We start from the raw sequence: 142,524 nt of genomic DNA, 5'->3' as shown, positions 1-142,524 counted from the left end.
AGTGCCACAACGATAATGTCTTAGTTACCAGACATAATTTATCTTTATAAAAAAGTCCTAAAAAAAGTTCAATAATGATAGAAAGATCATATGCTCAAACTATATTTTATAGAGCACAAATATAACAATTGATTGTTGGATTCTTTTTTTAAAATCATTAAAGAATAAATATAACTATCAATCCTCATATGTGGTCTGAAAAGTTAATATTCCCAGCATTTCCACCGAAATTACTCGAGCGTATTTGTGCCAAGGATTACCGTTAGATGGAAGCGTTGACATGGACATTGTGTGGTTGACGGATCCAAGGGCAGCGAAGAAGCCTGTCACATATAGAGTACATCCTATCTTTTTGAGTGAGATCATAAATTCATAATTATGAAAACCTGCAGAGTGCAGAGGTATTATGAAGCAGCTTGGGGATTAAATACTCCTTACCCACCATTTTAATGTAACACACAAATCAAAGGAATACCTTACCTTTATGTTCACTTTCACAGTACAAAGCAGTTCGAATTTTTGAATTTTATATTTTGAAATTTTTGTCGTCCGAACAAATTTATTGTTGCGTATTATATTAGGGATAGACAATTCAATTCACTCTCTCCTTTTTTCAAAATACTCCAAACTACTCAGGTAATTGGACCCAAAGCAAGCTCTATGGAAAAGTCAGGCAATAATTGCTCTCCTGCCTATGTGACATCATCACGTTAACCACAATTTAAATTATTAAAAAATTAAATAAAAATATAAAAAATTGTAATTTTTTTCTATAAATACCTAACCATGTTCTTCCACTTTATACTACATTTCAATATTTTCAAATACTTTTAATCAAGGGAATTGTTATTGGCACTCCAAAATTCTCATTCTACCCTCCATACTTTCTATATTTAGAAAGAAAAATACACTTCTGATGAGTGTAGAATAAGAATTTTGGAATGCCAATAATACTTCCCTTAATCAATATTTTATTATTATCCGAAATTAAAAATAAAGTTATCTTTTATTATTTTATAAAATAAAAAATACTAATATTTTAATACAAAGTGTTTGGCTATTCAATTTAAGGGTGGAGTACTTGGGCAATTATTGTTCATTGTAGGAGATTGAGTTGTCTATTGCCTAGGGGGCTTCCTACACTGGAAGTGCTCTTAGATTCTCAGTTAAGATTTAATGATCAAAATCTGACGGACAAAAGGTTCAGAGTATAGAGTACACCGAACCAATACTATAATTTTCGAACGGAGTGGTGTTTTTTAGCAAGCTTTTTACTATTTATAACGGAAAATTGTTCTTTTGTGACCGAAAAATCACAAATTTGAGTCATGGAAACAACCTCTTTACAAAACAAGAATAAGGTTGTGTACGATAGACATTTCCCCTAACCCCGCACACCACAAAGCCTTGTTGGCTTAGGTCATCCTTTTAGTGGTTTGGTGAACACTGCAATGAAACCGCACTTACATGTCTCTCGTGTGGGAACCGGATCCCCTTCGGACCCAAAAGAACTGAACCCAAGGATCAAATTATCCGGATCATTGAAATCTGATCTAACAACTACAATTATTATAACTTTTAGAGGAGCCCCCTATTTGTTGCCGTTAGATCAAATTTCAATGGTCCGAACCATTTGATCCTTGTGTAGAAACCAATATCTTCTCGAGTAAGAAATAAGTTAGAGAGAGAAGGAGAAATGTAGAGAGATAGAATTGTGATAAAATACTTTTCATTACTTGATAATGTTATTACATTGAAGAGTATATATAACCCTTGGTTTTGCACAACAATACACTTAGCTAACTATAACTAATTACATGTTGTACCACTACTCATCTCAGCTAACATTTTACTGTTATAACAAACTAACAACTTTTGATGCCGAGGCATTTGCCTCAATACTTTGAGCTCAGTTCCTTTGAGTCTGGAAGGGATCTGATTCTTCTCATGTGTAGTCCTCTCTTGAAAATGGGCGTACAATCTTGATATTTTTCCATAGTAAAGGAGGTTGAAACCCTTGTGCTTCTGCTGTGTGCACATCCAATCTTTCAAATTTCTGAGCAGTCCGAATTGCCAACTTACTTTCAAGTACAACTACGCATGTTTCTTTTCATGATAGTCCTTTGGCTGGTTGCCTTTGTCTAGAGCTCATTTTGCATGATAGGTCTACACCTGATGATATTTCTGTAATACTACCGACATGTTATTGAAACATTATAAAAAGTATTGGTGGTGCGTCCGTTCTTCAAGAACACACATCATGTACAGCGATTATGAGTACTAATGACTGAAATAAATTTAACATTTTAGAATTAAGTTTATAGCTCCCTACTAATCATGGCGGTATAAATCTCTAACTTAATCAGTTGCAAAATCTGACAAATGTGATGTTCTATCAAGTGTTCAATGTGGGTATGGGTCTTACATTCTTCAACAGAATATTGGATCTTCATAATAATTAGTGTATAGTTGATTCATTTTAAGACCCTAAATTAGGGTTTATGTTGGGTGTGTCTTGTGTGTGGGTAGATAATTTAAAAATTAAAAAAAAAACTAAATGAAAAAAAGTATGTTTGGACAAAAAATAAAAGAAAAAGAAAAAAATATGTATATATATTAAAAAAATAAATAAAAAAAAAAAACAACGGCGAACGTTCGTCTCTCGCTCTGTCCGAATGTCGACATACCCGCAGTCGCAGCGGTAGACGAAGAAAGTCGGACAGAAAACGGAAGAATGTCGAGCCCTAGAGCTTCGACGGGGTCTACAGTCCATGACTGCTGGGACTGCATGCTGCCGGGGCCACCCAGCCGCAACAACTTCGGATCCGCCGACCTCAGCCTCTCCGCCCTCCTCGCATTCCCCTCCGGCAGCTCCATCTCCGTCCTCGACGTTCGCTCAATGCAGCTCATCGTCACCATCCCTATACCCCCTCCAACCCAATCTTCTTCCTCCACCTCATCCTCCCTCTCCCCTTTCGTCACCTCCGTCCGCTGGACCCCGCTCCCTCTCCGCCGCGATCTCCTCTCCACCGAGCCCTCCAGCTCCCACCTCCTCCTCGCCGCAGGTGACCGCCAGGGCCGCATCGCCCTCCTTGACCTCCGCCTGAAGTCCCCGATTCTCTGGTTCGACACGGACTCCTCCCCCTCCAAACTCGCCATCCAGGACCTCGCGTGGGTCCAGGCCCGACCCGACTCCTACCTCCTTGCCTCCATCTCCGGATTCTCCTCCCTCTCACTCTACAACAGCTCCACCGGCCGATGCTTCTGGAAATACGACGCCGCGCCCGAAGTTCTCTCCTGCATCCGCCGTGATCCCTTCGATTCGCGCCATTTCTGCGTCGTCGGACTCAAAGGATTCCTGCTCTCGGTCACCGTGTTGGGCGAGACTGAATCCGATGTCATCATCAAGGAGTTTCAGATTCGGACTGACTCCACCGAGTTGCTGAAGCTGGAGAGGGACTTGGCCGGGGGAGTCTCCGGGAACTCGTCGTCGGCCTCGGCGGTGTTCCCGACCTACGCCGTGAGGTTCGCGTTCTCGCCGCAGTGGCGGCACATTCTTTTCGTCACGTTCCCGCGGGAGCTGGTGGTGTTCGATTTGCAGTACGAGACGCCGCTTTTCTCCGCCACATTGCCTCGCGGCTGCGGCAAGTTTCTCGATGTGCTGCCGGATCCAAATTATGAGTTCCTCTACTGCGCTCATCTCGACGGAAAGCTCAGTACTTGGCGGCGAAAAGAGTGAGTCTTTCGAAAATTCGACTGATTGCAGCTTTTTCAATATCAATTGATCAATTGTAGGATGTAGAATGTGAAATTGGATTGGAATTTATAGGCATTTGAACCATTTTCAGGCAAAGCTTACGAAATGTTTAGATTGAAAAACCGAAATGTAGTAGTGTATTCATCTTATTATGTATATTGTTTGTATGTGCAGAGGAGGGCAGGTGCACATAATGTGTTCAATGGAAGAGCTGATGCCTTCAATTGGCACATCTGTCCCATCTCCTTTGGTGCTTGCTCTCGTCATCTCCCAATCAGATTCGACCCTCCAGAACATCGGCAAGCTTTACTCTGATGTACCTCATTCTCCTTTCCCCGATGTGGATTTCGATAATCCTTTTGATTTTTGTGATGAGCCTCTTCTTGTTTCTAAAACGCATTTGATCTCCATTTCTGATGATGGAAAAATATGGAACTGGCTGTTGACTGCTGAAGGGCTTGAAGATAATCGAAAGGATGATACAAACTTGGGTATTAGTGAAGTGCCAGTTCCTGGTACGAATACAAACATTATAGTTTCTTCTACTGGAGGACTTGACATGAAAACCGGCAAACAAATAGAAAAGATCAACGGTGGTAGAAGCCGACCTTCAAATTCTACTGTCAGCCATACAGACTTGGTACTTAAGGTTCGTTTGTAGTTTTTCCCAACTTTTAATTTTTCATGGTTAATGGCTATCACTGGATGGTTTTTGGGCTTGAGAATTTAATATGACTAACAATGGATGTGACTTGGATCACTAGATGTAATTCCCACACCCAGTCTTATTAAAAATATCTAGGTATTAGTTGGTATACAACTTTGTTTAGATCCTCAAAAGGACACACCCCCACCCCTACAATGTACACAGGCGCTATAACATATGTTTTTGAAGGTTGCATATAGTTCAGAACACAGTTGGTTTTATTTCGTGTACTATTTGTTATACCTCGCTGTAAATTCCGCTCATCTATATGTTTTTTATTTCCCATTCAGTGCATTGTTGCTTCAGTAGAAATAGGATCACAGTACTGGACTACCAGTCTTTTCTTTTCTATTTTCTTTCTGTTATAGCTATAAATTCAGTTCATCCAAAATGCCAGGCAACCAATCCCTGATAGCGAAGATTTGAAATTAAATTCCTGCATGCTTACAAAGCCAACTTACTGATGCAGATTAGCTTAGTTGGACAGCTTCAGCTCCTTTCTTCAGCAGTGACTATGCTGGCTGTTCCTTCACCCTCTTCAACAGCTACTCTGGGCCGTTAGTAAATCTTGTCACTAATCTACTGTATATGTTGATTTTATATTTTAAGAATATTTCTGAGTTAGCATCATTTGGGAGAAATTATGATACCATGTAAGTTGATTATGCATGAAGGTGGGGGAAACTATCCTGTTGTAGCTGTTCCATTGGTTGCTTTGGGAACTCAAAGTGGGACAGTTGACGTTGTTGATGTTTCTGCCAATGCTGTCGCTGCAAGTTTTTCTGTTCATAATGGTACTGTTAGGGGATTACGATGGCTCGGAAATTCTAGACTGGTTTCATTTTCATACAGTCAGGTAGGTTGCAGTGAATTCAAACATCACATCAATTGTTTGATTGCATCTACTAGTTAGTGATTTTATGCTCTGCATTATCCTTGATTAGTATATTTTTTGCCTTTTTTCTATCTATAAATAATCATCAATCTGTGTTGATCATAATGTGTAGCATTACCTTTGTTGATTTAGGTGAGTGAAAAATCTGGAGGTTTCATCAACAAGCTCATTGTGACCTGTGCTAGAAGTGGCCTAAATAGGCAATTCCGGGTTTTGCAAAAGCCTGAACGTGCACCCATAAGAGCCTTAAGAGCCTCTTCCTCTGGAAGGTTGACTTCAGACCTAGATTCTTTCCTTTATTTATGGTTATTTGTTAAGTCCTTTATGTCCTGTGTCATGTTTTTGGTTTTGTCAAATTTATTAAGATACTCAACTAAAAAGAAACTAGAAGTGTCCACTTTTTACTATAATTCATCGTCTTTCTATAGGTACAATATTTATAATTTTTTATGGTGAATTGCACTATTTTGATCAAGTGTTTCTAGTTTAGTGCTCTTTTTCTTCCCCCCTGTTTCATCGGCATCAGTTGTTGTTCTTCATAACTTCCTGAGCTACACAATGTAAGATTTTGCTTATGCTGTTGACGAAATGGCAGGTACCTTCTTATTTTGCTTCGTGATGCACCAGTAGAGGTTTGGGCAATGACAAAGAGTCCTATTATGGTAAATTTGATATTTTCTTTGGTTATTTCACATTCCACCTTGACATATTTCCCAGAAATTGTTTGTTTCAACTACATTAAACAGAAACTCACAGTTTTCAAAGATCAAACGACCACGAAAGCATGCCTTTTCTTATTTTATGCATTTCACAACTTTCCACGGTGGAGAGGTTAAGATTATGATTCCTCATCTTGGTATTTATTACGCTCTCTATCTCATATAGCTTAGATCATTAGCTCTTCCATTTACGGTTTTGGAATGGACCCTCCCAGCAGTCCCACGACCTGCTCAAAATAAACCCGCTACGCAATCATCAACATCATCATCCCCCAAAGATCACTCACCTGTGGCATCAGATGGGACATCCTCTCCAACAAAGGGATCATCTGATTCCAGTGAGTTACTAGCCTTTGCTCTATATGAGTTACTTCTGTATTTGGATTGTTTAATTATTTAAATAAACGAAAATAAAGTTTATCCTTCCCTGAAATGCAGAGAGCTCAGATGGATCTCAAGATGACACTTCTGAAAGCTTTGCATTTGCACTAGCAAATGGTGCTCTAGGTGTTTTCGAGGTTCATGGGCGAAGGATCCGTGACTTCAGGTGTATTTCTACTTTCAATCTTAGCATCTGTTTACCCCTCTTACGAACTAAACTAATATTTCATGTCGATAAGTTTTTCTCATAGTGGTTGTTTATTGCTGGTTTATAGACCGAAATGGCCTTCTTCTTCGTTCGTATCATCCGATGGACTAATTACTGCCATGGCTTACCGGTTGCCTCATGTAGTATGTATCACAATTTTTGTATTCTTGTCATCCAATTGGTATTCTATATCAGATTCTCAATCATTTCAAATTTCATTTCTGTAAATTATTTCAGGTTATGGGGGACAGGTCAGGAAATATTCGCTGGTGGGATGTAACTACTGGATATTCTTCTTCGTTTAACACTCATAGAGAAGGTATCCGGCGAATTAAATTCTCACCTGTTGTGCCTGGAGACCGCAGTAGGGGGCGCGTTGCTGTACTATTTTATGACAATACATTTTCAGTATTTGACCTTGTAAGTATAAAAGAAATATTTATATGGTTTATTTCTCAAATGATCTTTCTTATCGTTTTTCCATAACTCTCTACATGTTTTCTAATCACAGGATTCTCCAGACCCATTAGCCAATTCTCTTTTACAGCCTCAATTTCCTGGAACCCTTGTGTTGGAACTTGATTGGTTGCCCTTGCGGACTGACAAAAACGATCCACTATTATTGTGCATAGCTGGAGCTGATAGTAGCTTTCGCCTTCTTGAGATTAATTTGTATGTTTCAAACTTTATTGAGTAATTTCCTTATGGATCAGGTTATTTAAGAATGGGGGAAAGTAGTCATTTCTGTGCTTTAATAATCTTACTCTTACGCAGAGTGGACAAAAAACTTGGTTATACCCACCAGCCCAGATCTATAAAAGAGAGGTTCCGTCCTATGCCTCTATGTTCTCCTATACTGCTTCCAACACCACATGCCTTGGTAACTATGATTTTTAATTTCCATTTTCCTTCTATTTTATTTCAAGATAGCAATATTTTATCTTATTCCACTTCTATTGATTATTAATTCAATCGTGCCCCTTGACAATTAGAATTTTATGCTCGTTCATATATGCTAATCTGCAACCTTATAGACCTAGTTCTTGTTCGGGGATTGCAAGAGAGTTGCTAACCAAAATGTTTACAAAAAATAGCAGAATCTACTGGGAAAAGTTAAGAGTAGCCCCGAATCAGTAACCACATAGCCTGCTTTATGTTTTATTGTTAAGAGAAGATAGTAGAGATTCAGTTTTGACCAACTGGAATTTATATAATTCTTTATTACAGGCATTACGGGTGATCTTACAATTGGGTGTCAAGCCCTCTTGGTTTAATACTTGCAGTACAACTTTAGATAAGAGGCCTCACCAAATTCCAGGAACTCCTAAGTCCAATGATGATCTTCGAAGTTACCTGATCGATTTACCACCTGTTGGTGACCCTGTGGTACCAGAATTACTGCTTAAAGTCTTAGAACCTTATCGTAAAGAAGGTGGGTCCTCTGTCTTTCTTGTGATGTTTCTACTCGTGAGGAAATGTATTTAAGTATCATACTATTTTATGTTCTTTTCTATGATTATAAATGTGATATTTCCACAGGCTGCATACTGGATGATGAGAGGGCAAAATTATATGCAATGGTGGTCAACAAAGGTTTTTCTGTGAGATTTGCTTTTGCTGCTGCAATCTTTGGCGAATCCTCAGAAGCTCTTTTCTGGCTACAACTGCCTCGTGCTCTTAACCATTTGATGAATAAGATGGTAAATAAGTCTCCACAAAAAACCCCTGCTTCAGCATCCGTTCCAGAGATTGATGATGCATCTATGCTTAATAGGATAACATCGAAAGGAAAGTCGGTGTCTGGAACAGAAAAGAAAGATGCAATGGTAAGATGCATTTCAGGATAATATTTTTCTCAAATTTGGTGTACAAGGTTTAAGCTAGGTCGCTACGTTACCTCACATTTCTCCTATATCTGGTGCTCTTCAATTCTAAACTATTGTGTGATATTTCCTTTATATAAACTTTGTAACATCTCTGTTTGACTTCTATGGTTAGCAGAACGAAGGTCAGCTCAGATTAATGGCTTTTGAGCCAGAGGATTTGTGGGCAAATGCTAGTGAACGTATTCCTTGGCATGAGAAGTTGGAGGGAGAAGATGCTATTCAGAATCGTGTACATGAGTGAGTATTTCATGTCATTCTTATTTCTTAGATGTAGTTACCAACCTAACTGCTGATTATGTTTAAGCAAGAGTTGATGCTGCATATAAGCATATGTGCATGAGAAATTATACAGGAAGCCTACTTTTTGCTGAGTTCCAGTTCCATCCTTCCTATTGTCATCTGTCTCTGGCAACATGCCAAATGCCCAAATTGCCCAGTTACTTGAACACTAACGGTTTCAAAAAGAATGCTAGATTTTCCCTGTTGGAGGTTCTTGATTTACTTTATGTTCTTGATGATGTAGGCTCGTCTCAATTGGAAACTTAGAAGCTGCGGTTAGTTTATTGCTTTCCACTCCTCCTGAGAGCAATTACTTCTCTGCAAATGCTTTACGTGCTGTTGCTCTTTCTTCTGCTGTGTCGAAGTCTCTTCTTGAACTTGCAGTCAAGGTGTGTGCTTATTTGGATCAACTCGTGGCATCAAATTGCATGTTGTGCCTGGAATAAGTGTCTCAGAATTTTCGATACTTTTATATTATTAGGTTGTTGCAGCCAACATGGTGAGGAATGACAGGTCGTTGTCTGGTACTCATCTTCTTTGTGCTGTGGGAAGGTATCAAGAAGCTTGTTCTCAGGTTAAGTTCAACTTTACACAAATTTACTGTAACCCCCAGTTATCTAAGATGTGAGATTTCTTTTAATATCATGCACAAAATAATGGTTTGTGTGCTGTTGTTTTTATGTACTAAGTACTATGTCATCACTTATGCAGCTACAAGATGCTGGGTGCTGGACAGATGCTGCAACTTTAGCTGCTACACACTTGAAAGGATCCGACTATGCAAGGTTATTTACTTTCTGTTCACCATTTCTGAGGCCGCCTCTGTCATCTCCAGTTTCATCTGTATACTATAATTGATTAGCTTACTATTTTTGCCTTCCCGGTAGATTTCTCTTGATAAACTCATCAGTCATCCCCCTTTGCGGCTTGCCTTTTGGTGAAATTGCGCGATTAGTAGTCCCCCGATTTTCGTCGTTATGGTAGCTGAGTTGTGCGTGTTAATGTTCTTACAGGGTGTTGCTAAGATGGGCTTCGCATGTCCTCCGTGCTGAGCACAACATATGGAGGGCCCTCATTTTGTATGTTGCAGCTGGTGCACTACAAGAGGCATTGGCAGCACTTCGTGAGGCCCAACAACCTGACACGGCCGCTATGTTCATCCTTGCTTGCCGAGAAATTCATGCCAACTTCATCTCTGATTTAGGGAACTGTGACGATGAATCTAGTTCTTTGATCAGGGACAAGCTGCTCAACTTGCCTGGGATAGGCCCTGAGAGCGAAGACGTTATGGCAGTAAGTGAATATTACGGGCAATACCAAAGGAAACTGGTGCATCTATGCATGGACTCGCAACCATTCTCTGAATGAAGGATTGGCCCTAGTCATTGAACTTGTCCACATTTTATAGTTGCATACGTTTCGTCTTAAGTTAAATTGAAAGCAGGTTGAAGATATCCCTTCATCCCTTGTATCGTATGAAGCTCTTATTGGATTCAGGACATGAAAAATCAATATCTTGTACGCAGTCCACCGAGAAAGATTGCTCGAAAATGTTGTAAACGTAGAAAAATTGTCATCTCAAAGCATAGGAAAATTTAACACTTTCAAGATGCTGGTGGCCGGCCGGAGCTCTCGTATGGATACGCTGATCTGTCAAGCCTCTACAAACGGACGGCAATCCCAAAAGATTGCGTTAGTTGCGAGCGGAGGCTTTCTCTAGTCCACATCAAAAAAGCATTTTTAAGTTAAACATCGAAACAAGAGCCGTTTGATCATTTAACCTAACAGGACCTAGCGGCTCTTGTTCAGATCATGTGCAATTACTGTAGAAAATTGTAGAGACGGCCAAAAAGATTGCGTTAGTTGTGAGCGGAGGATTTCTCGAGTGCACATATAAAACACACATTGAAGTTACACATCTGAACAATAGATGTTTGATCATTTAACCCGACAGTGACTAACGTCTCTTATTCAAAATCATGTGCAATTTCTACAGAAAATTAGTTGCGAGCGTGCCATTGCTAGTACTCGAGGCTGCCAGGCCTGTCCTTTCCCTTTCTTAACCCGTAAAGTCCATTATTAACTACCGGGCGATGACTGGTTACAACAAAAAGGGAGAGAGGAGCGCACTCAGCTGCATTTTCCCTCGCAGAGGCAGACTATTTGCTTGCCAAAGGTGGAGTACAAAAAGTCTCACAGTTACCTGGAATATAACTCCATCGCTAATAATCTTCTCAACCAAATAGTACGTCACGGATAATTACAATGAAAGGTGAAGATGGTCTTCAGATAGCCTACCCTTCAAGATTAAAAGAATCTCTTGCGACATCGAGCAGATCCAAGCTCCTCGTACTCGGCCTTGGTGACACACATTGCTTCAAAATCCGGACTTGATGCTAAAATAGACCCTCCTCTCCAAACGCTTAGTATGGGACTGGAGAAACATGGAAAATTTTAATAAAAATGTAAGGAGGTGTCTAAACAGAGAACGGTGTATAAGGAGGAACGTTACTCTTCTTGAGGAGTTATCTTCACTGGATAGTCATCAGGAACAAGAGGCCGCAGCTCCCTCTCCCTGCAAAATATCAGTAAAGACTTCTTAAGTGTGAAAGAATGGTTTCGTATTACTTCAGGCGTTGCACAATTAAATGGAAAGTTGTGACCAGTGCATACAGTCTATCAGCTAGTCGAGGAAATAGAGTGCTTCCACCTGTTAAGAGAATGCTGCCCAACACAACTCAGACACTTTAGTAAGTATCAAAAACGAATTTCCTCATGAATGTAGAGTTTAAAAGGTCACCTTTCATAAAGTACTGGCTGAAGATGTGGATGGCAGGAACTGACAGCTCGAACAATGCACTCTGCTAGTCCAGCCTGATTCATTCCTGCAGAAACAGGTCCTAGTTACTGCTTTCCCTTTGCATTAAGCATATAGTTTCGAAGGACTGATCACACGACATCACTTTGTATACAAACAGGTAAATAAAATATTTCCAATGCTACGCTCTACAAATATCAAGTAAAAATTCACAAAAGTTGACCGGTAGTAATAAGCGCTAACCAACATGGAACCCAAAGAGGAGATTATAATTTTTGATTCAGCAACAAATCGTAGGACGTATATGTATATGCTTCAAAAAGTAAACAAAAAGCCCAAATTGAAACAAGAAACCAGAATGTAAGACAAACCCAAATCAGCAGGATGGAAGATCATCTCCGGCACAAGGAACCTTTCATTTGTCAGGTCAAATTCCTACACGAAAACCATCAAACCACACTCAAAACCAGTAAACAAACACAAGCAGCTATCCAATTAGCTCAAAAGTAAGAAAAAAAAAAAATTACATTCTTGCTCAAATCAATCTTCTTTCGATCCACCAACTTGTCTGTCACCTCCATCTTATCCAAATCCATCTTCTTCTCCACATCTTTCAGTGTGTCACCGTCTCTCAGAGCCAAGTATCTCTTCGCCTCATCCGGTTTCTTAACAAATCCTTTTGTGTGCGTAATGCCGTCAGGCAACACATAAGTGCACCTGAAAAGATTGTCCTTCCCATGTTTCCTAAACACCCATTTCCAAACAACAAAAGCCCTGTCAATATTTCGGATAGACGAACCAGCGGCCCACTGCTAATTACACCGATTTCCCATTAGGGGTCAAATCACTCATTACCACCAACTAGCACAACAGAGACGGTGTTTTATCACAAAAAACCTTGATGTGATTAAGAAAAGCTACACACTTCAATTCACATCGTTCTATTTTTCAACACGAGATTCTTGTATTCTTCAAGAAATCCACAACCAAAATCAAACTAAATAACAAAAAATTAAGAAAAGCTACATACTTTGCAATCTGGAGGTCACGATCAACGTCCATGGAAACAAAGCAGAGCTTCTCCTTAACATCATCGATGAGAAACGTTTCGTCCATGACATTGACGGAGCGGTAAGAGACGAGCTCCTTGAGGTAATTGGTCAATGCCTTGCCGCCCAAATCGATTCGCTTGGCGGCGTAGTTGATGGTGAAGTTCTGGAAGACGGGGGCGGCGTGCGTGAAGGAGAAGCCACAGTCGACGACGAGGCTGCACTGCGCCTTAATTTCGCGGCGGCTGGCCTCGCAGAGGTGGGCGAGGGAGGGGGAGTTCGCGACGTAGAGTGCCGAGAAGTTGAAGTCCTCGAAGACGAGCTCGTCGGTGGCGCGTTGGATGGAGGGGAGGGCGAAGAGGGGCTCCGTTAGGAGGAGGGAGGATTGGGCGGGGTTGACCCGGAGGAGGGAGGAGAAGAGGTTGGCCCAAATCTCGCGCTGGAGGTCCGGGTTAATTAGGTAGCCGCGGTCGATTGGGCGGCGGACGGCGGCGGAGGTGAGGTCCATGGGCTCGGTGGGGGAGGGGTGGACCCATTTCTTGGAGGAGAGCGGGCGGTAGACGCAGTTGGGTATAATGGCGGAGGGGTCGCGCTCGCCGCCGATCCCGGCTTTGATTAGGCCGCCGCCGTTGTCTAAGACGACGACATTTTGATGCATGTTCAGGTGGAGGGAGGCTGTGAGGGAGTGTCTTTGAGTGATTTGGCGCGAGCCCGAGGTTTCGGCGAGTGTGTGCGCGCGACCCGCATCATAGGCTTTTAATTATTTTGTTCTTACGTGAAAAATTTAATAATATCTTCGTTAAATTGTCACGTGAACATCCTGTGATTACTATTTTAAAGGTATTTTTATCAAACTAACCCCTCTAATTGACGAGGATATTAATCGTCTAAACATCAGTGAAATGTTCTACATGAATTTTAAGGTTATGGTGCAATAAAAAAAATAATAAAATTGTAGATTGTATCCCAAGTCAAACACGCATGTTTGAAGACCCAAATTTGCTCTCAATATATAATCTCAAACCATGTATGTTATCACTGCATGCAAGTGCAGGAATAAGCACAAGGGCTAGGAACTAAAAACAGATGTAAAATCTTCCCAAAAGAAAGTAACACAAGAAGGTATCTGCAGCAGCAAGCTTATTCCAAAAACTGTAAATACTGGTGTAGGTATTTGCACTACGGGAGGAGAAAATTGGTCAAGGGTCATCCAATGTCAATAGGGCGCGTAGTAGTACCCTCCCGGCTGAGGCATCATCGGTTGAGGACCGCCAGAAATCTTGGCCAAACCCAATTGCCCTTGCATCCCATCTCTTCTATATTGCTGCCAAAGCAGTTGTTCCTGTGAAAGCAAGTGTTGCTTCCTCTCTATGTCTGCTATCTGCACATATGAAGGAGGCGGCACTGTGAGGGAGGCGGCAAATGGATCCTGCTGCCCCACTGCATGGACAGTCCCATCTGGGGCGGGCAGAGCAAGCACCTGCTTAGCAGCCTTGCCTGCCCCAGGCATTGCCACGCTACTTGCACTCCCACCACTCAACTGTGAGGTGCTCACATGTTGCCTCACAGCGCCCTGATCATACATGCCATTCAATAGCAAAGAATCAAAACCACCAGCCAGGTCAGCCTTCTGTTTCGACAAATTACTTGCCGTCTCCACCAATGCCAATTCCCAGTCTGCTTTACCACTCTCAGCAGCCGGTGTCTGCCAAGCCGACGTCACTTCAGGTTCTCCGTTTGATGGGAATGCTTCCCAGGAACCATTTGTATTAGTGCTAGTAGGCTGTCCAGAGAACAAAGCCAAAGCAAATTTATTTCCTTGCTCATCAGCTGTGATTCCTTCATCCCTCAAATTCACCAAATCCTCCGTCACAGGCTGAGGCTGCGAAGGCTTAGGCCGGGCTTCAGGTGGCGTGGGAGGAGCAGTGTAATTCTCCGGCGGAGGAAGAGCCTTAACCTCATAATTCACATCCTCTTTCGCCTCCTCATCAACCCGAACATTCTCATCCCTATTTCTCTCAGGACTCTTTGGCCTACTTGTCTTCCCCTTCAAGAAACCCTCAAGTGAAGTCAAAAGCTGATCAGTTATTCTCTGCACCTCAGGATACTCAGAAGAACGCGCAATCCCCATGTCCTTACACCAACCATAAAACCCCACAAGCTCATCAATCATCTTTGCTGCATTGACATAAGCATCGAAAGCCTTGAGGCAATCTGCATACTCCATCTCAGTAAACTTATCCAACAACACTCTCAATGCCTCACATATCTCAACATACAGCCTAAAACTCTCCTTCACAACCTCGTATAGCGCAACGATCACCAACCTACTACTCTTCGCAGCACCTGCAGGCTTACAACCCAAAATTCGATCAAGAACCCTCAACAAGTCATTCAACCTTCCCAACACCCTCTCCGGCTGCATTTCCGTCACCGGTGTACTATCCTTACTCTCTCTTCTCTTCTCTCTCTCCAATGCCCGATCACTTTGATAATTTTCGTACTCGAATTCCCTCCTTTCCTCTCGATTCGTTCTCTCCCTCTCTTGATCGAATCCACCACTACCCTCCCTACCTCTCGATTTCCTCTCATAAACCTCAAATTCCACCTTCTCCTCAAGATACATAGCATAAAGCCTCACAAACCCCGCATGATCCCAAGAACCTGAATGCGCCTCGTCACGAAAACCCGACAAATTCAAAACCCTCAACCCTCTGCGACTCGCGGACACAATCTCCTCCTCAAAAGAAGGGTGCCCATCAACCAAAACCCTATGAACAAGCATAAGGGCCTTGAGAGCCACAATCCAGTTGTGGGTTTTGCTCAAACGCTTCGACACAGTCGCCACCGCCGCCGTTACGTATCCGCGCGAGTAGGAGGTCAGATTTATGATCTCCCTTATGTACTTTTCGTCGGCCGGGTCTTCGTCGTGCGTGGTGGCCTTAACCACCAGAACTTCGAGGTCCGGCGCTATGCTTCCGGCCACTTTCGCCAGGCTAATGCTCGTCTGGTCCTTCACCGCCCCAATCGCCTTGCGAATCGTGCTTGACGCCATTGATGAATTCGATTGAATCCAATAATCAACAAGAAAAGGCGTTTATCAGTAATTTTACCTCCGCTCTGTTCAGAGCTGCAGAGGAGCCGATCGAGGTTGTAGAAGATGAAAGGAGATATCTTTTGACTTGGGTCGCCACCGTAGACGGTGGATATCGAGTCCGTACGATCGGAACCGCACAACGGAGCTGAGCTGCTAAAGCAGAGAGGGGAGCAGGATTCAGAAGAGTCTTTGTTGCACTCTTTTCGCTTTGCTGCGAAAGCGCGTAATCTAAAAGATTAAACCCTTTACTTAATTACGTGGTTAATATTAAAACGATTGTAGACGGCATTTGACGGATTGCCGACTTTCTCTTCAACGTTGAATCTTCAAATACAATGTGAATGTAACGGAAACTTTCCTGAGGCACATTGTTAAATAAATATTTATCACGTGTTCAAAATAGAATATTTATCAAATATAACAAAAAATTAACTCTTAATTTTAAAAATGTTAATTTTTATAAAAATCTTTAAATATATCCAAAATTTAACTTAAATTGACACAAATATCTGCAAATTTAACAATTAGATAAATTAAAGGTTTTTAAGCTATTGTCGCCTCAAGCTCCAATCCACTTTCACCTTCACTTCTACACTCCACCACCATAACCCTATCCCCTTCGACCCCCTCATCACCGACATTGAGCACCGTCGCGGTTACCGCAAGTGAGAGCAACAGAATTTCAATCATGCCTTCAACGCCTTTTTTCTTACTAATATCATTTTTAGTTTTAAATAAAAAAATAGTTTTTAAATTTAATCCACATGTCGTTTTATGATTGTATTTGTGAGACCTACGTGGCACCACATCATCACACTAATAGAGCACTTGACAGATTTTTCATGAAAAAACTAAAATGATCGCGATAGACAAATTCAAATAAAGACTAAAATGATTCACGATAGACAAATTCAAGAACACTACTATTGATTATTATTAATTGTTAAGGACCATATTAAAGAGTTATGTCAATGTCACGAATCATTTTGGCTAAAAAGCCTTTAATTTATTTGATTGTTAAATTTGAGGATATTTTTGTCTATTTAGTTGGAATTTTGGATATATTTGAAAGATTTTTTATAAAAAGTGATATTTTTGAAATTAAAGGTTAATTTTTAACTATATTTGATAAATACTCAAAATACACACCAGATGTCCAGTAAAAACTTGCCATGTAGATCCCATTGAACTACTTGTATCGTAAAGTAATTAATATGTTGCTAAGTATCTAAATGTATTTTTTTGGTCTTAAATGATATTTTTTTCATGTATTAATTTTATTCTTTTTATACAAACGATATTCTACATTAATCTATACTTAAAGGAAAATGAAAGAGTTTGGATACAAAAGGGGAAAGTTTGAATAGACGGTGCAATGAGTTGAATATAAAGACATTGACCACCACGATAATCAACTTACAGCTATTCCATTTTAGTCTTGCCCATTTTTTGGACGGAATTTCATTTTAGTCAATACGTATGTAGGAAAAAAAGGAATTCAACAATTTTTGGTCAGGGAAAATATCTCCAATATGAGGAATGGATCACAAGTACCAAAATTATGCAAAATGCGACGTTACTTTATTTTGCATAAAATTCACAAAATAATTAGTTTTTTTGGGTAATATTTTAAATTATTCTAATCTATTGGGATTCAAATTTAATTGTAAATATAAATAATAAGTTTGTGATCAAAGTTTCTTTTCTTGTAAATAACTCGTTATATTAGAAATAGTTAGGTAATAAATAAAAAATATTAATAATAACTCGGAAAAGGGATTTCTCCCAACAAAAAAAAAAAAATAGGAAAAGGGAAACCGCTTCTTCCCGCGAATGTCAGCAGCTTGTTAATTTAGTCGCATTTTCTCTCTTTTTTCCCCGAACCGGGTCGACTCAGGTAGCCTGCAACCACAATGTTCATCCTCCGAGTTCACTCAGTGGACACCAACCACCCTCTCAGCCTCGAAGGCGCAGACTTCACCGCCGTCACAACTTCCAAGGCCACCGCTGCGGCTCAATCAAACCCTAAAGCCACCCCCAAATTCAGCGAGCGAAAAGGCAGTCGTCCACCTGTTTCGGAAAATCAGACAGTCGTCGCTGCCGAGCACTGCATCTCGATCCCCCATGCTCTTCGTCGTTGCCGTTCCCAACTACCTCTCCTTCGACGACTTCATCCGCTTCTGTGGGTCCCACGTCGACCACGTCCTCGAACTCGTCTTCATCAGGTAGAAATTTTGAATCTTTCGATTTGGGGTTGTGGGTTTGGTTGCTTGATCAAAACCCTGAATTGGGTTTCTGAAGAAATTGAGGAAATGGCAAACTTTGGGTTTTGTTTGCAAGAAATGTGGATGGTATTTTGCTTACATTGATAATTTCAAGAATATAAGTTTAAGTGAATTGAAAAGAAATGAAGAGTTGTTATTTGAGCTACAAATCTAAATGATCAATACTTTGTACTGAAACGAAATCTTTGCTTGACATTTAAGTTTCATTATGTTGTGTTTTTTGTTTGATTAGTCATCGAACAAGTCTGATTTAGTGTTTGCTTCATTGGATTAGGAACGACGGAATGGAGGATCGGTACAGTGTTTTGATTGAATGTAAGAGTCAGGACGCAGCTGGTGAATTTTATAGCATTTTTAATGGGAGGAAATATTCGCCCGGAGAGGTAATGAGGTTTGGTTTCGTGCATGATCTATCTTATACAGCTTGAGCTTATGTTTGTTCTATATGCTTTGTTTGATATTTTTTCAGGCTGAGGTGTGCCATATCTTGTTTTTGGATTCTGTGGACTACACAGAATCAGAAGAAATAGCTGGGACTCCCGAGAAAGAATTTACTGAGTTACCTACTTGCCCAGTTTGTCTTGGTGAGTCACCATTTTCCGTGGGGTGTGGGGAGCTGTTCTGTTTTAATTTTTTTTCCCAGAAGTATAGTGCTTGTGCTGATATTTATACTTTTGTTTGAATGTTAGAGAGATTGGATGCAGACACTGGCGGAATAGCGAGTACCCTTTGTGACCATTCATTTCAATGTCCCTGCATTTCGAAATGGACTTATTTATCTTGTCAGGTGAGTTGGTTCTTTGTTCCAATATTTTTTTACTTGTTGAGTCTTGGTTAAGAGCATTGTTGAATGCACTAATAACTATTCGTTATTACTTGTATGTACTGCTATTCTTTTATCAGTTGACCTTCAAGATTTCACAGATTGTTTAACACTTACTGGCTACCCAAAAGGTGATGTTGGGAGGTTACAGGGTCAGTTTTGTTACCATCCCACTCAATGTAGCCATTTTCTTATGGATGCTTTTCAGATTTTTTGAAATCCCTTAGTTCATATCCCATCTTGTTGTACTGTAATAGTGATAAACACAGGAAGAACCAAACCTAACCCCCTTTTGGGTAGACAAATGGATAGCTTAAAATATTTCTGTCCAACGATTATGGTCTTGGGTTTATGAACTTCAGCTTGAATTGCCATTGGCTTCTTCATAACTTTGATATGGTTATTGTCTTGGGTTTATGAAGAATGGTTCCTGAATTGATCTTTGTGTGCCACCAGGTGTGCCGACTTTGTCAGCAGCAGGATGAAAAACCAGCTTGCTCTGTCTGTGGAATTTCGGTGAATCCCTGGATTTGCATAATTTGTGGTTTTGTAGGATGTGGAAGGTAAACCTGGTGTATTGTTCTTTCTTCTTTGGTTATTTCTGTCTTCAAAGCAAGAAAGCAACATAGCTCTTTACTTGATCAGATATGGCGTTGTCTTGGTTAACTTTATTGTGCACAGAAAATTATTGATTGTTACTTTTTTCAGATATACTGAAGGCCATGCTGTTAACCACTGGAAGGATACGCAACATTGCTATTCTCTTGAGTTGGACAGGCAGCAGATCTGGGATTATGTTGGTGATGCTTATGTTCACCGCCTGAACCAATCGAAAGTTGATGGAAAAATAATAAATGATACAGATTCTCTTTGTATGTCACTGGAAGAGGCTTGTGACGGTTGTGAATGTAGTGCTGATTCTGGAATTGGTGGAGCCCTCTATAGTAGCAAAGTTGACACTGTATGTACTCTAGCTAGCGCTATCCGTAATTTTTCGTTTTCTTATTTGCATAACTGATTTGATGTTGTGCTACAACAGATTGTAGACGAGTATAACCGACTTGTTGCCAGTCAGCTTGAGAATCAAAGACAAGTAAGGCTGTCGCTAAACGCCACTTAACCTGTTCTCTGTGTTTTTACTTTTGCATCTACCTAATGCGGCTGTTGATCTCATTAGAATTGTTTTTACTTCCAATCATATGCTTTAATCTTTTCCTCTCGTCTGTTTTTGCTTCTTTAAATTCAGTATTATGAATCTCTACTTATGGAGGCCAAAAGTAAAAAGGAAAGTACTATTTCAGAAGCAGTGGAGAAGGCTGTAAATTTGAAGATGCAGGATTTGCAAGCCAAACTGGAGAAATATCTTGAAGAAAAAAATGCTGTTGCTGATGTGAGTTCGTAAATGTCCTTCTCTTGAACGTTACTTTTACTTTGGGTTTCCAAGGTTATTGTTATGTTGAGTTAAATCACTTTTTTTATTTCTGACAGTCAATTTTATTTTTGTTGTGCTTGCTTTTGGGTTTGTTGCTTAGATCAATCGTAATCTCATCAAGGACCAAGAAACCTGGCGCAGAAAGTTGAAGGAAATCGATGAGAGGTACATATTAGTTTGCGATAATAAGTGGCAGTGAATTCTTCCGTATTGGTATCCTCCGTGATTCAAACTCTGTGTTCTTTTAGGGAAGCTGCATCGCTGAGTTTAAGAGAGGAAAAGATAGTCGATTTGGAAGAACAGGTATTGCAATTACAAGTTTCTGCTAGTTTGCAAGCGTTCTGAAGTAGTGTTGGGTTCGTAACCAGTTTAAATGATGGTTGTTGCAGATTAGAGATTTTACGGTCTATATTCAGGCCCAAAAAACACTTAATGACATGACGGACTCGGACAGCATAAAAGGAGGAACAGTCTTGCCTGTACCTTCAAAGCAATCTTCTCCTGCTAACTCTAGAAGACAGTCCAAATCTGGCCGAAGACGGAACTAGAAGATAGCGATCGACAAGCCGTGTATAGCAGTTGAACGCATGTTCAGTAGATTTGAATCGTTTAGCGATTTCAGCTGTGAATAACAACAATTATGTTTTTCTTTCTTTTCTTCTGGTTATTTTCTGAATCTTTGGTAGCATCTAACGTAAAAGTTTAAACATTTTGGCTAATAAAAGGCGCTTTGTAAAGAAGCATTTGCCTGACGATTCTTTTAAAAAGTACTTCCAAGTGCTTTCCTTGGGGGAAACACTCTGGATTTTAATGAAATATTTAACATGTTTATTGTAGAAGCACTTGATTTTTAGTAAAAGATTCGGCATGTTTATTCTTGATAGTAAAAGGCTAAAAACACTTGTAATAAAAGCACTTGCGAGCAAAATTGCTCACAGAGAGCTGTCACAAGCGAGTCAATTAGACTGCTACGCAATGGGGAATAAGCACTTTTGTTTCAGTTGAAATTTAGAGGAAATATACAGCAAACGAACTCCCGTAGATGCAAAAGCTGCTTTCTTATTTATCACCAGAACAATAAAAAGAGTACAGAAAATAAAATAACCAACCATCTCCGGTTCACATTTAAATTAATTTCTAAGACTCAATAACCTTACGAGGAAAATAAAAGATTAAACATTCTGGGCCTCCAACCAAAGCAACTACAATCTTTTGCTGAATCCCCTCGTCGTCCGATCTCAACCTTTCGCCCGGCGCTGCATTTCTCCGAAACTTTAAACTGTAGTTCATCACTTGTCCAATTATCCTAAACGTGGGGAATTGCCTTGCCGTAATCTGTTTTCGAATGCCACTATAACGAATTCTACTGGGTTAAAGTATCCTAAAACTATAACACCTAAATCCGCAGTTTCCCACCAAAAAATAATATACGGTGACACCAGGAACGGGATCATCACGGAAGAGATAAATACACTCGAGGTCTTCGGTGGAAGCCATGCACATGGAATTGTTACCTTTGGGGTTGTTCTGAACCAGCCGCTCCAGAAGTGGTGCTAGGCCCAGCGCCATTTTCGATTGGAGGGTTAGTGCCCCATTTTCCTTCCGACTCTAATGGCTCAAGTACATGGACTCCACCATCTGTAAGTCCTAATGCAAACTGATTGGGTTCCGAGGGATGTGCGGCAACAACAAGAGGATACACCCTTAAGCTGTTAAACACTTTTGTTGTTAGTACTTAGATAAGTTGTTTACAAAACTGAACGACCACAAATATCATATGGGAAAGGCCTTTGGATCGTATTGACAGGAAAACAAACCTTGGGTTTGGAGGTAAGTAAGCAGTGGGTAGTATTCGGCATCTCAATCTAAGTGCAAAAGCAGTGAGAACCCCCACACTTCCATCTTCAAAGCTAACATAAATTAACTGGCTATCACAGGAATATACAGCATGTGTGATTGGACCACTAGCTTCTCGAGGAACCCACTGTATGAGGAACATAGTTCAACATGTAAGCAGCACTAATTAAACCCCAAATAATAAGGTAAAAGCAAACGATTAAACGAACTAGATCATCACAATCACCGCAAAATTCATCTTAATGCTTGCTTGTGCTTGTACCACATGCAAGCAATGCATTTATGACAGTGGCGTATATATGCAATGATCAAATTTCAAAGCCTATGCAATAATCTGAACTGATTGGAGTCTTTGTAATAAAACGGGATAAAATATACTCAAAAATAAATGGGATAAATTATACTCAAAAATAAATTTAAGCACAAAGCATCTGTACCTGCTTAAGGCATTCCAATTTTGGTGCTTCGTATATGGCAATCTGTGTTTCATGAACAGCCAGTAAATGCGTCTGATCTGAGTGAAACTGAACTCGGGTATCAGCAAGAGGAGCAGCAGCTCGGCCACTTGGCATCTGAAGAAATTTACTAGCCAGCTTCTCCCATCCATCTGTGTTCCAAACGCATAACTGCGGCAAACAGAAATAAAAGCATCAATGACTTAACAACCCCAGTACCAACATTCAGTAAAACTATTGAAGCGTGTCTTGCATGATGTAAAAGAGGAACAGAAAGACACTATTGGTTAAAAACCAAGATTGTCAAACAACAGAATTTCGTAAATGCCTGAGGCAAGTAAGGACTAGGTAAGCCACAATTCTAAAGAGACGCTCTTCAAAAATGCATTTACCAGTTACAGGTTACGCAACAAAATGATTTCAAAGGGAACTACCATGAAGACCTGAAAGTTTAACCATCTGGAAACAACATTGATCCTTTTGGCTTGGCTATTCGTGATAAGTTACTTTTGATAGTCACCAGTTCATTGCTTAAAGCCTAGTAGCACAGGGAAATGCATGCATATAGACTCGCATGTCGTCTAATTCATACCTGGGAATCAGCACCCGAAGACACAAGCACATTAAGAGTATGAGAGAAGGCAAGGCCTGTTATTCTTTTCTGATGACCTTTTAGCTTGGTTTTAACCTGTGAAAGGGGAGCATCCAGATTGTAAGCAATCCCCTATTCCCGCTATCATCACAAACTGACAAATTAAAGTTCAGTGACCAAAGACCTCACCTCGTCAACCCGAACATTGTAAATTTGGATAGAAGAATCGTCCATTCCTATGGCAATGATATTATTGTCTTGAGGATGAAATGCCAGATATGTTGCAGCTGGGGGTGGGGGCATGAATGTTGTCATTGTCTGCAGACGGCATAGCATTAAACACAACAATATAAAACCATAAATGTTGTCATATTACGTTTTAAGGGTATTCGGGGAATGATGGTCGGCAGAGTGAATACTATGATATATTTTTTCTACCTTTCAAAGTGTGTGAAAGTAGATTATAGAAAGGGCATTCTAAAGGATGGTACAGAAGCACCAATTTCAATTGAGATTATCTTGTGCACGGCCGTATTAAAAGGTTTATAGACATGCATATTTAATCAACCAGTACCTTATGAGTAAGAGGCTAAGAAGAAACCATCTACCTTAAATGTCATCATATTGAAAAGGGATATTTTCCCCCCTGAAGCTGACATAACATAAGAGTCGTTCTTTGACAGTGCAAAGCATGGAACAGCATCCTCAGGGTTTGTATCACTTATATCATTAGTCATCAATATTCCACTAGCAGGTTGCCACAATTGCGGTGGACTACTAGCTGTGGCCTACACAAACAAACATTTTGGTAAATGGAATGCAAAGAAAAATATATATAATGCAATGCAACCATCAGTTTTAACTTTTTAGTAAATTTAATACCTTATGTATTCGTTCATTTCTTTGCCATTTCCAGAGCTTGTGTACAGCATTAGATGATAAAGCCAACACCGCAAGTCCTGAATTTGTATATATTAATCTAGAAACCTGAAATAATTATCCATCAGAGCTTCACAATAAAAACATGCATAGTTCTCATGAAAATGTTTTAAAAGAAACACAAAGCAAATGAATATATTACAGAAATTCATTATGCAGTAGTCTTACTGAAATGTCTCAAGGGAATCAGAAATAATTTCTTAAAAAAAAATAATAATAATAATAATCTTCAAGTACATGTCGCAATAAAAGCCAAGGCACAATTGTTAAATAGCAAAGGCATAGGAAATATATGAATGACTACAGACGGTAATGCAATAAAAGCTACAACTTAACAATTTAGGATGGAAGAGAATTAGTACCCTCATTGCTGTTAAACTATCAGGGAGCCTCAGAGAGCGGCATTGTGATTGTTCACTGATTTCAGTCAGTTTCCAAATCCTGGATTTCTCAACTGACTCATCCGCAATTCTAGGTTTAACGTCAACCAAACTTCTATTGTCATTGTTCTACACAGATCAACAAAGAGAAGGACAAGGTTAAACCATTGTACAAAAACACCCTTTTTTAACCATCGAAAAGATTGAACTTTTAGTTTCAAACACATTTCCTATGCATAATACATAAATTTTGATCAGACAGAATATTAAGCATTAAGTTATGTTGATGACAGTAACATCGTACAATATAGCAATGCTTCTAATATTTTAGAGAGATCATGAACTCACCAGTCCAGCCATGGCTGCCACAGGAGCAGCTCGATCTCCAATGCTTGCTCCAATAGGAATGTTGGAAGGCCCAAATGTTCCTGTTGGGGGTGCCTGCATATTAAACAATGCATTTAGCTAACAGATTTTAACATGGTACGCCAAGTTGAAACTTTACCTTCACAGCAGCTGCAGAAGCAGCTCTTGAAGCATCAAATGCGCGGCTTTCCACAGTTCTTAGCAACCTAATTCCATCTGAATTTGCCAGAATTTTAATACCATTGTCATTCGTTGAGGCAGCTAACAATATTCCTTCCTTGTTAAATCTGATTACGGGAGAAGCCTGCAGGTTTTTAAGATCACGGTGAGTTATCTGGAAGGAATTGTTTTATTCAGGAAAATAAGTTGTGATGCCTACCGGCAATCCACCATCTGCATCAGTACTCATCAAAAGGTTAACATTGTCCATGTCCCAAAATTTGACTGTGAACTCATCACCAGCAGCCAAGAACCGATTTTTAGTGGTATCAAACTGCACAACCCCAACAGTACGCTTTGCAAGACCATGAAAGGTCCGCTTTACAGCTCCTTCACTTTCATTCCACTCCACCAAATATGAATCCCCTTCTTTATTTGTCCCACATGAGAACAACCTATGTTGTTCAGAGAAGATACGAAGATGTCCGTGATATATAACAGATAAAAGAAATATTAATATCAACATCACCAAAAGAACGCTGACTTTGTAAAGGGTGAAGAAAATAACCTTGCTCCATCTGCACTATATGCCATAGTGGTAGATGAATAGCCTGGTGCATCATAGTCAACCCTTGAGCCCCCATTATCATACAACCATGCCTTTATTTTCCCATCAGTAGCTGTCGAGAAAATAAACTGGAACAAGAAACAATAGGAAATCAGAACTTCAACAGAAAGTACTATATACTTGTGTAATCTATGCGACATCAAATCAAGTTACTAATGACGAAGTTGAAAACTAAACAGGATTTTGTTGTAGGCCCCTCAATTCTTTTTGTCTATTTTTACTTTATGAGTTAGTTTTTTATTCCCCCATTTAGTGAAAGTGAGACTAATATGGATTAGTTCACCTATCTGTATAGGGTTTTAATCGAACTTCACTATCCACACTTCTAAATGACTTGAGCACCTTTTCCAATGTAGTGACATCCCAAAAAATAAATATGGGAAAGTAGTGTCCTAATATCTTTGACCGAATTACATACGGTTAAGTAAGAACTGATTCAGATTCTCCGTTTAATTTGTGCATAGGAAAAAAAAATTATAGTTTTAATTTCCTCTTTGTTTTTTTTGGGGAGGATAAGGTGTTTAAGAACAAAAGAACCAAAAGCTTTATTTTACATTCCATGTTATCAACATGATCAAATAAATAGATGGTACCTGGATATTCTCTTTGTGATGTGGACACACTGAATATACAGGTGCTTCATGGCCCTCAAAAGTATACTGCTTAGTCCCAGTGGCTGCATCCCAAACCTGCAGAATATTGAACAATCATAACTAACTATGAACTTGAACCTGCAAAATCGAATTAGAATTAGTCAAGTCAAAGATCAAACCTTAATGAACCTATCCTCTCCACAAGTGATAACACAAAGCTGTTTGTTTGGATATGAGAAAGCGAGATCATTAACGCTGCCAACATGAGCCTCGATCTGAAAACAAGAAGACATGAACAGTAATGCTTAAGTCAATGTGACCCCCAGAAAGGAAATTGAGAAGTCCAACAAGAATAGGAAAACATATAAGAGATAAAAATAAAGGGAACTATTATTGTCATTCCATAAATCTAATTGTCTTCTCCTCATAAGAGTAAAAATACTTTCTAAATATAGAAAGTTTGGAGTGCACAATTAGATTTTGGGGTGCCAATAACAATTTTCAAAATAAAAACAATATAAAATAAAATAACAAGAGCAAATGACAGAAGACTATCTTCGAAGCGAAAGGTTGATGCAATAAACCTCTAGGTGATTTCGTAAATCATCACCACCATGGTAGGAATATATGTGTACAATGTGCTTAGAGTATGCAACACCTGCAGTAGAATTTTGAGTCATCATAACCAGTTTAAGATTCATTTCTTAATTCTTGACAATGTTTGATGAACTAGCATAAGGCTACTTCACAAAATCAAGGACACCGACACTTACCAAAAAGTGTCCCATCAGGGCTCCACATCACACGGTTGATTGATGCTGTATAATCACTGGCCAAAGATGCCTACAGGACGCAATATTATTTCATTATAAGGACGATTATAAAAAAAAAAAAAACACCATATGATACTACAGAATACCAAGAGCCAAACCTGCAGAGCCGCTGAACATGCTCCAAGGTCCCAAACTTTGAAGTTCTTAACAGTAATCTTTTCATGGCTTGGTAGCTCATATACCATGACATCGCCCATGTTTGTTCCAACTGAAATCATAAATCACTTATTACTAAAAGAGAAGCTATAATCCAACATTTGAAACAATGACATAAAAAGGACATACAAATACAATAATTCACAATGAGTGGAATTGGAGGTCAGCTCTCTAGAGCTTACCAAGAAGTAAAATTTGTTGCACTGGGTGGAAATCCATACTCTTGACAGTTGAACCTGGACGTAAAGTCATAACAACAGACCTGGGCAAGTCATCAGAAGAGTAGGAACTCTGACCATGGCTCTGATTAGGATACACAACAGGCAGCATATTTACTGGCAGATTATTGGCCTGTTTGAAATTGAGTTAATATAGAATCAATTACATAAACTAAGAAGTTGAAACTTGAAATTTTTCTGTAAAATAAAGCTATACAAACTTTTGGTATCAAAGTCGCGCACTGCTCATAAAAAACAAAGGGAACTGCAGGACCATTTGCATCATGTTTATAAGAAAAAAAAAATTCTTTTATTTCTGTTAAGCATCCTTCCTCATCAGCCATGTTCTAGTATTTTGCATAATCTAACTTACCCTTTTGTTAGTGGCCTTTTAGGTAACAATTTCGCTACCTACCTTTTATGGAACAATACATTAAGGATGAAATAAATTTATTTCTGTAAAACTGAAATAATTTAATATTTACACGGTCAAAAGAATATATGTCATAAGAAAAGAAAACTTCAAATTTAGCAATGTAACTCAGAATTCCATCAGATAAATCAGAATATGCAACTATTAACGGATAGATTTATACCTCATCTGTTATAACGAAAGGTCTTGATCTCTTCAGAACGTGCTCAGAATCAGCTGTTTGATAGTCCATAGTTGGGTTACTGGTTGGAGGAGTCCTAGGGCGCTTTAAGATGGCTGCCATGATGGTAAATATATACATAAAGAGAAAAACAGGGAAAAAAACCAGTACAAATTTAAGAAAATAACTACAATAGAAAACACAGGTTAAATAAGAGAACAAAAAGAATACAGTCAACATGTCATATAAAAATTTCAGACAAAGAGACAGTACAAGATAACCATAACAATGTCAAACTTCCATGCTAAATGCTCCAGAAACATTCAATATTGATATAATACCTGCATTGTTAGCTGCGGCCAACCCAAGAGGCCCAGCAGAAGCTGAGGGATGAGGTACAGCCACAGGTGATGGATTTGCCATCCATCCAGCAAGAGATGTTGGAAGAGCAGCTGGTGTGGGCTGAAAGGGCTACATATGTATACACCCAGAGTCAATCTTCAACTTAGAGACAGTCAGACCTTCTATGAAAACAATATATTTTCTGCTCTGCTTACCCCGTGAGCACCCAATGGAGGGAAACCCCCCGTCTTAGGGACCTGCCCCCATTAAGTGATTAGTGACAGGGGATGGAGCCCTGGTACCATTTGGTTGTCCACAACTGTGGTCTACAAACAGGGTCTTTATGTCTGGATTAGGCTTTGGGCTCTTACAAAGCTGATGCTGCCAGTTTAAACTGCAGTTTTCAGGACATAAAAGTTAGCAAACCAGATATCTTAAAGCTAAAGTAAGAAAAAATGTAGTGTCTCAGACACACAAGGCAGAAGCTTCTCAAGGACCTCTGATTAATAAGAGTTCGCAGTCTCGAGTTCTTCAGGGTAGGAAATTGAAGTTTGTCACGAAACAATGGGTTAGCCTCTATTAACTTTTTCAGTTCAGCAAGCATTATACTCCTTGCAGACTTAGTATCACCATATTTAGATAACTGTTCATTATCCCTGAAAAGTAATGCATACCCAAAAACACGTCACGTCATACAGATAACATCAACATGAACCAGCCGCCTATAACAACAACAGCACAAGACAATTTGTTCTCACCTAAAGTTCTCCAAAGTCAACAGCTGTGTAATTTCCTTGAAAAGCTCCTCATTAAATGCTGCAAAAACTTTCAAGTCCTTAACTAAAATGTCCACAGCTTTTGCTCGATCCCTCCTACAACAATCATTTATTAACTTTTGAATCATATGGGGAAAGAAAAAACTTCAAATGGAATAAATTAATCGACAAGGATTAAACCATAATACCAAATTGATTTAAAAAAAGCAATTCAAAACACCTACTTGTCCAAAGCTTCAAGGTACTTCTGCTTGCGAATCTCGAAGAAAATCTTCATAGAGTATCGATTATCGTCAACCTTGGTGAAACCGGACAAATACTTCTCCACCTCCTCCCACTCCCCAGTTGTCACCATGTCCTCAAAGTACCTCATGTTAAAGAAAAACCCTGACTCTTGCTCCAACCTCCACACCCACAACAATCACAACAAAATTAATCGAAAATCGAAACAAATTAAACTGAATTACAACCACCTAACAAATTAGCAGCTACATACAGTTATATACAAATATCTGTAAAATTAATAAATAAAAAATTAATGAAGTAGATAATTTGAGCATACTTGTGAACACTGTCTTTGAATTTCTCTTCATCCAGAAACTGAAGTATGAGAAAAACGAGCTCTCTGCTAAGCGAGGACATCGTCGTCCCTGACCTCCCGCCAAACCCTAATTTAGTAAAAAATCTAAAACCTCCTGCTCCAATTCAACAATTCATAAACTCAAAATTTCCAATATTTCGCGCAAAATTCAAATAATTCAACATATAATTTTCAGTTTCGAAAAATCAATTAACAAAAGATAAAAGTTGGAAAATTTGGAAAAATAACGAAATCAGAGAGAAAAATGAGAAGGAAAAGGAGGTACCTTAATAATATCGATGGCTCAGATCGGAGGGTTTGAAAGCTTTCTCTCTCTAACTTTCTCTCTCTAGCTTTCTTTGTTTGGTGTTTGGTGTTTTGGAGCTCAGGTATTTATACGCAGAAGAAGAAGAAGAAAGGAGGATTAGGGATTTGGAGGAGAGAGAAACGGTAGCAGACAAATTGCGAGAACGAGATGAGATGTATTTAGACTGATAAGCAGAGTGATAAGTGCTGGTGCTTATTGTATGACCAAGTTTCACCTCATATAGCTGATAAGTACTCCTACTTATGCAATTCATGTATAACGCTGGATTTGGAATTATATTCGGCTGGATTTGCGCGGCCCTTAGTTGTAAAATTTCTAAATCATTATTACTAAAAAAAACTGTCAATAATTATTATTATTGCTATTAATAAAATTTGTGTCATAGTTTAGTTCATGGAGAGAGTTTTCTCTTTAACCACAATATTAAGAAATAAACGTAAAAGATTACATGTTTTGAAATATAAATTTGTCGAATGAAATAGAACCATAGTTGATTTACGAGTTATTTAGACCCTATCGTTCATTTAGGGGGCACACTACTTACTATGTGTTATAGTAACTTGAGGTGTTTCAACTTTCAAATATATTATGTTACTGTGTATGATGAAACTGTTATATGATGATAGAGCGTTCCAAATTTGCTGTAGGTGCATGCATGTATGATATTTGGAAATAATGTTATAGTCTTGCCACTGCTGAGATATCGAATTTATTGTAACTTAAATGATAAGAGAGACTTTTTTTTCATTCTTGATAGATGAACAAAATTTATAGAGAAAATCCTCTAGGATCATATTACCAAACTTGTCAAAGAGTAACTTAAACCATTATATCAAGAAAATGATCAAATTAAAAATAAGATCGAGAACTAGTGATCTGCCTAATTTAAAAAAAAAAAAATTTTAAAAATTTAAAAAAAAAAAAAAACAGTTATAGCAGCCACGTTGACTTTTCTAAAAACATAATTAGTCACATAATGGGGATATGCCACAAATATGCCACAAAATCTATACGTATTTTTTGATTGTCTATTTTTTTTGGGAAGTGTTATTGACACTCTAAAAATCTCATTATACATTCCTCACAAGTGTATTTTTCTTTCCCAATATAAAAAGTTTGGAGTGTAGAATGAGATTTTTGGAGTGCTGATAACAATTACCTTTTTTTTTAGTACAACAATATATTTTACATTAAAGAGAGAGGAAGTTCCGGTAAGCCATACAACCTAATTTGGTATCGAATTCCTCATCCATGATATTCGAACCTAAGACCTCTTACTTACAAGTGAAGAAGAATACCATCATATCATTGTACTAAGTGGCTGATTGTCTGTATTAAGAGTTTAGTATAAAAGCCTTCAAATTTGATGAAAGTCCTAAAAAAAATAAGCGTCACTTTTCAGAGTAACCTTAGCATCATTATTTGATCCTTTGCATGTAAATAATCATTTCTATATCGTTTTAGTACACGTGTTGAATTGTAATCATGTATGTAAGAAGAAATTCTCGTTACAGGTAAAAGAAATAAGCAAGTCGAAAAGAAGATGTAGCCATATGAATATGATACAGGAAAGGACATACGTAGCCATATGAATACATTGGTCGCTATTCGCTACTTTCTGCATAAAACATTTATTACATTTTTGTTATTTTCATATGTAGCAATAAGAATTATCAAAAAAAAAAAAAACCAAAAGAGGTAGAACAATACGATTTACCGAATAAAAAAATATAAATATGTCCCAAAAGGATATTTCTTGATAATTCGTTCCAAGGAAGTTTATTATCTGTTAATGTTTTTAATTTATATATAGATCCCCTTTTTTTCCCCAAGGAAATATAGATCCTGTATTGTGTGAATTGGTTCACAATTTGATAAATATTCCCTATTTTTTACTAATTATTATCTTAATGGAATACCAATTACTCCGTTTTATGTATCGATTACCACGAATAAGAGTGGTTTTTTTTGGTCAAATAATAAATGTGTGGTTCGTGTGTAATACTTTCAGTATTTTTTTTATATTATATTATCCTGTGTATAAAACAGGTTTTTTTTTTCACTAAAAAAAAATATTGACACATGCATTTTCACGTGTTTTTGTTTATAGAGAAACGATTTTCGCACACTTTAATTTAGAATAAGTGATTTATGTACATCCTAATTTACTTCTTGTCACATCCCGGCATGGGCCCCCATCACATCCCTGGCTCGACTCCACTGTAGCACCATATTACCCGCTTTGAGCCTCGACCACGCCCTCACAGTTTTGTTTTTAGGAATTCACACGAGAACTTCCTAGTGGGTCACTAGGAAGGGTTGGTGTGTAATACTTTCATTATTTTTTTTTTATATTATATTATCCTGTGTATAAAACAGTTTTTTTTTTTTCACTGAAAAAAAAATATTGATGCATGCATTTTCACGTGTTTTTGTTTATAGAGAAGTGATTTTCGCACACTTTAATTTAGAAGAAGTGATTTCCGCACATCCTAATTTACTTCTTCTCACATCTCGGCCTGGGCCCCCACCACATTCCTGGCTCGACTCCACCGTAGCACGATATTACCCGCTTTGGGCCTCGACCACGCCCTCACGGTTTTGTTTCTAAGAATTCACACGAAAACTTCTTAGTGGGTCACCCATCATGGGAATGCTCTCGCCCCCAACTCGCTTAACTTCGAAGTTCCAATGGAACCTGAAGCCAGTGAGCTCCCAAAATGCCTCGTGCTAGGTAGGAGATGAAAATATATATATGGCTTACAGGATCCACTCCCCTGGGTGATGTAGGATGTTACAATCCACCCCCTTTAGGGGCTCGACATCCTCGTTGGCATACTTTCGACTAAGGATTGGCTCTGATACCAAATTGTCACATCCCAGCCTGGGCCCCCACCACATCCCAGGCTCGACTCCACCGTAGCATGATATTGTCCGCTTTGGGTCCCGACCATGCCCTCACGATTTTGTTTCTAGGAACTCACACGAGAACTTCCCAGTGGGTCACCCATCATTGGAATGCTCTTACCCCCAACTCGCTTAACTTCGAAGTTCCGATGGAACCCGAAACCAGTGAGCTCCTAAAAGGCCTTGTGCTAGGTAAAGATGGGAATATACATATAAGGCTTACAGGATCCACTCCCCTGGACGATGTGGGATGTTACACTTCTTGTATGTTTTTGTTTTGTCAAGCAATTTGATTGAATAATTTATATATATAAAAAAAAAGACTCAAAAAATATAAATAAACTAACATTTGCAAAAGAAAAAAAAAATGTGTGAAAATCATTTTCTCGTTATATAATAACTTAGGCGATCGTTGCATACATGTTCACGGTAAAAATAATGGAGTGGCGCATTAATCAACTCATTTAGTTTAACATTAACCAGTGCATGGTTTATTAGTGCTCTGAGGAGCCTCTAATTATTCTTCATGAAGTCATCTTAAAGGGGTGTAGTCAATTTGGATTTCATAGGATTTTAATAGATTTTGTTAAGGGACAGATTTTAAAAGATTTTAATAGATTCTACAATTCTACATGGATTTTGAAAGATTTATATGAATTTCCATTATAGATTTCTATGGATTGTATGGACTTCTTTTATGGATTTCTTAGGATTTGTGAGGACATTTTTCATGGATTTTTATCAAAGTTACAAATGGTTAATATATTTCTTCCCCAATTTTTATCTGATCACGTCTCATAACATATCGACCCAAAATCTTAGTAGTATCAAATTCATGTCAAAAATTGCCACAACATTACACACATTATACGAAAAGCAATTCAAACCAACAGAAACTTCATTAGATGAAAGGCGAAGGAAAAAAAACTCAATCAATTCATCATATACTTCTTTGGGGCATTTAAACAAACAGCTTGTAGGCCAAAATTGCATAACCCTAGTCCATCAAACCAGTAAAGGGAATTCCCGAAAAAAAACAATTTCTTTCCTTTCTGATTAAACAAAAACAAACTCAATCGCCATTTTCACGTATTGAATCTAGATCAACGAAGAACCCAAATTCAATTGCATTCATCTAACCCACCGAAAAACCTAGATCAACGAATCGTCATTTTTAATTGCATTCATCTAACCCACCAAAAAATTGTTCCAGTTTTGATAATTTAAATTCTTTTCGACATCCCCAATAAAATTGCAAATGAGAAGTGGAAAGAGCACGAATTTTAAAGCCAAAAAAAAAAAAAAAAGAAAAGATGAAATCCCGATTCAGAAAAATCATGTTCCAATTGTTACTCATCTTCCCAGAGGAACAAACCAAATGCAGAAAAAAATATAGCAAAAATGCGAAATGCGAAATGCGAGTTTAGTGGGGAATGCTCGGAACTCATGTTAGGACAATCCATCTTCTATGTTTTGGCGTGAAAATAAATCAGATGGGGGAGGGTTGGATTGTTGATGGCATTTGGTATTTATACCACCCACGCTCAAATCCATTAAAATCCTTCATCCACCAAAATCCTAGCAAATATTTAGTATTCCCACTACACTTATATTTGTATGGACTTTTTAAAATTTTAATTAACTATCCATGCATTTGGATGTATTCTTTAAATCTTCTCAAATCCTGATTTGACTACTGTGACATCCCATCCCGGAAATATCGAAACGCACATGGGAATTTACGACTTTGCCCCTAGTTCGTTTTTGTCACGTTGTGGATTGTTTTGTGTGGTGTGGCATGTGTTGGGCCACACACACACACACACTCTCTGAGACACTGTCACCCTCTCTTTTCCTCTGTCTCTTCACTGTCTCTCTCTCTCCCCCGAGCTCCATTCCTCATTCTTCTCTTTGTAAACGTACGGACAAACCCACAACCCACCAAATCCTAACAGATCGTAGAAACCAACTACACCATTGAACTCGTGAGGTCGAGGCGAGCACAGCCATACCCTTTACAGGTGAGAAATCCTTTGTTTTCACGTTGTTTCGAAAATGGCCGATTTGAGTACTATTCATGCAAAGGTTATTCATTGAGTTTTTGGGATTTCTAAGCTTGTAGGCAGCTTGGTGGTGTCACGAGGAGCCTCGGAGTACTTCGTTGGACAAGTTTGGACGTCGGGAAAGCTTGGTTCGAAGTTGGCCGAGTTTTGGAAACTTGGACAGTTAATTCGCATATAGGTGACACGTATCCCGAGGACGAGCGTGCACATTCGAGGCAGGGGGGCTACGACCCTTCTACATACCAGTGAGTGGGCTTTTGTTTTCCGTATATACCTATATACATGTTATTTCCCAGAAACTAGTATAAATGCCTCGTTTTACGCCATTAATTTTATATGATTGATGATTATGCATGATTGGTGGCATATAAGTTGGTTTATATATTTATTCTTACGTCATTTACATATATGTTGGTGCTGTGGCGGCCTAGGTAAGTGCCAGGTAAGCGTTGTTTTACATTCGCATTAAATAGTGGTTCGAGGTGCTTAGAGAGCTCATAACCTGCACCCCCGGTGTTAGTGCTCCCGCCCAGAGTAGGGCCCAGTCCTCACGTGTTGTTCACCTCCCGCACCACACGCTCAGCTTGAATCCAAGTTAGGTGCACAGTCCTGTCGTACAGACCACTATAGGTGGTTCCGACTCGTAGGTGACCCGCGATTATTCGCACAGCCTTCACGTGATCGTAGCACTAGAGCGTTTATATGTATTACACCCAGGCTTGTCGTACAGACCACTATAGATGGTTCCGACTCGTGGGCAGGTTTAGGGATTGAGTTGTGATTTGAGCTCTAGATTCAGCCGTACAGGTCACTTAGGGGACTCCGACTGCCAGTTTATTATGCTATTGATGTGATATACATACCTGAGCACTTGCATGTTATTATGAGGCGTTGAGCATGACGGCATACATTTGAGCATGTTGGCATACCCTTGAGTATACTTGGCATATCCATACCTACGTATATATGTTTATTTTCTGGGAAGTATACAGGTTTTACGGCGAGAGGTTATAATATGTTTTATGAAATGGTTTTCTAAGAGATTTGTTTTGCCCACTCACGCTTTTGTTTTTGCGCCCCTCCAGGTTCTAGTAGCTTAGCGGGTTTAGTGGTTTTCCCGGAGGACGTCCCGGCATTCTGACAGATACTCACCTACGTAGGGTCACCTTCGGGTGTACTTTTGTTGTATTGTTTCTTTTGGACTGCTGTAGGCCTTAGGCTCTGAATTCAGTGTCTTAATTACTCTAGCACATATTCTATCACTCTATATTTGCTAGTTTTTAAATTATTCGCACTTTTATATTACTGTTTTAGCTTCCGCACTGTGCACATGGCTACGTCACTTCCACGTGACGGCCAGCATGCCCTGATCTCGGTCGGGGTGTGTCAACTACACCCTAATTTTAAAATCTTTTAAAATCCACCATCAAACTCCTAATTGACTACACTCTAATTTTAAAGTTTATTAAAATACCATCAAATCCAAATTTGACTATACCCCCTAAATGTTGCTTGTCGAAATCTAGAATGACGCTACTCGTCTTTTGCCAAGCATTAAATAAAACGGGTTCATCGTTATTGTGATATTTGATCCAATATTATGTAAAAATTTCTTTTATTTTTACATAACATTATATTATTAATCAGAATACTATGTGACGGTAAACTCATTTCATATAAACTGTTCCTATACCGTTATGTTCATAAAAAATAATGATAGTGGTATCTACACACTCATTTTATTTCTCTTACACTCCTCTTAATTTCGATTTTCAAATCAAATAAATTAAAAAGATCAGTGGCTAAAATTAACAAATACATGTTGTGGTAGAAAATGAGTGTGTTAATTGCACGGTTCAAATATAAAAGGAAAAGGAGAGAGAAGATAAAGGCACGTGCTCACAAAAAAAAAAAAAAAAAAAGCACATGAATGCGTGCTCCGCTGGAATGAAATGGTAGCTAAATAATAAATAGAATAAAGTGTTAAGTGCTAAATAAGATAAGTACTTTAATACTCTCAATTTATCGTCCATAAAAAACGATACGATATATACAAAAAAACGCTATATGTGGTGAGAGGCTATGTCAAATCATTTTCACGTGGCCTAACAACCAACCACATGTCAATTCGTCCCGTCGAAAGACATTTCAAACGGGGACGCTTTGCAACAACCAATAATATCATGCCATTTTAAAAGAAAAAGAGGAGTGATTTCCAAGTAAATTCTGGATTTATAGTTCGTCAAACAATATAAACGCAATGAGTTTTTTTAATCACAACAATATTTCACACTAACGAGTGGGTAATTTGTTACATCCCAGCTCCGTCGTAGCACACTTAATTTGGGAATGCTCTCGTTTAAACTCGCTTAGTTTCATAGTTCTGATGAAACTTGAAGTCAGTGAATTTTCAAAAGATCTCGTGCTAAATAGAGGTGGGTATGTACATATAAAGTACAGCACTCCCTATTCATTGATCGATGTGGGATATTACAAATTTGAGTTAATCCTAAAACTTTATGTGTAGAAGTTAAGAGGAATATTACTACATTATATTATTGTTGGTGTAAATGAGAGATAGATAAACTCTTGAGTGTACACAAGTGGTGAGGTGACAGATTTTCTTGCAGATCGGATAAAGCCATGATCATGTTTCGTACATACTCTCATAATTTAATATTAATCTATTCAATGCATGTTTACTGATGATTGAATTTGTGCTAACTGAGGAATGCATAAGTGAGTGAGTCCTTTATATTGATTTTGGGTATGTCATGACTTAAAAAAAAAAGGTATGAGATAACCAATCGAATACTCATTCATTTTCATGATTGTTTATTCTTGCATCGATTCATGACTTCTTCGATTATAAGTAATATGTCGTCGTCAACAATAACAACAACAAAAACTTTACGCTACTAAGCAAGGTTGGCTGTATGAATCTTTGAACGCAACACCACTCGGTTATGCATCAATTCTTCCAGTTAGATTTGAATACTCTATGTTTCTTAATGCCTATTTTCAAGTCGTCCTAGGTGTTTCACCTACTCCTTTAGTGTATGAATATCTAATAAATCTTTACAATGATTAAATTTTGTATAAAGCTCTTACTACACGTAGCATTAAAGTTTGATCCATATCTATCTTCCATAAATGAGCAAATTGTAAAGCAAATGGTGTAGGTAAAATTGGTACAAAAGAAGAAAGAAAAAAAAGTAGCAAAGGCTGAATCGCATTTTCCTGGAAAATGACACTTTTGATGGAATTTTCGTGGATGTTTCAGTGCATTGGTGGTACCTGCAGTCCACATACAGGCCACAGTGATTGTTTTGCTCACTTCTTTATTTTAATTTCTTTCTTTTTTGTTCAAGCAATCGACAATGACGTTTGCTTTTGTGCTTTTACAAGTTTTGTTTGCTTGGTCGCCAAATGGTGGGTGAGAGTCGTGAGACCTCCAAATAAAGTGTTCGATTAATTCAACATCATGTTTTGTACTCGAAAATTTTCTGTGCAAGACATGTTTTTTTATTAAAAATTCTCTGTATATGACTTTTTTTTAAATAAATTACAATCGTGAAACTAATATTATATTCATACTGACGATGATTATCAATAAAGTCATTATGATTTGTTTTTTTTACTAATAAAATCAATACATTGGTGATATGTCGACAGTCCTTATAACTTATTCGAATATATACCATTATATACAAATCTCGAAATTTAAATTCATCTAACATTAATAAGTAGAGTGGTGAGCATCACCATCACTTGACGGCGATCAAGCAAAACATGTTCAATTTCTTATTTTTATTTCTCTTTAAGTTCTCGCATTTTTCTATGGCCAAAACAAATTCTCACATTTGGATGTGTGATTGTTTCTATCGACTGTTGTTATCCGAAAAAGGATAGATAAGAAAACGTGGTTAGAGCATTTGTTCGTGACCGAAATGTGTCCTTCGCGGTTGCTTTAACATGCTGGATCATGACCCATCGATTTTAAATTAATTCAACCATAGACTAAGACCACCAATTATAAAATTCAAAAATACCAATTTTTCGTTACAAACGGCAAGATACTTTTTTTCATCAAGAAATGAAATATGATTAAATAGAGTGCCTATGGTCATAATTAGTAACAATACAATCAAACAAGAGTGCTCTTCTTGCCACATACGGCAAGGTTCTATCCCAGACATAAAAATTATCTACCTTAAAACCCATACTAAGTACTAGCATCCGCAACAAAGTTTATCTCCCTAGAGTAAAAGTTTCAAAAAGTGTTAGGTGCTAGTCGGGCGAAGGGCAGGGGCATATAGGCAACTAGGCGAGGCCTAAGCGGGTTTTTTTTTTAATTTTAATTAGATTTATTATATAACAAATAAATATCTATTTATACTTAAAAAAATACATAAATTTTTTGGGATAAATAAATAGAATGACATATAGATTTTAAAGTATTAGACCTATTAAAAACACGGGGAACAAGTGTTCATCAAAGTATTTAACAAATCGCTTACAATTTATTGAATATATAAAATGCAAAATGAAAGTTATCTATTTTTTATCTAAGCGAAAATCGCGACATATGCGAGTGCCTAAACAGGGCTAGGCACTATTTCTTAATTTTCAAACATTTAAAGATTAATCAGGACGGTGGCCAGCTGTCTAAAATTTAAGTAACGCTAAACGAGGATTTTTAGAAGAGTGCCCTAATGACATGCTTCCAAGAAATTGAGTAATAAACGCCAATTAATATCTTTGATAATGTTCTGAAGCCTCTAGGAAATTGAGTCAAAATGACAGGATATTTACAAACCTACTTTTACGTCGAATGGTTAATCCACTCATAATAAATTTACAATTTAAAATCTGACTGACTATAAATATACATGATTTACACATTAACATGAGATATTATAATTATAAAGGAAAACTAATAAAAAAAGGTTTGAAAACTTTGAGTTTTAACGATAAGGACAAAGTAAAGTGAATAATACCAGGTTTGACTTTTTAGTGTAAAAATATGATTTTTTATTAAAGTAAACAGTACCGTAGACTTTTCGTTAAAATTCTCATATTATAAAGACCGAAAATTGTTAGATCAACTACTTGTTATGACGTCATGGAAAATATGAGTCCTCCCAAAGTTCCAATTGCATTAAAAATTGATTGCGAGTAGATAATTTAGGGTTGAACAATAGTCAAAACTAATTTAGCCCACCTTAATTAACAATTAAAAACAAATGGTGGCCCCAAAACGCACTCTTAGACTTCAAAGCTTGAGTTTCGGGATGACCTGTTTGACCTCGGAAACAAAAGCAAACTACAAAGTTTGGATTGTAGATTCATATCAGCTAGTCCAAATATTTGACAAACAAACCACATTGGAAATTGCCACCTCTTTCCGAAAGATGATGTTCAATTATCAATTTTTTTTTTCATCTTTCTCATCACGCAACTGTTTGTTTTACCACACAACCAATTATCATGATGTGACTGTATTTTATCTCATGACCAATTACGCGATGATGCATATACATGGTGTGTATCCAACATGTTTTTATGCTCCATACTCTACTTTCAGATTGAGGAATGTAAAGGTTATCAATCAAAGTACGAAAAGCGCATGATGTTAGAATGAGAAGAGAAAATAACTCGAGCCAATGTTCGAGTACCAGACAGACACCATGATATTGAAATTTGCTTTTCTATCTAGCCATCCATGCATCTTGACGGATTCTGTGATAGTTTCGCTTTCACCATAACCTTTGCTAAGTTGGGTTTCCTTTACACTTGTTTCATGGGAAACTTTTCGATAGTTGGCACAATTACATAGTCCGGCTTTATATCCATTAGAATGGCGAGCAAGTAAAAATAGTATTTCATCAATTTAATCATGACTGTTAGAAACAAAATAACGACCCTCCGCAGCCCAAACATGAATATTAGAAACAAAATCAAATCTTATAAAAGCTAAATCAGAATAATTGCTTTGCAATGGTGTATCCTTTACTAGCAAGTTACCGGGCCACATAGAAAGCTAAAATCAGAATAATAAATTGCTTAAAGTTAGTATTACCTACGAAACCTTTCAATCCTGTGACCTTAAACAGCCTCCAGGGAGAAGGAACCTAAACTTGTCTACATTCTTTAACAAGTAAGAAGGAAGATGAACTGCAGAAGTCGAACGGGGTATCGCTCCCATCTTCTTGATCAACTCCTTGAACGAGTACTCTTCAGGTAACATGTCGAAAAGATCATCTCCTCTACAAATGAGTTTCTGAATCCTTGAATGGTCAAGAAATTCTCTGCGCTTCACACGGTCTGCGTGGCTGTAAGCTGTCATCTTAAACACAAAATCTTCAATCCGCCGGAAGCAAAAACTGCAATGCCATCCTGCATCAGAAAATAAGTAGTTTGTCTGTCGTGAATGCTGATAGAAGGTACGAGGGCCATAGATGTGGGCTGTCGCCCGCCAGCTGCTATAGTCCACCGGGAACTCAAACGAGTACATGTAGTGCTTCAGCTCAAGATGCATTTTAGGTGGAATCCCGTCACACCACTGCAGCAATTTCACAGTATGTGGGCTTGGTATCTCATCAGTATCTGACATTATCAATATATCGCCATTGGAAATCCCAGCACGCCGAAGTAAAGCATTCATAGCTACACGTTGCTTTTTCTCAAGATCAAAGGGGTCTGCATGTGATCCTCGGGGGATAATTACACCAGGAAAGACATCGTGGATGATTTTATCCTCGGCAAAGGCAAATCTGCCACGATTTGAAGCAAAGTAGAGAGGTTTCGGGATGCCAGTAAAAGTGGTATTTGCCTCAAAGATTACCAATTTTGTGACATATGGATAAAGCTCATTCCACCTAATATCAAGCATGTCCAACTCATTGCTGAAGATGATGCCATCGAAAACACGTCGGGGTTCATCCCGTCTGGACCAGCCATGAAGGTGGCAAAGATGGTCCACGGTGACATTTTCAGCGTAGTAGTGTGGGAGTCGTATGAAAGGGGCCGGCGGCTTGTCCCAAAGTGGTCGGAAGAAATACGAAATTTTCTGGTAATTTGTCAAGAGTCCAAAAATACATGTAGGCGCAACTATCAACAGTATCAAGCAAAAGAACTTAGGTGGTCTTCTTCTGGAAGGAGAGTGGGGAGATCGCATTGCCATGCCTCGAAGAATAATTATCAGGAGGGGTCAAGAGGGGCAATACTTAACATGTCTTTCCCAACTTAACTACCAACATGATCATTGCTCAAACAATCTTGGATCACCTGCATGAAATTAATATGTAGATTAGATGCTAAAATATAATCAATAGTTTTGAAAGGTTGTTATATAGGAAGTGAAAAAAAAAGGCATAGAGAAACTAGAAGATCCCTACAACAATCATGGATCCAAGTAGAATTCACTTGTTTCAGAAACGACGTTGATGTTAGGGACAATGCACCAGCTTTTGAAAGATCCAAAAGTCGAGATTAGGAAGGGTTTTGAAATTTTCCTTCGGAATGTTTATAGCAAAAGACAGGGGGAATTAGCAAGGTGTAGGTTGAGCATTCCCTGCCTGGCAAGAAACCGAAATAACAGCATCAAGTGGTAATCTTATTCTGCACATCTGACTTAGATTCCAATCAATTCCTTCATCTTGTTTCGCTTCTGGGTCTTCGATTTAGGAGACCAAAAACCGAACGAACTTTATTCAACTAATTACGGTGATGGCGGAGTCAATCAAAGGGGCCTTTCTGCTGGAATTATAGCCGCGGATCTCAACATCCTAACTCATCCAAGGAGTTTTAAGTTAACACCCTAAACCCTGCACACTATTTGAAGCCTAGAAAAATCTATGCAAGCAGCAAACATACTTTGCTTGCCTCAAACACTCAGTTCATTGTCTCTTCCCACCATTATTCATAGAGATAGCACAACATCACCAAAAGCAAAGATAGATAATTTTCTACTAATTACGTTCTTGGATTGAGTATGTGAAATTTAGTTAATTTACAAGTCAAACAAAAATTTGCAGACTTGGGCAGTAGTCAGGTTGACTAAATATGTGTGCTACTTTAGGTCCCAAAGTTCGAATTCTCATTCTCAGTAAAATTAAATTAGACTAGAATATTGCCCGAATAACGAAAAAAAGTTCAATAAAACTCTCAACTCAAAACTAAAATTCAAAAGAATCCACCTTTATTACGGAAGAAAAAAAATATTTAATTTAAGAAGAAAAAAACGTCTGACCTTGTTGGAGTTGCAGAGGCTGACTGGGTGAGGAACAATAGTTGGCCGCCGCGCGCTCATTACCGCCGTAAGAGATAAAGAGAAGGCGGAGAATCCTATAGAGAGAGAGAGAGAGAGAGAGAGGGGGGGGGGGTGGGGACAAGCCTGGAGGGAAGATCGGAGGAGCGCAGAAGCTGATCACCGGGGGCGGGATCGTCTACAGATGCAACCTCGTACACTTTGAGTTATCGACTTACACGTATAAGTTGTGAAAACGTGGCAATTTTTCATTTGTGCGTTTTGAGCAAAGATGGTTTGAGCGTAGGTGAGACGGTGAGTAGGTGAATGCTGGCACTCACAATGGTGGCAGATTCAAGAAGCTTTGGAATAATCGGCCGAACGTGGCCATTTATTGGAGAATCCGTACAGTTTAAATTTGATTTAACCATTGAAGTTATTATAACTTTTAAAGTGTGTTTCTATCTGTAACCGTTAGATTAATTTTCAACAACACAAATTCTCTGATTTAAGGAATTAGGAGGAAGAGATCCGGAGATAATGGTTTTCTATTTATTGGGGGATATCCTACCGGAGCCCACGCAAGTTGGATGTCTTGCCTTGAAATGACACATCTGCCCTTGTTTTGAACGACCCATAGATCTTTTCATTGACTCGCTCTCTTGATCTTTCCAACACGCAAAAGAGACTTCTTTTCACTCGCAAAGACGGCACCCTAATATAATGTATTTTAAAATTTTATATTTGTCCGCAAATGGTGGATTGACCTGGTAAATAAAAGTTTATCAACACGCTCTTTCTTATTGAAGAATCAAGAATGCAAAATGACCATTTGAAGTGCTAATAACAATTTTTTTCGAATATTGAAACAAAAAACTTCACACCAAGAACTAATTGATAGGTAAATTTCAACTAGTATTAAACGAATATTGAAGGTGCTGTCGCGTTGAATAATGATCCGTAACAATTTTCACGATCCGTTTTCTCTTTGTGCATTCCTCCGTTTCTTGAGTGTTGTCTTTTAATTTATGCAAACCAACTATAAGAGAAAAAAAAAAAAAAAAAAAAAAACAAACAAAGAGTGCATAAGAAAAAAGGGCGTTGCCAAAATCACATCGGGTGAAGACTTGAGCCCAACATTTATTGGTGGTCGAACGGGGAAAGCTTCACAATTAAGCCCAACAAGAGCTTGGCACACTCAAGCCCACTAGATATATACATATATGCACATATAGGGGTGAGGGATGCGAGTTCACAAGCCCACTCAAGACTTTGGATGCGAGTTCATAAGAGTCAAATATGCTTCTACGGTTTTTACTTTTTTAGCGAAATTCCTAGTTTTTATTCATTTTAAGTTTTAATCTTTATTTGTTTATTTACTATATTAGTTCCTAATCCACTTCATCAACTATATTATTTAATGATTAAAAGTTTCCATATCACTCTTAATTAGGAATATTGGATGTTATAAAATCTAAAGGCTCAGAAGAAATGTAAAAATATTTGTTCCTTGATCCTATCTCTATATATAGAGGAAACCTTTAAGAGGATGGATCTCAATTTTTTATAAAAATGGGGATTTGTTGTAGGGTTCACACCACATCAAACTTTAACAATCCAAACCGTCTATATTCAATTTGCACCTTATAGAACATCCTTGCAAAATATTAGCCAAATCGGAAATATTTAAGACATCTGATTGAGTTCAAAGAAATTTACGAATACTTTGTTATATAAGAAACAATGAAATTTTATCTTGATAATTAAATAAGCAAATGATTTCGAATTGAATTGAATTTTTGTAAGGATAATCTATAAATCGAGACTTACAAAATAGACGGTTCGAATTACTAAAGTTGGCCCCACACCTAATTCATACTTTTTGAATATGCCCTAAGGATTCCTATATCCTAACCATTTATCGTACATCGTGTGTCAAGTTTTCGTCAGATATTATGTGTTTAATTTTAAATAAAAAAAGTCAAATAATTTATGACCACACGATGCACGATGAATGATTAAGATGCGAAGATCCTTATGATCTCCATAATTTGAATCAGAATGGGATCCAAATCATATGTAAGAGGTAAAAATTAATGTATACATGGCACTAATCATATTTTTTGTTAGAAGACAGTTCGATAGTGGATCATGACAGTCATAGTCATGTAACTCGAATGATTTAGAACGTATTTTTTCAAGTTTAAAGTGCGTGTTCAATTCCCTTTCTCTAACATTGTTCGTATAAGAAAAAAAATATGTAAGTTATATGGACATTTAGCTATAAAAAAACATTAATTTTACTATTGTGGGGGAAATTTTAGGTGATTCATATGTTATACAACTGAACTGATTATGATGTTCTATATTATAATTCCATATTATTATACAAAGCAGTCATTCAAAAAATCATCTGCAACAAGTCTCATGGGCCTATTAAAACTAGCTAGAGCAAATTGTTCAGTCAAATCTCGATGACCCATTGACAATCTCCTGTCACTCCCACTAATCACTTCTCTTAAGCAAGTTCAGACGCTGCACCGACCGGATGAAACTTCTGCATAACCAAAATTAAAACATGTTCAGCTTCTTAATCACAGGCTAATTGAACGGAAGTTACAAAACCCTATACGTTAAATAATCTCATGGATGTATAATACTTATATAAATATTGTTCAATTAGTTGATTAATCGAACCTCCAAGGAACATCTTGAGCTAATAGCCAGTCTCCTTCTCTGTCTTGATAAGTGAGCTTATAGTTTTTCGAATCCATCTGACCTGTTTCGCAAAGAATTCCACACGTGGAAATTGTTAAAACTTAAACCGGAAAACAGTGGCACGTCAATGCATGCGTGGCGCTCTGAAGTACTTACATTTGTCAAACATGTCCATCAAGGTGTCTGTGAGTGTTTGGAAAGATTGGTGGAGGCTCAAGTCAATCTTTCTTGCTATTCCCACTCCCTCCATTTTCACCTTAACGAATGTAGAATTGTTGTAGTACTGGTTTGAGTTTGATGATGAACCTGATCTGCCACCGCCACCACAGCCGTTAATATTTCTCACCGTTCCATTACCACCGCCGCGGTTGTTGTGGTGGTGGTGGTGGAAGCAAATCTCCTTTCTCCATGACTTAATGGGCGGCCACCCCACCAATCCATCTCCATCATTTCTATACCAAACCAAATAACATGGACCAAATTATTAATTTATTGTTATGAACCTTTTTTGAACAAAAAAGTTATCAAAACTGTGGATTAATTAAAGAGATAAATGTTCGTTAAGTCAGTTGATCAAGAGACACTTGATCAACTGTCTCTGACTCTCACACTTAAAGCTCGAATTTTTAATTTTTACATTAAAATTATTTAAAATATATATCATTTTGTAAAGATGAAAACTTTGAATTAGAGAGAGAAACTGACATTGAAGAAAGAGATATAGATTATTACTTGATGACAACTGTAAAGCGGGAGTTGCAGTGTTGGCGTTTATGAGGGTTGTTGTCGTCGTCCTCCTCGTCACCGTCGTTGTTAGGTTGCTTGTTCCAAAGCAACAAAGGCAGCGTTCGAGGCACGGCCGTTGCACTAGTAGTACTAGTCTTGTCGTTCTTGCCATCAGCAAAAGCTTGCGCAAAGCTGCGTTTCTTGTAGTTGTCATTAATACTACTACAAACCCTAGCTTCGTAAACAAAGCTGTTCAAGTCGAAGCCCTTGATTGGTGGAGAAGGAGGAGGAGGAGTGCTTGGAAGAGCGAGACCAAGTTGAAGCTCCATATCATGTAATCCAATCCAACAAGAACAAACAAAAGATTACCAATAAATTATGAGTTACAGAAAGAGAAAGTCTGGGGTTTAAGGGGTCTGGGTTTCTTGCTTTAATATATATACGGAGTGAGGGAGAGAGTGAGTGGGATCGTGGAGGGACTAATTAGGCAGGGATGGGGGGACAAGATGGCGGTGAAGGGCGGGGATGGGACAAGGCAGTGCAGGGAACATTGGCTAAGATTGTCCGTATCAATGCTCCACTTTTAGCCGACCCACTTGCCCCTCATTGCTTTCTGAACCCCCAACACTATATTCAGAGATAGATCTTTCTTCCCCAATCCTCACGCGCATCAAGACCACATCTTTTACACACGCCATCAAATACAGTGGAAAAAATATTCTTCCCTCCGAATCTCTCTCTCATTTCTTCTCTTCTAAATTGCATCAATGTTTTATATTAATTTTTTTATAAAGATAAAACGGCATAAAAAAAAGAAAAAAAATATATAAAAGAAGGAAAGGAAAGTTGGATGAAAATAAGACGAGAGATAATCATACTTTGTTGCAGATATCTGGAATTCAAACACTCTCAGTCACATGACACCAGTGAAGTTGGATGTTTTTGGAGAATGACATTATGATGTGTTGCTGAAATTACTGTAAAATAGTAACTCTCTGGACGTCTTTCTTGCCAGTTCCCATAACCACTTAAAAGCAGATCGGGGACTTGCACTTCCCATTCAGGTAACACCCTAAAGTCAAACGACTCAAAACTAATGCGGAAGTAACTTTCTGATTTAAACTCTTTCAGCTCTAAGAAAAAAGTTATTAGCCCCGTAAAAAAACTAGCAAACTTCAAAATCGTTTAGTCATCTAGCAACTCTTTTTATAAAATAAACGAACCATATTATTCAATTAACCTGAAACATTGACAATATTAATCCAACATTTAATTGATTTATAATTCAGTTATCTATTGCATAATAATTTTTTGAATGGTGAACTAGAGAGTTGATAGCATGGTATTGTTAGACTATAGCTTCAAGTATTATAATCACGTAGCATTACCAATGGCGTTTTTTTTCTTAAGATTATAAAATAATAACTCTGACTTTGGTAAAACAGGAAACGTCAAGTATAGGTTAAGTATGAGTTAGTTAAAGCCACAAGATCACGCTATTCAGTTGGATTCAGAACAGCTTCTTCCTGAAATTAATTGCACAAGGGAGACGTGTCTTTGGTTGTTAAAACTTAGGGTAATCTAATCACTCTATTTTTTGTCAATACAATGTAATTTATGAGTGATGAGGAGTGTGCCATTTGCCATGCAAAACCAAACCAGCAAAATAATATTAATATTGGTACATAAAATTGACAAAACATATGTACCCTATGTGCTTTGTTTTGGTTATGTTTGGGGGGGATTAATATATATTATGAATAAATTAAAATTAAAATGATTCATGTACGGTCCTTTTTGTGGGTACATATGTGGCAAACAAGATTCCAACAAACCAGCGTCAAAAAATTTCGTCCTGGAGTCGAGTCACAGTCTCACTCTCTCTCATGGCACCAAAAACATTGAAGGGAGACCACAGTCGTGGCGGGGGCTTCACGTGGCTGCCGGCAAACCCACGAGACCCTGGACCGAGCCACCCGCACGAGGCTATTGAGACATTACCATCTGGTGGCGGTTGGCGGTGGTGCCACCCACATTCCAACAAAAGTAACACTTCATTGTCGATTAATGCTTCACCTGCAGATTAATTACTAGTCCCATGCAATGCACCAAAATTATGTACCCAACCACATGTTTTCGAGGGTAAGGATGTCCTTATTTAAGAAAATACGCACTCATTAATCCTAGTATTGTAGTTTATAATGTAATTTAACAATTATAATCGTTTGTATTAGATCATCAATATTTAAGAGTTATCCATGCAAAACGTCAACCATATTAATGAAAATGTAGATAATCAAAAGGCTAAACCGGTTATATAGATTTAGCTCTTTCAGCATCAGGAATAATCTTCGACATAATATCAAAAGAATTGAACAATTTCAATAAGATTCTTATTTTTCTTAGATTAGGATATCTTTAGGTGAGAGAGAGAGAGAGAGAGAGAGAGAGAGAGAGCGCGCGCATGCATCCAAACCAAATCGGCATAGACTGCATTGCGGGTTCAAGCCCATGTGTCGGATGGTCCAACAATCTATCTTAAGAATGTGACTAGCCATTGAGTCAAGTCAATTGAATTGTTTGTCAAATATTGCTTCAAGGGTGAAGAATATGGAACAGACATGTCCTCCACTCAATCAAGTGGAAATGGTGATATATTGTTTTCAATGAGTCTAGCTAAGCACGTAGGGAGGGGCTCCCTACTCCCTAGTGAAAGGAATGTATTCAGAATTTGTCCCAGAAAGAGGTCCCCTCTTCTGCAAGTAATCTCATCTCCTTCGACCAATTTTTTCACGCCCGTGAAGTGTACGTAGATGCGCTACCATATCAGGGTAGTAACATTCGCATTTATTTTAACTTCTTAAATGTACTTATTTATTTTTTGTTCATTAATTTTCTTTCATTTATTTTGTTCGATGATCAAGTGTGAAAGATAAAAATAAGTTGTGGATAATAACCCCATCATAATATCATCTCACAAATTCAATGTCTCCATAAAGAATTTAAAGAAAAAAATTATATACTTTGTTTTACAAGAAGCGAAATTCAAACTTCTACATAGAAATAGACACATTAACTGACTTAACCCCTATTTTATTGGGAGTTTTAACAAAACACTTTCGCTACTGTTCACTTTTAACGAAAAACCATATTTATACATTTCCCTAGTACTATTCACTATACCTTTACAAAGGGATTTTCATTAAAAGAGAAGTTTTTTTGGACTTTTCGTTAGTTTTCCTTATTTTATTGTAATTAAATAGTATTAAAATAATAGTTAATTTTTTTTTATAAAAATTATTGCATTAACAATATGTTTCTAAATCTGCATTTAAATTTAAATATCTCTTTAAAATTTAGGTAAATTTAATGCAAATTAACTTACTGTTTCTAACAAAAAGAAAAGAAAAAAAACATAATAATCAAACTCAAATCGAATTGGGAAAGCATATAGCAAGAAGCTTCTTGCACATATATAGATAGTAGAATATAGACCATGTGTAAATTAGAGTGTGGGGACAAACGGACAAAAGAATATATTTTCTGTAGTGGGATTCTGCTTGTCTCATGATGACTTGGACTTGTGATATTTTGGAACCAAACCCATCCAAGATTTAGCAAATTTGGTGATCAAATGGGATGCTGTGTTGTTACTTGGGAGAGAAAGCCACGTGAAACGTGTGCATACTGAAATTCCGATAAACTTTCGATTACACTACATGTTTTGACGATGCATTATAGGTTTGGGATAATAAAATAGTTGTGTATTTGTTTTAAGCATGTTTTTATCTTGATTTAGATCATGCGTAACGTTTTTTAGTGAGTTTGTCGCACTATCACTAAGTGAAATCAGTCTATTAATGTTACACTACGAGTACGCATACAAAATTATAGCTGAAGGTATAAACTTCGTCACTGATCAATAAAATAACTTATGAAGTGGTGTGATTTTCTAGTTACACACCAAGAACTAATTTTATGTATAATGACAATTACACATAGTTGAGCAGACAATTCAATATTCGGCAAAAAAATAAAAAAATAAAAAATAAAGAATAGACGACCCAATAATATCATAGTAATTAATGGAAGATTTTGTTATAAGTAATCGCTATTTGGGTTGATGGTCATTAATTATTTGGTCAAATCATGCGAAAAAGACTTTCTTTTACTTCTAAAAGCTCAAACATATGTTCCTCTCATAAACACTTATAACTGTTTAATTACATTTCCTATCAAATTAAAATTGCTATATGGAAATAGCCGAAATCGACATGATGAAAGCAGATTGCCTATGAAAGGATCCAACATACTAAAGAGGTCAATTGTCCGGTCTGGTTCAGTTCAATTTGTTTAATTAACACGGGCTCAACTTTAATTACTTTTGATGCATGCACTCTCCTGGTCTGATGATTCTGGTTTGGCCTGGCCTGGTTCAAAAAGATTTTCCCTGTTTGGAATTCGGTGGTTGGTTGGTACGACTTTGAGTTCTATTTGTCGGTTTAAATAAGCAAGTCCACAGTACTGAGCCCTAAACCACGCTTCCGCCACTTTACTAATCACTTAAAACAAATTAAAGAAAATTAATAGTGACTTAAGGGGACTTGGCTGCTTTAATCTTTCCTTAATTTCGTTGCCTTGGCAGCTACAATTAGGAATATGTCATGTGTTTGTCGGGGAGAACTGAAACCAAAAATTAAGTGGGTTGGACAATCACCATGCAAACAATTTCTGTCAGTACAATTTATTTGGTTGAAATAGTAACGAGTTTTTGCAGACCATTGAAATTTGAAACTCTATGTGCTACTGAGGTAACAGAGTAAAACAAGCGGCGTCATGTCCACGCCACTTATCAGGCATGCAATTGTGACTCTATTTCAAGTGAATAATATAAAATTATAGGGTAAAGTATAAAAAACTACCTCAACTATTGGGATCACGATTTTCATACCTCATTTTTTAAAATTGACAATGTCATACTGCATCTTACGAATTTGTGACAATATCATACCTTCGTCAATTTTTCTGTTAGTTTTTCTGTTAAGTGCTGACGTGGCAAGAGACTGGGACTACTTTCTATTAAAAATTAATAAAATATTATTAAAAACTAAAAAAAATATTTAATATTTTTTAAATATTAAAATAATAAATAAAAGTAAAATTAAAAATAAAAAAAAACCTTAGTTGTCCCTTCCCTCCCCCTCTCTCTCTTCCTCAACTTCATCTTCTTCTGCTTAATCTTTAACACACAAAAAAAAAAAAATAATAATAATTTGAAATCCCAACCCCACCCGCCCCCCAAGAGAAGGAGGAAGAACCGAAGAAGGAGAAGGAGAAAGAAGAGGAGGAGGAAAAAAAAAAAAAACAATTTGAAAACCCAACCCCACCCGCCGGCCCCCCCCCCCCCCAGGAGAAGGAGGAAGAACCAAAGACGAAGAAGAAGAAGGAGGAAGAAGAGGAGGAGGAAAAAAAAAAAAAAAATTTTAAAACCCAACCCCCCCTCCCCCCAAGGAGAAGGAGGAAGAACCTAAGAAGAGGAGGAAAAAAAAAATGGAAACTGCAACCCAGAAAAAAAAAAAAAAAAAAAACCAGAAGAAGGAAAGGGAACGGGTCCCCGCATCCCTAGGAAATTTTTTTGTTTTGTTTTTTTATTCTTAATTTTTTTAATATTTAATTATTAAAAATATATTTAATTATTTTTTAATCCAGCTGGATTAGTGAGTTGTCCCTGTTTCTTGCCACATCAGCACTTAATAGAAAAACTAACAGAAAAATTGACGGAGGTATGACATTGTCACAAATTCGTAAGATGTGGTATGACATTGTCAATTTTAAAAGATGAGGTATGAAACTGTCGTGACCCCAATAGTTGAGATAGTTTTTTGTACTTTACCCAAAATTATATGTTTTAACTTTCTCATATTATAATGCGCTGTTAGACTAAGATATTATTAGAAGTACATACTTTGTGTAGAGAAGTCTATGACATAAACATGATGATCTGTCATATCTTATCCTTTATCAAATATTATCTTACATGTGATGATAAGTGTCATGAGAGAGACAGATATACGAGTATACAACAAGGGATAAACATGCATGCAAGTTATTGATGTCTTGCAAGAGAGAGTCTCTTGTAAGCATTTAAACATGTGAAACTCGTTTATCGGATAATTAGTTTATTTTTTAACACATGACATATTTTTATTGAACAAGTAACGCCACTAAAATGGTGCATTGTTGGTAAGAAAGTTTCTTTTAGTCTTTCATGTTGGAATATAATCACGATTATGTTGGCTTTACTATGTGGTATTTAACGTGTGGAGGTGCACCATAAGATTGGTGTACTAATGTACACTTAACCAAAGGATGGGATATAAAAGGTGTGACTTATTATAAATGTTATACCCTTCTATAAGTAATGTGTCTTATGACTCTTATCATAAAAGGATAAGATCATTCAGAGAAGTTTGACAAATCTCTGAAAATGGTGATGAAGTCTATAAAATGAGGATTTATTCCTCCAAACAAATCATTCAATGTGAAATATATTCTCTTCTTTCCCTTGGGGTGATATTTCTCCCTTGCACTACTGCATAATAATCAATAGTCTAACATCAAATTGATATGATTAGTGATGTGCTACTAGATTCAAATATAAATAATTAGAATAGTGGGAGAAAAATAAAAGTACAAGATTTGAACGGTAATTAAAGTTATCAATCTTGAAGAGATTAATCAATTGAGTGGGAGACACAAAGGAAACCTTGTTTTGAATTTTAGTGGGAGACCTAAAGGAAACCTTGTTTTGGATTTCAAGGGGAGACCCAAGGAAACTTTGTTTCAATTAATGTTTTTAACCAAAGAAAATGATTATGTTTTTAATCAAGCACGTCAACAAGGATTCCAAAGGATTAATTATTAGACACTCAAGGTACGAAATTTATTAAATATGTAGTAATTATGTGTTTTCTATTGCAGTGTTTATTTTCTTCACAAAATGTTGATAGAAAAACTTAATGGTTGCTTCTTGATTGATTAAGAAACAACCTTGTGTTATAATATGGGCTGGTATAGATAGTGCGTATAGCTAAATGTTTATTGATATTATATTGATTGTATTCTTAGGAATTATGTCAATGTGTTTTATGATAATAAGTTCGCTATCTTTTAAGAATTGTTAGCTCCTAAGGTGAACACATTGATATATAATATCACTATATGGAATTATTGTGGAGAGGGATGAAGTGAAAGTTGACCGCACACCCTTGTGTAAGATGGCGGCCGATCCTATGACCAAAAATTGCTCTGAAAGGTAATTCAGAGGAGTATGTGACTACAAGTTGGAATCATTTAGATCTTCTAGTCGGGGCATGTTGTATGGGCATCTTTGGAAGGATTTTGGGGACGCCTAAAATGAACAGTTTGATGCGACTCTAATTGATTGATTGGTCAAATAAAAGATAGAAGGGCACGAGCAAGGTAACAGAGTTATAATAGATCTTCTTGTATGTAAAATCTGTTTATAGGCATCATGTTTGAATTTGTATAACATCTTGGTGCATATCGTATAAAGTCGTAGATAAAGTGTATTGAGGAAAGCCTCTGAATTGGCTTAGGAGGAAGTACTTGATCGAAATTTCAATGCAAGTCAAGTTGGACTTGGCTGAAGTCGTCATTAATACTAAGTGCGGATGGTGTTTTCCTAGTAAAGAGTAATGGTGCTACTTTACTTGAAAGATTAGTAAAATGGAAGTTGCTAGTACAAGCACGATCAGTAAGAATGGTCAAAACATGCACACATATAAGCCGAACCACGGAATGGCAACAGTTTACAAACCAAATGTTTTTAAACTACAGTTGGAAAGTCAAGAGTAGTCAGGATTTGATACTCGGTAATAATATCCAATTTGTGTAGCCAACTGGATCTTAAAACTTACATCATCAAGATCAAGTAGGAGATGTTGGAATATAATTATGATGATGTTTTCTTTACTATGTGTGCATTTGATGTATGGAGGTGCACTATAAGATTGGTGTATTGATATACTCTTAACCAAAGGGTGTGATAAAATGTATGACTTATCATAAAGGTTATATCTTCTATAAGCGATGTGTCTTATCATGAAATAATAAGATCACTCAGAGAAGTCTCACAACTCTTTGAAAATGGTATAATGAAGTCTATAAAAAGATGATTTATTCCTCCATACAAATCATTCAATGGGAAATATATTCTTTTCTTTCCTTCGGTTTGTTATTTCTCTCTTGTCACTACCTCATAGTAATCAATAGTTTGGAGATTGATCCTACAAAGTTGCAGGCGTTTGATAAGTAAACATGGACATGATTAGAAATCAGTAATTGTTGACCCAGTTAATTTGTTTAATGGAGCGAAGCTGGGAACCTTTTAGTTTAGCCCAACATTGCGCCATACACTCGGCCCTAAAAGCTCAAACCATATACAGTTCCGCATGTACAAGATGGGTTTAGCTCATAAATTTCCGAAAATTCAGAATCGATTCCAATATAGGTTCCGATACTAAAGAAGAAGAAAAAACGATTGCAGTTCCGAAACCAATGAAAAGCCCCGGGACAGGTTCGACATATAATTCCGATGATGATGAGAGGCTCGATTGGAATAAACAATGCAGAATGATGGCTGCAAATCCCCTAATCCCGTTGGATAGTTCCTTAACGAAGCAATCATAACGCACTGCTTCAATCAGTGCAGTGCGATTGTTACTCTTTCATTCAATGAGAACACTTTACTCATTGAAGTAGAACATTCATCTATTTTAATCACTTTTGGAACCCCTTGGCTTAATATTATTCAGTTGTTTCTAGGTTAGTTAAATCTTCAGTTTATTACTGTTTTTACAGCTTTTTTTGGTTTAATTAATTAATTACTTCATAAGAACAATGCTAGGTAGGGACCAATATTATACCAAGAATTATTAGGAGACAAAATGATACCGCAAGTGATTAAGTCCCCGTTAAGAATTTAGCCATATATATGTATTTCATTGGTCGATCGATCGGGAATTAATTAATAATATTTAAATTAAGCACGATTCAAAAAAGCTCATTTGATTTGCAGGCAAGAGGTTGGTGGGCCTTGAATCTTTGATATTGGTAGATATAGGGAATATTGGAGGGTTTTGCTTTCACTTTGCAGAGGCAAGATTTATGTGTGATTTCTATTTATACAGGAAACATAAACAAAAGCGAAAAAGGTGAAATATGATTGTGCAAATAATGCATGGCATGGTGATGGTGAAGGAATCGTAATCTAGCTAAAATTTCCCAACATGCCAGCTTAAAAGCGACTTCATGATCTCCGTGTAAAAACATGTACAATATATCGAAATCTGTGCGTGGTTCCGCAAGCATGCGTGCATATATATCACGAAATTTTAATTAAGATCATGCAACTCTAGCTTTCTATACATCTTAATGTTTACTTAATTATCTTTATATGAAAAAGATATTCATCAATCAAACTTTAACAGTATATTAAAATGGCCAGTCAGGTATCAAAGATATAACAATATAAGTAATAATCTCAAAATAGCAAAATTAATGCCGTGCAAAAACCGCATAACTCAAACAACTTAGCTAGATCACTACATTCAAGCATAACTCAAAGCTAAGTCCATACAATTTAAAATTATTAAAACCCTAAATTATTAACCCATAATCCTATTTTTTGGCTGCCGCCACAAGTAGAAATCCAACCCTAGATAAGTGATGTATGATTTTCAAAAGGTTGCAGAAATCATAAAGAACAATCATTGTTATGAATTAGTTAATTAACCTAACTATAAATATATATGAGAAATGCTATAAATATAATTGTTCTATAAATTCAGTTAAATTAAAACAAAATAAAAATTTGATAGCTAGGGTTTGGCCCATAAGGGAAGTCCACCATATGTATTTTGAAGATTTAACCCAAACTATGGATTGTAGGGCACAAAAAACTTGTCATTTTCCATCCCTCATGGGTCTTAATTTCTTTATATTATTGTACGAAGATCACAACAAAAGAAACACGAGATGGTGGAGAACTTTACAAGCTGATAACGACTATCAGAGAATATAATGCACTAGCTAGCTGGTAGCAGTACTTTCATGAGAATGTTACGACCAAACTCCCATCAAACTGCGCAAGCTAGCTAGCTTTAGTACTTATATTTGGCTGGCAAACTTTCCAGATCAAGCTAGTAAATATTCATGTAATTATCGTTATGTAACGTTGTATGTTTGAATTATATTATTAGCTATGTATGAGTAAACTAGTAAGATAGACAAGTATTTGTGGTTTATCAGCTGCAATTTTCATTAGATAGCTTTTGGAAAATCCGTCTGAAACCAGAAGGATAGTGCAATTAATGGTGAGGAGCATGATTGTTTTTGGTTGTCCAAAAAAAGAAAAAAAAACAAAAAAGCAATAAATTGCTGAATGCAAGGAACTGAAAAAGGAGAAATAATCATCGTTCGTATCTGGTCGTAAAGCAAATTTATGTACAAGTACATTTGATTTGAAACTAGCTTGGGCCAGGGAAAGATCGGAGTATGAGTAGAGAGCATGTGAATGCTTCTGGAGACGAATGGTCATGTCACTCCCCCCCAACACATAGCATATAACGCATTACCTATTTGGTGGTCCTTGCACTGGCAGGGTTAGCAAGAAAATAAGAGAAATCACACACCCACCATATACAATTTTCAAGTAAAAGTTGGCGCTCCTCGTTTAAAGAGATGCACCCTTTGTGGATGGTGGGGCCTTTCCCTTCTTATCATGACTTCATACTAATTTTCATATCAAACTCTTTAAATATGAACAACTTTTTGTTTTCGTATTTGTCTCCACTTGAGTAAAATGGGTTTCAAGTTCAAAGTATTTCATTTCAAGGAAAATATATATTTACAGTTCGATATTTGATTGGTTGTTAGTCTCACTGGGGTAGTTTAATTTTGTTGTGATGTTGTGGGCTACGTAATGTTACTAATTCACAAATTACTAAAAGTAACATGGATAAATTGATAGCATTATATTAGTGTGAAGTGTGAAATTCACAAAAAATTTCACCAATCATATTTTGGCCATTAATTCTTTAAGATATTTTAACTTGCATAAATACCACGTTCCACATTTTATTGTGAATGAACTGAATCGTCATAATTGAAATCCAAAACATCTTTACAAAATTCAAACATAATCATTCTAATTGAAATTCAAACATCTTTAATGACTCAATTAAAATGCCTGCTTTTGACTAAAGACACCTATGTTGGATACTTCAATCTTTTTCATATAAGTTAAAAGATTTTTTTAGTCAAAATAGTCTTTGAGATTGATATAATTTCTCATTTTGGTCCATGAGATTTGAAATTGATAGAAGTGGTCATTGAGTTTGTCCACCATCAATTGACACACCCTGACCGAGATAAGGGCATGCTGACCGTCACGTGGAAGTGACGTAACCATGTGCACAGTGCGGAAGCTAATAAATAATAATAAAAGTGCGAATAAATAAAAACCAGCTGCACACAAAGTAAGAACATACATGTGCAAGCGTAAGTGTGAAAACAAAGTTCAGAGCACGAAGACCTAATGCAGTCCGGGAGAAACAACACTACATAAACACACCCAAATGTGGTCCTACACTGGTGGTAATCTGTCAGATATGCCGGGAAAATCCTCTGGGAAGCCACCCCAAGTGCTAGCCAACTAGAACCTGGAGGGGCGTAAAACAGAAAGCGTAAGTGGGCAAAAACAAAGCTTTTCAAAAACCATTTCATAAATAAAGTTCTAACCCCTCGCTGTAAAACCTGTATACTTCCCAGAAAATAGAGTATACATATATATAAGTCATGCTCGGAAATATGCCATGCCAAATGCCTCTAAATAGAATGCAAGTGCTCAGGAAATGTCAAATCAATGCCATGAAATCTGTCACCCGGAGTCACCTAACGTGACCTGTACGGTTGAATCTAGAGCTTAAATCTCCATCTCACTAACTATACTTGCACACGAGTCGGAACCACCTAAAGTGGTCTGTACGACAGGACTTGGTGTATAATAAGTACGCTTAAGTGCTACGATCACGTGAAGACTGGGCGAATAATCACGGGTCACCTATGAGTCGGAACCACCTAAAGTGGTTTGTACTACAGGACTGTGCACCTAACTTGGATCCAAGATGAGTGTGTGGTGCGGGAGGTGAACATCACGTGAAGGACTGTGCCCAACTCTGGGCGGGAGCACTAACATCGGGGGTGCAGGTTATGAGCTCTATATGCATCTCAAATCATTACTAAACATAAACATAAATCATAACTCACCTGGCACTTACCTGTGCGTCCACAGCACCAACACATAATACATATGCAACTAATAATGCATAAATAAATGGCAAACAATATGCATGGCATATAAACGTATAAACGTTTCAATTCACTTTCCGGGAAAAACATAAGTATATAGGTATATACGGAAAACCAAAAGCTCACTCACTGGTATGTAGAAGGGTCGTAACCCCCTTGCCTCGAGTGACCGCGCTCGTCCTCGGGATAGGTCTCACCTATATGCGAAACAACTATAAAAACGTTAATTTTAAAGCACATAACCAACCTCACGAAATAACTTCTCATACAAAGCTCAAATGGGGTGTATGAATACACCAACGTGATTTACTTAACCTCACGAACATCCCCATATTTTTAGAAAAATTTTCCGACGCCGCATGCGTCGGCCAAGGCACGTGCCTGGCACACTGACGGCGTCAGGAATATTCCGTTAAATGTAACTGATGCCGTTAACGCTGTTAGGAATATTCCATCCAAATTGACGGAATATTCCGTCATCTTCTCCGGCCAAACTCCGGCGCCGGAAAACCGGGAATTTTTCAAAACTTTGTATCTTCTTCGTTTTCAACCAAATTTCACAAAATTGGTACCAAAATGAAGCTTACAACAAGAGGAACAAATCCATACCACTTTCAAGCACTAAAACCCACGGAATCTCGCTGGGAAAACACCACCAACTTCGGCCAAACTTGTAACTCATGATCCCGACGTCCAAAACCTTCAAACGAACCACCCCGAGCCTCCTAAGGACCTCACCAAGCTTCCTACAAGCTTGAAATTCCCAAAAACACAAGAATTAATGTGTGCATGAACAGTGACCAAAATCGGGGATCCCGAGTTCGACGTGAAAACAAAGGTATCCTTACCTGAAATGGGTATGGTTGAACTCCTAAGGACCTCACGAGCACGAATATGTAATTTGTTTCCTCGATATGTGAAGGTTTCAAGGGTTTTGGGTGTCGTCCGTGCAAAAAGAATAGGAATGGGAGAGAGAGAGGGACTCGGGACAGGGCAAAGAGAGAGGGTGAGTGTGAGGGTGTGTGTGTGTGGTCCAAACTCCACCAACCAAAGCCCAAAAATGACCACACAACGAAACAACCATACTAGGGGCAAAACCGTCATTTCACCCCTAGGTACGAAAAATCCGGGACGGGCTGTCACATCAATCATTTGTCATTTGTGAAAAATCTCCATCAAATAAGATTTGACAAAATTACCCTCAATTTTTGTCCAATCATTTTGGCTTGTTATTTATTAAATTTAGAGTATTTTTGCCATTTTGGTCCTTATTTAACAAAAGTTTTCACAAAATGACCAAAATGATTGATAGTGGACAAATTCATGGACCACTTCTATTGATTTCAAATCAAAGGGACCAAATTAAGGAGTTATGCCAATGTTAGAGACCATTTTGGCTAAAAAGCCTAAGTTAAAAATTAACACTGCAAAACACAATTGCTTAAAGTATCCAAAAATGATTGTAAATACGAAATTTCCTACTACAAATAAAACAAGAAAACGTGTACAAAATACATTTTGTATTAAATAAATCTATGAGCAAAGTTGTTGATCTGAGGGTCGTAATGACTTGTTCTCGAATCCATGAATGCTGCAAGGATTTGGCTTGAGGCAATAGAGGAACTGACACGTGTAGTGGTGCTTGATGGTTCTTCACAAGTGTGGTGAAGAATGTAGAGAACTTTCTGAGTCTTCTAAGTGCATGTAGAGTGCTCTGGAGTTTGAGCGTCTAAGTGTGAGAATGTGTTTTTGAGGGAGGCTTTTCTTTGTTGTGGAGCCTCATATTTATAGGTGATGCAAGTCTTGATTAAGGTTTAAGTTGGTCTTGATTTTGGATTTGATTAATTGAAAAAGAACCAACACTTGATTTGAACTTGGTTTGTTATTTGACTCCATAAAAAAAATCCTTGATTTAATCAAATAATCTTGTATTTAAATCAAACAAATAAATCACATTTCATCCTTAATTTGGCCATCCATGATTTAACCAATCTCCGCGGATTTGGCATTTCATTTGTTTTAAATTTAAATCAATTAATTTGTTTGATTTAAATTAAAATTAATAAAGATAATTTCTTAATTCATTTTCGCCAAATATCGACGTGTGTCACTCTTAATTACTTGTCCAGTTTTGATGAGTCACATGTTATTGTACGATTTATAAGACACACAATGCGTGTCACGTAAGCCCTGATATGTTGAAAATTTAATGTGTTGGTGAGTATTTATTTCACTAAAGTTTACATATCTACAATGATATGAGATGATTAGCAAATTAAAGGGAAAAAAGGGTAAGGCATTCAACCCACGTGGCCAAGGCTTTAAAAGATGAACTGGTTACCACCCGTGCATCTCTGTGTGAAGGATATCACACGTAGAATTGTAGATGCCCTTTTTTCTTTGGTAAAAAATTGTTGTGGATGCCATAACCCTAACGCTACTGCCCTTTTGTAGTAAAAACAGTGAATACGCACTAAAACTCGTGATACGTGAAATTACACTGAATTGCCTAGTACTTATAGTACTTACTGTTCTATCGGCTGATCACTCTGTCTTTCCATCTTTCTCTCTCTCTGGAATCTTAGCCAAAATTTGTAGTAGTCAGTGGGAAGCAAGATTTTCTTTTACAGGAGGAGACGTGGGGTTGCTAAGGACTCAAGACTCAAGAAAAAGCTAAAGTAGGAGGAATTTAATTGAAGCAAATTAAAGAGGCCTCCCATTACCATTCATTTACGCACGTAAGCAGTTTTCACGTTCTTTAGTCTACAATTACACACATATATATACACACACACATATAGCTAGCTAGCAGGTTGACTCACAAAAACTAAAATATCGAACCAGATATATAGTAGTGTCTCAGCTGTGTGTGATAGTGATTTTTCGTCATGGTGATGGCCAAAAACAAAAGATCATCAGTTGTGAAAGCAGGAAATGCACAGCCGAAGAAGAACTTGTGGAAGCCAGAGGAGGACTTGATTCTCAAACAATATGTGGAAACGCATGGTGAAGGCAACTGGGCAACTGTTTCCAAGCTTTCAGGTTCATTAGTTTATTACTTAGTTAATCATCAAACTAGCTCCCCCCTCTCTCTCTCTCTCATAAACACAAGCATGTGCACATGCATGCATGCAGGTCTGAAGAGGGGAGGAAAGAGCTGTAGGCTAAGATGGAAGAATTACCTGAGTCCTAACATCAAACGCGGAGACATGTCCCAAGAGGAGAAAGACCTCATCATCCGCATGCACAAGCTTCTTGGCAATCGGTATAATTAATCGTCAACTAATCAGCATCATCGCTTTAATTAATTCATCACTTAACCTAAATTAATTACTTTAGTTGTTTTGCTATAAAATATATACGTACATAGATGGTCACTGATTGCTGGTCGGCTTCCTGGCCGGACGGATAATGAAGTGAAGAACTACTGGAATACCCATTTGAACAAGAACACCAGCTGCTGCCCAGCTGGAGGCAAAAGAAAAGGTACCACTAAGACAGACTACTCAAACCATGCCACCAATATCACTAAGAACAAAAACAAAATCAATACGAGTAAGACTTCGAGCACTGCCACCGCTACTGCTGATAACCCTACTGCTGACAATCCGATGATCATCAGTAGTACTGTTCGAAGTCCAAAAGACACCAATTCTGATCATCATCATCAACATCACGAGGAGCCGAATGATGGACCCATATTTGCTACTACCAGTACTACAGAAGAGAGCTGCTTTTACTATGATGTGGACATAGAATCTCCAAGGGAGCTGCACTACTACATGCCTAGCTGCAGTTCAAACTTCAATCCGGCGTTTGTGTTTGATGATGAGCCTTTCATTGGCTACATGGACCCTTTTCTTTTATTTGATTAAAAAATCACTTGTATACTTTAGGTATTGTACGTAGCAGCTGTTATATAGGTACGTTAAACCTCATAATAATTTAGAGCTAGCTAGCCTGCTCGAGTATCTAGTGCTTGTTTTTCTCAGCAGTTGAAAAACTAACAATAGTCACCGATATTAGTTGTGCAGAATTGAGATCATGGATAGGCTTTTTAGCCACCTTGTTCGTACAATTAATACCCGTGATTATTATCAGGTTTTCTTTTGCATGAGTTTTAATGAATCATTGCACTATGATTGATAATGTTACACATGTTGATGTGATCATCTCCCTTTCTCTCCCTCCTTTTTTTTCATAGACACAAGAAAGAACTTTTTGACGACAAACATGTCAATATGTCACTATCATAAAATTAATCACAAAATTAATCATGTATTGATAAGTGAGAAAATTAAATTGCATGACAATAATTAAATTACATGACAACGCCTAATCAATTAGAAACATCGGCATAATAGCATATTCTCATTGCATGTCAGTTTCTCTTGCATTAAACACACGCATGATAACAAGATTTAATTTCTTTTACACACGTTTATTAAGCTCACAGTTTTTTAGCCAAAATGGTCCCTGAGATTTGCATAACTCTTCAATTTGGTCTCTGATATTTGAAATCGATAGAATTGGTCCCTAAGTTTATCTATAATCAATCATTTTGGTCATTCCGTGAAAAGTCTCCATAAAATAAGAATAAAATGACAAAAATACCCTCAGTTTTGATCAAATCATTTTGGCCTATTGTTTATTAAATTGAAGGTAATTTTGTCATTTTGATTCTTACTTAACACAATTTTTCACCTAAGGACTAAAATGATTGATGGTAGACAATCTCAAAGACCACTTCTATTGATTTCAAATCTTAGGGATCAAAATAAAATGTTATGCAAATCTCAAAAACCATTTAACTAAAAAGCCTTAATTTCACACCCCTGTCTCGGCAGAGTTGGATTTGCCCACGTCGATGTTATTTCTCTTATAAATCGACTTTTCAACTATGGCTCGCCTATTAGCAAAAACAAAGTCATGATCTTCTTTTGATTAGAGCAGTAAAAAGTCTAATATGGTACATAAAGTTGAATATATAAAACTTTTGTTAAATAAAAAAATACGGAATTGTTAAGAAGACTATTTAAACCGAAAGGGATTCATATTAACTAAGTCATTCTCGACTGAATAATAAGCATGCTATTTTACAATAAACTAGCTCTAACTTTAATACTAACGGGCTATGCTCAAATCCTATACCTATAAGAAAACCCAAAAATAACCAAAATACTATTATTTTCCAACACGTAACTCAAAACTGGTCAGTACCAACCACAAGTTAATCAGGTATTAAATTTAGGAAGGTTTAACAAAACACTTCTGGTACTGTTCATTTTTAACGAAAAACCACATCATACATTTCTCTGGTACTATTCATTATTCATTTAAAAATGACTTTTCATTAAAAGAGAAGTTTTTTAACTTTCTGTTAGTTTTCTAATATGTAGAAAAAGTGAGCAAAAGATGTAGTATCATAAAATTGACATGATACAACATAAAATTTAAGAAAAAAAAAAAAGTGGGCAAAAGATGTACGTATCATAAAATTGACATGACACATCATACAAGCCACGGTTGCAGGTAAACCGAAAAGCTAATTGTCTTCGAAAAGCAATTATTAGATTTCCAATATGTAGAAGTTTGAGGTCGATGAATCCTCCCTCGAATGGGAATTTACATTTACAATATGTCGTCTAGTTCTTGTTGAGGGTACAATAAAACATCATCAACGGGCAACGACGGTGGAGTTCCGGGCGGAATGGAAGCAGCACCATTCTCGCCGGCACATATGCACAAAGCCTCCGCGTCCCTGACCACTGCATCAAGATCTATACGACCGCTCAGTTCATTAATGAACTTCAGTAGAGTGTCGAAGTCCATTTGCTCCCCAATTATCTTACTACGGTGTCGCTTCAATATCGCCACACAGACATACAGGTGCAGATGCTCAGACGGATAATGTGTCCACAATACCTCCCACAAGCGCATTGTTTTGTCGAATTCAAATTCCCTAGAAATAGATATGCGATCAAACTCTATCAGGAAAAGTGGAGTGAAAGAATTATACAGTAACACTGTAATAATCAACTATATAGCTCTCACAAACATACAACCATGCATACATAAATAAATCAATATTAAGAACGGAGTGTGGAACCTGACCTTTTAAATTGTATTAGAACCCAGCGGAAACAAAAAAAGTAATTCAAGCAGTCCTTCTGAGTCAAGTGATTGTGCAACGGAGCGTCTAACAGCTCCACCAACTACAACAACAATGATTTAGAATGAATTAAGAACACAGAACTACTATTTCGTCCTGGCAAAGCAATGTAAAGGTAGATAAGAGAGAGACCTTCATTATTGCAAAAAGTTGAGAGTGCATGCCACTTTGGTCACGGTTGAAATTTGGCCCAAGGCGCTCCATCAGTGAAACAAAACACCAAAACGATTCAGACTCATCCTCCATTACATACAAAATTGGGGACAGGAGATCACTCATACCCTGTAGGACAAAATAAAGATACATCATACAATGATGGAACACAGCTATCCCAACTGAACTGGGGCTACGAAGTTACATATTGAGGCAACTTACATTCAGAGTTTGAGGTCATTATTTGAACATGCTGTTCTCACTTTACAAACAATACCACAAGAGACAGGAAGAAGAAAGCTATATCCCAAAGGAATATCATTACTACATATATGACAAATGTGTATAAACCACATAGCTAATATGGTTACATGTCGTGAGATAATCCCAAACCAAACTTTTACGTTAGCATGGTAAAATTGTATTTTACTTGAGCTTTATGTATTTTGCTTAAACGTAAAGTAAATTTATGCAGCCAACTGCAGCAAGAATCTACTAAGCTGAAGAAGTAATCACCTGACAGTAACCAAGATCAAAGTTGTAAAATGAGTACGTTAAGAGTATATCACGTAACAGATTCACATTTGGATTATCGTCCCCATCGTAGTAGGAGAGAGATCTGTCAGTCCTTACCTAAAGATAATTACAACAGTTTCAGACTTAAAAACAGCATTAATTCATCACGGAAGTTGAAAGCTCAAAATAAATCCCGCAAGTTTCATGATACCACATCTTTCTCAATGAGGCCTTTTCTCTCCCTGAATTTTGTAAACCTTTTGGCCTGTTCTGGAGAGATACTCTGCAGAGGAAAATACAAATACATATCATAAGCCACCTAATCAAGCTCCTCAGGACAGTTGCATTTTTGTGCATGTTAGAGAGAGAGAGAGAGAGAGAGAGAGAGAGAGAGAGAGAGAGAGAGAGAATGTGTGTGTGTGTGTGTGTGTGTGTCTTAGACTCTTAGTGGAAATATACAATACTACTACTACCAACCTGCCATTGCTTCTTTACAGTTTCAAATTCTGACTTTTTAACGGCCCTAAGGTATTCCCTCTCAGCATCTGTTGAATCATATGCATGGTATCCCAACAAGAATGGCCAGACCTACAATCATAATTAAGAATACTGATGAGATAATGCATATTCAAACAAAGTACTTAGTCATAGCTTCCAACATACAACAGTATAAAAACCTCTTTCCGTAGTTTGTGCTCAATTCCCCCATAAAATATTCTCTTTCTGAAAGCTTCTGAGTTGACGATCCTTCCTTCAGAATCCAAGAAGGTTTCCCACTGCAAAAATAAACGGAACTTACACAAACCCATATTACACCAGCAACACATTTCTAGCAGCTCCAGTTCTACTCAAAATGTTCTTATTTTTAAAAGTGAAAAATCATCACCTCATCAGAGCCCAAAGGTGGCTGTCGTGGATTTCCCCATTCCATTGATACTTTATCAAACTGCCAATTTGAACAAATATTCATAATACAATGGACCCGAGAATTTGAAGGAAATTGTATGTTTGACTAAGCTTAAATTACATCTTAAAACCTTTTATCCACGAATTCTATTGGCGATTTGGCACCAAGCCAGAAAACTTCCTTGAGTTCATTTATAAATTGACAGCATTGATGGAAACAGTTTTTCCCAAAATGCATTAAGTAACTTGATAAAATGGAAGGTTTACCTCCACGGAATCTGGGGGGACAGGACTTTTCTCAGGGACTCTATTTGAATGATGGGATGCCTTCTGAGGGTAATCAATGGGAGGCTGGTTATTACTTCTCCTTTCTATAGCACCATATCCGTTACTATGATTATCACGGAAAAGTTGAGAAGTTGTTTCTCGAGCAAATTTGGTCACGAGAGAAAACTTTTCCAACACTTGAATTGAGAGATCTCGTGCAGGATCATGAACCCTTTGCCTTTGCCTCTCACTGTATTGAGAAATGCTTATATTTCCTTCTTGATTGACATCCCCACTTGTTCTCTCCTGGTTTAGATCTGAAAAGGTGTCGCCAACTGAGACCCCACTTGCAACAGAAAGCACCCTAGGCAACTCCAAAGACGATAGAGTTCTCTGAAGAAACAAATAAGTCATGAAAAATATTGCAGTTTCCAGCTTGATAGTATCATCAAGAAAACCAAAGTTGACAAAACAGATAAAAAAAAAAGAGGAGGTTTCATTTCAGCTTTAGCTCAAATGATGCATACCTGGAGAGGATTTTGAAAATCATTCACCAGAAATACATTTGCATCTTCAGCTGACCTGAAAACATTCAACAGAACGAAAATTCTGGACCACCTACTTTTTAATTGGAAAATAAGGATTTAGATGATGTAGCGAAAGGATTCTTTCATCTTTGGACCTTAAGTTTCAAAAGGTATTATAACATTAATTAACAATAATAACCAACCTCACAAGAAACAAATGTTGCTTTATTGTAGCAAGGAACTCTTTGACTCCTCCATTATAGAAATACAGAGGAGGAAATGCAAGTCCTGCAAAAGCTCACTTTCAAACCACATATACAAATACAAAAAAGACATCATACAAGAGTATACAGCTTTAGATGTAAGCCTAAGTAAATCAAGCAGCAAAACAAAGGTACCAAGCAGCAGAAACAGTAAATCCGATTCTATACTTACCACCATTTCTTTTCTTTTAACCTTTAGACAACTACAAGATTTTTTAGCATATCTAGTTACTTTCTTGAATTGTATGTACAAATTGTTCTTACACGGTACAATATCTAGCATTTATTACTGTTTACTTGGACTACGAAAAAATTGTGAAATTACAGAAAATAAACTTAAAGTCTTGTACTTTAACCTGATTTGCTTTCTTCTACTACTAGATATAATTCCAAATTGGTTGTTCGGATTGGGATTGCAATACATTGGGACGACTAACAAGGCAACCACCGAGGCTTGCCCTCTAAATAGTAAGTATTATCATGCACACAAGCTCCTAAGAGGAGTATTCGAATTACTTATTACACGAGCAAATTGCAGACAACAATATTCTGCTAAAGTTTCCGAACAAATTGTAACCAACACCACATATAATTACTAATTATGCCTTACAAATCATGATAAAGTTGTTTTACCTGTAGCCAAAACGATGATAATGTACTGCCATCCAAGCGCTGGAGTGTGGCGGCGAATCGACCGGACCTCCGTTAATGGCACTGACCTTATGGTATAAAGATTCCTATCTACACCACCACAAGCACAAACCAAAAAAGAATAAAAAAAACAAAAAACAAAAATAAATAAATAAATTCAACAAATTTAACAACTAAAATTCAAGGTCTAAATCTACAAAACCTTTCTCAGACACCCTAGCGTTCGAGTTTTGCCCGTTGTACGGAATCCATGTCTACAGATCAAACCGTACCAAACACGTCAACAATTAACAGAAATATCAGTAATCAAGCGATAATCTTTAATTAATCAATCATTAATTAATGAATAATACCATGGATAAGGAAGAACCGTGCTTAATTAGCCTCAATCTTCCACTAATCCTCTCGGAGGCGAACTGAGTAGGGTGGATGGTGACATTGTCTTTCAAGAAAACTACCTCGGCGCCGTCGTGCTCGCTCGACGAGCTGTGCTTCCCGCTGTCGCTCCGCATCATGCTCGCGGAGCCCTAATCCAAATCAAACCGAACAAACCCCAAAATAATTAACCCTAAACACTCAGAAACGATGAATTAAAGTTGGCGTTGCCGGAGAAATGCTTACGTGTTGCTGCGACGCGGCGTAATCGGCGTCGTCGGAGAGATCGTGAAGCTCTGGTTCTTGCATCGCCGACGATTGCAGATAGAAAGAAAGCGGAGAGGAGAGAGAATTCTTAGCGGGCAAGGCAGTGGGGTCGCCGTGGAGAATTCTTAAGGCGAGGGGCATCCACGTAAGCGGTATGGCGCGTAATGAGGGTCTTTCCCCGTGTTCAGATAGCTTGGGCTCTCATTAGGTGAATTTGTTGTCAGCATTGTGTTAGATCATATCCGTTGGTTAGTGGAGATCTATCCGACCGTTGGTTAGAGCACATCAGTTGGGCTCTGATATACTCTGCAAGCCAAGTTGACCCGGAAAGCCGAGCCGACCATAAAAACCGCAACAAGCCAAGCGACTATCAAGCCGAGCCATGAGGCAAGTCGAGTAGACATGCGAGCCAAGCCGATTCAGCAAGCCGAGTCGAGAGGCAAGTGGAATACTACTTAGTTTAGCAGAAGGGCCAACCTGCGAGGCAAAAGCTGGGAACAGGCTTAGAGCTGGTTTGATATTACTGTGCTTTAATAAAAAAGTATTTTTGCTGTGCTGTGAAAATAAGGAACTGTGAAATAAAGTAGCAGAGTGTTTGATAAACTTTTTTGTAAAAGTGCATTTGAAAAAAAAAAACAGTATTATAGTGTTCGATAAACTTTTATGTAAAACAGATGTGAAAAAAATTAGTTTTTCAAAGCTGGGTTTTGCAGTTTTGTGTTTTTGACTTTTTTTCACTCAAAACTGTGAATAAAAGTTGAAGCTGAATGTTTACCAAACATAAAAATGCTCCCAATTTTTTTAATAACTACTTTTTTCAAAATCACCTCAATACCAAACTAGACTTAAACTTACAATATGAAAAACAAGTCAGTTGGGCATCTCGCAGAGCAACCCTCAAAGAGGACGTTGTGACTTTGAAAAAAAAAAAAAAAAAGGGAAAGGTTTTTTGGCTTAATCCGTCGACATGCAAGCCAAGCCGACATACAAGCCGACCCACCTGCAGGCCTAGCCGAGCCGGTTCAACAGTTATATATATTGTTTGATTAAAACACCACGCAAATGCGAATAAGAAGATAAATTTATGAGCAGATTAAAGCGCTGGCGCGATTGTGTATTTGTCTAGTTTCTGCTTTCTGCCTTTGAATTCATCGGTCAATAATTTTTCATTCTGCAGTTGTCTTGATAGTGTTGAACAAAGCCACTCTTTCTTCATACAAATTCCCGTCTGCAAATGTCATCACACTTCTCCAGGTACCACATGATCTGCTAATTTTTCATTCTTTTTTGTTTCTTTATTCAAATTCTGCAGCTCCAAATGCATGTTATTAGAAACCATTGTACCGTTTAAGACGTTGGTTCACACTCTTCCTCTTGCACTATCCTATTTGCTCTACATGGTAGGTATATGACTAGTGGGGATTCTTGCTCATTCTTTGGCTAGACATTTTGATATCCCTCGTAACGATGCATGCCTGTAATCCTCATGGTGAAAGTTGGTTACGATGGAATCAGTGGGTGGTATAAATGTTCCTACGTACACCACCCTCAGGCGGACTGCAGTAGCTTTTACAATGATTGTTGAGCATGTTTTGACAGGGCAGAAACATTCATATCCTGTTGTGGGCAGAAACATCCATATCCTATTGTGTCATTGGTTTTATTGGAAGAAATAAAACGGAAGCTTGTTACCTAAAATTCAGTCATTCCCATGAGTGTAGGTTGTGATTAGGTCCTTATGTTGCTGACACATTTCTTAATGGAATGCATACAAGGACTTCATCAGTGTGGGGATAATTATACTCGGTGCAGTTGTTTGCTGGAGCTCGGGATTTGTCATTTGACGCCTATAGCTATGGCGTTGTCTTTGTTGCAAACATCTGTACAGGCAATATATCTTGCTTCTATATATAGTTCATGTTGGTAGTATCTTTGTCCTTTTGCTATCTTATGCCTCATTTGTTTATGTGAGGCTTGAGTACTAGGTATCGTTAATAATACGAAATACACTTCAATTTTGCAGGTAAATCCAGTGGTCTTAGTACCTTCGGCCTAATGTGGTGTAATGGTTAGAAAAAATCTTAAACAAAGTTTTATATGTTGACCTTCAGGTTCATTTTGCATGAAAATGTACTCTGGCTTAACTGATATTCTACGGAAATCTGATTTCTGTATCATAGGAATAATATGTGGACCAATCTCGCTGTTTTGGGCATCAATCAGCGGTGACCTAGAAGGGATGATAAGCTTCCCGCATCTATTCTCCCCTGGGTTTCAGGTGCTTCCCTTTCATGAGAAAAATTGTCATTCTAATAGTAGCCAAGATTGGTGCATTTTTAACACTTCACCTATACTCTCTCTCACTCTCTCTCTTTCCCCTTCATGTTTCATAACTGGCTCGACTGCATATCTATGCCTTTGCCATCAGAGATTTTTTTTGACATGTGTGAGTTGAACTGGCTTAATTCGAATACTTTGCAGGCTGTGATGCTTCTTTCCTGTGTAATGGCCTTCTCAATAAATTACTGCGTTTTTTGGAATATCACACTGAATTCAGCTCTCACGCAGACAATTTGTGGAAATTTGAAGGTATGTAATAATCATTCCGGACCATACAAACATTTCGGGTGCTGCTGATTTTAGACTGTCAAGCCAAGTGGCTTCCGTATGGTTGTCACTTTGTAAAAAATCCACTGCTCAAATCAAAGTTTCTACTGATATGATTCTGTCGCATATTTCCTTCTTCGTTCTGACAAGTTGTTGAAGCCATACTTTTAGTTGCCAATTGCAATATAAGTAGTCTAACTTGTTACTCCGCATCATATACGTGCAAGTAGGACTCCAGTTGTACTTGATCTTGATTAGAAAAAACGCATTAGAGCCGATGACCCAAATGATACATGCCGGTACAACAACACCCTGCATTGGTATTATTTTCTGCATGCTGTTGTCTTCAACAGTCACAGCTGATCCCTGTCCGTGCTATTTTAGGATCTTTTTACTGTCGGACTTGGCTGGTTACTCTTTGGCGGGCTTCCGTTTGATTTGGTAAGCATATACTCCCATCTTCCTGTTATTCCAGCAATGCTCATTAATCATTAGACTCAGTACTGACGGTCAATATTTTGCTTCCTTTTCATGTGAACTACTGCCCTACTTTACTTCAAGTTAAACGTTGCCGGTCAATCTCTTGGTTTTTTGGGGTCCTGTTTGCATGCGTGCTACTGTAAACTCCGAGGGAAATGAAAGGCAAGTGGCTGCATAAAGTCTTCCTTCATAGAGGAGGCGAAGTAGTGCTCCGATGATTGGGAATGGCTTCCTACATCTTGATGGGAAATAAATAATCTTTTTAACTTAGTCTCAAAAGATTAAAGTTTATTAAACATGTAGCTCATGTTTGTACGTGTTCCGATTTCGCGCAAGGTGCCAAAGTTTAGTCTGAATTTTCATTTGGACAGAAGTAGGCCAATGCATTCGGTACCTAGTTTGCAAGTAGCAATTTGCTAATTAAGTAGATTTGACGTAGTGATATATAATTTCAGACACAACTTTTGTTACTGCCTGGGAGAACTTTTAGTTTTTAATTTGAAACGGTGACAAAGCTCTTGTTCTTAAAAATTGCGAGGGGGTTCTGAAATTTTGCAGAGCCTACTACCATCGCTTTGAGAAATATATGCGGTGTTGGAGAATAGTTATTTATTTAGTGTTTGGATTTGGGCTTAGCCCATTTGAATTAAGTTTTGTTTCCTTGCTTATTAGGAACTAGGGTTAGTTTATTATAAATAGAGAGTTTTGTGTTATTCAGAGATGATAAGTTAGTCACAATGTAGCCTCTTAGGGTTTTGTAGCTGTTTCGGCATTCTCAGTTTGTTTAATAAAATTCTTATTATTTTGTAGTCTTGTTTGTTTCGCACTTTGGTATTCAACTTGGTATCAAAGCAGATTCGATCTTTTACGGTTGATCTATTCTTGGTGGTATCAACTTGTTTTTCCGTCAGATATCAGTTCGGTTGTAGTTTGTTTTGTCTTTGTACCTAGATTAGGGTTTTGTCGTTGAAAAAAAAAAACACAAAAATTGAACTCGTTGTTGCACCAAGCCTTCGGAGCCTTAATCCGTTGTTTACTGCTGTATGATCCCAAGGTTTCGAACTGCTGCTGCCCTGAACCTATGCATCAGCGTCCGCCCCTGCACCGTATCTGACCCACACGCCCGCTGCCACGTTTGCCTGACCGAATCATCCCACCTGCTTCATCCTCTCTCGAACCTCTCTTGCTTGAACCACCTGCATTCATTGTCTTCTACATCCACCATCGCTGCTACTCGACATCCACGAACCCATCACTTGTTTGACGAAGCCCAGACCACTCGGATTGAGTTCGTCTCCGCCTTGGATCACTGCCGCTGTTTCTGACCTGCCTGCACCACTGCTGCTGACCGCCTTCGACCCACGACTGTCCTCGAACCCTCATCGAGTTGCTGCTGCGAACCGAGATTGCATGCTGCCACTATCAATGTTGTTTGCTGCTGCGAACCCAGATTCCATGCTGCCACTATTAATGTTGTTTGAAGAAAAAAGAAGGAAAAAGAAATCAGGAATAAAAAATGGGAATCATAAGTTGATGTTGTTGGATTGCAATTTATTAGGCCACTTGTTGGTTTTGAGTTCCACATGGGTGATAAGAATAGTTTTTGTTGAGCCTGTATTAGGAAGTACGTGTGCCCACTTCAACGATTGCTTGAGAGTTTGAATTGGTGACCACTCGAGTGATGCTATGTACCTGGTTATTAATTGGATCGTTTGCCGGAATCTGGTTGCTTGCCAAATGGTTGAATGATGGAATTGCCAAATGGTTGAATGATGGAATTGCGTGACTACTCGTAAGCTTTGCTTGCTTGTTTGCTTGGATTGTTCGTTTGCTCGCTTGAATCACTTGCCTTGTCATGTCCGCCTAACGGAGCTTGCCTTGTCGTGTCCGTTTAACAGAGCTTGCATTCACATCTTGTTGGCAAACTCTTGTCGTGTGCCGCCATGAGTTTGACGGGGGGGGGGGGGTGTTGGAAAATAGTTATTTATTTAGTATTTGGATTTGGGCTTAGCCCATTTGAATTAGGTTTTCGTTTCCTTGTTTATTAGGAACTAGGGTTAGTTTATTATAAATAGAGAGCTTTGTTATTTAGAGATGATAAGTTAGTCACAATGTAGCTTCTTAGGGTTTTGTAGCCGTTTCTGCATTCTCAGTTTGTTTAATAATATTCTTATTATTTTATAGTCTTATTTGTTTCGCACTCTAATATTCAATCCTAGATTGCTTGACCAAGGCAACTTTCATACCTAGTAATCAATAGAGGGAGAGCAACTTATCCAAAATTTTCTATTGTGTGCTTGTGTCAAGGGAGAACAACTTATATGGAAAAAATTTGCTTCCACATGGCATTTTGATCAATAATATAATATCACAAGTGATGTAACATAATTCTATTGAAACGAAATATATTACAGTAGTAGTGAATCTATTTCATATAAGTCATGGAGAGAAGAAGTCTTGGTTGCACAAGGTGACAAGCGAGTTTGCCCCAAATGTCAAGCACGATTGAAACACACCACATGATCAATGTCCCTCGTTTCATGCAAACTGACCTATGACTATGAGACAGATCTTGCACCTTCTCCTCACCAACTTCGGATCCGAGCTCTCCCTTCAAAACGCCAGAGGTCTCAAAATCCATGTTGCTTATGTGGCGCGTCGATTGATCGACCATAAGGCAAACAACTGCTGCTGAAACAACTAGATTAAAGCAAAAAGAAAAGAAAGTTGTAGTGGCGTGTGGGAGGCAAGAAATTATAAAATAAAACAAAATAAAAAAAGAGAAGAAAAGTAGGTCCAAATATTCTGTGTTTGAAGGAAAAGAAAGAAGAAAAACCTACTGTTTGAAGAAAGTATGTTTGCTTTCGTGATGAATATAAAAAGGCCAACATGGTACCGGTCCCCTCTGCTTAGCCTGAAGGAAATCTCACTTATGAGTCGACCATGGGTGTCTCTTTGTCTACCTCTTTAATCAAAGACTCTCAACAACAAAAGGATCCATATTTAGACCAGAAATATTCAGCTGACTTCTTGTACGTTGTTCATTGTTCGTTAATACTGTTCAATTATGCATCACATGATCATACTAAAATTTCATAAGTACATACTCTGGATACAGTTGAAACACGTACTCAATACAAATACTTAGAAATACCATCATCATGATGAGTGTTTTTTTTTTTTGGCATACATCATGATGAGTTATTGAGTGACATATATTGATTAAAGAATTCTTAAGTGCGGACAACCAAACTACGTGACCTTCCAACCACACACAAAACACCCTACTTTGAGTACTCTCTTGTATTTGGTGACAACCCCTTGTGTTTGGCACCATTTCATGGATATCTTACACCATTTGAATGGTCTAATAGACTATCTCATGATCATCTCCAACTGTTCGTACTTAGTACGTGTTTATACCCAATTAATTAGCTAAGACTAGGAAAAGCCAAAGTGGAGACATAGCTGCAGGCGTAAAATCCCATTGCTTTTGACCTCCTCTCAGTCTTAGTCGTCTAACAAAGAGAAAGACCTAGGATCTGGTGTAAGTAGTAAGATGAGAAAGGGGAGGTGTGAGAGAGAAAGACTTTCTAGTAAGAGAGTGGGGAGGGGAGGGGAGGGAGAGTTTGGGGGGGGGGGGGGGGTGTGGTTCTTTTGCTCTTCCCAAAAGCTTCAAAGAGAAGAAGAGGGAGGGGGAAGGCAGGTGGCCCTTAAAATAAAGGGAAATGTGGATGGTGAAGGGAAAAGGGAAGACAAAACCAAGGAAAGTGTCGGGCAGTGGAGGCCCAAGGCAGGGCTTCTTTCGCGCCGGTGTCCCCGCTCTGGGTCGCTGCCTATTCCTCCTATTTGCTGAATTAAATTCATCACTCATCACTCTGAGTGTGTGTAAGCGCACTGTTGCAGTTGAATTTGCATGCTAATCAATTAATTAATTAAACTAATTTACTAAAACTGTGCGTCTGTCTTTGTGTTTGTGTACGTGTGTGTGAAAGATAGCAACTTTGTACGTACTACTCCTCCTTCCATTCCGAATTCTTTATTCTTTTTAGACAAATCACTTCGCTGACATTCTGCACTCCTGTTCCCAAGATTCCATCTCTCTCTCTCTCTCTCTCTCTCTCACAAGAGTACTACTGCACACACATGGCACTGCATGCATCTGCTCTTTTGACTCATCTTTTAGTTTCTATATACCTGTACATTCTTTATACTTATTTGGGCACTACCAAGTGCCACTTAGGTTTAACTTGCAGTTTGCATAATAATAGGAGAGGGAGGTCTATAGTGCTAGCTTAGCTAGTGTTTTTCTAACCCACTTAAAAACCCTACTCAACATTTTGTTTCTACCCTTCGAGAGCCATACTTTCATCTCTCTTTTCTTTCACGCGTAAATATACAAAGTTTCAAATTATATGTTATGCTATGTTTAGATGATAAATTTTATAATTTTAAAATGATTAAATGCTATACATTTGTGAAAATTTTAGAAGGACACGTCTTGAATTTTTTTGCTTAGTGTACTTATAGTAACATTTGTAGTACTGTTTGAACATTAACTTTGCAGTACTTAAGCAATTCATTATTAATATCCTTTGCGGTGCAAATTCAATAATTAAATAAAGTTCTTCGAAACTTTAAAAGTCCCTTGTCTCTAAATAAATTATAGCCTTAATGCATGCCAATTTTGTTTGATCGGGTGCGTATAACCAAGAATGATAATTAGAAAATTTGTGGTTGATATATATTCGAGGACCCATTTTACAGTCGGTTTGTTTCGAAACTAAAGAAAAAAAAGGTTATATATATGTATTATATATGTATGTGTGTGTGTGTGTGTGTGTGTGTGTGTGTGTGTGTGTATTACATATAAGCCAAGCATCTTATTCTTAGGTTAATTAATTAATCATCGAAGAAAAGCATGACGTACTAATTAAATTGAAAAGGGTGGGGGTCTAGAATTTGGATAAAATATTGTAGAAAGAGAGGTACAATCAAAAGGAGCTGTGTGGGTTTTTTGGTAGGAGAATATTTCAGGTGCATGCGCAGGGGAAGTTGTTTGATTTTATTTGAGTACAAACTAAGCATGACAAACCCTAAAGTAAGCGTTGCTCCCCATTCACATCATTCCACTCACCTCCTTCTTCTTCTCCCCCTTCCCATCCTCTCATCCCGAGGTAAACCTACCAGTATACATTCTCATCCCTCTCCCATCCCTTCCCTCTCACCTCTCTCTCTCTCTCTCTCTCTCTCTCTCTCTCTCACTCTCACACACACACACATCCAGATAGCTGTTTCTTTTGTTGTATGTATGGCACACACATGTTAATCTCTTCGGTGAACTAGCTCAAAAACTCTGCATTTGGTTGTATTGACGACTGTTTAACCTAAATCCATAACCCTATAGTGCGTGTATATATCCACATATATATATATATATAGCTAAGATATCATGTACGGCTCTTTCTAGAAGATATCTCATCTGTGCTATATAATTGTAATCTCATTTTTGTTTTGATGTATATGTTTCTTATTGCTGCATGTAATGTTTGTATCATGCATATTTTAAAATCCCACTTCAATAACTATCGATTTTTTATATATTCATTATTTCCTGTAGTGGAGTATAAAATGCTATTGCCCTATGCATTTGTCTCGATGGTGCTAAATGGATGCAAGTCATTAATATTTTGAAATCCCACAAATCCACTTCCACAATTCTGGCCCCAATTCGACACCCTACAATCCACTATATACCTTGACCTTCCACCCCACCAAACGAGCAGCCACCTTAATTAGTTTAATTTTTCTCCACAGGAAATAACCTAAAAAATATTCTCTAATCATTTTTCTTTAATTTGATTGTAAACCTTAGTGTAGTCAAGTTGGTTAGAATAAATGTATGTTACCTCCTTCACATTTAAGATTGAATCTCTTTCTATAATTTAGAGTGAATTAAAATATCGCTTTGTAAAACAAAAATGAATTTGGTTCGATGGATCCGACATGGGACCATATTTGGTGTTCTTTATTCAAGTACTTTTGCCCCTTTTTTAGGTAAGTGGTAGCAGCTAGCCCTGCTAAAAAGGCAAAAGACCGCTACAAACTCTTTAGTTTTGCCCACATTTTTTCAACATCTAAACGTGCTTTCGGGTTTCACGGTGAAAGGACATCTGCTTTTATGCTAGCTAGCTCTATCTTCTTTCTAATGGTATGGATATTAATTATATGCATGTTTGAGAAGTAGCAGAGAGCTAAGCGATGTTGGTGAGGTTCAATCCGAAGACAGATTTACACATCCCTGCCCGCGTAAATTGATCTCAGATTGAGCCGCGCCAATATCACTTTCTTAATTATTTGTTGCTTATTCATAACTGCTTTTCCTCTCTAACCTCATCATGTTTTTATTAACTAATTTAGGGTCTTTGAGCTAGCTGCCTGGACTAATTTATGTGACTTGTTGCATGATATCGCATGGTTTACTGTTAATTTCTACCGAATGTATACTTCTGTTAGTTAGTTTTGTCTTTATTTATCAACAGAAGAAGAGTGGAAATTCAAACTTGGGATAAGCAGGAGAGCTAATCGACCGGTGATCTCCTTCTCGATCTAGAGAGATCGGTCACAGATATGCACTCTTCTTCCCTCTCTCTTGTGATTGTTGGTTTATGGTTCGAATATCTGGTTTTACTTTTGATCGATCGACATAGTACTGTACTTTAAACGTCAACTGTAGTACGTATTCCTTTTTCATGTATACTTAGTGACAGTTTATACTATCATACTCCTTTTATGTACATGTTCGTAACTTGCATTCTTTGAACAAAAATTAACTAGTCATATATAGAATAGAAGTCAAATTTTTTAGAGTTCAACAAGTGTATACTGTTAAGAACAAATCCCACATTGATGGGAGGAGGAATCTTGTATGAGCTTATAAGTAAGTTGAGCTACTCCCCATATTATCAATTGGTTTTATGGTAGAACGTCATCTTCTTGATGGTATCAGAGCAGGTGGTCCCATATGTGAAGCTCAACGATCACAGTGTTCCACGTCACTCCACTTGTGTTGTTCATGTGTTAGGCTTACAAATTCGCCACACGTAAGGGGCTTGAGAATGAATCCCACATAGATAGGAGGGACATTGCATGGACTTATAAGTAATTGGCTATTCCCCATATTACTAATTGGTTTTACGGTGGAACCTTAACTTTCTTCGAAAACTTCCCATTGTAACTAATAATATCATATGTAGAACAATTCCATTTTTTTTAAGACACGGGAGAGCTACGGAATCATCAAAATTAAATGTAAAAACAACATGAAGAACTTTTATTTTTCAAATCCTATGTATATTTCTTGAGCATTGTAAGTCAATATAACCAATTTTCCTCCCAAACTAAGGCCAACATATCACTTGTTAAAATTTCTCTTTATTGACTTCTCCTTAAAAGCACAAAACACTGAGTGATTAAATCCTAATGTTAAAAATATTTTGTGACCTCAAATAAGTTACCCATTTTTTTCCCTTCTTATGGCTACGTTAGGTCCGGATGAGATAAAGCAAGTTAAATCCTATATATAAGTGGAAACTTTGCCTTCAATGGAGAGATAATTAAGGAATGAGGCTAATTAATTTGTTTGTGGCAACCATTCAAATTAAGAATGAAACGTAATCTTAGCATCTTTAAAAAAAAAAAAAAAAAAAAAAAACATGTAAAAGAAATGAAGAAACTGTTGATTTTTGATTTATTGAGTTGAGTTTTTCTTCTGTTTTTTGACGTTTCTGTTTCTCTTTATACGCGTTGACATTAATCTAACAATTTTCTTTCTGTATTTTTGTTATTTGACCAACCATTTTAGTTAGAGCCACATTTGCAACCACCCCCACCCATATTTCCTTTGTTTTCCTTTTTGGTGTTTGTGGTTTAGATTATTACTTACGGCCCAGAAATATAGCCGAGCATGTAGGGTTTAGAAATTGATGGATGTACCACCTATTAATTTGCGTACTTTATTCATGGTTATGAAATATTCAGGCACCTAAAATCTTGTGTTTCCAGTCAGAGCAGTTAATTTGACTCGTTGAAAACACTTTCGGTTTCTGATATATTTCTATTAGCTAACTCCATCAAACACTCCCAACAAACTTTATTTTGTAATTAAAATTTAGGGTACCTCTCGTTGAGGCTGAGGATTTAGTTTCTTGAGTTTGGTTTGTGTGCATGCGCATGAAAATGGACGTGGGTATTTGTGAAAAAGAGTTGGCGACGAATGCCACCGCATGCGCAGCCTGTTTCCGGCATCACTATCTCCACGGAGACTTCTCAACGGCAGCGGTCGGAAGAACCATGCTTACCGAAAGCTGCCCCAGGAGCCGCTTAAGCTCTTCGTCATCAAATTGGATGGCTCTAGCTTTGGTATGTAAATTCAATACATATATCACTGCTCATACTTTTTTTACGTACGTACATATAATTAATCGTGTTTTGTTGTGATTAATTAATTTTCTTCTTCTTAATGGAGGCAGAGATTCAAGTTTCGATGACAGCCACGGTGGCCGAACTGAAAGAGGCAGTGAAGGATGTTTTCAATCAGTCGCCGATAGATGAAATGATTTCATGGTACGTATAAATACAAGCTTTGCAAGGATTTGGTTTGTCTTGAAAGTAATTAGAAGGTATATATTTCGTACCATTTCTTAAATATTTGGACCAGAAAAAATGTGATTCAAATAACTAATAAAATTTCTGAACAGGTCACATGTGTGGGGTAATTTTTGCTTATGCTATAAAGGTCAGAAGCTACTCGATTACAAAGCATTAATCCGACTTTTTGGAGTCAAAGATGGCGATAAGGTTGCCTAGCTATATATTATTGATATGGATACCTTTAAACTTCTGCGCTAAATTTTGAGAAATGAAAAATTAGTATCCGGTTTCTAGTTACTAATATTTATTGATTGAAATCTTATTAGTTTTTAGATTTTGATTCAAGTTTCTAGCATTAATGTAATAATGAATTTACATGTCAATTACATATTTCTTTTAAGTAAAAATTAATAATTGATTTAGAATTTTAATAGGCACTCACACCTTTATTAAACTCCTAATTAATTTTCATTTCAAAACATTTCCAAAATAAATAAATAATTAGAATAAGTTTGTATCCATTAGCTTTTTTAAAAAATATTTTCAATTTTTTAATCTTATATGCACCCATTCCTGTAATTTTTTCAAAATTTTAATCTTAAAATGTATCATTCTTAAATATACCAATTTGTTATATGTAAAATGTATCAATTTTTTTTATATAAAATCTATTCAATTTTTTTCTAATCCATTTTTAAACTTATATGGGTACATTCTTTTTTCTTTGATTTGAGAATGTATCCATATCAAGTTTAATCGAAGAAATTTACTAATATTATTAAGCCTAACATCTTCTTCTTTTTTTTTTTTTTTTTTTTTTTTTTGGTTGTTTTGAAGAATGTACCCATGTTTTGGTACAATAATTTTTTGGTTAATTTTGATGAATGTACCCATGTTTACACACACACACACACTGTCACATCCTAGGGCTGCTTCACTACTGTAGCACGATATTGTCCGCTTTGAGGTTACCATTCCCTCATGGTTTTGTTTTTGGGAACTCACGAGCAACTTCCCAGTGGGTCACCCATCATGAGATTGCTCTAGCCCCTTTCTCGCTTAACTTCGGAGTTCCTACGGAACCCAAAGCCAGTGAGCTCCCAAAAGGCCTCGTACTAGGTAGGGATGAGAATATACATATAAGGATCACCCATCTGGGCGATGTGGGATCTTACACACACACACACAAATAGTATAATTTATATTCTAAAATTTTTAATCCCACAAATTATGGGGTTTTATTCAAAATCTCATTAATATAAACAACTATAAATTTCAATTTTAATTTAAAAAATATAGTAACATACATAGAAATAAATTATCACATTAATTTCAGAGACTTCAATAAAAAATTGAAAACCAATAAGGTTTCAGTCAAAGAATATTCATAGTTAGGAACCGCATCCAAAGTATCCCTTTGAGAAATTAGTCAAAATGATTAAATTTTCAAATCTTAATTGCCGAAGTGATCAGTTTCGATTTATCATCAACATCCGATTGCTATGCCATCAATATTTGATTGCTATGCCATCAATATTTGATTGCTAAGTCGTTGATATTTGATTGATATGTTTTCAGTATTTGATTTTGATCAATTCAACAATTGAGATTTGATTTTTAATTAATTTGATTACCAAGATTTAAGTGTATATTGTAATTTTACTGTAAAATGTGCAGATATTTTTTGTTCAACATGCTTCAATTAAGTATGAGCGGGAAAAGCGATGGTTAGGGTTGTGGAGGAAAAGGATATGTGACATCCCTGCTTATGAACAGTTAGTGAAGTTGTGACGATGATGATTGATGAATGACAATTACACATGAATAATTTGCATGCATGCAATATTAGGGTTTGTGGATGAATTCTTCCACTTGAGAAATCTGATTCTTTCATATGTTGATTAATTTGATTAGGCATATGTACGTTGTTTCTAGTTGTAGCAAGAAACACAGAGAATTTGTTAGTTAAAATCAGTGTACAATGCAATGAAACTAACACGCAGCAGAAAATTGTAAAATTGTGAATATTTCATGGATCGATTACTTACGAAAACCGAAAACGAGGTTAGTACGTAGATCTTCAGATGATCAGCTTCAATTTGGGATCCGATTCTGCGGAGAGCATATACACTTACAGGAAGGTGCAGCATGGTTAAGATTTAAGAGGATAGCAGGATGCAGATGAAGACCAGGTTTTGATGTATATAGAAAGGGTAGTAAATCAAGATCTTCAGGATTATATCTGTCTTGCTCTGTATGTTTACAACAAGTTTCAATAAATTTTAATGAAAGAAAAAAATAAAAAAGCTCAAATTCTCGAGGGTTTTTTTAGTGTTATTGTCATGCCATGTGATATTATCAGTGTTTTAAAAACCGTAACTTAAGATGCATTTAGGCAGTTTCAGAGACGGGGCGATTATGAAAACACCTATGTCTAGTGAGAGTAGACTTAAATTAGACTAGATGTGGTCAAGACATGCCTAGGCGATTGAGGCGTTCGACTGGGCATCTTTTTGTTTAAAAGTTGTCGAAATCTGAAGAAAAAAACTAATTGAAATCTAAAAGTTTTTTAGTTGCTGAGCCGGCTGTCCTTCGAAAAAGATGAAGATGGTCGTTTTGACTGACCCACTTTGCTGACAGTTATTACCTCAGCATATTCCCCCTGATATTAAACTTTTTAGTTTAGCTTTTAATATTATTTTATGGATAATGCTAGGAAGACTAAATTTTCAAACTAAATTTGCAAATTAAATGATGTCACCAATAAAAAAATAAGCACGTTAATCAATACTTAGTAATAATCCAATCATCAACAACCACATCATTTAGATTACAAAATTTAGTTTATAGATCTCAAAAGACTGAAAATAAGACATTTCAATAAAAGTATCGTGTATCCTTATATTATTCTTTCCTTAAAAAAGGGTGATTGGCCAGCAAGAAAAAAAGATAAACATCTTTTTGTTTTATTATTTCTTTTGTAACGTTATATTTTTTTTCCTTGTAAAACGTTTTATTATCCTTGTTTTTCTCTTTTAAGATTCTATATATCCTACTAAATATTATATATACATATATAATTATATATAATATTTATATATAAAAATTTAGGTCCTGTAAAGCCGTCTCATGCCTTAAGTTTTCGCTACGTGGGACTATTCATGAAGCGTTTTGTTTACGCCTTCGCCTTTTAAAACATTAAATATTACAAATCTATTCATGTTATAACATATGAATCTATGTATTAATATTAATTTTACGTTCATCACACATTTCAATTACGTTGACCGTTCATATTATGGTTTACAACACATGTACTAGTAACATTGTGTAACAGAGTGACCACCGCACTAAAAAAATTCTAAACTTTCGGTAATTGTTGACAAGCTATGAGTGTGGTCGTCATCCTTGTTCATTTCTGGTATTTGACTTAAAGAGAGAATTAAAGAACATATACCAGGTGAGATTTAAGAACCGGCCAACTTGCGAAATGCTTATGTCATAGAAAGTTATGCGCAGAATAAAGACATGCCGCTTTGCATCTTAATTTGTGGACTCGTCGAAAGTATGTGATCAGGTGCTGAACTTTGCAGGAAACATGCTGATGCTGCTAGCTAGCTAGCTTATTCTTTAGGTAGGCATGACCTAAAATTTTAACCGATGATTTATTCGTTTCACACGAAAACTACGGGGACTAGAAGCGTGTTTTGGCCTGATCTGCACAGGATAAACTCAACGGAGTTCCTAAATCGAACGACGCTTTAAGTAAAAGAATCTGCAGGACTGGAAAGAAAAACAGATGGAAACGAAAGTGCAGTTTTTTAATTTTTTTGACACAGACATCTTATTTACACTAAAGGAGAGGGGTGAGCTCAGTCTCACAATATGCTAGCAATAATATGGTTCAAATTCACCTTTGATGAGAAATGAACATCAAACCTCTCACTTACAAGTGAAGAAGAATACCACTAGACAGAAAGTGCAGTTTTAGATAATATAAATTTCATCAAAGCGACTGACATTAATTAGCTGCAAATAATAATCTCAGAAAGGAGAGGTTTATCTAATTACAAGATATATATAAATGTGTCTCAAATTAAACATAGGCGTGACGAACACTGATTCCAAAATATCAAATGTGCGCTCTCGAATGCAAGGGTACTTGAAAGAAAATGATCTCGTGCATCTTTCCTGGCCTCTACCACTTCTTTGGCTCGAAGGTTCATACACAACCGTTTGAACAAAGGCGACCTTTGTTTCATTCAATTGTGTGTCGAGTCTGCAGTAGAGGAAAGGGGTTGACCGCGGGCAACAATCATCTGCGTTGCTGCTTGCCAGTGTTTAACGGAGAATCTCTGACGCTCTTAGACTGGCTGTAGGTGAGCTGGTGAGTTCCGTCAGGTTTCTTCTTTCGCCTTCCTTGTTGAGATAAACGAGAATGATGAGTTAAGATGGCGAGGTCATTGAGATCCTGCAACGGAATAAGAACCCTCACGACTTCATCCATTGTAGGGCGGGATTTTGGGTCCCTACTGAGGCAGCTGTAAGCCAATTGTGAGACCTTCTGGACCCCTTTAATGGAGTAGTTCAATTCCAAGCGTGGATCCACTAGAAGGGAAAGCTTTCGCTTGTCAGCTAAATGTGGCCGAGCCCATGCCACAAGGTTTTGTTCTCCGCTAGGGCGTTTCTTATCCATGGATCTTCTTCCTGTTAAAATCTCAAGTAAAACTACACCAAAGCTGTACACATCACTTTTAGATGTCAAGTGTCCTGCGAAAACGAAGGGAACACAAATTGTACTAGTTAGACCTCCGATTTCTTACTAAACAAGAAACTCAATACAGAGATTTGAGTTAATTATTTCTGGATCAATAGGATTGAATAAGAAAAGAAGTTCACATAGCTAAACTCATTTGGACATTCATAATTTTCTGAGTGCTCTGCTCTTAAGGTTGGACTCTCTTTTCTTTGAATGTAAAACATATACAACATACATGATCTTCAGCTATCGGTCTTCTTAAACTTCTAATCATTACATAAGGATTGTGCTGTATCTAAAATTCTGAATATCTCGAAAAAATTTGAACCATCTGTTATGACTTTCTTACCTGTCATCACATACTCTGGAGCAGCATAGCCATATGTTCCAACAACCCTAGTAGAAACATGTGTCTTGTCTCCCTGAGGCCCAGCTTTCGCCAAACCAAAATCTGAAAGCTTTGCATTGTATTCCTATAAAGAAAACCCAACTTGTTGAATACTTTAAGCAAAAGAATCAGCATTTTTAACCAGCAAAATATAAGGTACATAACATACCGAATCGAGCAAAATGTTTGATGTCTTAAAATCTCTATAAATGACAGGTTCTGGACCGTTGTGGAGAAATGCCAACCCCTTTGCTGCACCAAGTGCAATCTTAATCCTATTCAACCACGGTAGAGGTATAGTCCCTTCAAAAAATTTTGAACCATCAGCAACCATATCATACAATAGTATTTGCAGATCATTATGGAGAAAGGTCGGATTAAAGATATGAATTTAACCATCCAAAATGCATCCCATTTGAAGAGATTTAACAAAGATGACAAGGATGAACAGGCAACAAAACATTCACATTCACTCACTCCTGAAAAGATGATTTTCAAGACTCCCGCGGGTCATAAATTCGTAAACAAGTAACCTCTGATCATCTTCGATGCAGTATCCAATAAGCTTTACAAGATTAGAGTGGTGGAGCTGCCCGAGAAAGTCAACCTCAGCCTGCATCGAAAAAATAATTCACTTGTCAATTTCCAACATTTAAGTGCTCCAAGAACAATCCTTTTTTATCAACAATAATTTACTAACCCAAGGCAGATATAGTTTTACTAACCACCCATTCTCTATGGCCTTGGAGACCATCTGGCTTTAAGCTTTTAACTGCCACTGTAATCCCTGACCCGGGTTTCGCTGGCCCTGTCCCATTTTCCTCTATCCACCCTTTGAACACGTATCCAAATCCGCCTTCCCCAAGAATGCTATCCGGCCTGAAGTTCCCGGTTGCTGATTTTAGCTCCTGAAAAGTAAACTGGAGCAACTGGCGAACCGGCTTCTCATCTGATGGCAGTGGATTGGGAGCATCAGAGGATAGTTGGGCTTCATTTGGAGGCAAGAGGTCTCTATTGCTGGCATTAAGATATCTGGTCTCTGTAGCTGTAAGTTGTAGTGACACAAGGACTATTAGCCACAGAATATGAACACACATTTTCTACAGAAACTAAAACGTTTGATTCTCCGTTGATTCATTCGTGGATGGAAAGAAAATGGGAGTGTGAAAATCAATCCCGGGCAGAAAGCCCGAAATCTCAAATTTTGCGGATATTTGTGAAATTAATGAGACATCAAGTGACAGGAAAGATATTGACCAAAAAAAAAAAAGGTGACATGAAAGTCTTTGTCCAATTCACAAAGATCATCAACCAAGGAACATAATTAATGCATCGAGGCAAGAAGTAGCGCTATATGAACTCGAGACCTCGGATGCAGGGATGATTTGCTTTTAACCAACTGAGATACAAGCGACTTGCTCGTCACATTGAATTAGAGTGAAAGAAAAAGAAAAAGACTGCATTTTTTGTGGCTAGAGCTCAGGATATTAATCTGGGAGAGAAATCAGCACAACCCAAGTTTGAGATCTGGATACAAATTACATACACACCTTGATTTCTTCATACAACAACAATAAAATTTAAATTTTTGTAAGGAAAAAAAAAGGGTAACTTCATTAGTCTTTTAAGATTCATAGATTTTAAGAAAAACCCATCTGGTAATTGAAATTTCAAAAGTAAAACATAAGCTGGATATCTTGTAAGAAGAAGATGTATATATATACCTGCATCATAAACAAGACTAGTACGAGGGATAGTGTTGGCAGAGTCTTTGGAAGCAGAGGATTTGCAGGTACCGCTAACGCCGCGTTTAAGGACAGCCCAGCAACCGCACTGGTTGTCCATGGATGCTTAGAGGTGTTAGCTTTTATGGGTTGTCAGCATAATTGCATGGGATGTGAGGAAATAACAGAGAGAGATTTACCATGCTTTTATGCTTGAGTGTAAAAAACAGAGGAGAGAGAGAAAGAGAGGAGTGTGGAGAAGAAGAGAGGGGGAGAGAGAGGAATTTTGTGATGGTGGTGGTGGTGTTTCTGCTGCTGTTGGAGATTGCAGGCATCATCATCGCCATCATCGCAGTGTGTACAAAAAGAACTTTTTTGCCACCACCTTTTGTGTGGGGGATGGGTCCGATGGGAACGCCTCTCTCTACAACTTTCTCTCACTATAGATAATTACCTAAATTTTTTAACTAAGGGTAAGAATTGCTTTAGTAGAAGTACAAGAGCTAAGTCAGTTGATCAAGATAAGGTACGAGCTTATTAATTTGAACTCAAGAATAAGTGTAGGCTATCCCTAAATGCTAGTAATGAACCATATGAAAGTTTAGAAACTTTTTTAGGTTAATAAATAAGGTGTATGGAATTCAGATGCATCAATCATTAGAAAGTGTTTGAAAGAATAAAAAGAAATGTAATAGATGTGTCGCTTGAGAGATCAATACATTAGTAGTAACACATGATGACGTGAGAATCACATTGAAAAATTTCGATATTCAAGAAAGAATGTGTTTTTATGTAAGTAATATGCATTATAAGTTGTTTCTATTAATGTTCGAATGAATTCTTGCTAATTGTGATATTGTTGGGTCAAAGCTAATAGGAAGGCAGTCAAGAGCATATTTGAGTGCAATCCCATCACACTCTCTCTCCCTCTTTCAAATGGCATTGTAAATATATTCCTATATGATTTTGGGTGGGAATTAGATGGCTTATCATAGGTTGGTTATTTATTATTTATTATTTTAATTTCTTGAGGGGCCCCTTCTAAAGGGGAAAAAAAAGAAAGAGTGCTTGGTGAGTGGTCATTTCTTCAACCAACCATGAAACAAAATTGTATTCTATGATGCTTTTTGGGGTGAATAAAAGCAATTTTGCGATGAGATGATATTCTTTTGAGTGATGCTAGTGAGATAAAAAAAAATTAAACCGTTTTATATGGATTATATGATATGCTGATTAATGATCGGACATTTTTTTAAATTATTAATATTAAAAAATGAATTCAACTATAAACCGCTGTATATGTTGTAATTTGCAAAAAGAAAATCTAAAATTTTAATCTCTAGCATTTTCTAATATTTTTTTCCTTCTGCATACAACACTAGACACTGTTTTGCAACTTGACAAAAAGGCTTTGTTGGAAAGGAGTTTATGCCTATTGCTTGCCCCCACTAAGTGTGTGGGGTCCCACCTAGTGTAGGACTCACCACACAAAGAGAGAGAAGTAACACTGACAGTGCTGACTAGTGTATCCCACTTAAGGTCATCATATCATATGGGCATACAAAGGGAAGATATCCTATTGCAACAAGCATAAAGTTAGCAGGCCATGCATATGATATAATTGATGTTGGTGAACTTGGTGCTGGGCAATGGGAGGAGAAAGATGGAGGAGGTGTATTGAATTAATTATGAAATCCAAATATGCCCTGCATTGCAAATACCAAAACCCTTTTCAAATTGGACTTACTTGGTAACTATGTAGCTATATATTGGCCAACATGTAGGACCCCAAATCAGATCATGCATATGATCAAGCCTAGTGTTAAGATCAATCGTAAAAGCGGTAGGCTGATTCTGGTCATTCTTATTTTGTGAGTCTTGTAAACATGAATTATTAGGACGAACAATTCCCAACTCAGATTACGCATATGATCGAGCTCCATCAAATCTGATATGAATAAAACTGTTATAGAAGTGCTAAAATCAGTCTCGTATATGTTTATATTAAATTATGACTGTTCCTGTTTATAAGTTACACAAGTATGAATGATCAGGACTAACAACACCGAACTTCAAGAATATCATGCACCAACATGGTATCATGCTAGGGTTTGAAGATAATAAATTAATAATCTTAAGAGTATGTGATTTGATGCTAGGGTTTATATGCTTGTTTAGTTGTTTTACTATTTTTCATTCCTCCATCTGAAAAGAAAAGAAAAGAAAAACAACTTGGCTGTGATTGCAGCAGAACACAAAAGCCCCATTCCATCATCACCTTCAACAAAGTGGAGGTTGGTGGTTGGCATCTTTTGGGCCTCACTCTCCGGTCTATTAATTTACACCCTTTTTTTTTTATTTATTGTTGGAGCAATTTTTTGGTTCCAATGAAGCTAATCTTGCCTCCGGAACTCAGGGAAAAAACCATGGGATAGAAACCCTAGATCATTGATGGATTCAAAAAAGTCGGATTGTGAAGGGGTGAGTCAATTAATAATCCACTCTCACCATAGAATCTAGCATTTCAAATCACACATTCAAATTGTTGACTCTAAACACTACAAAGCTTACGTGGCGCATTGTTCAGATAGCTATTGAGCTACCTACGTTCTTCGGTTGAATGCGAGCGTGCCAACTCGACGATCGAGTTCGGTCGATGAGTAAAATGGATGTGGTGGTGGTGGTGAATGTACTACTGACTTCTGTATCTGGGCGATCATGGCCTAGAAAAAAACTCGTCTCGACCTTTGGGTTCTAGAACTTGAAGATAAGGCTGCTAGTCATTATGAAGTCCAAATAAGGTTCGGCTTTCAATGTGCCGAACATTGTAACTGGGAACACTACACTTCTCCAAGAAGAATAATGAAATGACCTTCTTCGATAGGAAGACCGAAACCTCCTTATCGGCTTAAACTTGGATAAATAGTCAACCAAACTCGAAATAGTGCTATTAATCTAAACTGAAGGTGCTCCTCGATCGCCTAACTAAATGACCCCAATGCTGTTAATCCAAACTAAAGATGTGTTTGACGAAGTTAGAAAGGATAGCGTTTTTCTCAAAGATGAGAAAGTTTCGCATAGATTGAGAAATTGTGCAAGGCAAATTTGTGGGTTGTGTTGAAGTTCCCTTGAATGTTGTAGAACCTCTTCCATTTGTAGGAGTGATTTTCATGTTGATCTCGTTATGCCAGCCAAAGTAGAGTCCATCAGGATTATATTTCTTCGGCATTCCCTGATCCAATCCTGATTTCTAGCTCGGCCACTCCTATCAAACTTAGGACTCTAAACCCAATCCTTTTTTTGTATTTAATTCACTTATAATCTTGTTTAGCCATGAACCTTGATTCTTGGAATATTACGAATCTTATCAATGTTCATCCCAATTCTTAAACAATGTTACTCACATTAGGATTCAGCCAGATCTAAAACAACTCCCCAGGAGTCCTTCACCTATTAGGATTCAACCATTCTACCTTGGGGTAGACTTCGTCTTAGAAACATGACATGAGTCGAAGATCTTTACTCTATGTCAAGCCCACAACTACATTTAGCCCAATGCCAATATTTTGGGTTAAGACACAAATACAATTGTGCATAACAATAATTCAGATTGACTGTCTGATAATATACCACCATCAATAAAATGATGTGCGAGTGCTTGTTACCTTACCTGCAGTTTCAACCATATGGTCCACAAAAGCCAGGGTGGCGCTAGTTCCTTGGGGAAGAGATACTCTCCAGATCTCTCCCATCAAAGTCACCAAGTCCACTGATTTGAGCCTTTAAAATTTAATCCTACGACTACAAACAAGGACTCCTTAAAAAGCTATAATGATTTTAACCGTTGAATTAAATTTTAAGAACCTAAACAAGTGAACTTGGTGGTTTTGGTGGGAGAGAGATGTCTCCCCAGTTCGTTGAACCAACTGAGACAGCAACGTCAAACAAAGCCAAGATAACACGAAACCTTACCACATGATAACATCACACACCCAACCTCTTACTTTCCAAACACTCTCAATCACAGCCCAATAGGATCCACCCACGTACCCAACGAACGAATTTAACTTCCATCCTTCTCTTGCGTGGCGTCATCTAATTCGTCGCTCTCCGGAACCAATCTTCTGTAGGGTGGCCCGATCCCGAGGCAAACCCCAAAAGCCAAAAGCACCATGGGAGAGAGCAAAGCAAAAGCACCAAAGATTCAATTTCCGATTAAATGTTTTCCCCAAATTCTATTTTTCTCCCCATAAAACCTAGAAATTGAAATTGTTGCCAAATTTGGGGAAATTAGGGGTTGCTATTGAAGGGGGTTCCGTTCCAGATCGAAACGGTGCGCTGCATGAGAAGGAAGACGACAGTGGGGGAGAGGGCGGAGGAAGAAGAGAGAGTGTGAGAGAAGGCAAAACATGTCTGCCATCGTGTGCGGGAAGAGATCATCGATTTTCGGAGACAACTCGCTGCCGTCGACTTCCCCTCCCGTCTCCTCCGCTTCCAAGAGAATCCGCTGCTCCTCTTCTTCCTCCCCGGTTCGCTTCTCTCCTCCCTCCACGACGTCGTTTTCTGCATCGCATTTGATCGAACACCTCAGGGCCGTTTTCCCGGGCATGGACAACCAGGTTCACATTTCATTGATTTCTTTGATTTGTTTTCATTAATTAAATAATTTCCGTATGATTAAGTTGGAATTGTTGATTTTTATTGTTATATGCATAATTTGAAGCCATAAATTCGATTGCTTGGGTTGGATTGGATATGACTGGATTGGGTCGGATTAGCGAATCTTATTTACGTGCCCAATACTAAAGGGAATGTCTTTCGGGTTGCCCTTGATTATCTCGAATTGCTTAGCTCAATATGTCAAATTACAAATGGAATCCCTGTTGGAATTTCGTTTTTTCGGGGTGTTGTTATGATAATTGGGGTTTCAGTCTTGTTGATCATTTCGTGGCATATCTGGCCGTTTAATTAGCATGCATTACATGTTTCTTGATCATTTTTTTTATTTTAAATGTTCCTTCTCTGGCATATTTGCTTTGTCGCATTCCTGATTTTCTGACTGCCATCAAGTGTATGTTTACATACGTATGTGTGCATGTGTGTCTATACACCGTACGGGTCCCTGTACGGCACGGATGCACGCTGCCCCTTCAATCTGGTTGGTCGCATTGACTTGGTTGTGTAACGCAATCGACAACCCAATGTGATTCGTGACCTCCTGTATTTGAAAACCCGCATGCATATATGTGTTTTTTTTTTGTCACAGGTTCTTAATATTCTTCAATTTTGGAAGATGTGCATCATATCTACTTAATTAAGATGACAGGTTACTAAGCATTCTGAAATTACTATTGTAGCTTCTGGAGAGAGCACTTGAAGAATGTGGTGATGATTTGGATTCGGCTATCAGAAGTTTGAATGAGCTACGTTTAGGTTCTGCTGCAGGAAAATCTGATATGGCTTCAGAAGCAAACGTGCAACTCCAATCACAGGGTATGAATAGATATTTTCTTGCCTTACCTAGAAAGTTATCGTTGTCTCACCTTGCACGGGAATACGACCGTGACATTCTTTGAAGAAGTGAATCTATAAGTTTTTGGTAATCTTGCTACTAGTGTAGGCATTAATGGGAGTGGATCAATATTTTGTTTCAGGTGCGGTAGCAACAAATGGAGAGGTTGCAGTTACTGATGATCCATCAGTGCAAAATAACCTTCCCACGGATGGAGCAGAGTGGGTGGAGCTCGTTGTCAGAGAGATGATGAGTGCCTCTAACATGGATGATGCCAAAACTCGTGCCTCAAGAGTGCTTGAGGCTTTGGAGAAGTCTATTAGTGAGCGTGCAACCGCAGAAGTAGCCCAAAGCTTTCGCCAGGTATGACCTCTTAACTACTTATATTGCATATCCAATATATGTTTCTCTTTGTCTAGTACTTGTTTTTTCTTTGCTTGGCAGTTAGTAGAGAAATGGGGAAATGTTTGAGAATGCAACATCTGTTAATTCCGGGTTTTATTAATGGCATAGCTGTACTTATGTTTTTCCTTGTTGTAGGAAAATATGATGCTGAAGGAACAATTGGAAGCTATTATTCAGGAAAATACAATTTTAAAGCGAGCTGTATCCACTCAGCATGAACGGCAGAAGGAGTTTGAAGATAGAGGCCAGGAATTGCAGCATCTGAAGCAACTGGTGGCCCAGTACCAGGAACAGTTGAGAACCCTCGAGGTTGAGCTCAGGAACCTAATAACTTTATACAACCTTATATTTGGAAGGAAGTTTGGGAGAGCATAGCGTTGTTTGCTTTATACAGCGCATTACATGATCTCCTATCTAGTCTGTTACTGTGCCTTTTTACGTTGATTTTTTCTTTGCCTTGGTCATTGCTTGCTTAAGTTTCCTAAATTCACTGTGTGCTGATTACTAGTGTTTGATTCTCTCTTTTATACCTTATCAGGTGAACAACTATGCACTTACAATGCACCTAAAGCAGGCACAGCAAAGTAGCTCCATTCCAGGTCGTTTTCATCCGGATGTTTTCTAAAGAATTTGTACAAGGATAAATGTTTCTTCGGCTTTGTGGATGGATTATGTGCCTTCTTGTGGTAGTTTTAATGACATGAAGGCAGTTCAATGTGGATTATGCTGTGTTGATTGGGAAGCGTCCATGCAGCGTCTTTCCTCTGTACGATGACGATGGAGTTTCGCTCAAACTCGGTCAGGGTGATATGTTCCGATTGCCATTCGGCCCATGTCTTTAATTCGGAATTACTTTGATGTGCATAATGTTATCTAGGTTTTATAGGACAGAAACATTTGGTGATTTAATTTTTCCTTTACACTTCAGTAAAAGATAATGTATGCTTTAAACCATGTCATTCAGTCGAATTTCCGAATTCTTGTAACATTCCATGCATCCTTTACAATTTCTTGTTTTCACCAACATGCAGATCCAAAATTTGATCTTCGTTATTTTCTACGAATGGCATCTTTACCTCAAGTTTGCTTCCCTAAACTGCGACCCTGCAAGAGACTTGTAGCTTAAGTAATTAAAAGCGTTTATCATTACACTCGACTAAAGGTGCTGTGCCCAAAATTTCCTTACCCCCAATATCACTAGGATGCGTGTATATGAAAGGGTGGGAATATGAATTTGCCGTTTTGTGCATGCAAGGATCTCTCTTGCTTCATTGTTATGCATCATTTAATGCTATATGAGTGTTGTAGCCGTTATATTTAATTATATTTTATTTTAGATCTTTCTATATTCACTCCTAACTATTATTTCTCTGTATCGTTCCATATTACGTAATATGAAAGAAAAATATCATAAACACATATAGTGATTTTTTAGCTTTTCTTTTCTTCTTTTTATTTTCCAATGCAAATGCCAATGAAGATGCTGAGCTTTATTTATTTATTTACAATATGCTTTCGGCCAATCCATGAAATTTACAATTGGGCACATGTATATACATAGAAAAACTACAAACATGGCCAATAGATGAGTTTTTGGAAACTTCGTAGGCTTTAAAAATGGTGACAGCATTTGTTTTTCTTTTTGGCCTCAAACTGACAACAGTTGTGCGAAACTATTTACACAAATTAAATGTCGTATGCCACTTTAGCTCACTTGGCTAAACTTTTTTTTTAGCCCAGTTGGTTAAGATCATTCTTCTTTTGACTTGAGATCTCGAGTTCAATCTCATCCTCCCAATATCACTTCTACAGAAAAGAATTGCCAAACATCATTCGATTTAATCATACTGTTGAATTCATCAAGGTTGGAGAGAATTATTACAGATAATAATATCATACAGCAAGAGGGGAAGAAAAATGGTACATTTCTAATTAAATACCATAGTCTGTCCGCCATGAAAAGTTCAAAACAAACTACTTAAGAGAGAGAGAGAGAGAGTGGTTAGAGACGAATGGCATCCTATGCCAGTACATACCTAATAATTTTTGCAGGTGGTTGTGAATTGAAGATGAAGGCTGGAAATTAATTAAATATCGTGTTTTTCTTGCTTCCTATACAACTAGGTGTATGCGTGTGTGGAAAAGAAAGAAACCTACCTAAACTTGAGATAAGGTATCTCAGCTAATCAAACGTTGTCGTGTATACTATATTTAACGTTCTTTTAATAATAAGTTGTTGTAGGGTGACGAAACTTACTAAATCTTTGAAAGTACGAGTGCTTGAAATTATATTTTAAGTTAATTATGCGTACCTAACGTGACAAGAAGTTGACGGAGGGCATTAAAACTTACTAGATATTTGGAAGTAGGAGCTTAATTAGAGATCAATACCTAATTAATGGGCTACTCGAAGTCCTCCACCCTTCATCATCCTCTTGAACTCATCAAAATTAACCATACCATCTCCATCCCTATCAACTTTCCTCACCATCTCCTTACAATCCTCCACCTTATTCCCTTCCCTCAATCCCAAGGAACACAACACCACTGCCAACTCCTCCACCGATATCAACCCATCTTTATCCTTATCAAACACACCAAAAGCCTCCTTCAACTCCTCCTCCTCCTCCTCCTCCGCTCCTCCCCCATCTTCCCGACGGCGCATGGTCCTGCACAGCATGCAAAACTCATCAAAATCAATCAACCCATCTCCATTAGCATCCACCTTCTTCACCATTTCTTCCACCTCCGTATCACTCATAAAAATTCTTATGTTCTTCAGTGACTCCTTGAGCTCCTCCGTTGTGATGAACCCATCACTGTTCTTGTCGAAGGTGGCAAACACTTGCTTCAGCTCCGCCGCCCGATCTTCTACTTTTGGCTGCGGATTAATACTATTCATAACAAGATTATTTTTGTCCTTGCTTGGAGTGGTAGTAGGAGTGGAGTAGGGTATGGACAAAGATTGAAACCAAGCAAGGAGCTTGGGGGTGGGAAAAAGAAAGAAAATATTAACGAGGCCAGCGATGAATAAAACTGCTAATAAAAGTACGGTGGTTAACACCATTTTTTCTGTTTTTTTTTTTTTTCTTTTTCTGCAACTAAGAAGAAGAAGAAAAAGATTGGGAGGAGGAAGAAGAAGAGGAGGCAAAGAGCAAGGAGAACAACTTACTTTGTCGTCTTATCAAAGTCTTTGGTGAATTCTTCCAAATTAAAGCTTTGGGCAATACGCGGTTTTTGGTGTGCCTTTCCATTCCATTGTCCCACAAACCGCGTGATCTCAACATAAACCAATGCAACACTTAAATACATTTGTTTTCTTATTAATGAGCTTGATGGAGATATTTTTTATTGGTCTTGAAATATTAACACTTACATTATATGTCGTTATACAAATAAAGAGACACATGAAAATAAAATTATCTTTACTTGTATAATAACATATGATGTTACCACATCACATTCTAGACACATTTTAAAAAATCTCTTAGCTTCATGTGATTACTTATTAATTGTTTATGTTGTTTACTTTTGCTAACAATACTTGCAAAGTTGACTTCCACATGTACTTGGGTAAGTGCCCTAATTTAGAGGGAGTTCTTTGTTCGACTATCTGCATACAACATCTGAGACAATGAGGTGAGACCAATTTTGAACGCGTGAGACTAAATAATAAATATAGGACAACTCTATGTGTATGAGTATGCCCGCATGGCAACGTGGTCCGCCTAAGTATAGAACAATTTGTGCCTAATTAGAGCTACTTAAACACAAGGTCGTATTTTGAGAGTAATATGTAGGTAGTGATAACATGTCAGATTAATAATAGTGTTAACCGCAAAAGTAATATTAAGTGTGTTTTTCGTCACATGAGTAGTATTGATAAATAACCAATACACATGAATGGTTTAACCTAGCATTTGAATGAGTCTTATCTTTGTTTTGTTTGAGTTCCAGGGTAGCCTTAGAATTTTGTTCCGTTTGCAGCCACTGAAAAAAGCAGCAAACGGCATCGGTCACTATCATTGTCGTTGTACATGGGCAGACTTTGAGGGTAGTAGTACTATTTTTGGCTTTTGAGATGTTGAACAATTAGTATCTCCGCCGGTCAACAGAAAAGGGTTTTTGATCTTGGCCTTGGTCTCTTGGGAAGTAGATCACATTTGAATGAATATACAACCTCTCAATTATAATTGTTAATTAAAACTAATTGCCATCATTATTCCCTTAGTTAATCAGCTGTTTGCTTAAACAATGCTTTTAATTGTAATTTGCAATTAGATAGATAAATGGCATTAGCTAGTTCGTCGGAATCGTACTTCAAATGTGTCCGTGTGGAAGGAGCAAAATGATCCATATCTTTTTATGTTGCAACACTAACTACCGCACCAACGTTGCCCCCACCTCCACACCATCGCAAAACATCATTTGTGTTGTGTCGCAGGCACTGACAGGTGAAATTGTCCAACTGAATCAATACCATTCATATCTTATATCTATGGAATGTAGAATTTTTTCCGTTTATTCTTCTAGAAGGCACAAAGACGCTTGGCCTAAAGAAGTGGGGATTATTTAATTTTTGGAACATGATATTTGGTCTCTGATCTTTTTTTTTTCTTTTTCTTTAACACATTCCATAATAGAAAAAATGAGTTGAACTTAAAATTTCGGGTGCAAAGATAAATACTATTAATTACTCTGCAAATTAGCTTATACCAATATATGTACTTAACAAAAAAGACGTTACACGCAACTAAGAAATATGCAATTCTCCTTACTAGGTTTTTGGGCGATTCTCTTCACTTTGGTCCTTTGGAATTGATTAACATGCATGTTCTACACACCGAAGTGCCGTGAAAGATGTTGCAAACCCTTGCTTTAATTTGTTTACATATAGCATATATACCTTACTTTGCTTGTGTGCACACCATTTTTCACGATCATATATGACTATTTCAAGGAAAGCATATCCACCGGAATCTGATTCTCACTGCATCAATTTCAAGATGAGTTGGGCAAAAATAATCAATAGATTCTTTATTCACACATACGGTCTAGTGCAGTCAGTCTTCACTTGATTGTATGGTGACTTTTATTCATACGAATGTGAGGACTATATATGTATATTTGCAATGCGTTCGATACTACTTATTGTGACTACACTTTATTCAGAAAGAAACAACTGATAAACTCATGACACCTGCAAAATATAGGTTTCCTTCCAAATTCCAATAGCTTTGGGCCTGCAGCATATCTTGTTAACTGCAAGGGCCACAGACTCTCTGTACAAACTCAAATAGGTCAGGTTGGACGAAACCAATCGATACAAAATTAAACATCCAGAGAGGCCCGTATAAGTTTGAAACATTGAACGTTTCAAACTCTTGCGAAGAACCCTATTTAAAATGAAATTCAAGGACAAAATATTTGGTTGTTTATTTTACCTTATACGCACAGTTTGGTTGGCTGAGACCAAAGAAAATAAATATAAGACGATTGATTGTTGTATAAGGTCCCAACAGCTGTCAGCAGCTGATCCATCCCAAATGCAGTTAGCCAATGAAAACCTAGCTAGATGATATACATAATGCTCCAAGGAAGAGGACTAGACAAGTCGAGCTATTAGCAGGGCTACAGATGGGCCTGCAGATAAAGATTTTTTCCCTTATGAGCCCCATCTCTGCAAAATTCTTTTAGGCCTTGTCACACATATTGTGGATTTTTATGAAAATATGCACATGTTGTTGCTCACATACTTCACTGCATGACTCTTTCTGCTGCTATAACAAAACCATTATAAATGGTTTATTTGTGATACCTTTTTCTTCTCTGTTGGCATTTATTTTGTATGGTTAACGTTGTATCAAGTTACTAATTATTTATCGTTTGAGCACTCATGCATAGTCTGGTGAGAGTAGTTTAGCAAGTATTTCTTTAGTATTGTAGATATTTCTTACGTGTTTTCCTTTTGGGTTATGATACTTTTCTTGGCTAATATGTAGTTAGGAATATTATGAAACATTTAGGATTTCCTGCAAATTAGGGTTTTATGTTTTCTGTTTAACCCAACTTATGGAGATATATTTTGCAATCTTTCTTAGTATTCAATCACTAAACTTCTAGGGTTTTTTCAGTTCCTAATGAATTTCAAATTTCTATATTCTAACTTAGAATATTTTTATCGATTTCCAGTTATTATATCACACTGCATCAATTTTACTGATAGTACACATTTTTACGTGCAGTGAAAAACAATGGAAAACAAATTTGTACACGAGTACGGGCAACATGAGCCACAGGCACAGCAGCCTTGCTTGCTCTTTCCTACTCAGTGTCTCACACTCTAATTAAAAAGCGCAGATTCGTATAGAGGTAAGCAGTAGTACTGCAGAAATACTATTACGATTTTCACCCAATCATTCAGGCCAACAAGAAAATCTATTATTATATCCTATGTATGCATGCAGATCTAATTTTCGATTTGGTTAACAAACGAACAAATTAACGGGAGAAAACCCTACATGCATGTATGTGATGGATCATATATAATTGAGGACGTTTGGGTCCCATTTGTATATAAGACTGTTGTTGTAAAGTGGGTTCATCTCTCCTCCGGGCTCCCATACAACAGAGAATCACAGATCCAACGGCCAACTAGTTGCCAAATGGGAAATGACAATTGGCGATTAGTTAATCATGTAAAGTTATGCAACTATTCTTTGTTGAAATTAACTGCACTTGCGAACAAAATATAAAGACATTTTGACAAGTGACAACCATATTAACTACATATTAACAACTTTAAGTTTTTATTTGTGATGACTTGATTTTGGTGTCTTCAAGGGGTATTCAAAATTCTTTGGAAAGCGATTCCTTCCAGATTGTAACCATTGGTTTGGACGGCTCTCTCAATATGTCTTTGGTTAAACCTATTGTTGAAGATTCCAATTTCATGTTGTCCACAATCACTAATTCACTGGAGGTCACTCTACCCACATACACCGACAAGCAAATGGTATCGCCCACCGTCTAGCGCGTTTTGCTCTTCACTGTGACAGCTCTTGTATATGGCTTGGTGCTCACTGTGATAGCTCTTGTACATGGATTGAGGATCCACCGGATCTCATTGCCGACCTCTTGCTAGAGGATTGTTTGAGCTAGTCCCTTCCTTTACTGGAAGTTTATTTGTACTGTTTCCTTTGATTTAGAATGAAGCTGTCGTCTCTTTCAACAAAAAAAAAAAGAAGAAGTTTGCAATTTCAACGACATCAACAATATCACTGCCATGTCCGCATTGGGAATTATGGTTAATATGATTAAGAACAACGTATATAAACATTAAGGTTATATAATAATGTGAATTTGTAATGTTAAGGGAAGTGTGGTGGTAGTGAACAGGCTGTTTAGTGACCCATACGACAGTGACGACAGAGTCCTATTCCAAGCAATGCATAGAGACAAGCATACCCCTCCTCCCTTCCTGCTGCAATCCCGTCCCGTTCCTACGTACGCTTTGTTCCCTTCTAAGCCACAATCACATGCGCCTACTTACATGTCCAACTGTTATTGCAAGATACCCATTGAGCCCAGCCCCCACCCAGCCCCATCTAAAAATCTTACCCTTCATCCATTGGCTGATACCGTAATACCCTGCAGTGATCTACTTTTCTTTTAACTTAACCCCATCTCCTAATATTAATAATTGTACGTTTTCAACTACCATTTACCAGGCCCAGTCAGCACCCAGACGATGACAAAACGAGAGCCGAACTTTTATAGTGTTTAGGCTTTAACATAATTACAAAAGTTAAGATTTTTCTTACGCTACAAGGAAATTTAAGCATCTTTGAGTGCAAGACACGTTCACAAATAATTCATTCACTCTATTAGGAGTGTAGAATGCCAGTGTTATACAAGATTTAATTTCATAATATAGTTCATATATATAGTTGTACGTAATAACGTCCTACTAGTCTGATCTTGTTTATCAGTATGCTTTGAGTTTAACATAATTAGGATGAAGCTTCAACATAATTAGCATGAAAGCTAAAAGTCAAGTTTTGATTTTACGAAACAAAAGTAAGTGACCTTGCATTCATGATACAAGAGACTCTAATGATAATTGGTAGGTACTAGAATTTAACTAGTAACAAGAACAAAAAAAAAAAAAAAAAAGGTTTGAAGTGGGAGAAAGTTAAAAGTTAATTAACAAAGAAAGAAAAGAGGAGTAACAGACTGATACGGTTGAACATAGATCCATCCATACTATCACTGCATGTAAATTGCAAATTTGTAATGAATCAGATCGGGCTCTGCTGAGGGTGATGAGGAATGGATGCTCTCGGATACTCTCTCGTGTACCCAACTTGCCATGCATCATATGACGGTATAAGTGACATTGCAAAAATTCATGATGATTTGGAGCCTAGTTCATGTAGGTCCCTTCAATTATCACAATCTTACAATGATAGCAGAACCATCTTATCATTCCCTCTGCCCTTCCTTGTCCTCTCACCTCCGTGCTGCACCTGCACACACGCTTGGCTGGATGGATCGATCCCACTACTCAGCTGCCTTGGCTACATGCTTGCTTTGTGCTGGCCATTACTACAAGTATACCAAACTTACATAACATCCCACAAGTACGGTATTTCAAGTTAATCGAAGCATTGTTAGGTGAAGAAGGTAAAACACACATGAACATGGCATGAGTCTCAGTTAAGATCTTAACAAGCATCTAGTAAGTCATGTTTGCAATAATTACACTTTCGTACTTTAATTAATTATCGTGGCATCTGAAGTTTTGGTAGGTTATTTTTCTTATGGACATGCACAATTTGTTACAATTTTACATATCTTATACATGATTGAATGAAAAGGAGAAAGAATCACAACCATGAACTCAAATGATCTGGATTTGAATTTACACAGATGAGGAAGTGGGTCGTGAAAATTGTTCTCATTATAAATGCTACGGTGGCACAGATGGAACCTGTAACTCAAAGTGGCACAGACATCAGCTTTTATGTGTTTATGTTTTGGCCCCATTGTGTACCAGATAAACAGATGGATGACTGCCACAACTCAATGACCAAATGGCAGCGGTTAATAGTATATTAGAAAGAGACCTAAGCTCCACCTTCTACTGTTTACCTAGTAATGCAAGCTGCAGAATCAAAATTTGAACATTTCAACTTTATCATCATGTGCATATTTATATTTTTGCAACGCACATTAAACTATCCATATGTGGCTGAGATCGCTGGCAGCCCAGACACAACAACGCGTTAGAGGCTAGAGTCCCACCACCTTTCTGAGAATTTGGCCTTATCACGAGCAGTGTCATAGTAGTTAGACTTAGAGCTGCGTTTAAAGTCCCAATCGGGGTCATCATCTTACAGGCCATGCGCAAATGCAAATCATACAATCTGCTGAAAACTAACACTTCAAAATTTTCCATTTTCCTTTTGTCCAACACAAAACCAAATGTCTATATGGAACTTCTGATAGTAAGTTTGGATGGTAAACTAAGACTGGAATTTGAACTTAGGCCCAAGTAGTCGTGTGGGGTCATTCTTGCACTCCCTAGGGTGATAGCCCATGGACAGAGACTCGAATTCAAAGTCTCGAATTGAAGACTTTTCTTTAATTTCTAGCTAACGATATGTTGTGGACATTATAAATCTATGATGTGAAAGATGTGACTCCAAGAAATTGCCAAGAAGCATTTTGGCTTCTTCCATTAAATGTGAAATACGCGTGTTTCAGAAATATTATTATGCTGTAATAAAACATTGTCATGTGATGATCATACAATGTAGTTCAGTACGATATTAAATAAGGAATACCATTTGAACTCAAAATAAATATATAAAAAAAACTTATGTTTTTTTATTACCATCTCAATTATTGTAAGATGATCACCTTTACTATAATGTAATGTGATAGTATTTACATCATTAATCTTAAGGTAAAAAGATGTGTCCTCTGTGTGCTTTTCTTCTTGTTCAAAATTACTATAAATTTCGAAGAAATCTACACCGTACGATGTTGTTAGATAACATGCCAACTGTCAAACCCTAGTTTTGAATCCCACTATCCGAGGGTAGGTATTGAGTGGGATAAACCACCACTGGGAGTTGGGTGGAATCGTAGATAACATGACCACTGTCAAACCCTAGTTTTGAATCCCACTATCCGAGGGTAGGTATTGAGGGAGATAAACCACCACTGGGAGTTGGGTGGAATCGTATACGAAAACCCCCACCCCCACTTGCACCGTACACCAACAAAAGAAAACAAACTGGAATATCAAACTGATGTAACGGTGGGTGAGGGCTGGAGGTGTCTGATTATTTTGTAAATTAATAATAATAATTTAGGGTTCATGAGCACCAGCTGCACCACCACCACTTTAACCGTTTTAACATCATCCCCGGCTGACTAAGCAAGCAGCTACCTGACCGCAAGTATCATGTGAATTGTGATCATTTTATTATATCCTCTACATCCACCGTATTGTCTGTTATGTTATGGTGCACCTTCTTTTTCTTCTTATCCCATCATCCATCGCCAACAAAACATCATTCAGAAATGAACGTTGAAGGGACTCTTTAACTTTATGATATTTGTAGAAAAAAAGAAGAAGAACTGTCCTCATTCTATTTATACTAGTATTAGTGAAGCAGGCCCAAATGAGATACATGTGTAGGAGGACAAAATAAGGATTAGGTTAGTTCCTTTACGATTTACACTTTACATACATGATTGTATTTGAATGGCATGTGTAATGCTCATGCTCAAGAATTCTGCTGCGAAATGGACTAGTTTTAGGTTTTCTTTACCATGTGATTTTATGTTTCCTAATGTTGTTAAAGGATTTAGGATAGTAATTTTTCCTTATTTTCGTTTCTCTCTCTGTTTTATTCAATGTGATGAGTGAGGGCGATCTCAAGGCCCCTTTGCAACAGTGGAAACAAAAGTACTCAAAAACAAAAGGTAATTATATTTTATGAGGGGCTACATATTCTTTTTTTGCGAACAACGTATATTGAGCATTGTTAATATAAGGTCTTTTAGATCCTTAAAATAATATATAGTGTAATTTGGACCCATCAAGTTGCAAGAGGAAAAGAAGATTAAAGTATTGGGCGTTTGAGCTAGCCCAATAAGAAGGAATCCCAACCGCTACAGACGATGCTTACCGGTCGAGGGTTGTTATCGACAAGAACGATAAACACCGATTCAGAAAGTGCTTTCCGACCGCTCAATCCAAGTTGGCATAGTGCCAATTTTATAGCACGAAGCCTTAGAGACAGGCTTACTTAGATATCAACTTTAGGCCACATATTGGTTAACAGCGATGACAACAACCTTTGAAAGGACATAAAGGTTGTGAGGCCAGGCGCTCGGGTCAGTGTTTCCTCAACCCCTCAGCACCGAGCAAGGTGCTCGATGTGCGTTGGCCCAGAAAACTTTCTAGATGGCTTTGAGCAGAACTCACTTCGTTTCCACATGTCAACTGAGTAAGGTAGGAGTAGCCAACAAGGCAAGGCTACGCATCTAATTCATTTAATGCTAAAGCGGTGAAGTACTTGAGGGCCAAGAACTTTTGGGGCCTCATAGAGCTCTATATAAGAGGGATGAATACCTCTTATATGGGGTCGAACCAAGAGAAAAAGAAAGAAAAAGATTACATCATTACCGAGCACTTCTTGTAATCCAAACCAAATATACATACAGAGCACTACATTGTATGTAGCCCAGTTTTGAGGGTGAAGTACTTAACCCTTGTTTTAATTACTTAATAGTCTTTATCCCTAGTCCATCAAGGGTTGACCATACTAGTCTTTGTTGTCCTCCGAATTTTGAGCATTAACAATCATATAACTCAACGATCAAAATCGTTCAATTCCTTAATCATCATTTGAAGATCACTTCTACGAAAAATCATTCGAATTAAAATTGTTTAATCATCCAAACATATCAAATAAATGAGCGGTTATCATGAATTAATACAGTACTTGGTACCTACACCTTTGATTTGTTCTATACATTTGAATGACTAATTGATCTCTGATTCAAATGATTTTTTGTAAGGCTACTCTTCAAGAAGATTAAGAAATTGAACGTTCTAATTATAAAATTTGTATGGCAAATTATACATTATTTGCATGAGGGGAATGAGCTCATCCCTTCAAGGGAGAATGCAAATAATATCCATATGAATATATAATTCTTTTACTAATATGGATCACCATTTATTTTGTATATCTTAGGCATGAATTGAATGGAAATAAACAAGCTAAGTTTTTGTGACTCAACTGGTTAACTTGAGTTTGTCATGTTCTCTTAGTCCAGGTTATTTCCAGTTTCATTTTTTACCAAGTTTATGCCTCTTGTTGATGTCTCTTAATGGGGGACGCTGCTGAGTATTCTATTGTAAGTTTCCTTTATTGGACATTTAATCAACCAAATAAAAACACTGGTAAAAACTTCTAAGCCATAAGTAAAGCTAATAGAGTGCATGAAATTAAGTAATGCTATTCATTGACAAAAAAAAAAAACGTAATGCTATTCAAAATTTGACATAGTGCCGCACAAATTTATTCTTTCTTGACTTTTTAAAGGAGGTTTTGAATTTAAATCTAATAAATTTAGATATGAAAATAGAAGTCGATCGAGAACGATATAAATATTGTTACAATTATATATTAGCACGCCTACAATGACCTCATGAACAGTTCAATTACATATACTAAATAAAAAATATGGAAAATTACATTATCATGAGCGATGATTACATGTATTATTTACCTTTAATAATTTTTTTTATCAAACAATAAATTTGTTGGATTAGATAATCAACAAGGTTCAAATTTATGCTGTGGTACAATGACAACACTCATTTTCACATAGAAAAGAAAACATAAGAATTGGGGGACCATAAACAACCCATACCTTTAAATCCCAATAAAATAAAAAGAGATCTTGGTCACATGGAGGCATGTGATGATGAGGATGGGAATGGCTTTGTAATATTCATTCTCCAGCTCTTTCTTTTTCCATAACTATATATGCACACATATATATTTAATTTCCAGTAATTGTTTCTTCATTTCTTTTATATATGTAAATAATTTTCAATTTTTTTTTTGTTTTTTTTACCGTATTATATAGAAAATATTATTATAGTACCCCACAACGCACTCAGTAGGAAAGAAAGGCATTTTGTGGGTAAAATGTCTTATGACTAACCCTACTCAACCCACTCTTTTCCACCCTCCCTCTCTATAAAGCTGATAGACAGATTATTTGTTGTAGAGTGCCAGTGGTCCTTGAGAGACCTTTGTATGAAGGGGTATGGCCTTTTTTTTCCAACCTCTCTCTCTCTCTCTCTCTCTCTCTCTCTCTCTCTCTCATATACTATACACTGGCTAGCTGAAAACTACAAAGGCGCACAAGAAGGGATGTTGTAAGATCTGAAGAGACTGTAATTACAAGTCCTTGCCATGCTTTTCCACAGCTTTCTTGAACTTCAATTCTCTGCTGTCTAAATCTCTTTCAGGACTAGCACCATGGAAGCTCAAGAAAGCTGTGGGAGACCATGGCAATTCTGGACTTAACCATTTCAATTTCCCTACAACGTTCGCTGCAGACAACATGAAAAATGATTTTGTCTTTTTCACCATAGATCCTGGTAATTCTCTCACTTCTATTTCGTAATTCGAACGCATTTCGTCAAAATATTTTCTTTCAGAATTCTTTCATAATTATATGAGACCGTATTAGTTTCTTCTTATAATTTGAATATATTTGTATCAAATATTGTTCTTTAATATGTAAATATACACATGGGACCCCTCTAATGAAACTGTCTTTGCATTTTATCTGAAAAAAATTATCTAATAAATGAATTTTGATACTGCTGAGTTACAATGTGGGTTACATTTTACAAAAAAATTACAATGCACGTGTGTATGAGATGCACCGTATAACAGATGACGGGATTTTGACATTTTCAATCTTGCCGCTCAAGCACCCGTGCATCTCATACACCGGTGTACTGTAGGAAAGCCCTATAATTTAAATTCCCTTCTCCTTAAGGTTTGAGTTAGAATTGTGTACTTGGTAAGAGGGTACTTGCTGCCGCAGTAGACAAACCCCATAAGGTATGCTGCTGTAGTAGTACAGATGAAATGATGAAGATGAAATTCAGTGATTTTTGTGCCAGTATTTTTTTTTTTTTAACCTAAAACTTTGTTATATCTACTAGCGCACGTTTGAGCCATGCAGAACGGTAATTTTAAAATGTATCCTTTTCTTGTTGTCTTGTACATTTAGGTGAAATTTCAATTTAATTTAAAAAAAATGTTCCCCTGCTGATTCATTCAATCAATATGGTGAAAAAAATGAGTTTGTGCTTCAGAGAAGATTCCCATACCCTTTCCTTTTTATCAATAATGATGACACTTCCCTCCCTTCCTGCAGTTAGCCTTTTGATTTTCCTTCCACATCTTCTCCTACATTTCTGTGAAAAGGGTTAAACTTTGTCCCTGTCTGACATAGTTTTTTAACCACATCATCTCATTCTTACATCAGTAATCAGTTTTATTTCTCTCTCTCTCCCCCTCTCCCTCTCTCTCCCTCTCTCTCTCCCCCCCCCCCCCATTTTCTCTGTCTCTCTCTCTGTCTCCTTCTCACACTCACTTTTATGAATTTATATTTGTACAGAAGAATAGGGTTGTCATTGGCATTACACCTACACAATTATGCTTCCCTTGATCCAAGACTCAAATTAAACCGTAAATAAAGTTTTGATGAAAAAACCAGTGTTTTTTCTCTTCATTGTAACCAGCCGCACTGCATGAAGCTTTCGAAAATTTTACAAACGTTTCTGCAATTATACATGAGCTTTTTCGGTCTCCAGTGATTATCCACGCTACGCTAGCAAGCTAGAAGAACCAAAACAAATTTGGCAGTCTTGAAACTAACAGTGATTGGAGTGGTTGTTTAGGCCCTACTTTATATCTGTATATCACTTCAGTAAAGTACTCATATTTTTTTTTTCAATGAGTTTATTTTATCTATCTGGTACATCATACATGACTAGGGGATTTTCTAATATACACTGGTGTGTAACATCCACCGACGCTCATGATTGTAGGATCCTTGGTTGCGCATCTAACACCCTATTCAATTTTGTTTGCCAATTGTCATGCATACACCGAAGCATAGTACAATTTTCGTTTCAATAGTTCAAAATATTTTAGTAAGTTGATCAACTAGTTAGCTGGCTTTAACTTTTGTCATCAACACATTACACTATATTTGGTAAAAACCCTTTGTTCCTTTTTTCTGTCACATTGCTTCATATGTACAGTTTCAGCAAAGTATATTTTCATTGGCTAAGCTTGGTTACATCTTCAATTACAAGTTGAATACGACCAATTCAGCAACTATATGATATTTGGCAAATTGAAATCGATGGTAATGATGGATGCAACATATACTACTAGCATATATTGAGCAATTTGTAACAGCAGAATGATGAATCGCAATAAAGTTAGCTGTCTGTGCAGTGTTGACGAGCACCATGCTTTAACTACTTCATTACAACTTCAAATATTGCTACTGTCACACATTTAATTTAGCATTGATAATCCTTGAAAGAGAATTTGAAAACCGAAGAATTCGGATCGATGGATTACAGACAGAAAATAAGATGTCCTTTAATTTCTAAAGTAAGAACAAAATTATTAAATATCAACCAAAGTAGTGCAGAGTAAAATGGAACTGTAACGAATATTGTTTAACAAAAAAGGAGGATTACTCTTTAGAGGAATTAAGCGACAACTATAAGTAAACAAATATTTTCTTTAACAACCTCTTGCTAACTAGCTAGGGCCAGGTCCACGCAAATCCGTTCAGAATAGGCCAGAAAAATTAAGAGCGGATTGGCTATTCTGAGTACAATTAAATTAACTAGGCCGCACTAATTTCTGTATCTAGTTATCTGGAACTGGGGCACCATAGAGACCATTTCTTCCATCAATAGGGTGGGAGGATTCGAACTTTATCGAAACCTCTTCCGACTTAAGAAGAAACCTAACCCTAGACACATAATTAGGGGGAATTCGAACTTTGTTGGAAACGCTTCCAACGTAAAAAGAACTGTAACCCTAGACTAAGAACTAGTTGATCACCATATAGCTCGTTTATGAAAATAACCGAGTTGCTCAAAATACAAATTAAAACTTAAAACTCGGAAGGAATTAAATTAGTAAATGCTTGGGAAAGTGACCCGGATGCGGTTGAGATAAAAGTCCAAATTTACTCAATCAACTTAAGATATAAAGCCAGTTATCACTTTTTTACTGGTCTTCTGACTTATCTTTCAAATTTTTTCGGACCAGATAAAGCACTGCAGTAAGTCATATACATTGAGAATAAAAAAAGTCCTATATCTTTACATTGAGTGAACGTGTAAGTTCTCTCACACAATAAAAAATACGTACATTTGCAGCCAGTTATCACAATAGATTAAGGATCATTATAGATTAGCAAGTTTATACCGTATAATCCAAATTGCCAGTAAGATGTACACACAAGGCATCTGCTAAAGCAAACACAAGACAAAATGTTAGAATCCAAAAGAAGAACATGGATTGACGTTTCTAAAAGTTGCACCAGTCATGACCTCCTCTCTTCGAGTGAAAGAAGACCATCTATAGCCTCTCAAGACTGATATATTGGGTTATATATACAGTGTATAGATAGTGAATATGTCGATCCACTAGCATTAACAAGCAATGGAAGAATATGTAGTGAAATGAAAATCTTGTGCAGAGCTGTTTCTACTTAGTGTTGAGTGCCAAAACAATCCAGATAAAAAATTGCAACGGCTAATTAATCTCTTCAGAACAAGTAATGAAGGAAAAGCCTGTGTGAAGAAACGATGATTGAAACGTATTTGGAACCATGACGACCAACAGAAAGAGATATGGCATAGATAAGCAATCTTTTGCCACCATGTGTTGGGAGAAACATTGAAATAACTTTTTGATCGACCAATCAAGCGATATTATCAATTGAAAGTGATTAGCAACCGCGATAAATGGCAACTTTCTTGACCATTATAGGTACTACTTAAGGTAGATCGTACCTTCTCATGATGATCGATCTCATCATATATACTAGAGGTTCACCAACAACTATACCATGATGGCATCTAAAGTAGTATGGATATATAGACACTAAGACCATCTCCAACGCATGGAATGAAAAATATAAGTTTTAAAACCCCCCCAAACCATCTCCAACCATTGGGCTAAAATAAGCTTTGGAGAGAACATATACCTCTGGGCTAGATTCCTCAGGATTGAAGTCTGGCTTAAATTATTCTAGACCCACCAAACTGTCATATTGCAAACCTTATTTTGTTGTGTACTTATAATCTAACGGCCATGATCAAATGAGATCAAATCTAAGGGTAAAAAAAAAAAAAAAAAATTTAACGGTCCAAAATTAAATCTAACGTCTAAAATAATTAAAAAAATAATTTAAATCAAATTTAACTTTATAAATGTTCATAAAAATAAATTAGGATAATCTACATCAATTTTATTTTCAAAAAAGTTACGGAAACAAAAAAATTAGGCTAAAAACATTATTTAATAATCTCGGCTAAAATTTTAAGCCATAAGGATTGGAGGAGAAAAACAGTTTCTGGGTTATGGCTTAAAATTTTCTGTCTTAAATTTTTAAGCTTTATCTATTAAGGGTTGAAGATGGTCTAAAGGTAATAATTCATAAACACACACAAATATTTATATACTCTTTTTATATAAGCATTATTCTATATTGACCTTTTCTAAACCATAGAAATTAAAGAGAAATCAAACTCGGACATAGAGGGTTAAACATTGTTCTAACAAACTTAACTAAATTTAGATTTGCAAACGCACTTATATAACTCACTGTAAAACCAAATGAAAAGGAAAACTCCACTCTAGATTGAGCATAAAGTAATTATATATAAAAACGTTTTGCAGCAAATGAAAGGTGAGCAATTCTAATACATGCTAGAATAGTGGGCGACATTAAGACATGAAAAGTAGTTGAATCATATGACCTGTGCAACGCCTTTAGTCACTGTTTAAATTTATGGTGGCAGAATGGTTGGTCTATAAATTGGATGTATCCAAATCCCCGTGGGCGCATCCATCTGTAAATTTAACCAGTTCTTGCATAGATGACAGTCAAAAATATTCTTGGTGTGGTTCTTAGTAAGGACCATGCAAGATTGTTTGTACACAGAAAAAAAGCTTTAGTTGTCTCTAATAAATAATAATCCAAGAGAAAAGACTAGAGAGCCTAATAAGACCAGCACAAACTTGTCCATTGCCAGTGAAAAATATGGATGACCTTTTTTACACACTTCATTTACTTTACCATAGTTGGCAAAACATAACCCTAATTTTCTTAAGCAAGGTTTCGGTTTCATGGACTTTCACTAATTTCTCCTCCTAGCCATTAAACAATCAAATAAAGGAATGATTTCCACACACATCTTTTTTCGTTCTTCACGCAACTATTTAAATGTACAAAGTGAGAAAATGGGTGAGTCGGAATCTTTTCCACTCTAATTGATTGCTCCAAAGCTAGCTTGATTAAACAAGCTTGACCGTAATCAAAAGAGCACGAGTCGAAAAGATGAAAAAGGCAATACAGACCTTTTGTGGTCCAGTGAACATTCAATAAACCAACTGAAATTGTTGTCCTAGAACAAATTTGAGTAGTACTTAGTCCTTGGCGCATGATTTTTTACTAAGCCCTAAAATAAGTTATCTTTGCGATAAGCAAACCCATAAAAGAAGGACTTGCCAGCTATTTAGCTAAATCGTCAAGGTCCGCGTACTTTAATTACACGCACAAATAATTGAAATAATTGCATGTAGCAAGGGCCGGCAAGGCAGATGAGAAACCGATGCAAAGTAATGACGGAGCCGGAAAATGATTCACACTTTGTTTTCTTGCCCTGCATACTAAGGACGTACAAAGTAAGCAAAGGAGTGCGTGAACATCATTTTTAAAGAATTAATCGTGGTCATGTATACGAATTATGAGCATGAGCTAAGATAGATGTTGACCCCCATGACATCTGAGAATCTCATGTACATGTATGTATATAAAATGGCTGCACTCTATCTGAACTATCTCTCTACAACTTTATCAACCGACAGTACGGTGTAGAGTTACATAGCCATAGGCATGGAGGATAATGTAGCATGTTAAATGTTTGAAATTATATCGTCTTAATTGGCATTTTAGAGCTTGTTTAGAAGTGCTATTAAACTAGCTAAACACGTTTTTGGAAAAAATATTTTTAACCCAACTCTTAGTAAAAATGCAAGTGAATTCTAAAGAAACACTTCAAGTGCCTTAAAAATTCTCTAAATTCACTTTCAATCATTTTAAAAACATTAACTGACGAGCACTTAATCAGTTTTCAAAGGGATATGCTGCCTGCAATATATGGAACCAAGATATGTGTAAACAATGTAAAGCATGATTAACTAAACAGTTAAATCAAGTCCACTGATAATTAAACAATATAATTAAAAGACAAGAATCTAATCTTTTCTTGCAGGAGTTAATATAAAATATATCAATCATTAAACAGTGTTCATTGAATGTTAAAGTACAAATGGATCAGAGATCGAACTACTTATCAAGAATGTTCTCTGAAGTCTCAATCCAAGAGAGAGGAACGGAGTTTACAGAAGATTCCCCTTCAACAGAACTGCGTTGTAATTTGTCACCACCGAAACAACTCACAGAGGAGATCAATCAATCACTGGGTAATAACAATTTTGGATATTTGTACAGGCAAACTTTGTGTTAGATTTAATTTATGAAAATATTTTTACATAGATCACATACAGATAAGGAGAGAAATTTATCACATCCCCAGGTAATCATACATGAAAAACTCTAAAACCTCCAACGAAAATTAGGGTTGAAATCATTTTCCATTGTAGCATCGTTTACAAAACCACTGCCTACTTCAAATCATCAAAGACTGGTTCTTTTTATGGGAATCGAGCAATAAATCAACTAATAATCATGTCAAAACAATCAATGACGTATGCGTGGATGGCACAAAAATCATGTTGGAGTAAAATCGTGAAAGACTGAATTTTTCAGGGATTTGAGCAATAAATTGACTTGAAATCATGATGAAAAAATCACTCACTTATCAGTGAGTCAAACAATTGTGCAAAATTACACAAAATTTGTATGATTTAGAGTCCTTACATAAAATTATAAAATTAGGTATAGATGTTTAGGGTTCATATAATATTTAAGAGAAGAGAGACGTACGATTAAGAAAATATACCAAGATATGAGGGACAATGGAGATCCGATATGTGAGTGAATTTATTGAGCCTATCTGTATCTTCCCACAGCTTTATTGAACCGCAGACCAAGTTAAGAGGAATAGAGAGACTGAGTCGACTCGCTCCAAAGATCGGTCGATCTCGTCATACATGGATGCAGTTCAAGAAAGCTGTGGAAGAATACAAGGAGGATCATCATCTTCCATCTATTAGAGAGAAATAGAGAGACGCCAAGGCCATATATATCAAGAGAGAGAAAGATAAGATGGCTAAGAAGCTTCAGCCAATCAGAGAACGACAACAAGAGCAAACCCCAAAAGGGGAGATGCAGATGCAGATGCTTATTAGGCAGAGGAGGAAGAGGAGGGGGTGGTGGAGGTGTAGGTTTAGGTGAAGGATATGTTGGTATTTATAATAAAAACTTGAAGGTCTCTCCTTTTTTGTATTTATTTTTTTCCTTGTATTTTTATATTTTTAACCATCAATCCCGAGAAGAATATTGGGCCTGAGATTTTACAGTCACAGATTACACTGCTGGACCTCCACCATTTTTTTTCAAACCCTATTAAACGCTGACTACGTTCCGATGCGCATTTTAATAGAGGCCCTAATGATAAAGAACGTAATTATTTAATCGCTAATTAAGTGAAAAACCGTTCTTAATAAATATAAGTGCGGCTAGGATGCAACTTGCCGGATCTGACGGTGGCTGGTTGCCCTAGTGGGGGCAGGCTATCGGGAGCCCTTTCCAGATCTGTCTCTGTTATTTATCGGTCGAAAGGTTTTGTTTGCCTGACTAGCTGTAAAGCATGTGGGTTGCACTTAGCAAGTTTTTACCCTAAACCCTAATCAAAATAAACTCCCACGGTTTTTTTCATTCTTCCTGTTTGTTTTTTTATTCCCTTAATTTCGCCCATTTTTTCGTTTGTGAAAAGGTATTGGTGGGAAACTAACGGTTGGAATATTAGTATTTAGGTTTGTTTTAATATTTGAAAAAGTAAAGTGGAAGGTAGATTTCTCGTGTTTAGATAATGCTAAGAAAGTAAGATGTAGATGGTGTTTTCTTTCTTTTTTTCATATTTGATTTGTGTGTGGATTGGAAACAAATTTTGCTAAATTTTCTAATTATATCTTTCAAGATACGTAATCAAACATTTTCTCAACATTGGTAATTACAAAGCGTAATTGTGTTTTCATGAAAAGGAAAATTAAAAACAAACTTGTCAAGAGTATCACTTTCTTGCTTATTTTCCTAACAGGTGAGAAAACTTTTCTCAATATTAAATTTTGCTAAATAAGGGGTTTGTATCTTCGTTTGACTTTGGCTCATGAGGTGGAGGATTGTATGTAAAATAATTTACGAATCCTGGAATAACGGCTGACTCTATATCCATGGACTTGAAGAGTGGAGAGCAACACAAAGTTAGCTAAAAACGTTAACTTTTCAATTCAAAATGTCGAGTTCGGTTTGTTCTGCCGTTATATCGCTTGTATAAGAAGATTTTCGCCCATGATATGTTTGTGAAAAGGTATTGATGAGAAAATAACTGTTGGAATATTAGTATCTAGGTTTATTTTAATATATATTTGGGAAAGTAAAGTGGAAGGTAGCTAGATTTCTTGTGTTTAGATAATGCTAGGAAAGTAAGCTGTAAATGATGTTTTCTTTCCTTTTTCATGTTTGATTTGTGTGCAAATTGGAAACAAATTCTGCTTAATTTTCTAATTATATCTTTCAAGATATGTAACCAAACCTTTTCTTAAAATTGGAAATTAGAAAGCGTAATTGTGTTTTCATGAAACAGGAAAATCAAATCCAAACTTGTCGTAGAGTATCACTTTCTTGCTTATTTTCCTAACAAGTGAGCAACCTTTTCTCAAGATTAAATTTACTAAATAAGGGGTTTGTATCTCCATTTGACTTTGGCTCATAAGGTGGCGGATTTAGGTATATATGTAACATAATGAAAATGAATCGGATCACATATCCTAAAATTACGGCTTGACTCTATCCATGGTCTCAAAGAGTGAAGAGAAACACAAAGTTAGTTAAAAAAAAATTTAACTTTTCAATCCAAAATGCCGAGTTCGGTTCGTTCCGCTGTTAATGTCGCTTGTATAAAACGGAAATGTGAACCCTGTGGTAATTCTTAAAAACAAAACTATCTTAAAAAAAAAAAAAACACAAAACAATAACAATAATTCTCAAAATCTCAAACTATTGGGGAGCCTCTTGATCTAATTTGAATATTTAAACAACTGACACCTACATCACAGTACAACTGTTCCAATGTGACTGTGGTCCAACATGTATACCTTCTTTTGCTTAAACAATCTAAATTATGCACACAAGTAAACCATCAAGTGGTATTCTGTTAAAAATTCAAATCAACAGAACAAAATAAATATCTAAATTATAGTGGAAATGAAATTGCAGTCGAATTTAAACTTAAAAGAAGTGAGAAGAAATAAAAATTGGGAGCAGTCACATGACGGCATGTGGGGGCGACCCCACCAGTGCGAGGGTGTGTGAAAGGGTATGTGACAGTGGTACACTCCCGAATTTCCCGGAACGGAGGTCGCTTTGTCGGGTTGTATTGGCGGAACACGATGCGTCGATCCCAACCTCCACTCTGGGGAAGCTCCTAAACCTTAACAATGGTTGGTGCGCATATTAAGGCACTATACACCAACCCCTTGTCATGAGAATTTTTTTATAGAGGTATTCATCAATTTACCCTCTGAACCTGTGATCATTGGTTAATTTCCTCCTTAATTTTAATTTTGGCCAATTTCTACCCTCAACTTTCATAATTAGTCAATTTGCACCCTATTGTTAATTTTTTTAATTTTCCATTTATTCTTCCGTTAAGTAGGTATCCGCATGACCACTTTTGAAGGGCAAAAAAATCAATTTGCATTCTACTGTCATTTTTTCAATTTGCACCCTACTGTCATTTTTCGTTAAGTAGGTTTCCCTACACCTTACCAGAGGTAGACAAGGTCGAAGGAAGAGGCGACGGGGTGTGGGCAGCTGCAAACTACAAAAGTAGCATATCAAATGGACAGGGTTGCAAACAGCGAAGGAGGGAGGCATATGCGGCAGTCACGGGCTCGGCTTGGAGAAAAGGAAGAAGAAGAGAAAGTTCAAAGAAAAGGAAGAAGATAGAAGGTGTAGGGAAAATGACTTTTTTGCCCTTTAAAGGCATTCATGCGGATACCTACTTAACGGAAGAATAGATGGAAAATTAAAAAAATTAACAGTAGGATGCAAATTGACTAATTATGAGAGTTGAGGGGGGAAATTGACTAAAATTAAAGTTGAGGGGGGAAATTGATTAATTATGAGAGTTGAGGGGGGAAATTGGCCAAAATTAAAGTTGATGGGAGAAATTGGCCAATCCTTACAAGTTCAGAAGGTAAATTGATGAATACTTTTTTTTTATATGACATAGATACACTATCATCGTCTTAATCGCTATAAAAATATAAGTTTACGTATGTCGTTGTATCGTAAAAATCTTTATCTTTTTCCTCTTTCATATTGGATTTGTGATGTGTGATCAGTGATCCATGGATGCTATGTTATGTGATTATGCTAGTGGGGTCCTCCAACGTGCATGTTTAAGTATTTTAAACCCTTTTTAGAGTTAAAAACATAAATACTAAGCAATTGATAAAGAAAAAGAAAACGTTTAAAGTTATAAGTAGCTGGCACTCACTGATTAATCCTTTCTTAATCATCTTTTCACCGAAATTAATCTATGCTTTTTCATTAATATTCATCACTTGTCATTTCTTTTGATTTGAGACTCATCAACTACCTCTCCCTTCTCTCCGCAATTTGATCCACTTTTGCTGCATCATTCACCACTCTGCGGAGTTTTCGAGCAATTGGGGATTGGGATTGATTAAGATAAGTAAAAATTAAATTAATTTGTATTTCTTTTGTCCAACCATTTTTTTGTTTTTATTTTTTCGTTTAATACGATATCTATCACGAATATGTGTCATGTTGTGTATAGTTAACATGGGATATATAGCATAGTGTTGTGGAGTAACATTATCTTACCAGAGGAAATCTGACGATTGTCAACCTAAACAATAAATTTGAACCAAAATCCATAATTTATCAATTAGGCTTATCATAAGGGGAAAATCTTTGCTTTTTAGTATGTAGGGAAAAATATTTACTTTTTATTAGGCTTTTCATTGCCCGCAACTCCAAGGGATTGTCTAGTGAAAAGTGCAAAAGTTCGGAACTCTCATTTCGATTTTGTACTTGCATGTGTATGTTTTTTAGGGTCATCGGCTATGTTTTGACGTATAGTTTGACTTAGGAATTAAGAGTACATTGTTGTCTCATATGGTATCGGGATTGCATGAGGAGGGGGAGTGGTTTGTTACTAATATATGGTGAGATACCTCTTGTATTCAAATAAATAAGTAAATAAAACCTCACTACGCGTATGATTGTAACAAGTAGTGTCACTCCTCCTATTACTAATTTGTTTTAGCATGAAAATTCATTTACAATATCAAAGCATACTGACTTGAAAACCCGATGACCATATATATATATATATATATATATATATGTTTCACGTCATCGTCCACGTTACCTAATATGTGTTTTACATATGTGTTGCCTACACATGAGGAGGTGTGTGAGGTTATAGGGTGTTGTTCCACATGCATCATAAAGTTATGAAACCTTGTAAAGTTTTACAAGAAGTTAAGCTGGTCCATTATTGTCAATTAGCTATAGAATGAAACTTCAACTTCCTTCATTAACACTAGTTTACTAATATTTCTTGCATGCTTTTATTTAACTTGAAACAATTTACTAAAAGACGTTGACGAGTTATGCATGGTTGGTCTTTGTTTTTGCACATATGTTGGGAATAATGCATAATATTTGGTAAAGTTAAAAACCTGAATTTTTAGAACATAGGGAAACTTGGTGTTTCACCCTAGCTAGTACGTTGAGCGGAATATGAAAATGGTGAAGGTGTTAAGGAACCAGATTAAAAGGCAGTCAGATTTTGTGTTGTGCACGTGTAGAAGGCCGACGACAATTGCATGGAAATACATGCGTTCATTTGTCAGTATATCACTGACACCATCTACCAAACACACATGCCCAACACGATTGAAGGGGTTTGTCGAGTTGATTTAGTATAAAAGTATATGTCGTCAGGGACGGAGAAGTGGACTTAGTGTACATGTGTTTGAAATTTTAAATAGGTGTAGCACCAACCAATACATACACTATATATAAGCTTAGTTACATTTTTTTTTCAACTTTTTGATATGTTACGCCCAATTAAAAAAATAAAAAGTTGAGCGTGGTCCCCCCATCCCATCATTATACTATTTCAGTAGTCTCATCTGATTTCATATTAGTTTTATTTGATGTGAGAGTTGTTCTATGCAAATTATTGCATTAAATATCTTCTTTAGTCAAGGCCAATTTATGTATATATAAGCGTTTTTAATTGTTCTAAGAACATCTTTGTGTGATTTTAAAGATCATGAAATTTTACATCGGTAGTGAATATGGGAAGGACGCGCTGGTGCATCTTAATTATTTGTTGAAAAGACACATTCACCATGAATTCAAAAATTCCAAACACTTTCAAGTTCCAACACAAAAGCAAAATAAAGAAGTTTCCCAAAAAAAAAAAAAGAAAAGAAAAAGCAAAATATAGATCAAAACAGAAGTACGTACGACGTACCATAATTCAACATATGTTATCTGACAGTCCTGTATCAATTAGGTACGTAGCTAGGTTAAATTATACTATATAACTGAGCAAATTAAGTAATGGAGATGAGCATTTCATTCTATTGTGTTCTATAATTTTAACTAGGAAATAAAAAACCAAGAAAATGTATTGTGGACTGAACCAGAGGAAGAAGACGAAATCTAAAGTTGAGTTAAGAAAACGGAGAAAGTCAAGTGGGCAAATTAGGGATCGTATCATTAATCGTGTTGTTGCTGTTAGACATGACAGTCAAGATATTCATCTGGTTTAAAAAGTGTGTTTTCTTTTACTTTTCAGCAAACAAAAGGAGCACATCTAGCTAGAAATTTTTACCAGTGATACTAGTAACTTGAATCATATTTTGTAAATTACATGATGTGACGTTTAATGATTTAAACTCATTTTTACAATCACTGAATAAATAATTTAATCATTAACCGTCACATCATATGATGTACAAAATATGATCCAAACATATTATCTTCCTAACATTTTCTAAATTGTGAAGTGTTAGAGCTTTCAACTAGTTAGCTTAACCCTAACAATTACGATCCTAAGTCCTAACCTTGATTATTAAAATAAGTCTTCCATTGACTTTTCATACTAGCCAAAGCCTATTTAGGTCAATTAAGGATTAGCCCTACGCTCAACCCTAGCTAGATGCCTCAAAGGCTAAGGGGGGCGTGGCTGTCATTGGGCCACAGACCAGGAGTTGCCAATGTTTAGATAGAGTCTAATTTTTACATATGGTTATTAAACTTCATCTTTACTTTGGTTTTTTTGGCTTACATTACAAAGTTTCTAATGAATGAATCCTACATTGATATGACAAGGGATCGTGCATGAACTTATAAGTAAGTTGAACTACTTTTTATATCTTCAATTAGTTTTATTGTGGAACCTCAACTTGCTTCATTGTATTAAAGGTTGTCTTGTGTGTGAAATCCAATGGTCACATATGGTCCACGTCACCATGTTTGTGTTGTTAAATTTGCTATAGGTGAGAGGGTATATTGAGAATGAATCTCACATTGATGGAGGAAGGACCTTGCATGAGCTTATAAGTAAGCTGGACTATTCCCTATATTTTGCTAATTGGTTTTATGGACTGAAACCTTAACTTGCTTCAATTCGAACCCTGAACCCAAGCAACTCCGCCTTTTCCTTTCTTCCTCCAAGTTAACATCTCCATCTAAAGGTACAATTGGTTTTATGTGCTTGTTGTAGGAATCACTTCATGTACTTTTTTAGGATTCACTTGCATTTTACTAAGAATTGATTCCAAAAATATTTTCACTAAAAACACTTTCAGCCATTTTAAAAATACTTTCAAATAAGTTCTAGTTTAGAAAAAAGAGGAACCAAAACGTTGAAGGAATCTTAGGGTTGTAAATTATTATTTTATGTTTTTTGTAAAGAGCCTAGGGTTGTCATCTAAGGGTAACTGCAACTTCTATAGCTGGTGAATTCATTGAAGGAACTCGCAAGGTATACAAATGAGACCTATGTCCGGCCGGTTGAGTGGCTGGGTTGGCTGACCCCCAATGTCTTATCCCCACGAGTCCCAATCCATTATAATAGGATTCCTTAGTTATTCACAACCAAGCCCAGTCCATTATATTCAGTCACATTCAAAAGTTACATTTAATGTTGTTTCAGTTCATTTACTTGCTTTTCGTTCCGAAGAGGATTCCCTCTTAATCTCTCTTTCTTTCCCTCCCTCTCTTATTGGAACGGTTACAATTAAGCAAGGACGACATCTTAGATTGATATTTTTTTTGAGGCAATATGACAAAAAACAAAGTGTAAGAGGAGAGGAGGAGGGAAGGAGATAAAAATAAGAGGGAAGAGCATCCTACTCTTTTTGGTTCATCCTCACATTTTATACGCCCGAAGTTTGTTTTCTCAAAAGTTGTTCTTGTTTGATGGCAGCCCTAACCCTAACCCTATCCCAACATGAAGACAAGACTCCAACTCCCTACGATTGAAAACAATGAACCGTAATGATGTTTTTGGGTTTTAGCAGCTCTAGGGTTTGAAGTACTCTATTTTATACATTCAACATTGAGAATCCGAACTTATTTATTTTCCTGCAATAAGTTCTTCTATCCTATTTTCTCTTTAATTTGTATACAAATGTCAAGTATTTTGAGGAAACTTTGAGCCATAATTTTCTTTTAGCAATATTGTTCATTCGTGCAAGTTCTTTGTTCTCTGTACATGTTACGCAATCAAAAGTTGACAACTCTTGTTCCTATATACAGATGTGACTTTCAATTGACATATCTCTACCACATATAGTCTTTCATATTGTTGTGAAATCTACCCAAGAGTGTCATTTCAACTTGGAATCCGAATTTGGTCTCCCACTTTCAACTAATGTCCAAACTAACATGGTGGGATGATATCCTTGATTCTCCTTTATTGTATATATTCGATTTAAAGGTTAGAAAAAGTGGCGGATGAAATGCATAAGAAGAGAACATATAAGTGTGAAAGTTACCATTCTTATTTATCCTCCTGAGAAATCTACACAATTATTTGGTGACAGATAACACAACAAAAGACATGTATAGTTCTAGTTCTTCATTTTTCTAGCAGCGTGCCCATGAACCCTCTAACAACATGGATTGTAACATGGTCACCCAAGTTGCATGCCCAAATGCCCACCCAAAAGGCCATGAGAGATTAAGAGAAACAAAACCCTTCCCCACAAACCCTAACCCAAAGGTTGGCTCAAAGACTCAGTCCTATCACACTCCACTGTTCAAAACCAAGCATCCCCCAAAATGGCAATGGAGTCATGGACACATCATTGGGCTAAAGAATTTCACTCTCTAACCAAAAGAAGCAAAAAACTGAAAAAAAAAAAAAAAAGAAAAGAAAAAGAAAAATTCCACGTGTGGGCCCCCACCCAGGATAAATAGTCCAATATATTCTGTGGGCTGGCTGGCTGTATAGTTAAATTTTTGAAATACAAAGCAAAGGAGATAGAAGAAAATAAAAAAATAAAAAATAAAAAAATTCTTGGACCATCTGAAAGTCCAAGTGCCCAAAAAAAATTATACCCAAAAATAATTGCCCTGTTTTTTCACTCTGACCCCCCAAACCAAAAATATCTTATCCCCTTAACCCTTAACGAGTCCCAAAGTCCTCTTTTAGGTCCAGTTAGCTTCTCGGGTTCCAAAAGCCCAATCTAGGTTTCCCTCTCTCTCTGTGGAAAAACCCTAGATCTCGCTACTGCCGGAGAGTCGAAGCTCGGCCCGTCGAGCTTCAATACGCCTTGCCGATCGCCTCCTCTCGGCGCCTCCACCTAAACCCCTCTGGTAAATTTCCCAACTTTTCCCCCAATTCTTTTTTCTCTCTTTCTGCGCTTTCGAAAGGTTTCAGATTTCCGCCTTCTTAAGCTTATGTTTCTGAAAGGACCTTTGATTTTGTGTTTAATTCGGGTTGTTGCGTTGGGAATTCTGATTTTTACGCTTAATTTGGGTTTTTACGTTGTGAATTTTGAATCTGTAGCCTGATTATGCTGTAATTAATTTTAATTTTGTGGGTTTGAGTAAACTCCGCACCTTTTCTTTTCGTTCTTTAATTTTTGAGTTCAATCTGTTAAATAGGTGTGATTGCTGGGTTTTTCCGATCTGGGCTGCTGTTTCTAAAAACGTAAAGTCTAAAACTCGATCAGACGACGGAATATTGTAGATATCTGGGTTTGTTTTTGAAAATTTAGTGCTGGTTTTAAATTTTAGCCCGTTTCTGGGTTTGTTTTTATTCTCCGAGTTTACAATCCGGTGGACTTCAATAATTCCTGACCCATCTGGGATCCATTGTAGGTGAGAGCTCATCTTCTTGTTGGAAGATGAAAGATGGATATTTAATCCGATGGACTTTAATCCGAGGGACTGTATTAGAGGCTGGGCAGGTCAATCTGTTTGGGTTGACTTAAGTTCATGTTTTTGTATCGGCCCATATGGGTCTGGTTGGGCCCAGTTTTGTAGGAATATGAAGATGTTAGGATGTATTTATTTAAAATGTTTGATGCGATTCCCACAAGAAATAAAAATAGACAAAAATAAAAAAAAATCCCAACAAACAGTTGTGATTGAATAAGCTTGGCCTTGCGAGACGGGGTGCTTTATGTAGATATTAAATCTACATAACATGCATGCTTAGATATTAAATCTTGGATTATTGCTCATTATATTTTCGCTTTTCGTGTTTTTGGTATGACAAGTTTTCGTATTTCAGTTTCTTAGTAGTTTAGTTTTGCCTAATGAGAATTGAATGTCTCCTTCCGGTCCAAAAATAAATTTATAATTGGTGCATTTCGCTAGTTTGTGTTTTTCATTGTTGGGATAGTAGGGTGTTTGGACCATGAAATTTGTTCCTGCCATGCACAAAACGTAGAAACTTCTTGACTTAATATTTAGCTGGTTCTGTATGATGGGATGCGTATGATATTATGACAGATTGTGGTCGTTACCATTACAGTGGTGAAGGGATGCATCAACGACATCATTAGACCTTTCTGTAACTAAATACAATGGAAGGCATGAGATCCTTTTTTTTCTATCTTTCGTGGTACTTGACAGTTTGCTATATTGTATGTTTACTGTTCTGAAGTAGTCCCATAACATTGAAATATGGGTTTGTTCCTCCGTTTATTCATTCCATGTTTCTCTGAATGCAAGAAACTGTTGTTATGTTGCTTCTGTTTATTTATATGATTTTTCTGTGGCGAAGTCTTTAACGATATGTTCCATTATCACTATGCTCTTAGTTTCAGCATCTACTTTCCGTTTTCTTAAAGGTGGTGGCTGTTTGCTGAATGCAGGATTTTACTTCCCAAGGACAACATGGCAACCCCTACTGAAGAGACAATTGCTGCTCCTATTCAAGACAAAATGGCCTCCCCCATTAAAGAGCCAACGGGCTCCCTTGTTGAAGAGCCATGGTCCGCCCCTGTTGAAGAGCCGATATCTGCCCCAGCCGAAGAGCCGACATCCGGCCCAGCCGAAGAGCCGATATCCGCCCCAGCCGAAGAGCCGATGGCGTCCCCTGCTGAAGAGCCGATGGCCGCCCCCGTTGAAGAGCCGATGGCCGCTCCCGTTGAAGAGCCGATGGCTGCTCCCGTTGAAGAGCCGATGGCTGCTCCCGTTGAAGAGCCGATGGCTGCCCTCGTTGAAGAGCCGATGGCTGCCCCTGTTGAAGAGCCGATGTCTACCCACTATGAAGAGGCTATGGCTGCCCACTTTGAAGATCCGATGACCAACCACTTTGAAGAGCCAATGACCGCTCCTATTAATCACAAGAGGGCCACCCCTGATGAAGACATGATGGAAACACCTGATGAAGAAAAGATGCTAATGCTGACCCCATTTGAAGATAAGACTGCAACTCCCTATGAAAACAATGAGGTGGAAAATACAGAAACACAGCCTAACAAGCGCAGGAAAAAGAAGTCAATTGTTTGGGAGCATTTCACCATAGAAAACGTGGGTCCTGGATGTAGGAGGGCATGCTGCAAGCAGTGCAAGCAAAGTTTTGCTTACAGTACGGGTTCAAAAGTAGCAGGTACCAGCCACCTCAAACGCCACATTGCGAAGGGGACCTGCCCAGCGCTTCTTCGTAACCAGAACAACAATCAGTCTTCCCCATATACCCCAGCTTCAAGGGGTGGCAGCTCTTCCAATCCACCAAAAAGGCGTTACCGGACTGCTAACACACCCCAAATTATATTTGATCCAGACCGTTGTCGCCATGAGATTGCAAGGATGATCATCATGCATGACTACCCCCTGCATATGGTTGAGCATCCTGGGTTTGTAGCTTTTGCACAGAATCTTAACCCACAGTTCAACATGGTGAGCTTCAATACTGTTCAAGGAGATTGTGTTGCAACTTACCTAACGGAAAAGCAAAGTGTCACCAAGTTTATTGAGGGCATACCTGGACGTGTCTGCCTTACTTTGGACATGTGGAGTTCCTCTCAGAGTGTGGGTTATGTGTTTATTACGGGGCACTTCATTGATGCTGACTGGAAGTTGCACAGGCGGCTGCTTAATGTAGTGATGGAACCATATCCGGACTCTGATTCTGCGCTTAGTCATGCTGTTGCTGTTTGCCTTCATGATTGGAGTTTGGAAAACAAGTTATTTTCAGTCACTTACGATCAGCCACTGAGCGAGACTGCTCTTGAAAATTTAAGGCCTCTTCTTTCAAACAAGAACCCACTTATCCTCAGTGGTCAACTATTGGTTGGGCATTGCATGGCCCGTACTTTGAGCAGCATTGCAAAAGAAGTGTTAGCAGCAGGAAGTGATGTGGTAAAAAAAGTCCGGGATAGTGTAAAGTATGTGAAGACATCAGAGTCCCATGAAGAAAAGTTTCTGGAGCTTAAGAGTCAGCTCCAAGTCCCAAGTGAAAGGAGCCTATCAATTGACGACCAAACTAAATGGAACACAACATATCAAATGCTGGTGGCCTGTTCTGAATTAAGGGAAGTTTTTACTTGCTTGGATACATCTGATCCTGATTACAAACAAACCCCGTCAATGGAAGACTGGAAGCAAGTTGAGACTATCTGCACATATTTGAAACTTATCTTCGATGCGGCCAACATCCTTACCACTACGACTAACCCAACTGCAGTTACTTTCTTCCATGAAGTGTGGAGGATTCAGACTGATCTGACTAAGATGGTCGAAAGTGAGGATCCCTTCATTAGCAGCCTAACTAAGACAATGCAAGAAAGAATTGAAAAATACTGGAAGAATTGTAGCCTGGCTTTGGCAACAGCGGTAGTTATGGATCCCAGGTTCAAGATGAAGCTTGTTGAGTTCAGTTTCAACAAAATTTATGGCGAAGAAGCTCCAATGGATATCAAGGTTGTTGATGACGGAATTCATGAGCTCTTTCATGAATATCTGACGCTGCCTTTGCCTCTCACACCAACTTATGCAGACGAAGGGAATAACAACATTAAGATAGAGGATTCCCAAGGCGGAGCTATCCTAACAGACAACGGACTCACAGACTTTGACATGTACATCATGGAGACTACCAGCCAACAGATGAAGTCGGAGCTGGATCAGTATTTGGATGAGTCCCTGCTGCCCCGAGTTAATGATTTTGACGTGTTAGGCTGGTGGAAACTGAACAAGATGAAGTACCCGACTCTCTCAAAGATGGCTCGAGACATTTTGTCAATTCCGGTATCTACAGTTCCTTCCGACTCCGTCTTTGATACCACGGTCAAGGAGATGGATCAGTACAGGAGTTCCCTACGACCAGAGACGGTTGAAGCCCTCATATGTGCCAAGGACTGGATGCGGTTTGGATCAGCAGACGCGTCCACAGCACTTGTCAGAATGGAATATTAGATGCTAGGTCTCTTCCACCGACACGCGGATGGATGGGAAGTTGGCCGCCGGGAAGATGTATGATGGTAGGTGTTTGTATCATTTAACCTAGTTTATTTCAACCAGTAGGAGTTTATCTTTTGTACTATTTTTAAGAGGTTGAGTGCTTGGACGTGAATATTTAGCCTTAATTTATGGTATTCTTAAAATTTATGATGATTTAAATGGAGTTTGGGATATGGATGGGCATTATATATGCTTTGTTTTACAGGAGACTAGCCTCTTCCAGTTTCGATTGCAGAGGGTTCAATTTTGCTCGGAAAACACTTGGTTCCTTACATGTAAGGCTGTTCTTCCTCGCACACAAATTGGATTTCGACGCGTGTGCAAAAACTTTATAATTTATAGATTTAATGGGATTTTGGTACGTCTCTCTTGGTCATTGGAAATTAAGGAAGAAGGACCCTTGCATATAAGAAAAACTAAGCTGTGTATTTTTGGCTCATCGCCAAATTGGGGTTGTCAGCGTCACCACTTGACTATTTGTCGTCGTCGAGCAAGTAAGTTTGATATAGGGAAATGATTTATGAACTCTGTTTAATCGAACAAATTAAATGAGAATCGAGACACTGACACGAAGAGTGCAAACCAGGAATATTTACAATTAATTATAATTTGCAAGCTCAGCACTAGATCCTGCATTCAGAGAACTTTTCTAAGGGCATCTTCACGACTCATCATCTGGAATCTGGATGCATCCCAAGATGGGGATGTGAGGTTCCATCTCCGGCCCTCCATCACCTTCTTGATTCTATGGCAAACATCAGCCGGTGGAATATGAGGAAAACCTCCTGCAGCTTTCCCTCTTCCCGTCTACCACCACCATCGCATCTTCATCTTTATCTGAGCAATTATTCTGTATGCTCTCAAGCTTGTGGCTGCGTCCCATGACCGAGACTATGCTATTCACATAAACAACAACATAACCATTATCTTCTGCTTCAATGGGAATGTGCTTCAGCTTTTTGGTACAAAGATGAAAGAAAACTCATCGCCCCACAATGCCACAGGGTTAGACCCTAGTATCTGATCTGTACGCTCAATAGGCACCCTTAAAGTCATCATCCATCACCCACATTTCATAAGGTTCAGGATATCTGTTGTCATGAGGACTGTTCACAACACGGGCAAGAAAAGCAACTGATTCATTCCACACAGTAAGCTTCAAACAAAGGTGAAATACCTCACGACTTGTATCGAACGAAATGATCAATGTCCCATTCGCTTGGAATCGACTCCCAATTAGGTCAAATGGAAATAATTCCTTATCTTGCTCAATTGCCAGCCAATAACACATTCCCTTGGGGGACATCTGGAAATACTCTGGCCAAAACAAACTAGTTTCAGTTTCTAAAGAATCAGTGTTGATCTCTTTCCAAAAATCACCGACTAAGAAATCTCCAGCAGTTTTCATCTGTCTCTTGAAAATAAGTAGTAAAGGTCACAACTTTGTACTCATTAGATTTGGGATCATAGCCAAATCCAGTATGAAAACCAGTTTCAATTATATAAATGCTGATGTTACATGCATCTTCTCACAACCTCAAATTTGGGACGACTTAATTTTATAAAATGATAGACCAAGTGTGAGAGTTGCATTGTTCGAACCCACAACCTCAAATTTAGGTCAACTTAATATCATTCATTATTTGTTTGTAGGTCTCATATGTTATATGCATCTTCTCTGCCAGCCTCACTTTTCATTAAGAATTCAAAATTGTCTTATTACACGATTACACCCACCCTATACCATTAATATCAAGGATATTATTTAAAGTATATACTATCATAAGATTAGCCTAGGCCCTAGGATTTAAATCATTGATATCGGTTGCTTTAATCACAAGTATTATCCTATTATTCACAAGTGTTACACGTCTGGTTCATATGATCACATACTATAATAGCGTATCCATTCAATCGTGATGGAATATCGTCTTAGGTTGGATGGATACGACCAAGTGTGAGACTTGTGTTATTCGACCCCACAACCTTACATTTGGGCCGGCTCAATATCATTCATTATTTGTTTGTGAGCCTTATGTTATTTGATTTTAGCCCAAGTTCATTTTATTTTGTCACATCATGTTCACATGGCGAATATGAATTAGGCAAGATTTCATTTTAGCTTGACTCATACTGTGAAGATACGTTATTCGAAAAAAGGTGGAATTTTCACATTCTTTATGGAATAGATATGAATCATCTCCATTTTAGTGTATTGAGATATGAATACATTGTATCTCTATTTCTTATTCTACGTTTGGTGGAAGGTATATATGCATCTTATCTGTCAATTCTGCTTTCTATTAAGAATTTAAGATTTGTCTTATTACACGGTTACAGCGACCCTATACCATTAATATTAAAGATATCATTTAAAGTATACTACTATAAGATTAGCCTTGACCCTAGGGTTTAAATCATTAATATCAATTGCTTTAATCACATGTGTTGTTTCCCCTCAATAGAAAGTTGGATAAAAGGCCTAAAACCATTGACTAGCATTTGCTTGATCACGTGTGTCGCTTCCCCTCAATAGATAGTTAGATAAAAGATCCAAAACCATAAGCATAAAAAGGCTTCAATTTAAAGCCATTGTCTACACAATACACATGCATGCAGTTTCTTTTGCCTATAAATTGAAAACTTGACGGTGATATGTAACAAGTTATATTCTGAATTGCAGACTTGTATTGATTTTTATTTATAGTGGGAGTAGGAATGTTAATTAAGTTTTTCACAATTTCGCATCTGTTTCGATCGTTTCATTTTAACCCCTCCACCACCTCCACGTCAACCTCCACCCCATAGGTACCATAAATACATGCAACTTCGTCTTCAAAACATCAGGTTGAATTAGAAATGGAGTCTAAGTTAGTGCAAGTCATAATTTTCTTCTTGTTTGTCACAGTTTCATCCGCTTGCACAATTTCGCATTTGAATGTCGTTTTCGGTTTCTCCGAATGTGTCAGTGTCACACATATTGCATGTGGTGATGACCGGTTGTTGTTTGGATGTGATATTTTGCATGCGTGCGATATCCCTTGTGTGCACCCCTCTGCGTTATGGTCTTGGTAGTTATTATATTTTAGGTCAAATCGGATAAATGATCCCTGTGGTCATAAGGTGTTCTGAAGATAGCCCATGTACTAAAAAAACTCGAATTTAAACCTTTGTGGTGTACTCCATTAGCAAATTTAGTCCAAAAGTGATTTTTCAGTTAACTATCTGTTAATACATATGTAAAATTATACTTTGACGTGTGCACCTTCTTTTTCCTGCATCTACCCTACACAACCCCCAAACTCACTTCGCGCAAGAGAAAAAGGAGAGACCATTTTCAGTTTTCCATAGAGCTACCACCGCAACCATGGCGGTCATTGTGTCTCCGTGGGCCAAACCCGGTGCCTGGGCCCTTGCCGTCGAGAATTCATCTCCGTCGGTGATACACCGCCGAGGATTCATCTCTACCGGTGATACAATGCCGGCGTTGGCGATGACATTTCGTTCAAGTCCAGGCACAGCTCGCTCAACGACGTCATCTCCCTACTGATGAAACAAAAATTAACCTGAAAAAAATACGTTTCGGTTTGGAGAAATTGAAAAGGGAAATTATGATGAAGGAATGAGAAGTGAAACCTGAATTTATTGTTGGTGATGGAGGTCGAGTTGGAGAATGCTGTTTTGAAACTCTTAGCCTGCAAACTGTGCAATGAATTTTGAAATTTAAATTCGAATTTATTAAACATTGCAATAAAATCTTAGAAACGTAAGCGTCAGTTTGTTTCCTGAGAAAATCCTAACGGAAATGAGAAAAATCAACTATTACAGTTTTTCATTGGCCCACGGAGACACGGTGGCTGCCATGGTTGCGGTGGTAGCTCTGTGGAAAACTGAAAATGGTCTCTCCTTTTTCTCTTGCGCGAAGTGAGTTTGGGAGTTGTGTAGGGGAGATGCTGGAAGAAGAAGGTGCACACGTCAAAGTATAATTTTACCCATGTATTAACAGATAGTTAACGAAAAAATCACTTTTGGACTAAATTTGCTAACGGAGTACACCACAGGGGTTTAAATCTGAGTTTTTTTAGCACATGGGCTATTTTCCGAATACCTTATGACCACATGGTTTTTTTTATCCGATTTGGCCTATATTTTATTTGGTTATCAGGCACTATTGGTTTATAGTAATGTTCGGGTAATCACTTATCACCCCACTCTTTCTTACCATCACTTCTCTCTTCATTTCTCACCAAATCTCCTCTCTCTCTCTCTCTCTCTCTCTTTCTTTCTCTCTCTCTCTCCCCACTCTCTCTTGTATTATGTATTGTATTTTGTAAGGTGTATATTCATCATAAAGAGAAGTACAAGAGACCTAACCAATATATATGCGTGAAGAGTAGGAACAATACCTCTTATCCCTTATTGATTTACACCTAAAGATAACAAACAAAGTAAAAATCAACAAGATACACATCCCTTGAATTAAGGGGAACGACAACAAGAGACTAACTATTGGTGATACCAATGCACAAGATGGCAGAAAACAGCCACTCTACATGGTACATCAAAACATCACCCTAAGACTCAGTTAACAACTTGTACAGTGGATATACAACCTAACCCTAGTTGACATACTTTTTCCTATTCTCTCAAGCTGGATCAATGGGGTTAACTAATCTAAGCTTGAACAAAAAATGCTGAAAAATAGTGGACGTCAATCCTTTTGTGAAAATATCCGTTAGTTGATCATGACTACGTGTGTAGTGAGTATAGATCACCTAGGACTGAACTTGATTTCAAACGTAATGACAATCAACCTCGATGTGTTTGGTTCGTTCATGGAATACTGGATTCGATGCAATGTGCATTGCAGCCTGATTATCACAGTGCAAGGACATAGGTTTCTTATGAGAAAAACCTAAGTCCAATAGAAGGCTTTTGAGCCAAATAAGTTCACAAATGATCGATGCCATAGCACGATACTCTACCTTTGCGCTAGAGCGAGCAACAACACTTTGTTTCTTGCTTTTCCAGTTAACTAAGTTGCCTCCCACAAATGTACAGAAGCCAGTGGTAGACTTGCGATCGAAAGAATTTCCTACCAAATCAGCATCAGTATAGCCTGAGATGTGAGTGTGACCATTGTTGCGCATAATAATTCCTCTACCAATGGAACTCCTGAGGTAACAAAGCACACGATGAACAATCTTCAAATGATCCATGGTTGGAGAGTGCATAAATTGGCTAACAAGACTTACGACATATGATATATCAGGACGTGTGATAGTCAGATAACTGAGTTTGCCAACCATTATTTGATAATAGCTTAAATTTGGAATGGGATCAATGTGAGTTTTCAGCTTCAAGTTGTTATCCAAGGGTGTGCGAGCAAGCTTGCAATATGTCATATTTGCTTTGTGAAAAAGATCAATAACATACTTGCGTTGGTTGAGGAAAAAGCCCTTGTGAGAGTGTGCTATCTCGATTCCCAAAAAGTATTTGAGAGTGCCAAGTTCTTTGATTGAAACTTGTTGTTGAGATACTTTTTAAGTGCATTGATCTTTGACATATTATCACCTGTCACAATTAGATCGTTAACATAAATGAGCATAATGAGTTTACCCACTGAGCTATAGTGAACACATAAGGAAGAATCCGCAATGCTTCGACAAAAGCGAGCCCTTTCGAGAACATGACTAAGCTTGGCATACCATGCACATGGACTTTGCTTGAGACCATAAATGGATTTATAAAGTTTGCACACCATTTATGGGTTATTTGATTGAGGATGACCTAGGTGAAGCTTCATGTAAACTTCTTCTTCAAGTTCACCATGCAAAAAAGCATTTTTAACATCCATTTGAAAGAAAGGCCATGCATTGTTGATTGCAACTGACAACAACACCCTAACAGTGTTCATTTTTGCCATGGAAGCAAAAGTCTCCTTGTAATCAACGTTTGTGTAAATCCTCGAGCAACCAAGCAAGCCTTATGCCTTTCAATCGTGCCATCTGAATAAAACTTAGTTTTGTACACCCAACGAATCCCCACTGCCTTTTTTTCCTTTGGAAGTTTTACTATGGTTTATGTGTGATTTTCATGAAAGGCTTGAAGCTCATTTGCCATGGTAGTTCTCCACTCATTATGACGATTGGCTTCTTGAAAACTTTATGGTTCACGAGCTTCATTAATTGCACTTAGGAATGCAGCAAAAGATTGTGAGACTTCACTATAGTCAATAACATCAGTCAAGGGGTACCTGGTAGTGTAGGTCACATAATCATGTAACTTGGATGAACGGTTCCTTTCACGAGCAGGATTGCGACAAACTGGAGACGATTGAGCTGCATGCAACTGAATAATATCATGGTTGGAATGAGCAATGAATAGTACAAGTTGAGTCTCTAATGGAGAAAGAGTTTCTTCTTCATGTGGCACCAAGTAATGATTGGCAACATCTGGTACGTGATCACTAGGAATGCATGTTGTTTCTTCTCCATTTGGATATGGAATTGGGAATAAATCCAGCAAATGGTCCCCCTGTCTAGAGTAATCCAATGGTGGTGAGAAGTAAGGAACATTTTCGTCAAATTTAACGTCCCTTGAAACAACCAGTTTTCTAGTTGTTGGATTGTAACACTTGTAACCTTTTTGGGTGGATGAGTAACCTAGAAAGACACATTTGGCAACCCTTGGGTCTAGCTTGCCACGATTTTGTGCTTGAATGTGAACAAAGCATGTACACCCAAAGACTTTCAAATGAGATAAGTTGATCTTTTTGTCTTTCAAGACCTCATAAGGTCATTTAAAATTCAACACTTTACTAGGCAATCTTTTGATGAGATATGCTGCAATGAAGACTGCTTAGGACCATAATTTCTTTGGCACATTCATGCGAAACATAAGAGCTCTAGTATTCTCAAGTAGATCTTTATTCTTCCTCTCGGCTACCCCATTTTGTTGGGGTATTCCAACACAACTTGTTTGGTGTAATATACCATGCATGCTCATATATTGTGACATGTTATGAGACATATATTCAGTGCCATTATTTGATCGTAAAACACGAATGTTTGAAGCAAATTGTGTGGTCACAAGTATATGAAAATCTTGAAAAACATTCATCACTTCACTTTTAAATTTCAAAAGGTATATCCAAGTGATCCTTGTGAAATCAACCACAAAAGTTACAAAATATTTGTATCCATCAAAAGACTTTAGAATTGGTCCCCAAACATCAAAATGCACGATTTCAAAAGGATTACTAGCCCTAGACAAAGAGGAAGTAAATGGTAATCTAGTAAACTTAGAGAAGTGACAGACGTCACAAGGACTTGTAATTTTGCACAGGTTTGGGAACAAGGTGGATAAGACTTTTTCAGAATGATATGCTAGTCATTAGTGCCAAAATTGTTGTTGTTGTTGAGCTAAGCTTGAAGTGCCCTGAAAAACCTTGGGAACTTGAATATGCTTGGAAAGGTAGTAGAGACCATTTAAGAAAAATCCTTCAACAATCGTCTTCTTGGTGACTAGATCCTGAAAAATAACATTTTTTGGAGAGAAAATAGCAAGACAATTTAATGAGTTTGTGATCTTGCCAACATATAAAAGTTGAAAGGGGAATGATGGAACATAAAGAGTCTCAAACTCGACATCACTTAAGATCAATGTGTTTTCCCTTTTCCTAGAACCATAGCACCTTTGCCATTGTCAACTGACACTTGAGATGGAGTTGAAAGTTTTTCAAAATTATGCAAGTTTATAGACTTGTTAGTCATATGATCAGTGGCCACATAATCTATAATCCAATAATCATGCACATTACCAACTTTGAGAGCAGTTGAGAATGAGTGTAAGATACTTGGGATGTATCGTTGTACCACACCTTCATTTTCAGCCAGGAAGCCAGCAAACTGTTATAATAGGGCAATTTGGTTGTTGTCACACTGATTTGTTGGTCCTTCACTATCTCTATGACCTTGTTTCTTATGAAGGAACACATCAAATTTGTTGATCAGTGCGGCCAGATTAGTGGTGAACTTCAGTGCTCTCTCGGAAGAAGTTGTGGCAGCATGATTTGCCTAGTAAGAAGGGTTGTGTGAGCCTTTAGAGAATCCCTTGTTGTCCCTAGGAAACTTTGGCTTTAGCTCTGGATAAAGAATCTGGGATCAGTTTTTTGAATGCTCACTAGCATCACAATGGCTACATTTTAAGCCAGATTTCCTTCCTTTGTAGCCTTTTTCCTCACCAAGTTTGTGGTTAGAAAAATAGGCCCTAACTTTTGGTATATTTGCCTTTACTTCCAAGGTCATGACCTTCCTGCGAACTTCTTCTCTTTGAATCATGGCACATAAACTTGAGAAAGAAGACAGGTCAGGATTCATGAGAATATGGCTTTGAAGATCTTCGAATTCAGGACTCAGGCTTGCTAGAAGTTGGAAGATTTTGTCTTCCTTAGCTCTATTAGTTAACACAGCAGCGTCGATGGTGTGTGGCTGATGCACATTCAACTTGTTCCACATAGTGGTCAACTTTCCAAGGTGTTGCACAAATGGCTTTCTTTCATGTTGCAAGTTAGCAATATCCTTCTTCAACTGAAATACACGAGCCGTATTATTTTGATTTCCATACATTTCTTTGAGATTTTTCCAAAGAGTCATGGAGGATTCATCATAGCTGAAAATTTCTGCAATCTTACGATCGATGGAGTTGAGTAACCACGACATAACCAATTGGTCTTTGCATAGCCAAACATCATAATCTAGTGGGGTAATCTTGGGCATTGGGATAACACCATGGACATAACTGCTTTGATCGTCCTCCCAGAACAAGAATAACTGCTTTCTCCCAGGGAAGGTAGTTAAACTCATTTAGTAAGACAGAACTAAAATGTTGATTTGGGTTGATATCAACATCTGAACGAGGTGATGATGTAGCAGGATGGGAGCTGTCTCCTTCTAAATTCATTGAGCTCTCTTAAGCCATGTTTGAAGAACAAGAAAAAGCTCACAAAACTCTAAAGAACATATACAGAGACAGGCCGGTTAGGTCATTGCTCTGATATCATATTGTATTTTGTAAGTTGTAATTCATCATAAAGAGAAGTACAAGAGACCTAACCAATATATATGTGTGAAGAGTAGGAACAATACCTCCTATCCCTCTTTGATTTACACCTAAAGCTAAGAAACAAAGTAAAAATCAACAAGATACACATCCCTTGAATTAAGGGGAATGACAACAAGAGACTAACTATTGGTGATACCAATGCAGAAGATGGCAGAAAATAGCCACTCTACACGGTACATCAAAACATCACCCTAAGACTAGGTTAACAACTTGTACAGTGGATATACAACCTAACCCTAGTTGACATACTTCTTCCAATAATGTGTATAATGCTAGCAAAAAAAAATGGTAATGGAGGTTGTCCAGAGAAATATATTGGCGCTAATACTGGATGATATTCATGTGGAGGTTGAGATAGGACGACCTCAATTTTGGTAGATTTTTGATGCTGTTATCTTGTAAAATGTTAGACAACTTCATTCGCTTAATATTACCTAGTTAAATTCATTCTCTTTTCTCTTCAGATATTGTTTCTAATCTTAATACCTCACCCAATCCATGAATTTGAGTTAAGGTTTCTTTCTTTCTTTTTTTTCAATTTTCTTCTCAACTGATGCAGTTTAAGGTTTATTTAATTATAGATCGATATAATTAGTATGTGAGTGGGCAGGAACCTGGATGTAATTCATGTAAAGAAAAAATTTCATTTCTTTTTAAACAAATTTGGTATAGGGCACGATTACACAGAAGTGCCTAATCAGTTGAGAACGATAGTCAGACCTGTCAGAATGAAGGCACAAATAAGGCTCTATTGTGCTTTGCCTTAATAACACAAACAACTATATTGTGCCCTTCGACCAAAGGACACACTCATAAAGGACACGCATAGAATTATTGTTGTTGCACTGTTGCTGTTTGTCTATGAGCACATATGTTGGAGCTCTTTAGCCTCGAAGGGCACAAATAATTTAGTGCGTAGTGCCCCTTTTTTTTATAGTGCCAAGTGCTAATGTGCTATGCATACATATGCAACCGGAGAACTTGTCTAACGATCGATTTCAGCAATCTTGGTCCAAGATTTCAGAGATCTGTCATCGTTGTCAATTTCATACAATGCAAAGTGAGTTATGGGGAAGGTTAAGCTAATGATGCTCTCGTCGAGAATATTAACAATTTCTCCAGTTTTTTTCCTTTCTTCTTCCGTCAACTTCCCACAGAGGAGACTCAAATATGGCATAGAACCTGCATCAAATATTGCAGACACGCAGATTACATATGTACAATCCCGTCAACACGAGAAGAAATTAAGTTACTGTAAACAACAAATTTCTGTTGTAGAAGCCGAAATGGTAGCTCCATTGTTCGGCATTTTCAAATAACTAAGAAAAGGTGTAATGACAAGTGAGTCTAATCAAGCTCAAGAAACCAAAACGAGAAAGATGAAAAGGAAACAAAACAAAACATCAAGAAAATGAATATGTATTAACAAGGGATCGAGAAAATATATACCTTTCGATCCATTAATAGTGAAACACACTGGTGATAGTAATTCTTAGTTACCACCCGATCAACTCTAGCAAAGATGTCTTCCATATGGGCAAATCTAAACTTGTTAAGGGCATCCTCACGATTCATCATCTGGATGGATCCCAAGATGGGGATGTGAGGTTCGATCTCAGGCCCACCAAACTCTGCCTGGAGGCCCTCCATCACCTTCTTGATTCTATGGGAAACATCATCCGGTGGAATGGCCCAAACCGAATATGAGTACAACCTCCAACAGCTTTCCCTCTTCCCGTCTACCACCACCATCGCATCTTCATCTTTATCTGAGCAAGTATTCTCTATCCTCTTAAGCTTGTGGCTGCGTCCCATGACCGAAACTATGCTATTCACATAAACAACAATATTATCTTTATGTTCTGTTTCAATGGGAATATGCTTAAGCTTTTTGTACAAAGATTAAAGAAAACTACGTGTACATCACTGTCAACCATAAGACACTCATCGCCCCACAACGCCACAGGTCTAGACCTACGTATCTGATCATCTGTGCCCTCAATAGTAAAGTGTTTTGTCCAAGCACCCTTAAAGTCATCATCCATCACCCACATTTCATAAGGTTCAGGATATCGACGATCGTTCACAGCAAGGGCAAAAAAAGCAACTGATTCATTCCAAACAGTAAGCGTCAAATAAAGGTGATCCGACCGGACAAACTGTTGGAGCTCAGATGGTAAGGGTATACCGTGAAATACCTCTCGACTTGTATCGACCGAAATGACCAATGTCCCATTCGCATGGAATCGATGCCCAACTATGGCAAATGGAAATAATTCCTTTTCTTGCTCAATTCCCAGCCAATAACACATTCCCTTGAAGGACATTTGGAAATACTTGGGCCAAAACAAAGTAGTTTCGGTTTCTAAAGAATCTGCGTTGAGCTCTTCCCAAAAATCACAACCCATGGTGTATACTACTGCTTTGTGCAGACTAAGAAATCTCCACCAGTCTTCATCTACCTCTTGAAAATAAGTAGTAAAGGTCACAACTTTGTACTCATTAGACACGGGATCATAGCCAAATCCAGTATGAAAACCAGTTTCAATATGTTCTTGCCCATCGTGATCATCCGGCTGGTCCAAGGGCCACATTGGAAGGCATGGCTCATCGGTAATAGGATTGAATTCCCCAATTCCGGGATTGCATAAAACTAGGCTACTCTCACTAGATAGTAAAACGATGCCATTGCAGTGGCCTTGGCACCAAATGGTTGTTCCGGGACTCCGATCTTTTGAATAAAAGATTGAGGAATAATGATGTCCTGGACACCAACAAGAGAGCAGCTATTGCTATGCTCGTCATCAGTATTATCATCGTCTTTGCAAAACTCAAGAATTGATAATACTTCTTCAGTCTCCTCCTTCTTAGTGGTGCTGTTACACTTGGGGTTCTCCTCCTCCTCATGCTGCCGCTGCACTACTAATCGCGCCAAAAAGACGTGGAGAGTGGTGAGATTGTTGATGAGAGCAAACCACCATTTAGAGACACATTTGAATCGCATCATAGTTTTGGGAGGCAGAGTTAGCAGGATTTTCACCAACATATCTTTTCCCATTTTCATTTTGCTGCTGCAACACTAGTCGCGCTCTCCCTTAAACGACAAATTATAAAACTTTTTAATTAAGATTTCTAAGAGGAAAAAAATCATATACAGTAAACCGATTAAGATTTTAGATCAGAACTTTGATTAATTTTTGGAAGCAAGGTTCAATTATACATGGCTTTCTATATATATATATATAATCATCGTAGAAACTGATTTAGATTAGTAATTAAAAATTTAATTAATTGTTGCAGAAATTACCAGAGATGAAAGAGACCCCCGCAGGAGAAGGATTCGATGGAGGCCGTGCCGGCCGGCGTTTTGTTCTGCTTTATGACTGTGATTGGTGCAATGCAACTGGGAGGGATTTGTTTCAAGTTCAACTTCAATTTTATGGGCGTTTCTAATGGCGTTTCTAATGCGAGGTCGCACGCAAAGTTTGCACCTTAGAAAACGCCTTAATTTTGTAAAATTATAGACAAGTGTGAGAGTTGCATTGTTCAAACCCAAAACCTCCAACCGTGATGGAACATCGTCTTAGGTTGGATGGATATGACCAAGTGTGAGACTTGTGTTATTCAACCCACAATCTTACAGTTGGGTTGGCTCGATATCATTCATTATTTGTTTGTGGGCGTCAAGTTATTTGATTTTAGCCTAAGTTCATTTTATTTTGTCACATCATGTCTACACGGCAAATGTGAATTAGATAGGACTTCATTTTAGCCCGAGTCATATTGTGAATATACGTTATTCGAAAAATGTGGAATATTTGCATTCTTTATGGAATAGATATGAATCATGTCCATTTTAGTGTATCAAGATATGAATACATTGTATCTCTATTTCTTTTTTTTGCATTTGGTGGAAGGTATATATACATCTTATCTGTCAGCTATGCTTTCTATTAAGAATTTAAGATTGTCTTATTACACAATTACACTCACACTATATTAGTATTATTAACGATATTATTTAAAGTATACTATGGTAAGACTAGCCTAGTCCCTAAGATATAAATCATTAAATCACTTGCTTTAATCACATATGTTGTTTCCCTCAATAGAAAGTTAGAAAAAAGACCCAAAACCATTGACTAACATTTGCTTTATTCACATATGTTGTTTCCCCTCAATAGAAAGTTAGATCAAAGATCCAAAACCATAAGCATTTGTTTAATATTTTATTTCTTCAATTTTAAACCTATTGAGTACAATGCTACCCCCAATTTACTTTCCATATTAGATTGATGAGTAAGCTAACTTTTTAGGTTAGAGTTTTTTTTTTTTTTTTTTTTTTTTTTTTACATCTATTTTTCCCATTTGTGAGGAATGCATGGAAACCACGCAGTATTAATACCATTTTTTTTTTCATATTTGTTGCAGTCCTATCAGATTAGGAATGTGATTGTCTAAATCCTAATATATCTAGGAGTATCTTATAGTTACCGTTAGGAGTTGATCACCTATTAAGAGATGTAAAACTAAAAAGTTAAGAATTCTACCCATCCTACCATTATAAATAAAGGCATAAAGGGGTGATACAACACACATCTCAGAATTAAAGAGAAGTACAAGAGACCTAACCAATATATATGCGTGAAGAGTAGGAACAAGACTTCATATCCTTCCTTGATTTACGCCTAAAGCTAACAAACAAACTAAAAATCAACAAGATACACATCCCTTGAATTAAGGGGAATGACAACAAGAGACAAACTATTGGTGATACCAATGCAGAAGATGGTAGAAAACAACCACTCTACACGGTACATCAAAACATCACCCTAAGACTAGGTTAACAACTTGTATAGTGGATATACAACCTAACCCTAGTTGACATACTTCTTCCAATAATGCGTATAATGCTAGCAGAAAAAATGGCAGTGGAAGTTGTCCAGAGAAATATATTGGTGCTAATACTGGATGATATTCATGTGGAGGTTGAGATAGGAGGACCTCAATTTTGGTAGATTTTAGATGTTGTTATCTTGTAAAATGTTAGACAACTTCATTCGCGTAATATTACCTAGTTAAACTCATTCTATTCTCTTCAGATATTGTTTATGTAGTAATTTTCAGGTCGACGGGCCGAGGGCCCACTCCAACAACACCGATACTGTCCCTACTTAACCACCTGCACAATCCTCAGGTGTGGGGTTTTATCACAAAAGGCCTCGATGTTAGTTAGAGAGGGGTATTTCTATTTAAAGCACTCTTATCTTCTCCCTCTGTCCGATGTGGGACTGGGGTTCCAACACTCCCCCGCATGTGAGGCCCCACTTATGGGTCACACGTGAATTTCCACACATCGGCAACCACGTGGAGCCATGTCGGGACTCACCCAATCACGTGGGGCCAATGGGGACCCACCCAAACACGTGGCATCTTTGGCCTACGTGGACAATCACGCAGGGCCAACGGGGACCCACCCAATCACGTGGCAGTACGGGCTCGCCTCCTGGCTCTGATACCATGTAGAAATTTTCAGGTCGACGGGCCGAGGGCCCACTCCAACAACACCGATACTGTCCCCACTTAACCACCTGCACAATCCTCAGGTGTGGGGTTTTATCACAAAAGGCCTCGATGTTAGTTAGAGAGGGGTATTTCTATTTAAAGCACTCTTCTCTTCTCCCTCTGTCCGATGTGGGACTGGGGGTTCCAACACTCCCCCGCACGTGAGACCCCACTTATGGGTCACACATGAATTTCCACACATTGGCAACCATGTGGAGCCATGTCGGGACTCACCCAATCACGTGGGGCCAATGGGGACCCACCCAAACACGTGGCATCTTTGGCCTACGTGGACAATCACGCGGGGCCAACGGGGACCCACCCAATCACGTGGCAGTACGGGCCCGCCTCCTGGCTCTGATACCATGTAGAAATTTTCAGGTCGACGGGCCGAGGGCCCACTCCAACAACACCGATACTGTCC

General features: G+C 37.5%; 13 protein-coding genes, 3 long non-coding RNA genes and 1 pseudogene across 20 annotated transcripts; 8 read left to right on the top strand and 9 right to left on the bottom strand.

The window, feature by feature from the left end:
• The first annotated feature begins 2,628 nt into the window (after positions 1-2,628).
• LOC103958347 (WD repeat-containing protein 11-like) lies at positions 2,629-10,356 on the top strand. 2 transcript variants are annotated; one of them, XM_009370602.3, is made up of 19 exons: positions 2,629-3,735; positions 3,932-4,406; positions 4,933-5,020; positions 5,138-5,319; positions 5,491-5,627; positions 5,954-6,020; positions 6,244-6,415; positions 6,516-6,624; positions 6,734-6,809; positions 6,904-7,086; positions 7,178-7,338; positions 7,441-7,546; positions 7,894-8,098; positions 8,206-8,492; positions 8,668-8,789; positions 9,076-9,220; positions 9,313-9,405; positions 9,543-9,616; positions 9,845-10,356. In XM_009370602.3, the coding sequence occupies exons 1-19, from the start codon at positions 2,735-2,737 to the stop codon at positions 10,197-10,199; spliced, it is 4,038 nt and encodes a 1,345-aa protein (XP_009368877.2). In that variant the 5' UTR covers positions 2,629-2,734; the 3' UTR covers positions 10,200-10,356. The 2 variants fall into 2 exon arrangements, with proteins under 2 accessions (XP_009368877.2, XP_048441123.1); XM_048585166.1 differs by having other exon boundaries at positions 8,665-8,789.
• Positions 10,357-10,717: 361 nt separating this feature from the next.
• On the bottom strand, positions 10,718-13,453 carry LOC103958348 (actin-related protein 6). 2 transcript variants are annotated; one of them, XM_048585179.1, is made up of 8 exons: positions 12,680-13,453; positions 12,177-12,393; positions 12,021-12,084; positions 11,632-11,716; positions 11,505-11,555; positions 11,344-11,406; positions 11,130-11,265; positions 10,718-11,034 (listed from the first exon to the last, which is right to left on the bottom strand). In XM_048585179.1, the coding sequence occupies exons 1-7, from the start codon at positions 13,354-13,356 to the stop codon at positions 11,139-11,141; spliced, it is 1,284 nt and encodes a 427-aa protein (XP_048441136.1). In that variant the 5' UTR covers positions 13,357-13,453; the 3' UTR covers positions 10,718-11,034; positions 11,130-11,138. The 2 variants fall into 2 exon arrangements, with proteins under 2 accessions (XP_048441136.1, XP_009368878.1); XM_009370603.3 differs by having other exon boundaries at positions 10,718-11,265; positions 12,680-13,452.
• A 229-nt stretch (positions 13,454-13,682) lies between these two features.
• Positions 13,683-15,853, bottom strand: LOC103958349 (putative clathrin assembly protein At2g25430). The gene has a single exon (XM_009370605.3). The coding sequence runs from the start codon at positions 15,751-15,753 to the stop codon at positions 13,915-13,917; it is 1,839 nt and encodes a 612-aa protein (XP_009368880.2). The 5' UTR covers positions 15,754-15,853; the 3' UTR covers positions 13,683-13,914.
• A 1,840-nt stretch (positions 15,854-17,693) lies between these two features.
• Positions 17,694-21,087, top strand: LOC103958350 (BRAP2 RING ZnF UBP domain-containing protein 1). Its single transcript, XM_009370606.3, is given in 12 exon segments — positions 17,694-17,776; positions 17,778-18,020; positions 18,355-18,463; positions 18,550-18,664; positions 18,770-18,867; positions 19,360-19,466; positions 19,612-19,864; positions 19,943-19,996; positions 20,150-20,293; positions 20,436-20,500; positions 20,584-20,638; positions 20,725-21,087. Coding segments are annotated over 12 exon segments (1,470 nt in total). The 5' UTR covers positions 17,694-17,708; the 3' UTR covers positions 20,884-21,087.
• A 287-nt stretch (positions 21,088-21,374) lies between these two features.
• Positions 21,375-30,240, bottom strand: LOC103958351 (topless-related protein 4). Its single transcript, XM_048585153.1, is given in 27 exon segments — positions 21,375-22,044; positions 22,153-22,319; positions 22,630-22,818; positions 23,240-23,335; positions 23,429-23,557; positions 23,848-24,027; positions 24,122-24,226; positions 24,541-24,687; positions 24,907-24,999; positions 25,064-25,228; positions 25,304-25,538; positions 25,652-25,779; positions 26,305-26,400; positions 26,484-26,579; positions 26,889-26,962; positions 27,078-27,147; positions 27,236-27,345; positions 27,476-27,644; positions 28,108-28,220; positions 28,446-28,575; positions 28,662-28,709; positions 28,711-28,840; positions 28,944-29,102; positions 29,205-29,318; positions 29,447-29,626; positions 29,785-29,917; positions 30,089-30,240. Coding segments are annotated over 26 exon segments (3,402 nt in total). The 5' UTR covers positions 29,865-29,917; positions 30,089-30,240; the 3' UTR covers positions 21,375-21,845.
• Positions 30,241-41,048: 10,808 nt separating this feature from the next.
• LOC125471865 lies at positions 41,049-47,239 on the bottom strand. The gene is made up of 5 exons (XM_048572977.1): positions 46,802-47,239; positions 46,226-46,521; positions 46,049-46,130; positions 45,865-45,908; positions 41,049-42,312 (listed from the first exon to the last, which is right to left on the bottom strand). The coding sequence occupies exons 1-5, from the start codon at positions 47,122-47,124 to the stop codon at positions 41,195-41,197; spliced, it is 1,863 nt and encodes a 620-aa protein (XP_048428934.1). The 5' UTR covers positions 47,125-47,239; the 3' UTR covers positions 41,049-41,194.
• A 14,610-nt stretch (positions 47,240-61,849) lies between these two features.
• On the top strand, positions 61,850-63,342 carry LOC103953916 (transcription factor MYB82). The gene is made up of 3 exons (XM_009365717.2): positions 61,850-62,230; positions 62,324-62,453; positions 62,559-63,342. Exons 1-3 carry the CDS (start codon positions 62,077-62,079, stop codon positions 63,061-63,063), a joined length of 789 nt encoding a protein of 262 aa, XP_009363992.2. The 5' UTR covers positions 61,850-62,076; the 3' UTR covers positions 63,064-63,342.
• A 1,395-nt stretch (positions 63,343-64,737) lies between these two features.
• LOC125477721 (TBC1 domain family member 15-like) lies at positions 64,738-69,463 on the bottom strand. Of its 3 annotated transcripts, none has more exons than XM_048585135.1 (15): positions 69,265-69,463; positions 68,997-69,170; positions 68,846-68,897; positions 68,626-68,733; positions 67,933-68,017; positions 67,730-67,823; positions 67,203-67,595; positions 66,916-66,975; positions 66,707-66,805; positions 66,507-66,617; positions 66,241-66,312; positions 66,030-66,146; positions 65,493-65,642; positions 65,303-65,403; positions 64,738-65,150 (listed from the first exon to the last, which is right to left on the bottom strand). In XM_048585135.1, the coding sequence occupies exons 1-15, from the start codon at positions 69,424-69,426 to the stop codon at positions 64,820-64,822; spliced, it is 2,109 nt and encodes a 702-aa protein (XP_048441092.1). In that variant the 5' UTR covers positions 69,427-69,463; the 3' UTR covers positions 64,738-64,819. The 3 variants fall into 3 exon arrangements, with proteins under 3 accessions (XP_048441092.1, XP_048441098.1, XP_048441104.1); XM_048585141.1 differs by having other exon boundaries at positions 67,730-67,820; positions 69,265-69,462; XM_048585147.1 differs by having other exon boundaries at positions 67,730-67,784; positions 69,265-69,461.
• A 224-nt stretch (positions 69,464-69,687) lies between these two features.
• On the top strand, positions 69,688-72,697 carry LOC125471590 (annotated as a pseudogene).
• Positions 72,698-77,612: 4,915 nt separating this feature from the next.
• LOC125469025 lies at positions 77,613-81,347 on the top strand. Its single transcript, XR_007251347.1, has 3 exons — positions 77,613-80,793; positions 80,904-80,997; positions 81,132-81,347. It is a non-coding gene; the product is annotated as an uncharacterized LOC125469025 (long non-coding RNA).
• A 3,678-nt stretch (positions 81,348-85,025) lies between these two features.
• LOC125477713 (serine/threonine-protein kinase PBL34-like) lies at positions 85,026-88,209 on the bottom strand. The gene is made up of 6 exons (XM_048585128.1): positions 87,896-88,209; positions 86,897-87,216; positions 86,649-86,784; positions 86,341-86,474; positions 86,133-86,256; positions 85,026-85,794 (listed from the first exon to the last, which is right to left on the bottom strand). The coding sequence occupies exons 1-6, from the start codon at positions 88,014-88,016 to the stop codon at positions 85,340-85,342; spliced, it is 1,290 nt and encodes a 429-aa protein (XP_048441085.1). The 5' UTR covers positions 88,017-88,209; the 3' UTR covers positions 85,026-85,339.
• Positions 88,210-92,047: 3,838 nt separating this feature from the next.
• On the top strand, positions 92,048-94,800 carry LOC103953912. The gene is made up of 5 exons (XM_009365713.3): positions 92,048-92,514; positions 93,253-93,388; positions 93,550-93,770; positions 93,948-94,121; positions 94,351-94,800. Exons 1-5 carry the CDS (start codon positions 92,305-92,307, stop codon positions 94,435-94,437), a joined length of 828 nt encoding a protein of 275 aa, XP_009363988.2. The 5' UTR covers positions 92,048-92,304; the 3' UTR covers positions 94,438-94,800.
• A 481-nt stretch (positions 94,801-95,281) lies between these two features.
• On the bottom strand, positions 95,282-97,095 carry LOC103953910 (calmodulin-like protein 7). The gene is made up of 2 exons (XM_048585121.1): positions 96,204-97,095; positions 95,282-95,618 (listed from the first exon to the last, which is right to left on the bottom strand). Exon 1 carries the CDS (start codon positions 96,877-96,879, stop codon positions 96,208-96,210), a length of 672 nt encoding a protein of 223 aa, XP_048441078.1. The 5' UTR covers positions 96,880-97,095; the 3' UTR covers positions 95,282-95,618; positions 96,204-96,207.
• A 9,678-nt stretch (positions 97,096-106,773) lies between these two features.
• Positions 106,774-109,408, top strand: LOC125477699. The gene is made up of 2 exons (XR_007258702.1): positions 106,774-107,286; positions 107,380-109,408. It is a non-coding gene; the product is annotated as an uncharacterized LOC125477699 (long non-coding RNA).
• A 4,023-nt stretch (positions 109,409-113,431) lies between these two features.
• LOC103953908 lies at positions 113,432-114,862 on the bottom strand. Its single transcript, XR_001953676.2, has 2 exons — positions 114,214-114,862; positions 113,432-113,670 (listed from the first exon to the last, which is right to left on the bottom strand). It is a non-coding gene; the product is annotated as an uncharacterized LOC103953908 (long non-coding RNA).
• Positions 114,863-125,145: 10,283 nt separating this feature from the next.
• Positions 125,146-127,982, top strand: LOC125477691 (zinc finger BED domain-containing protein DAYSLEEPER-like). Its single transcript, XM_048585099.1, has 2 exons — positions 125,146-127,429; positions 127,615-127,982. Exon 1 carries the CDS (start codon positions 125,151-125,153, stop codon positions 127,362-127,364), a length of 2,214 nt encoding a protein of 737 aa, XP_048441056.1. The 5' UTR covers positions 125,146-125,150; the 3' UTR covers positions 127,365-127,429; positions 127,615-127,982.
• A 460-nt stretch (positions 127,983-128,442) lies between these two features.
• On the bottom strand, positions 128,443-128,817 carry LOC125471332. Its single transcript, XM_048571826.1, has one exon. The coding sequence runs from the start codon at positions 128,815-128,817 to the stop codon at positions 128,443-128,445; it is 375 nt and encodes a 124-aa protein (XP_048427783.1).
• Positions 128,818-142,524: the final 13,707 nt, after the last annotated feature.

The sequence above is a fragment of a genome, unplaced genomic scaffold, assembly GCF_019419815.1.
Source record: "Pyrus x bretschneideri cultivar Hongxiangsu unplaced genomic scaffold, Pyrus_bretschneideri_v1 Contig1, whole genome shotgun sequence".
In the NCBI taxonomy this organism is placed as follows: Eukaryota; Viridiplantae; Streptophyta; class Magnoliopsida; order Rosales; family Rosaceae; genus Pyrus; species Pyrus x bretschneideri.
Note: the sequence above shows the minus strand (reverse complement) of the source record. Positions and strands in the feature narration are given on the sequence as shown.

Bases quoted from the DNA above. Each gene is read 5' to 3' on its own strand.
- LOC103958349 (XM_009370605.3), bottom strand. From the start codon at position 15,753: ATGGCGTCAAGCACGATTCGCAAGGCGATTGGGGCGGTGAAGGACCAG.
- LOC103953912 (XM_009365713.3), top strand. From the start codon at position 92,305: ATGTCTGCCATCGTGTGCGGGAAGAGATCATCGATTTTCGGAGACAAC. The intron at 92,515-93,252 runs GTTCACATTTCA...TTACTATTGTAG, and splicing joins TCCCGGGCATGGACAACCAG to CTTCTGGAGAGAGCACTTGA. The intron at 93,771-93,947 runs GTATGACCTCTT...TCCTTGTTGTAG, and splicing joins TAGCCCAAAGCTTTCGCCAG to GAAAATATGATGCTGAAGGA.
- LOC125471332 (XM_048571826.1), bottom strand. From the start codon at position 128,817: ATGAAAACTGCTGGAGATTTCTTAGTCGGTGATTTTTGGAAAGAGATC.
- LOC103958348 (XM_048585179.1), bottom strand. From the start codon at position 13,356: ATGCATCAAAATGTCGTCGTCTTAGACAACGGCGGCGGCCTAATCAAA. The intron at 11,556-11,631 runs GTGACCTTTTAA...TGTGTTGGGCAG, and splicing joins CAGCCAGTACTTTATGAAAG to CATTCTCTTAACAGGTGGAA. The intron at 11,407-11,504 runs GTATGCACTGGT...GATATTTTGCAG, and splicing joins CCTCGACTAGCTGATAGACT to GGAGAGGGAGCTGCGGCCTC.
- LOC103953916 (XM_009365717.2), top strand. From the start codon at position 62,077: ATGGTGATGGCCAAAAACAAAAGATCATCAGTTGTGAAAGCAGGAAAT. The intron at 62,231-62,323 runs GTTCATTAGTTT...GCATGCATGCAG, and splicing joins AACTGTTTCCAAGCTTTCAG to GTCTGAAGAGGGGAGGAAAG. The intron at 62,454-62,558 runs GTATAATTAATC...ATACGTACATAG, and splicing joins CACAAGCTTCTTGGCAATCG to ATGGTCACTGATTGCTGGTC.
- LOC125477691 (XM_048585099.1), top strand. From the start codon at position 125,151: ATGGCTGCCCTCGTTGAAGAGCCGATGGCTGCCCCTGTTGAAGAGCCG.
- LOC103953910 (XM_048585121.1), bottom strand. From the start codon at position 96,879: ATGGTGTTAACCACCGTACTTTTATTAGCAGTTTTATTCATCGCTGGC.
- LOC103958347 (XM_048585166.1), top strand. From the start codon at position 2,735: ATGTCGAGCCCTAGAGCTTCGACGGGGTCTACAGTCCATGACTGCTGG. The intron at 3,736-3,931 runs GTGAGTCTTTCG...TTGTATGTGCAG, and splicing joins AGTACTTGGCGGCGAAAAGA to AGGAGGGCAGGTGCACATAA. The intron at 5,628-5,953 runs GTTGACTTCAGA...ACGAAATGGCAG, and splicing joins AGAGCCTCTTCCTCTGGAAG to GTACCTTCTTATTTTGCTTC.
- LOC125471865 (XM_048572977.1), bottom strand. From the start codon at position 47,124: ATGGAGCTTCAACTTGGTCTCGCTCTTCCAAGCACTCCTCCTCCTCCT. The intron at 46,131-46,225 runs GTAAGTACTTCA...TTTGCGAAACAG, and splicing joins GATGGACATGTTTGACAAAT to GTCAGATGGATTCGAAAAAC. The intron at 42,313-45,864 runs GTGATTAGTGGG...GCCCCTCTTGAC, and splicing joins TCTGAACTTGCTTAAGAGAA to CCCTCCTGATAATTATTCTT.
- LOC125477721 (XM_048585135.1), bottom strand. From the start codon at position 69,426: ATGCCCCTCGCCTTAAGAATTCTCCACGGCGACCCCACTGCCTTGCCC. The intron at 67,596-67,729 runs GTATGCATCATT...TTGTTTCTTCAG, and splicing joins ATTTTCAAAATCCTCTCCAG to AGAACTCTATCGTCTTTGGA. The intron at 65,151-65,302 runs GTCAGGTTCCAC...ATCTATTTCTAG, and splicing joins GTTCTAATACAATTTAAAAG to GGAATTTGAATTCGACAAAA.
- LOC125477713 (XM_048585128.1), bottom strand. From the start codon at position 88,016: ATGGACAACCAGTGCGGTTGCTGGGCTGTCCTTAAACGCGGCGTTAGC. The intron at 87,217-87,895 runs GTATATATATAC...TACAACTTACAG, and splicing joins TAGTCTTGTTTATGATGCAG to CTACAGAGACCAGATATCTT. The intron at 85,795-86,132 runs GTAAGAAAGTCA...TCGTTTTCGCAG, and splicing joins TCCAGAGTATGTGATGACAG to GACACTTGACATCTAAAAGT.